The sequence below is a fragment of the Anser cygnoides genome, chromosome 4 (assembly GCF_040182565.1).
Source record: "Anser cygnoides isolate HZ-2024a breed goose chromosome 4, Taihu_goose_T2T_genome, whole genome shotgun sequence".
In the NCBI taxonomy this organism is placed as follows: domain Eukaryota; kingdom Metazoa; phylum Chordata; class Aves; order Anseriformes; family Anatidae; genus Anser; species Anser cygnoides.
In genome coordinates, this window is record NC_089876.1 from 25377790 (window position 1) to 25502500 (window position 124711).

At 36.2% G+C, this 124711-nt stretch overlaps 2 protein-coding genes across 8 annotated transcripts; one reads left to right on the forward strand and one right to left on the reverse strand.

Annotated features, from left to right (window-relative positions):
• Positions 1-11032: 11032 nt before the first annotated feature.
• On the forward strand, positions 11033-14553 carry SHISA3 (shisa family member 3). The gene is made up of 2 exons (XM_066995815.1): positions 11033-11344; positions 11941-14553. Exons 1-2 carry the CDS (start codon positions 11044-11046, stop codon positions 12390-12392), a joined length of 753 nt encoding a protein of 250 aa, XP_066851916.1. The 5' UTR covers positions 11033-11043; the 3' UTR covers positions 12393-14553.
• A 2741-nt stretch (positions 14554-17294) lies between these two features.
• Positions 17295-119686, reverse strand: LOC106048052 (phospholipid-transporting ATPase IA). 7 transcript variants are annotated; one of them, XM_066995807.1, is made up of 37 exons: positions 119266-119680; positions 110098-110212; positions 108115-108214; positions 106341-106439; positions 103050-103095; positions 100757-100797; positions 97229-97302; positions 95372-95441; positions 94616-94743; positions 90433-90544; positions 89351-89516; positions 87592-87719; positions 86733-86810; positions 84174-84262; positions 82223-82267; positions 79523-79595; positions 77066-77171; positions 75639-75721; positions 75420-75469; positions 70804-70873; positions 69637-69721; positions 65838-65977; positions 64720-64858; positions 63368-63432; positions 58328-58500; positions 54131-54314; positions 53874-53984; positions 48316-48390; positions 48057-48179; positions 45546-45624; positions 44012-44073; positions 39283-39339; positions 38683-38790; positions 29170-29258; positions 28686-28778; positions 22545-22636; positions 17295-21898 (listed from the first exon to the last, which is right to left on the reverse strand). In XM_066995807.1, the coding sequence occupies exons 1-37, from the start codon at positions 119312-119314 to the stop codon at positions 21801-21803; spliced, it is 3495 nt and encodes a 1164-aa protein (XP_066851908.1). In that variant the 5' UTR covers positions 119315-119680; the 3' UTR covers positions 17295-21800. The 7 variants fall into 7 exon arrangements, with proteins under 7 accessions (XP_066851908.1, XP_066851909.1, XP_066851911.1 ...); XM_066995808.1 differs by lacking the exon at positions 97229-97302 and adding an exon at positions 99927-100000; XM_066995810.1 differs by lacking the exon at positions 82223-82267.
• Positions 119687-124711: the final 5025 nt, after the last annotated feature.

The following is a 124711-nucleotide window of genomic DNA, read 5'->3' on the forward strand; positions in this document are numbered from 1 at the left end:
ATGTTAATGCCATTTCATTACTGCTGATAAATGGAAGACAGTGCATACACATATATCATCCCAGAACATAAATGATATCAACAAAATAATATCAGCAATAATGAAAATAACAACAACAACAAACTTTGACTTTTAAGAGTCTCAGACAACCAAAACTGAATAATATGAAGGCTTTTTTCTTTTTATAATGATTTTCAAAACTGATCATTGTTTTGGTGTCATAAGTCTCAAGAGGACTTTTCCAACTAAATAAAATACCCCTGCTGGTACAATGAACTTGAGAATATGAAAAATGTCCTCAATTTCAAATAAGGTTTCTGTTAAACAGGTTTTCAAACAAGGCTTCTGTTAACCAGGTTACCCAAATTGTCTTTTAGGAAACAATTGATAAAATCTTCTTGGTTAGTTAATAAGATATTGGAGTGAGTCCACAAAACACAAATGTGACTTTAATTACAAACTGGTAGGACAAAATGAGCTGTATTAGTAAAAATGAATCTGAACATTTCTATTTTGACTGCACTAAAGACTGTGATTGCCCAAAGGACGATTGTAATCCCCGCAGGATATTTGATAGAGGGTGTGAGAATAAACTATTTTGAAATCTGTGAATGGTCTAGCATATGCAGCTGAAAATGCCTGATGATTGGGTAGTGATGGGAGAACTACCCATGTTTAATGTAAAGATGTGAGAACAGACAGCTTATATCCTGTCTGAGCTCTTAGGGGTAAAGACCGCGCAATTTGCTAGCAGAAAGTTTTGCAGAAGAGTTTCTTGATACTTAAACTGAACTCTTAAGTGCTTTTGTAATAGAGTAATAATGATTAACCATACAGCATGTGAGCTGCAGAACTAAAGTTTATGCTAAGAAAAAGACAAATAGGTGGCTGTGGAGAAATGCAGTAATTCATAATTTGACGACTGTACTAAAAAATGAAACAGCTTTAGAGCAAATAAAAAGCTTCTCACAGAAACATGAATTTAACTCTTAACCAGGTTAATCTGTGTGGCATTTAGCTGTTTCACTCCTTGGTACTCTAAATAGCAGGATTTGCAATAGCTCTATTAATCAAAGTGATGGAAGAATAAAATCTTCACACTCAGCCAGGAAGGCATCAAGTCAATATCAAAATCATAACATTTTAAGTTAAAGCCGTCTATCTGGGCTTTGGAAATGTTTAGACTACGCAACTGAAAGTTAGAAACCAAACATTCGAACTAAGCTGATAACAAACGATCATTAATTAAGACTGAAGTCAACAATCTGGCACTGAAGAAATTTCTAGGACACTGAGCCAAAAGTCTAAAGATGTCCAAAGTAAGTTCATAATAATTCATCATCAATTCAAAATGAGATAAGCTCACTGGAAGAAGCCAAATGTGGATAATACAGGGGACTATTGGCCGTCTGGATGATAAACATTAACTTCTTTTCTGCGAGTAAAGTTAGCAGGGACTCAGGATTCAGCTAATTTAGGACTGATTTTTACGACTGAATAAAGAATACTTTAAGGCTGAACCTAGTATTTATTACTGATATTCATTAAGACACGTATTGAGATGCCAGTTAACTACCCAAATCAGTTGTTGGAACTGGATGTACTAGGCTTTGTCCCAGCACATATTAATGCCAACCCTTGCTCCATCTGCCTTTTAGTCTAAAACCCAACAACTTTTAGTACAGAAGAAAAAACAGCATGGGTAATAAAGTAATAAACACAGTAGGATGTGCTACTTGGTAGTAAAGATCTCGGCAGATGGTCAGGGGAAGATGATGCTCTGCTGAGTGCTGGGGATTTTCCGTACACAGAATTTGGTGGCTAAGCAGAAGCTGCACATATCACTAGTTCTTTTGCCCTGTGCAACGGTTCCTAATTTCTTTCAACCATCTTGTGCCCTTCAAAAACCCATTGAAGAGGACTGTTGTGCTTAAGTTAGAATACCCTTGGGAGCTGACAGAAGGGAGTTGAAGGCTGGGAAGTTGAAGGAGGACTCTGCACCAATGGGTTTTCTCTTGAGCATTTTCTTTTGCAAGAGAGAGCACTGGGGAGAGGGTAAAAGGTTGCCCAGGCACTATGTGTATAAGCTATGTGCACAGTATACTAGGCAACCTCCTGCTTCTCTTCCTTGTCACCACGAGAGAGGTGCCTATGGAGCCAGAGACTCCTGCAGATGGTGCAGCCTTGCGGCAAGGATGACCTGTACTTGGGGGTGGCCCCAAGACTGTCCTGTGGCCAGCATAGGCCTTCTTGAGAGGCACCTGCAGAAAGCCAGAGACCATCGAGTGAGTGCTGTGTCCTGGGCCAGCCTCCTCCACCCGTAGCTGAGGCCCAGCGCACAGCCTTGGTGCGGGGCTGTGAGGCCTGCAGCCCAGCGGCCATGCCAGGCCCAGCGGCTGCGCTCCTCCTTCCCTCCCTCCAACATGGTTCCCATGTGGCTGCTCTCAAATACACCCTTAATGCTCCCAGCAAAATCGTTTAGAAAAGTGATTATTCTCCAAACTTTGTGTTCATTCTCACTCCCCGCACAGCAGCCATTCATATCCTGTATTATAACGGCCCTTCTGCAGAGTGTGCTCTACACCAGCAGAAGCTGCTGCCAGAAAAGGGGACAGATCGGGGACATTTTTCTGTTATGGACACCCCCGTCACCTTTGCTATTTGTAAGCAGCTACTGCAGTACCCCCGGCCTGCACCGCAGATGGCGGCATGCAGTTACTTTCCTTGGCACCTTCACGTTTTAGCCAGTTCCTTGACATTTGCTAGAAAACTACTTCACTCAGTAAACAGCAAAGACGATAACATCTGAGACTATATTTAAACACTATTAATTTCGTATCTGAAATAGGAGTATTTGTTAAGTGTTTGCTGTAAACTTTACTGTAACATAAATCCAGTTGTTTTTATAGGTCAGGTCCCAGAAGAAATCTAAGCAAAGAGACTGAAATGTAGATAAGGAAAAGAAAATTTCCTCAGGCTGTTATATATAAGAATAACAAGTAATACTTAGGGGCAAAGTTATTAATTCCCCAAACATGACTACATTCAGCCTATGTAACTATTGTAAGTCATATTCAAAAGCTACATATTTAAAGTCAACATTACTGCTCTCCAAAATAACTAATGTGCTCACCAAAACATTTTATGAATCTACTCATAGTTCTTGAAAGATTTAGTCCTTGTTAGGTCTCCTACACGCATTCTGTACTTATTTCACATTCAAAGACATCTTCTTACTCAGTATTTGCCATTACTATTATAATAGTAATACATATTTCTATATATTATAATATAATAATGTAATATACATATATGTGTGCATAATACATAGTAATAGCAAATACATATTGAGTACTTCCTACTCAACATATGCTATTTCTCAATAGCAATCAGACTTTGTAACTGTATTGTACCTACAGTATGGTAATGCTCTAAATTGCAAAGGGTGAAGTGGGCTTATGTTTTGTTTGGCTCATTGAAGGTGGGTCAGTAGATGTTCCTTAAAGCTGACCTCCAAGACAATCAGCTGATGACTGGCAACCAGGCATATAAGGATAGATAAAGCTTTTGCTTCTTCTCCCAAGAACTGGTGTGGAGATCAAGCTGGGAAAGGACAGGGAGTACCTGGGGTTTTCTGGCTTGAGCAGAAGGGTTCCTGAGGCTGACTTGGGAGCCCCTAACATCAGGCTTGTGTTAAAGGCACCAAGTTACTATCGAGCACGTGATCATTGCACACACACACAAAGATGGAGGCGCAGATGGTCCAGGCCCCTCAAGGAGCAGGCGCAACATTTGAAAGCTACTGTGGTGACAGAAGAGCTGCTCACAGCCATCATGCTGGGGACACTGCAAGGTAGCCCATCTCACAGGCACCCTCCAGCTGGGGAGAGACTCCTGCCCTGCAGCTGTAAGTGTGAAGGAAGGCACCATGGGGTGCAAGTGCAGCAGTATCTCATGTCCCATTTCCAACAAAGGCAATGGACAGCCACTGGCTAGTAGAAGAGGTTGCTCCAGAGAAACCTGTGGTAGGAGGCAAATACTGACCATGCCTGGCACTGCTGAACTGGGTTTGTGATGGTGGTGGGAGCCAGTTTGCAGTTTATCAGCTTGTCTGAGGATGAGAGATCTCAGAAGACAGCCAAACAAAGCAGCCAAGTTTGGAAGAACTTGTAAAGAGACCTTAACAAGTTAGGTGAGAAAGGAACACAAAGGCAAATGAAATGCAGAGCCCATGAATACAGTGTAATACAGTTTAGAGAGACACATTCAGGCTTCAGTTTAGACACGTTACAGGACTTTCAGTTGACTGTATTATTTCAGGAAAAGGACAGCTCAATGAAGACATCTGCTCAGTGTTCAGCTGCTATCAAAAATATTACCAGCGAAATATTTTGGAAAGAGTGTATGTGTGCCTGCTCTAGGACTTGCGTTAAAGCCAATTGCCAAGTATTACTAATCCAAAGTTTAAAACTATTATATATTGGGCTGTCCAACATAAGACCTATTTCCTGCACATCAGTTTTGTTTGTGTAAAACTAGGGACTGTGCACTTCAGACCAGAAACCCGCAATATTTCTTCCACACGGCCCCCACTCGGCCATACAGCACATGGCCACCACAGCTTGCTTGATGCATGTGGGAGGTGGATATGGTGCTGCTGTGGGGCTGTGATGCAGCTGGTGGTGGCCAGAGCCAGAGACGGGTTTGGGTAAGGTGAGTGGCAGGAGCCCCTGGTTCGGGGTCTGGAAATACAGCACATCAGGAGCAACAACTTGTGGCAGCTCTGCAGTTTCTCCAAAAATGATGCCAGGTTGAACCAGTCCCTGACTTGCCTTACACTGGTGGGAGCAGAGGAAGATCTCTTTCCTCAAATCTTAACTTCATTTTACCTTAAATCCTGCCCACTTGTGGCCAGAACACAGAATATAGTTCTCAGCCTTTAAACTCACCTAATCCTTCACTCAGTGACTGAATAGATCTAATTTTATGTCATCAGATGTTAGCATTTTCAGACCTGGGCTGTTTTACCTATCTGGGGGAATCTGCTGTATATAGGAAGTGTGAAGAGGCCATACCAAAGACGGGAAAAATGCAACAAATGAGCAAAATCTAGCTATCTTGAATGAATGTGAAATGACATAAATGCAAACCTGAGTGGATTGTTTTCAAGTGGGTGAAATGCAGCCTGAGGAAGCAGGCTCGGGAGGACCTGTGCCAGAAGAACCGAGGGAGTGACCCCATATTCAAAGATGCAAGACTTGTCCCTGTTTTCTAGCATTGGACAGTGGCTATTTAATGCTCAGAATGAATTGTTAACAGCAGTAATATAAGTATTTTTTAAGTTCCTGTTTGTACTACTAAAATATTTAATAAAGTTATCTGATTGACTGAAGTGTAAGGGAGCAGTTTAATTTACCAGGTTCAGTGCTACAATGGAATTATTCTTTTAGGTCAAGAGGATCTGTTACTAATGAGCTACTTGTGTAGAACTTCGGCGTGTTAAAAACAATCTACTTGTGCAAGGGATTAGCATATTTTATAGAAATTATTCTCCTGTACTTCTGCAAAGGATGAATCTTGCTTACGGCTTAGAGAAGTTTTCAACCGATCTATCTGAAGGTTTCTTTACACATTAATTGTTAGTTATTCTCATGCGTTAGTTTAATAAAAAAAAACACACAACAAACAACAAAACAAAACAAAACCCCCAAGAAACTGCCTACCTTTAAACTTAGGCACATGTACACTGCTAATTTAGGATTGAAGCTATGCCCTCATGTTGAACACTATATATTTTGAAAAAAAGACATTGCATTGGTTGGTATTCACTCACTCTTCTCTTTTTGAATCTTCAAATGTAATTTTTAGTTGGTGAGAATGAAAAACAACATTCGTCTTCATGCCCTGGTAGGAACACTGTCTTTCTATACCCAAATATTATGTTCTCTCACATCCTTTCTCTCTCTCTCTCTTTTCTTTTTTTTTTTTTTTTTTTTTTTTTAAAATGATTCTCAGGATTGCAAGGAAAAAGAAGCACACACCTTGCTGCAGAGTGAAGCAAGTCTGGCTGATGTTATCTCTCTTCTCTGCCCTTTCTGTAGCACTGTTCATTAATATGACTGCAGCATGAAGTCTTCTCTTCAGGGGATTAGGAAATTGCAAGGCAATAGCATGTTGAGCTTTCCCCCTCTAGCTGGTAAAATTGGTAGTGCTTGAAAATGGTTACAGTTATGAAGATTGTTAGAAAACATAGTTATTTACTAGTAATAACTCATTCTTTCACTGCAAGTTACAGAGGAGGAGCTATGTGCCAAATTGTAGCTGATAAAATGTTTTTCTACTAAATCAGTGGTCCAAATGTGGCCATTTTTCAATCTTTTCCAGTTCTCAATGTATTTCTCCACATTCAAAGCTTTGAAAATAGCTGTCAGAAATATTAAAAAAGTCAATTCTACATTTCCTTTTTTACTTTTTCTTTATCATTATTATTATTTTTTAAAAATTTTAATTCTAATTGTATTTTATTTGATTCTTACCGTACTAATGATCAGAGTAATTACATATATATATATTTCAGAATTGAGAAATGTCACTTGGAGAATTTGTTTCTGAGTTTAACAGCACAGGAACTTCAGGTTTAATGGCAAATTAAACACCTCTTCAGAACACCTGGAGAAGAGATCACAGTGCTTGTCGACAGAAGAGAATAATAGACTGAATAAATTTCAGCATTTCTGTGAACTTGTGTTGCACTTTGCTTGGTAGCCATGAGACAGGCTATTTTTTAGCAGTAGCTGGAGTGAAGGAAGGGTAATTGCACGCCCCATAAGGTCACCAGTTCCTATCTCTTCCAGACATCTGTCCTTACTCCTGTGCCCCTAACAGCTCCATGTGCATCTGGATGCTGAAGCAGAGAGCAGCGGGCAGCGCTGTGGTTGTAAGGAGGAAATACAGCCAGTGCACAGAAGTTGCCGTATTTAAGCAAATCTTGTCCTAAAAGGGACCTCCCAAGGGATAGCTGGGGGTCTGGGATAATATGCCCTTTGAACAGCAATGGACACATTGATGGCTTGAAAACAGCTTCTGCTCTTGATGCCATAGAAAGAGAATAATGATGCTGAACCTGATGGTCTGAACCCAACCCATCCACCAGCAGTGCTGCAGTGCCAGGTGAGGGAGCAGTGCTGAGCTATGCACGTGTACGGACCTATAGCCCACTAACCCAGCAGCCTGCTTCTTGAGTGAGCCAGGAGGTATTTATATCCTGATTTATCTTATCTACCTGGACAGTCATTAGGCTGAGGTAGCCTGACTTCTACATTTTCCTCCAAAAGCTCTAACTGCCTTTCCCAGTGGGTTAGTTCTGTGCAAGTGTAAGGGGTCATGTCATATCCTGAATTTCTTGCTAGTCAGATATAAATCATAAACTGCTGAGTGCGAGAGCCTGCAGCCCCCAGCCCACAACAGCCCAGAGCAATCCCTCCCTCCTTGGTATGCGAGGATACGACTAATACACTGAACCAGAAGCAAGGAAAAGGAAGAAGAAAAGCACATTTCCCTCAATTAAACTGCCCAAGACACATTCTGTACGTTTCAAGGCTCTGTATGGGTTTGCTGATGAGCTAAATGACCTATCCTGATGGTTACATCAAGCAAGACATGAGCCAAACCTATCGTCATCCTAGCCAATGTAGAAGTATGGAAATATTTGTGAGTGTTGGATGATGCAGTCTCCAGTTGGTCTCTTGCAGCCAGACCAAATTGACAGGGCTTTATGCCTCTGATATGGCCCACCTGAAATGGCAGTAAGAAATGGCAATAAGTCTTTTCTGCTACAGCTTCATGACTCACTGTCTTGTTTTATACTTTGCAGGAACTCCAGAACTATCATAGTAGGGGAAAAAAAAAAAAAGCCCAAACCCAGAAGACCAAGAGCAGTGAAATTATTAGTAAGAACTATGAATCCGAGTAAGGAGTTTTTAATACCTCTTTTTGCAAGACATCAATTTGGCAGAAGTGAGATAATTACTGCAGGCATGGATACGGTGATTTCAGAAGTAATTTAAGAAAAATCGTTTGATCTTGCACCAAAGCGGTGCTATAATGAGTTCTCCCCATGGGTTTGCTGTGGGGACAGTGACAATAGCCTGATGGATAATAATATCTTAAACTACCAACAGAATTATCTCTTCTGCCTTTTATATGACTAATCTCTCCTCCATTAGTTTTAATACTCAGCCTTATAAACAACAGTAATCAGAGCAATAGGTATATATGGGCTTTTAATATCAGTGTTTTTCATTCAAAACAGATGATGGCACATTACCTGGAAGCTGGAAGGCTTCAGCTAAGGATAAATAAGCAAAATCACTGTGAGTACTTTGTAAGAATGTTACCCAACAAAATACAGTCTAAATGAGGTACTTGTAGCAACATGATGTTCTCAAACTGCAGATAGAGGATGCTCACCAGCAGTCTGGATGACTTTTTCCCTGTATTCTTAATTGTTTGTTTAAAACCAATAATAAAAATAGATAGGAGTAAATCTGTTAGAATCTAAAATTCTTTAAGTATGGAATTGCACAGATGATACAACCTTTACAAAAGGCAAGCAGATCAAACATTTTGCCTTTCCAGGTCAGAACTACTCAGTTCATCTGCGCCAAGCATCGCATGACATCCTGTCAACTGCATCAATGTTTCAGAGAAAGGAAAAAATAAGCCCAGAGAAGTCAGTCCTCTGGAAAACTGTGCATGTATCTTCAAACTGTCAGGGTTCACAATGTGTGCAAGAGCAGTACCAAAACCTGCCTCTGATTTTTATTTGGCACAAGTGCGATAAACCACTCAAGTGAGTGAAATGCCATCTATTCCCACAAATATAAACCAACCACCTATGTACATTTGAGCAAATACTTGAGCCCTTACAGGGTTTTTCTTGCAAGATGGGGCAATTTGGGATTCAAATAAATTGCTCACATTTGATAGAGCTGCCCGCAGGTTACACCAGAGGGGAGCAGAGAGTAGCCACTGCCTAAAGGGGGGCGCAAAGAGCGACTGATACCATTCTGTTAACCACCCAAGCACTGGTGGTGTAACACAGGAGCATAAAACCAGGTCAGAGGCTTGCTGATGGCTGTGGATTAGGAGTGTCTCCCCCTCCAGCTTCTCCCTCTGCAAAATCTCACTTCCATTCCAGCAGTGAAATAGCTAAATATCTAATATATGTGTGTTGGAATGATTTTTTTCAGACCTCTATGTTTCATAAGCTGGTGAATTAATTAGCACGATCAACTTCTGTATGAACTGGGACACAGTTACTGAACGATTCCTACCAAAGGTGGCTTTTTCCAGGAATCCGACAGGATGGACCTGTTGTCTGCAGACCTACAGCACAGCAGAGCACGGGTGAAGGCACCGTGCAGCCCTCGCTGAGCTCCTGCTCCAAGTCTCGTCCTGGTCAACAGCGAGGTTCCTTCTGCCCTTCCTGGAAGCCGGATTAAGCCTCTAAATACCATACATTTTCAAACATCCCGTGGAGGCTGTGTTTGCTCTGAAACCACAGCGAAGTAAATGCAAAAGTCTATTAATATTTAACATCAGCTTGTAAAAACTGGGAAGTCAGAGTCGGGACAGCTGGTACAAGTTTAATTCACATCATCATTTCAAAATGAAAATGCAGAATGGGACAGAATATCACATCTTCACGTTAGAAATCTGTTTTCTTTAATATCCAATGTTGTTATTTCTGTGCCTACACCTGCTAACTAGCCATGAAAAATATTTTGCATTTATACAATTTTCTATTTGCTTTTCCTATCCGGTAGTACTGGTTATGTTTAAAGAAATCAAAACTGGGGGAAAAAAAAAGGTCAGAGAAAAAAAAAAAAAGGACAGAATAGGCTAGTTAAAAGAAAAACAAACACAAATATTGTGCTTGTGGACTGTATTTGGGGTTGGCCAGAAGTCTAAGGTCTTGATAGACGGTTCTCAGCGCCGAGAGTTTTATTGCTGGTACACAGCACACTTTGTTCCTTTTGTTTCACCGAACCTGCCAACTTTTGAAATTAGTGACACGGGCATTCAAAATGGGTGACAAGCGGTCAGCCTCGGGTATACATATTCATACCCCAGCAGTAAACGATGGCAGGAGACGTAGTAAAATGTAGTCTTTGCTCCAGCCCAACTTTAACGTGACGCCGGTTTCGTAAGCACTTCTGCTGTGAAAGCAGGAGCGCCTCTTGGATAGCACACGAGGGACGCATCATTTAGAGAAATGTTTCTCCGCCTGAACCAAAAATCCAGATCTGCTCAGTTCATTTAAAATATATTATTTTTCCTCTAGAATAAATGAATAAGCAGTTCCTTTGGTGGTTTTCCCGAAGCTTGGTGACTTGCTGTTACTCCTCCAGCAGAAAAGGGATCAGACGATCATAGGCACAGATGCGTCCCTCCTCCCCTGCCCCACGCTCTCCCTCTCCGTTTGGAAAAGAAAGGTGGCAGGCCTAAAAGGGGCTGTAAATCTCACGCGGTACGCATTTGCACAGAAAAAGCATCGAGGAAACGAGTTAAAAAGCAGACTCCTAGCAATAAATATTGTGTTTTGCTTGTGATTTTTTTTTTTTTTCTAAACAAACGGGCGATGATGTTTAACACGCTCCTGGCCCGGCCGGCCCCGCGTTTGGGCGCTGCGGGGGGAGCAGCGTGGGGCAAGCCCCCGCGGCCGCCCCGTCGGGGCTCGCCGCCGCCGCCCGGCCCCGCAGCCCCGCGGCCCCGCGGCCCCGCAGCCCCGCTCGGGGGGCACGGAGCGGCCCGGGCCCGACGGCAGCGGCCGGGACTGGGGCAGCAGAGGGGAAAGCCGGGCTGCGGGCGGCGGGCGGCAGGTGAGTGCGGGGCTGGGGCAGCGCGGGGGGCGGCTCCGCCCGCGGGGCGGCGGCGGGGTCGGCACGGAGGGGGGCTGCCCCCCTTCCCGGCCGGGGCTCGGCTCCGCACCCGGGGCCGCCCCCTGCCTGCCCCGGCGGCGGCGGCGGCGGCGGCGGGGCGATGGCGGGGCGGCGGCGGCGGCGGCTGCTGGTGCTGCTGCCGCTGCGCTGCCTCCTGCTGGGGCTGCTGGGCGGCGGCGGCGGCGGGCAGCCCGGCGGCGGGGAGTACTGCCACGGCTGGGTGGACGGGCAGGGCGGCTACCACGAGGGTTTCCAGTGCCCCGAGGGCTTCGACACGGCGGCCGCCACCATCTGCTGCGGCTCCTGCGCGCTGCGCTACTGCTGCGCCGCCGCCGAGGCCCGCCTGGAGCAGGGCGGCTGCACCAACGACCGGCAGACCCCGGACCCGGGAGTCACCGCCCGTGAGTGCCCGCACCGAGGGGCTCGGGGCGGGCGGGGGACGGACCCCCGGGGGCAACCTGGCACGGCCCGGCCCGGCCCGGCTCGGTTTGGCCCGGCCGGAGGCTCCAGGTGCGGCGGGGCCGGGGGGGTGATCCGGGAGCGGCCCCCTCGGGGTGCCCGAGGCCGTGCTCGGGTCCCTCGACGGGTCCGGCGTGGGCACGGCGAGCAGCGTCCCGAGCTGCGCCTGCGGCCACCTCACGGCGTGTGACGGCACCTGGGGCACCCGAGCCTGGCTACTGCAGGCAGCTACACCGCCAGCCCCAATTTTGGGGTCTGAGGGGGTGGGAGAGGGGTGGGAGTCTGCGAAACCTAAATAGACGTGTGGCAAACGGCGTCTGCCGTCGGTAACTGTAACGCCGTCAACTGAGAGAACTTCTGACTTGTGGCCTCTGGGGTATAAACTTTAATTTAGATCTAATGAGAGCGGTCAGGAGCACTGCGAGGCTCGGTGTCTAGTGGGACTGAGCCAGTGACGTGGGGCTCCATAAGCTCTTAAAGAGCATGGTTATTTCCACAGGCTAACGCGCACGGCTTTTCCTCTTCTTTCTTCTCCCAGAGCCCATCTACGTGCCGTTCCTCATAGTCGGATCAATATTTATCGCCTTCATTATCGTGGGCTCTCTGGTGGCGATTTATTGCTGCACCTGTTTAAGACCTAAGCAGCCTTCGCAGCCGATACGCTTCTCTCTCCGGAGCTACCAGACCGAGACTCTTCCCATGATCCTGGCCTCGACCAGCTTCAGGACGCCGTCGAGGCAGTCGAGCACGGCCACCAGTTCCAGTTCGGCCAGCGGTTCGGTTCGCAGGTTCTCCTTCGCCCGGGCAGAGCCGGGGTGCCTCGTGGCCTCGCCACCGCCGCCCTACACATCTGGCTGCTTCCAGCCAGCCCACGCCGCCCATCTGAACCAGCCATCGGGATTTCTGGTGTCGCCGCCATACTTTGGGTACCCGCTCCAGCCAGAGCCTGCCCTAGCTGGGAAGAGCTGCTCTGATTTCGGCCAGAGCTGAAAGGAGTCGCCACGGCGTAACGCAGCCCTAGGGAGCGCAAGGACTGCTGCCGCGGGCGTCGCACGTGATGCCAGAAGTCAGAACCGTTCCCGTGGGTGAGTTGCCCTTGAAAAGTGCAAGATTTCAGAAACCCAGCCTTCAGTACTTTCCCGAGCTTGGATCACAGTTACAAACGAATTATAAAATGTTCCAGTCTCAGTTCGACTGCTCTGATAGTTCAGTCTAATGCGTGCAAAACATATTCAGAGACAAATGGAAAAAAAAAAAGGGATAAAGTTACTCATTTCAAGGAGCTATAAATGATGCTTTAACCCTAAATGATATTAACTTAGTTAACAAACTGACTGTATTCCACGGAGCCAATAATCAGAATAGTGCTATAAAGCAGCAGTCAGACCGAGAAGTAACAGAGAAGTAACATACTAAACCGAAGAGTCTGTGGATCCTAAAACAGCTGACTGCTTCCACTTCCACGAGCAATGAAAGTAAGAGGAGGTATTTTACTATAGATATGGAAATGCTTGGGATTTTTTAAATACAGATAATATACCTGAACTTACACTGCATATTTGTATTAGTTAACTTTAACTAAGATAAAAATAGTATGAATTAGGCTAGTTGAAAACATGCGAATCCCAAGCAGCTGAATAATTATGTATGAGAAAAGCAGAATGTATTCAGTAATATCGCTAATAACTTCTCAGCATAAAATTCTAAAAATGGCATCGTACTGAAGCCTTCTTCAGAAGAAAGTATTTATTGTTGGCCTTTTGCTCAGCAACACGTCTAAGCTGGACAAACTGATCTTAAAGTTCTATTTGTAAAATTAGCCATGTATAAAATGTAAAGACAAGCTTGTAATTTAAAATGTATTTACAACATTGACAACACTAATTATTTAGTAGTCACCTCAAAAAAATGTATCAATAAACTGTGGTTGGAATCGAGCGTCACCTGTATGTCTTTGTGGAGATACTGTTCAGTGAGAAAATTTTCACTTTGTTGGTGTAACTATACTGCATTGCTTCCTGTTAAAAGCAGCAAATTTTGCTTTTGTAAATGATTTACATCTTTAACTGTGCACCTGCTGTGTGGATTTAATATAATGTAAATTTCTCTATATAGCTAGCTAATAAATTAATATCTTTTTATATGTAACTTGAAACTTAATGTGGTTAAAACCACATTGATTAGTTGGGTATTTTAATCTAAAACATTCTGCCTTGGGAACAAATTTTGTTTGCCCTTCTACATTCCTTCATCCAAGTAAGCCAGCAAACCAAATGGAAGAAGAAAAAAGGCGTCTAAAACAAACACATGCAGCAAGCAAATGGAAAATACACAAGAAAAATGTGCAGTCATTAAAGGGCTTCCCTTTAGACTTTATTTTTGTGAACAAATCCAGCCTCATTCTGTGTGGCAGACTCCGCGATATCAGAGGATGAATTTTCCTATTTTGTGAGCCCAAAACTCCCAGGGTATAGGATTTGTTGAAGTATGTAATAGCTGGCCTATTTTACAAGTATTAGCGTATCAACGCATATTAAAATTATAGCACTTCTAGTCTGAATTATGACATATTGCACTTGGTATTTTAGAAAAACGTAATCGGTTCTTAAGAGTTGAATAATATATATATCTATATTTTTTTAGCAAATATCTAGCGATCTGTATTTTAGCATTTATGGAAAAATATTTTGAAAAACTATTATTGTGATTTTTATTGCATAATTAATGATACAATCCAATAGACATTATTGCTGGAGATGCAGTTGCTAAGGAAAAGACAACTTAATTTCCATATAACGATGCTTTAAGTAATAGGTTTTGACTTGCATGTTGTAACTACTAATTGTAAACTAAAATAGCGATACACAATAGTGTATATGTTTTATGACATATAACAACAACAACATAATAATCTATAAATAGATGTCAGATACTTGACAAACTACTTGAAAAGTGCTTGCCATTCTTTTTAGAAGCAATCTTCAAGAAAGGGAGCAGGTAAAGTTTTGCCCACCTTTTTTGTTGTTCTGTAGGGATATGTCCTGGCTCCACTGTGCATTTGAGGTACTGTGGGTCTGTTCAGGAAATACCTTTCTGGAAAACTTTTCCCAGAATTCATCTCTGCTGTTTGGAAGCATCCTGCGTGATACACTGGTCATTCGCATATACAGCAGAAATAGATGTTAAACTATGTTGATTAAAGTATGGTTTACAAATATATAATAAGTCCTTGGTAGAAAATTTTTTCATCTAGTAAATCAAGGCAAAACAGATACTACAGCTGGAAGCATAAACTTGATCTTTTTGGCTGGGAAGGAACAATTTTATTTACCTTCAAGCATTAATTAGTCACCAGTACCACTGACACGGGTGATGGATAGCTGAAATTCAGTGTTTTCCTCAAAGATCCGCTATACACTGAAAAATCATGAGTTTGACAGTCATTGACTACTACAATTTGTTAGTGTACACTAAAGATGTGAGGCTTCCTAATAGTTGCAGCAGGCTCTAAAGTCAAATTTCTTAATGTATTAACACAGGGAATGATTTTTGCTGCACTTGAATACAGTCTTACAGTTTTTAGGGCTTATTCAGCCCAAGTAAAGGCTGTAAAGTTTGCCGTGTGTTGTGGAATTCAACCTAGCAGGGAAGACCTGTCTGAGCTACTTACCTCCCTTCCTCCTCTCATGCCGCATAATGTCTTTGACCTCATAAAAATGCTTGAAAAACTTGACACACAGGAATAATTCCACTGAATCAGACTTAAAAGTTTATGGAGTGCTAAGCACTTTACAGATTGGTGGCCAGAGTGCAACAAATCTTGCAGACGGGGCTGAGACTGGGAACGATCAGCTGAAGTTAAAATAGCTGTACCGGATCACCTGTGTGCCAGGTGAGGTGGGGATTGCACTGTGCGAATAGATTGGCCATGAAGAATTGTAAATTACTATTAATGGAGCTAGTGACAGTGACTTATATAGCTGAAGGGACAGGAAAGGAATTGGCAAGAATACAGACCCAAGGACTGAAATGGTCATTGCCCATGCTCGTTTCCAACACGGATTTAGGTTCCAGCTTAAAGACTGAACTTCCTTCCTAATAAAAAGGACCTTATGGCATGGATGCTCTTATGATTTACAGGAAAAAAAAAATTTAAAAAACTTGCAGACAGAACACAAATGACATTCCGATACACAATTTTAATGACTAATGAAACAGTTTGAAGGGCTAGATGTACGCTTGAACTGAAAAAAACACTTTATATAGTACTCGCTGAACTGCTATGCCTTTTTTTGTTGTTGTTTTTAAGCAGAGCAGGCTTAATTATTTCATTTGTAATTGAGGAGCTATTTCATACGCACTTTACTAGAGTGACACCAATCTAAGATACATCAAAATGAAAGAAGAATCACACTCAGAAAACTGATTATTGTCATTCACACACATTATGCACAAAATGCTTTGATTAGCTGGTAATTGCACGTATAAAACCCACACCTTCTATGGGCAAAGAATAATGAATAGTGACATGAATTAGATCAGCCCTTCATTTGGTTTTCCTATACTAAGGGTTTCTTAACCACATATCTCCAAAATGTATCAAACTCCTTCGATGCCAAGGAAAACATTACATGTCCTGGCAGGAATTTCTGAAGGATTTTATTTGAAGCTAGGTAAGCAGTATAGCAAAAATGGCTACGTAAACTAACGGACCGTTTGTAACACTAGTCCTCCAGGAATGTAACAATATGATAATGACAATTTTAAAATGATTTCATTGCTGCTATTAAAGCTTGACGGTAAAGATATGCAATCAATCCTTGGCACCGTTTTTCCGTGTATTGTGATGTGTTGTGCAGGCTAAACAGAGCGTCACAGACCTGCTTTTGAGGGGGCTGCTGCTCCACAACGTTTATACAAAGTTTTTGATTCGCAATTACATTGAGGCGGTAATTCTGTGACACGCTGTCTTCACTCACGGAGGTAGAAAGAAATGCTTTTCTCTTCTTTTCATTCTCTCCATCTGACTTGTGAATTTCGGTGGGCTGTAGCGTAAGTCAGGTTGGTGAAATGATTTTGCTTACAACTAACATTTTCCATAAGAAAAGAGGGTAGGGACTTGAAAGGGAACCTGAATCATAATAAGGATTATAACCTGAATAATTTTAATGGCTTTATGACTGTCAGCATAGCAGAGAAGTTGACATACTGTGAGGTGGAATCTCCTTAAGCCAGCTCCACCACTTAAGACTGGCATCGTGAAACAGCTTAAATGATGCATCCATTATTGAGCCTAACTGCACAGAACACAAAATCTACAAGAAATTAATTGCCAAGTATATAAAAAGAATCAGTCATCTTATCTGCAACCAAAACCCAAATTAGGTTTGGCTGTATTGATTTTTATTCTGTGGGTAAGCACTGTTAGGCAAAAGAAGTATCTGCTGCTATAGTGGCCATGGGATACAGTGTCCATCACTGTCATCTGAAAAATGGGATGACGTTCCCTTATTCCTATTCTACCACTTTTGTACTGCATACTTCTCTTTCAAAATACAGCATCACCACCAGAAGTATCTTAGGGCTCTGCTGCAAATCACTAAATTGCAGGCTCCCATACTCCTTTTTCGCTTGTTTGCTTTAATGTCTCTCTGGACTTCACATGAGAACTGAACAAGACATTTGAAAATAACTATTAAAAAAAACAACACAACACACTTTTCTACTTTTCTTTCTGGTTTACCAAAGTAACATAAGTAGTTTCTGATACTCATGTAACGCTATTTCTGAAACGCCCCATTTTAGAAAAATTAAAGACAAGAATGATGGCATACGCATTTTCTTCTTTGAAAGCAATCCCTAGCATTTGCAACCAATCACTTCAGCTGTGAGTTTTCGTTTAATGGCAAAGTTTATTCATTTTTTTTTAACAATTAAAAGACAAAACATTTAAAATTTGCAGTTCAAAACATGCACATTCACCAAATGCCAAGTGACATGTAACACTGCATAGAACTGAATGTGTTACTAAAAGAGAATAACTACTTATAAAACACAGTGCATTTAACATCCAGTTAAAACTAAACCTGAGAAACTACCATAAACACCGACTCAAAAAGTCTTCATTCATGCAGCTTCATAATTTCCACAACAGTTTCAGCAGTAATGGCTTAGTGGGGCTGTAAAACCTCACTTTACCTTGAATGCAAATTTTGCTTGTACATAGTGACTGCTTTCTGCAGCGGTTCATACATATCAAACACTGAAAATCTTGATGAAAAATTAAGTTGAAGTAGAAAAAACAATGTTAGTGCATTTATGGCTTCTATTCTACAATAAAGAAACACCATAAAATATGGTTTAAAAAAATGATTCTGGTTGCAGCTTTGCAGTTACAAATCACTCAATATACGGAAATGCTTTTATTTAAGCAACCTTCCAAAAGTCCCAGCCCTCCAAAGTGCCCGGCTTTGCACATCCTTACTCAGCTGAGCAGTCCTTATACTTACAAACAGTCCAATTGAAGCCTATGTGAGTAACGGTTTGCATAAGCAGGAACCAGGTTTGGAATGCTAAAATATTCCTTTGTTTAATGAAGATCTATTGGTTAACAGCGAACAGACTGGGGGAGCGAGGGCAGAGGGGGGAAGGAGAAACTCATTTGTTGAGTTTTGCTACCAATGAAAACATCCAGTACCAAGAAAGTTGAATTGACAAACTCATTTGCTTACAGAGCGCTAGCTTCTGGCTATATTATGAGAAGACTTTTAACAAAGGCATTAAAAAACAGGAAGAGCAACAACCATGCATTGCCTCCGAACACTGAAAAATATCACCTCATGCAGACAGAATGATAAATTCATCAGAACTACAAGTGCTTTTACGCAACATGGAAGAAAAAAGGGAAACAACATCTCTCCTTAAATTTAACACATACTCCAAATTACTAATCATTCCAGATGGATTTCAAAATAATGAAAATGTCCTAAGACACTTTAAACACATCCTTGTAACATAGGGAATTTTATGGATGTATGTTGACATATAGGAATCTTCAGCTAACTCTCAGTGTTTCAAAATACTTTATTTATTTTATACAAATAGAATGATGTTCAAGTATAAATCTGTTGAAACTGCCTTGCAAAAATAAGTGTAAAATTAGGAATTGGCAAGAAAATTTTCCAAATACAAATTATCAATAGGTTTGTTAAAATTGTTTCCTGTTACTCTTTTGAATCACTCATACATATATATATATATATTTAAAAATAATTAAGCAACAGTATTTATATGATATCTGATTTCTAAGTGGCACTGCTTCAACTTTTTGATGTTTAATTTTTAATACTAACTTGTAATTACACAGTGCACATAAAACAGATGGAAAATTCCACGTGAATTCTGTATTCAATACAAATTTGAATTTTTAACCAATAAGAACAAATGCATTCTTATAAGTATTTTTGCCTAAACTGTTTTTTCTTTCAATAAACATCTGCACAATCCCCTTACTTTAACAAAGATATGATGTATGAACCAGATCATAATAGATTATATTACTGTGTACTTAACAAGAAAATAAAGTGCATATTGTATACCTGACCTGATTTAAAAAATGTGCACACATAGCTAGGATGATCTTATGTTTTAAAATTAAGTTGCTTACAGAAATGAAAAAAAAGTTGTTTACAAAAATCAAAAAATATGGTTAGAATTGCCACATTGTCTTTTTACTATTTCCATGAAGCAGTATCTTCCTATCACTAATCACCAGACAATAAATAACATATGGCTTGTGGAAAAAGTATAGAGACAAGGGGAAAAAAACCAAAAAATAAAAATGAAAACTGTACTTTGTGAAATACTACTTTCAATTCTATAAAGACATAAGGATGAAACATTGTGATAAGTTTACGCTACCTTAAAAAAAATAATCACCATCTAAATTAGAACTGTTTTCCTTTTTAATATATATAGTGTCATTTTCAACAAACTTTTACAACTGGGAGATGCTTTTTTTTTTTTTTTTTAAATAACGTGCATTCCTGTAATTTTGTCACAATACATCGCAATGGATTTCTAGTCCTCATGTAATTTCTGCAAAATCAGTAAATAAACCATTTAGAACAGAAAAATAATATAAAAATTAGTCAGTATGTGTGGATTGGACCATTTTATGAGTTAAGTACACTGAAAGATTACAAAAGAACAACAGTGTCATGGTTAATTTCAGAAATGTTTTGAAGTTGGTCATTGTCCCTTCGATGACAGAAAATAGGGAACCCCATTTTAGGAAAGGGCCATGCCCCCAAATTTTTTCTTGCCTTAGGTCAAGTGATTTGCCCCTCCCATATTGATCCATCTATTTATCTATGCCTGAAATGGCTTTTCTGAAGGCAGTTCTTGTCTGCATGACTGACTGGCAGTACTGTTTCTAGTGGGATACGTTCCCTTTGTCCCTATGTCATCTGTTTTCACTTCTGTTTAGAGATCACTCCGGGAAAGCGAGAGGAAGACATTGCATAACATGCATATGAAATGCAGACTGCCTTCCCATTGATATGCCTTCCTAAATATGTACTTTCATATAGTGTCTTTTGTTGGGGTTTTCATGTATATTTGTAAGCTTCTCCTAGAATGGAGCACAAGAAAGTTGGACGGTGTAATAACATTACATGTCAAGTGTTTAGTTAGATGAAAGGCAAAGAGCTAAAATCACCTTTAGTAAATGGTTTTATAAAAATTAGTAAGACTGATCAAGAAAGGTTCAGAAAAGATGTGAATGTAGGACCCGTTACTTTTAAGTTGAAACTGGATGAGTTGGAGAGCAAAGAGGAAAATCTTAATCTAGCAGATCACTAAGGATGTCATTGTGTCATTGTTCTGCTTTTCCATCTAGCTGATCTCCATTCAAGGAAAAAACTGTAATTTCTACATAATACACTGAAATTTAATTAAAAATAAAAACATCTGTTACTACAGAATAATGTAGTCTAGATGCAATTACGGTGGCTTTTAAAATCAGAATTAAACATGGACTAAAAAGCTACAAGATTTAACTAATTTCTGAAATTAAAAAGTACCTTTCCCTTATTTGAAACCTGATGGCCATTGGGTGGTAAGCTGAGAAATACCAACTTTTACTACTTAAAAACATTATCATCACAATTTTCCCAGTAAGAGACTTTTAATTTACCCCCCCCCCCTTTTTAAATAAAAAACATAAGTATCTTTTTCTGCAGTCACTATCCTTCTCTTTTTAATTAAAGGCGAGTGTATAGGTATTCTGCTTGACCATTAAGTTCTAAAGAGGCTGCTGCAATGTATTTCACGTCTTTATAGGAAGTGACTTCAGTGCAAATAAAACAGTACATATCACACTACTGAAGGGCATGGTTTGCTCTGTGTTTCAATGTATGCATTACTTTAGTATAAAAATGTTGAAAATGTAATTAAGTTTAAAAAGTAAATTAAAACAAACTTTCTTTTGAACTTACAGTATAAGCAGATACAATTACCAAATCTAAGCATTGCAAAAATAATTCAAGTTTGACGAAGGGAAGTAAGGCAGAGCAATTCTTTAAAATTTGAACAAAAATAACGTGCACTCAATTTTACAAGGTGGTATCCATTTTCAACATATGCACTATTAAATGAAAATAAGGGAAAAGATTCTATAAGGCCAAGGGTGCAATACTTGCAGTTTTGAAAGCAAATGCCATCAAGGCCACACAAATTAGACTCACTGCACAGTAAATCTTTCTTCTTGAGTGCCGAGACTCAAGCATGCAGTTCTGAAATCAGGACCAGAGTTCGTTTCCTTTCAAATTATTTCTGACAACAGAAAACATTTATGGAACTTCTTTGGCAAACGTTTGTATGCTAGTTTGACACAAATATCTATAAACATCTTGACTCAAAATCTTTCGTAAAGAAGGTGAGTGAACACCATTAAGATACTATTTTTTCAGCACTTGTTGAAATCAAAGGCTTGTTATCAACTGTAGTTAAATATATTACCACTTAAAAACCTCCACAGATGATAATGGTCTGTCAATGTAAAGCATATTTAGCAATCTGACCATTACCTTCCAAGTATATGACCAGTATTGATTCAACTTCATTGTAAAATAAGCAAGCTGGCAAGATACAAGGTAAATTCCAATCTGCTTACAAAGGCTAAGCAAATACTTGTTAAAAAATTTAGAGATGGTGTGTTACAGTATAGTTGCACAGTGCTTATGTCTACTGAATACACAAATCCAAACTTTATGGAATAAGATCATCATAGATCTTAAAATCTCTGATAACTGGGCCATGGTTGTAGCTCCCAGCAAAGATCTAGTAGTCTGTCTCACAGAAGTAACTTATGAGGCCTAAATCTTGAGCTGTGTTCCTTCACCATTCCTCAGGCCTTTGTTTTGTGGTATCGTATGCTCTTATTACTTCGGACTGGGAAACTATTCCATTTTCATCTTGAGAGAAAGCGTAGCCATCTGCAGATACAAACCAAAATAGAAAAAGTTTTAATTGGATTTCACATAATCCTCAATATTTTAAAGCTTTAACGACAGGAACTTAACAAAGGTCAATATAGATGAGTCTCTTTTCAATTGTTAGTAGGTAGAAAACCTACACTCTTTCTTACATAATTTTGCAATTGTAAAATAGCAAAGTGTCGTAGGAATTGATAGAATCCTAACCACGGTCAAAGAATATAGTCTAACTGGGTTTACATTCAAATATGAACATGGTCACACACAATGTCAGTTTTCACAAACACAGTATCTAATACTTACACTCCAAACACGTCTTCCTTTTTTTGAAGGCAGACTGAATTAAAACAACTTAAAGATGCTTAAAGTTTGAAAAATTAACTGCAAAAACCTACAAAATTTAACAAAATTTATTGAATAATTCATTTGTTAAAGATAATGCTAAGATCATAAAAAACAGTCCTATCCAAAGCTGTGATACAAAATAGATAAATTTTGAAAGGTGCATTCTAGAAAGATGTACTAAAAGCCACCGTGACAAATATTAGGATACTGCATCTTTACTATACACAAATGCAGTGAAAGGTAGTGTTTTACTTCCATACTATTAACATATACTACTTTTTCTTTGTAAGTGAACACTTACGAAGCAAATTTTGCTGCAGTGAATCAGAGCGATACAAGTTCACATGGTTCTTCTTAAAAACATTCTTCAGTAGTTGGGCTCTTTCAGTTAAGCTAGAAAGAAAGCAGATAAGTGTGAAAAAAATTACTTACTATTTACACTAACCCTTTACCTTTGAGTCTGTTAAACAGGAATTAGTTATTAAAAGAAAAGTGATCTTTTAAAAATTATTTTTACCTGTGCCTGAATTAATTATTAAATAGATGATTAAAAGCTTGTGCAAGGGCAGGTTATGATGTCCAGATCCTTTGTATTGTTTTTACTTGTTACAGTAAATGCAAAACATCTGTCTGAAGTACTGTCATGCACTGACAATACAAATAAGTGAATAATATTTTATATATTTGAGCGTGACTCCTTTAGAAACATGTGGTGTAAAGGGAAGACACTGGCTTTCTAGAAGCAGCATGGGCTGAATAGTGCCAGGCCAAATTTCTTACAGAAAGAAGGGCTCTTAGCTTCTACTGAAACATTACCCCAGAGTGGGATAGGAAAGGAAGATGGAGGGAAAGTCAGAACAGGTGTTATCAGCTCTGTGTACAGAAACATATTTCATATCAAAACATTTCAGATTTTCCATAAAAAGTGATTTAACAAGGTCTGTTCTCTGTCAAACTCTGGAGTTTGTTTTTCTGGAGGTCATACCCAAATAATGGGCTACTACTACTACTGGAAGTGGGTCACTTCAGCCCATCTCCTTTCCAGAGCAGTACTGGCTCTACACTGCTTTTTTGTGTGTTTATTATGCTCTAATATGATCCAAGAGGATTTCCATTTCAGTCTACATAGAAAACACAAAGAGTATTACGTTGGTTTTAGACCAACTGAGGCTCAAGGGACAGCTGAATCCTGTGAACTGTAGTGAATGTGTCAGGTTTCATTGCAGTTCATCTCTTACATTTAAAGTTCTTTCAAATAGGATTCTACATTACTAAATAAGTAACAGATGGGCTAGCTGTAGCTCAGAAAGTTCACGATTTTGGTAACATATGGAAGATGCACAGGGACTGTATTAAAAAAAAACAAACAAAAACAAACAAAAAACCATAAATACCATTTTAATTTCTTGCTCTAAATTTGATATTCAATGTGAATTAGAGCTTGTGTTTCAGAAAAATACCAACCTGTCATTTAACCATTTCCAGTGCTGGAAAATCCAGTCCCTCCTCATGTAAACTGGTCTAAAAATGATTTATTTTACTTAAATCTATGTAATATTCATTCTGCGTATATAGTGATTTGATTTTGTTAGTTCTGCCAGATTATCGAAGTTGTCTCTGTGTAAGGACGTGGCACGTATAATGGATTTCACATGCCTACCTTCAGTGAGTTCTGACCAGTCAAATTACTCCTTAATATTACCGCCAATTAGCTAAATAGACTACCTTCCCTAACTACCTACCAGACTAAGTGGTAGGAATGGAACTTGATTCCTTCCCTTACTAGAGTAGCATTCTATACAAGCATTATATTAGAAATGCTTGTTCTTCCTTCAATGAGCACTTAATTTTTCTAGATAAAATTGAACCATTGGCTTAAACTGGAGAGACTGGTGGTCTGTTTCCCCTTTCTGTTTCCATCCAATCTGATGCTTAAAGAACATGCCAGGAGGTCAGAGCCTGGCTCTTCTATGTTGGAAGAGGGAAATAAACTTAAATCCCCACATGCACAGAGGAAGGCTAACCGTAAAATCTACAGGGTAAGAGGATGGGTGTAGTAAACTGCTTTGTTGGCCATGTTTTGAATAGAATGGAACTTCCGTGTAAAAATGAATTAGGTACCAATTGCAGGAAAGCAGTCGGCATCTGCTGAGCCAAAATCCCAAGAACGGAGAAGTTGGAGTATTGAGATACATCTTACTCTCCATGTTTTCATATGCTATATGTATTTTTTTTTTTAAACTTTTTCCTCTTCACTGCTCCACTAGGCAATGTAGACTTTTAGTTCAGAGCTACAACTGTTAAACTAGATTACTAAAAACGACTTAAGGACAGAGGTTTAAACCACGAAGACACATAGGGTGAATAAATAAATACCTTTTCGTAAATGGGAGGGCAAAGAGGTGAAAGACCATATGAAAAATTTGATATAGATATCAACTGTATTTCCTTTGCAACACATCTGAGAAACCTTTCCTAAAATTAACTGAAGACAGCATTTTTTTTGTTTTGACAAATGTTATTTTCTAATACGAAGCTATTTTTGTAGGCACAAAAGCACAGTAGACCTATTGCAGCATTTTGGTATCATCATCACATACCCTTATTTCAGAATAAAATATTCAGATTGCCTAAATGCTAAGCACTGAAAATACTGCCTTAAGTTTTACATGAAAATAAAGTATGCACATTTGTTAGTTTATGTATAATGAAGTTTCCACTGCATAGATCTGATTGCTGGTACAGAAAATACAAGTGAAGTAGGAAATACATTTTGGAAAACAAAAGTGCTTCCAGCTACTCAGGTATTAAATTCTGTTCTATTTCTATACTTGAGGAAATAGTGAAAGCCCTTTGTTATGAATCGCCTTGCTGCCATCCTAAACTTTTAAAAATCTCCATGTGAAGTCAAGAAAACATGGTTTCATAATTAACCAATGATAAATCAGCAACTAAATTACAATGCTCATTATTTGTACCTATATGGAAAATCTGAATATTAACTATATCTGAACATGTCATATACACTTACAGGAAAAAAAAAAAAAAACTACTTCATATATTCCTGATCAACCATTTGGCTGGTTTAAAAAAAATAATTTCAAAGTGGCTTGAATGAAAAACAATTACTGTATGAAGCAGCATTTGTGGTAAATATCTCTAAAGACACAAGTTAGGGCTGTTATTTGTCTGTTAATTTTAGTCTATTATGTTACTTTTAGTCTATAAAATATAAAAATATTTTATGAGTATTAATATTGTTGGTTTTACTTAAACATTATATACTAGGTATCAGAAAAGCTTTTTTTTTTTTTTTGAACCATGGTTTGTACACAAAGAATATGCTCTTATTTTAGTCATTTAAATTTTAAGTGTCAACAGCTTTGTCACATCTGTTACCATGTCTTTAATTATAAAAATCATACTTTTTGTGACATAAATTTGCTACTTCACTGAAGCTGGTCTGTTCTTTAAGTTCAAGGAAATATTATTCCAACATAAAAGTTTACTTTCTATTAGAAAAGTTAGTGTCCTGGCTTTGGCTGTGATAGTGTTAATTTTCTTCCTGCTAGCTGGTACATTGCTGTGTTTTGGATTTAGGATGAGAATAATATTGATAACACACTGATGCTTAGTTGTTGCAGAGCAGTGTTTATACAGAGCCAAGGGCTTTTCAGCTTCTTGTGCTGCCTTGCCAGCTAGGAATCCGGGGTGCACAAGGAGCTGGGAGGGGACAGAACCAGGAGAGCTGACCCAGACCGGCCAAAGGGATGTCCCATGCCACATGGAGTGATGCTGGACAATAAAGCTGGTGGGGGCTGGCCAGGGGTGGGGTGTTGCTACTCTGGAACTGGCTGGTCATCAGTCATCAGGTGGTAAGAAATTGCATTGTGCATCACTTGTTTTGTATACTCTTTTATCAGCATTTTATTATTATTAGTTTTCCTTCCTTTGCTGTCCTGTTAAACTGCCTTTATCTTAACACACGAGTTTTACCTTTTTCTAATTTTCTCCCGCATCCCTCTGGCAGGGGAGTGAGTAAATGCGTAGTACTTAGCTGCCTGCCAGGCTAAACTACAACATCATGTAAAACCTACACCTTCTTGCTCAAGATATGTTCTTACTTAATGGATAAATATATGCCAAAAAAACAGTTTCAATGTGTTGCCTACATAAGGATAGAATAAATTATTTGTGGCTATTTATTGGGAAAAATTCTGATTACATGTTCTTTACCAAACAGGATACAACAGGGATGCTCTTCCTGAGTTTTCAATGGTAACAGTTAAAATACCTTTTCAAATCAGCACTGGTAAGATATGAAGGATGACAGATCTTAAGACTGTATCAGCCTGTCCTACTTCTAAAAGATATGCTAAAATACAATCAGGATCCTTAAAGAACAATACTTTAAATTATTTCAATCTAAATGACAACTTTATTCTAGTTCTAAGAAAACAGAGGAAAGTGCATATTTGGAATTTAAATAGAAAACTCCCATCCTAAGACTGGTAGGAAAACATCAAAAGGTTGACGCTTTACCATCTTAGTTACAGAATCACACAATCATAGAATATCCTGAGGTGGAAGGGACCCACAAGAATCATTGAGTCCAATCCCCATGGCTCCACGTATTTAAATGCATGCCATATCAGGTCAACACAGCTCTAAAAAATCTGAAACAAATATATTCTAGCTGAAAAAAAAGCAATTAAAATTAACACTAATATATTTCACTAATAACATGAAAATTAACACTAATATTCAAATGCCATTTAATTATAGTATCTAGCCAATGATAGAATCCTGACCTGTTATTTGTGGAAGTTGACTCTCTTATTTTGTGTTGTAGTATTTTTAAGATGGTAATGGACAGGGTGAAACATTTCCTGAGTTATCTTTCTCACTATTTCAGTTTCATCTTAATCAGTGTTTTGTATCTTCTAAGAGCCTGCATTTTAGGCTACTTGGCATTTTATGAGAACAAATCCCTTCTTCTATTACAATATAGAATGGTACTTCCAGAATTATGCACACTAGAAAAATATTAGTTGGTGCTGAAGAATATACAGTAAGGTCAAAAATGATTAGCTGGGCTCACACGAAAAGTGCTGCCACTCAAGAATATAAAAGACCCATGTGCATATTTAGAACTGATGTTGAAGACATTCCTTGCCAATTTAGCTAATTACTCTGCAATGTTAACTAGTTAACCCAGGTTTCTGCAACATAGATGATAAAACAAAGAAGTTAGAATAGTAGAGTCAAGTTTCTGATGGTGTAAGTAAGTCAGTCCATGAGACCATCTTCTTAACAAAGGAAACATTCTCCTTAAAGAAGGAAATTTTGGCTCTATTACGTGAATTAATAACAACAATAGAAAACATCACTGAAATAAATCACTAGCAGATACTAAGATGTCTAACATCCATTGATTTTGCATGAGATGCAGATGCTTATACACTTTAAAGAATACAGGTTCAAAAAATGACTTAGTGGAGAATGAATGGATCTAAGAAAGATATTCGGGCAGGTAGCTGAAACAATCTTCATGAAGCCCTCCTAGCTATTTAACTGTGAGATTAAGAAATAATTACAAAACCATTGGTGAAAACACCAAGTTCCTCTGGCCTAAAAAACAAAGAGATGTGGAAGAAATTCTGTGACATGAAGGAACAGCATACTGCCTAGACAATGGAAATCGCTGAGTTTGAGAACACGAGACAAGTCTTGGGAATGCAAGTTCGGAACATTGAAAATGTACAATACCTTACTTTCTTCTACATCTATAAGATGGTCCCCTTTCAGTACTTTCTAGTACTAACATCTGCTTTCTTTTCTGTAATTTATTCTGTTACAACTTTTCTCTTTGCAAAAGAGCACAAAGCATATACTGCTTTCTGGCTCAGAGCTCAATAAGAGAATTCTTGTGAGGTGTCAAGTTGAAGTTATTTCTTACCTCATATAATTTAGTCAAATTTGTTTGCTCTTGACTGGCATTAGATACAATGCCAGCTTATTCTATTTAATTTCAGCAGATCCTGGACAGATTTTGCTGGTTTTCAATATGCTACTAGGCAGGCAGTTTTTATTTATTTACTTATTTTTTATTTTTAAGTTTATTTTTATATGCTTAGGCTCAATTTATAACTGTATTAGTAAATGATGCAGGTTTAAACTCCCTTTGCCTTGGTTGTTAACACAGAGTGACAGAATTAAAATTTTAACATCAAAGCATATGAAAAAACATGTAGGCTGAGTAGACCTGAAATCTTTTTACAGATACCTACACTGAATTATTTTCAATCTATTTAATTGGAAATTCTACTTGTTTTTGGAAAATAACCTTTTGCCTTTGATAAGTGTATGAGGCTGATGATATTTAGCATTATTATTATTATTTTTTAAATGAAAGACAATGATCTATAGATTTTTACAGTACCTCTTGCCATGCACAACTGCCCCAGGATCCTCAGACTTTGCTTCCAACTCCTGAACTTCATCTACCAGTGTCTTAAAAGTAGCTCTTTTTACTCTGTAATACAAAATACTGGCAGATTTACTTTTTTGAAAGTAAAAGATCACATTGTGTTAGCGCTTACATAAGCATTCAATATACAAATATATTTTTCTAGGTAACTGAATTAAGTTTTAAAAGAAGAAATACGATAAAGCAAGTCTAAATAATATATTTTATCAGCTGCTCTTGCAAAGCAGACACAAATATTTTATTTTTAAAACACATTACAATTACTGAAGCATTTAAAATTAATGTCATTTGTAACCAGGTTTGTCTAAAACAAGATGAAAAACAATTTTATGTAATTAGCAGAGCTGATCTTTATTTGCTTTTGTTATAGTAGTAATTAGAACACATGCTTAATGTCAGTACCGTTTCCCGTAAACCTCAGCATTTCTGTACTCACACTTTGTATACTACATCAAAAAGTAAAGCTGTCATAGGAATACATAAAAGTCCCATCCAAAATACTCCAGAGCTGAACATCATAGCTGCCTGGAAAGAAAAAGTATAAAATGTGTTGAGGTGATGATGAGAACTAGAAAAAAAAACAACAACAAATAAGCATAGAAATATCAATGATTCGGTTAAGGGCATCAAAATCAAGTTTAAATGAACCTCTAATGTAAAATACAGCTTTAACACCTTTCTAAAATCCCTTGACATGACATAGAAATCCAGTAGACAGTAAGCACTAATTCATGTTAAGAAGCTGGTAGAAAGATCACGCTGCTTAGCAATTTGAGAGAGGGAGAACCTACCCCTCCACAACACTGCTCTATACCACTATGCTGATTACAGACTTTTCAGAATTATTGACCCCCTCACTCCCGTCCCCCAATCTTTGTCAATACATCATGAGCACAATCTCTCATTTGCAATCGACCCTAGCAGGTAAAATGAATACTGAACTTGGCTATGGATACTGGACACTGTTACAATCATTTCACAATATAATTCAGATTGAAGTTGAGCTATCTCCAATAGAGCTCACTGTACCATTGTTCCCACACTGCTACGGGTTCCTGTGCAGCAAACTACTTAATAATGAGAATTAACAACTAATTACATAATTATGGAAGTATGCAACACAGTGTTAAATGAAGATCCAACATGCTAATGCATGGTGAAATACTTGCAAAACACGTTACTGCTCTTAGTTGTATGTTTCCATTTTTATACCCCGTCCTATACTACTACATAAATATTTATTCTTCTTATAACTTGTCTGTTAACATACTAAAAACTAAAACCAAAACAAATATCATAACACATGGACATTAAAAGAAAAAAAAACTTTAATTGACCCTTGTAATGCATGTATGGATACAAGGAATTAACAAAGCATATTACTGAAAGATTGTTTTGCAGGCAATATTCAAAAGAATTTTGTAATGGAATTAGATTGCACAGAGATTGGAAGTAACATTGCTACAACAGTGATACCCTTTGAAATCTTTGTTTCATTACTGTGCGACTAACTCCTTTTAAAGGAATTTAAACCTTAGTACCTGACTAAAATAAACAATCTGAAATTTTCCTAATATCAATAAGCAGAAAAATGCAGGTAGCTTGTGGCAGCTGAACTCTGCCTTCAGAAGAGTATACTCTTGGTATACTCGGTACGTTATGTGTGTAAAAACAAAAATGAATTATTTTCAGAATAAAAATCTCATTCTCAGACAGGCAAAAACTCTTACTCACTTTGTTTTTTTGTATTCAAATTCCTACTGATTCTTTGAAAAGTATTAGAATGTATTTGAACTGAAAGTCTGGTAAACTTTTGACAGCTATAGGACATAGATACTGCCCTGAGATTTTAGCAATTATTTTTGCCAACAGCTGTCAGCAAAGGTATAAATACTGAGCAGTGACAGGTTCAAAAAAATCCAATTCACAGCTTCAAGGGGAAGGGGGGGGGGAGAGAAGGAAAATTTTATATCAAGAAAATTTCTATCGTGGAGAAAACGTATTTGCGTAATACCTTTATAAGCAAAACATGACTTAGGACATACATGATTAAATACTAATTTCCTAAAACAACAGCTAAACAGCTAATAGGAAATGTCTACCACAACTACATTTTGCAATATCTTTTCTAATTAAGTAATAATTCAGAGAGACTAACAGTTTCCTAAACAAAACCAAAAAGCATAAAAAATGCAACTTGAAGGAATTACAACTGTTACTTCCTATTATTAATAACATTTTGGTAATTTATAGGAACACAGCTAAGAGCTGTTCTTGCATTAGCCACCCTGTATTAAATGTTTGCTGGTGAAACAGCAAAAGTGATAATGTAGGTCTTAGGATGTTAATTCTGACCATTGTAATGCTAACTATGAATGAAGGAACAACTGGCGCCTACTATTCAGTCCATCCAGCCTTTGGCTTTACAAATGAACAACATGAATTGAGGAAAAAAAAAGTTTTTCTGTGTCATATTTGAAAGCCTGTCAGATTTTTTTTCTTTTACAGAGTTAATCCAAACCTAAAAGATTTAAAGCCGACATTCGCATTAAAGACAGAGGCCCTCTTTGTATTTTTTGGACGAAGAGGGGAAAAATAAAATCCCACAGAGGTATTTCCTTCCTTTCTGTACAAGAAAGCTCCCCCCTCACTCTGTAGAAAACATTTTTGTCTCTAACTTTTCACATCTCTCTACACATAGGCAGGTCATCTGGGAAATGGCAAACCAATCCTTTTCAGACAATGGCACTAACAGGAGCAGCCTGTTCTGGGGCCGGACTCTGGCTGCCTCTGTTCGTGGTTTACAAATTGTTCCTAATGTGAGAGATTTGTGGTCTATGCCAAGTTTTAGGCCTTGTGAAACCAAATGGAATCTGCCACAAAAGTGGCTCCCAGGGGAATTCAGAAGTAATCCAAAATGAGAGCTGGAAAGCCTAGTTTATTGTAGGACTAACAAATCCTGCAGGGGGGATAAATAATTTGTTGTCTGCATAGCTCATGCTCAATATTAGGACTTTCTAAAAATGAAAGAAATTTGCCTGTACAGTGCAATGTACAGATTTTTATATTGGTTCTCTTTTTTTATTTATTTTTCTTTGTAAAGTACTGAAAATTAGCCCCTTTCGTGATTTAGCAGATTAGAAATCGTGGACACAAAACATTTTTAATGCACAGATGGATATGTACTATTAGGAAATTACATGCCAAAATGAACAGAAAATATTTCCTTTCTCTTCACTATGAAACGTTCTGCTGAAACAGCTATCTTAGATTTTAGAAATGATAGTCTTCTAAAAGTAGAGAGAAAGATGAAAAGAACAGTCTTATTGCAGTTTATTTCAGGTATCATCTATGTACATACCCTCTCCCTATAAGCCACAGAACTATTAAAATAATACCTCCTCAACACCATCAGACCAACAGTTTCTCTCCTCAACAACCTACAGAAACAACTTCGTTAGTTTTAGTTATCTACATGTGTCTGTCTTCATACATGTCAAAGTACTTACTGTTGTAATACTAAAACAGATTTGCATTTAACTCCCAGGGCAGTGAACTCCCTACAAGGAGTTATAGTCATGCCTGTAGTGTTTCTTTGCTCTTTAGAGTTTAAAAAACATCTCATAGGTCCTATTAAGTAGGAACTTTGCTCATTAGGTATATTAAAAAGGCAGCCTTCCCATATTCTGAAAATGCATTCAAAGGAAAAAGAGAAAGTAGCACACAGTTAAGAAGCGGATAACTGGATATTTGCAGACAGAATCTTTAAGTTTTTATTTGAACAAATCCCCTGTGAGACAAAAAAAAAGTACAGTACATGCCTTCATTTTTTCCCTAGTTCCTCTTATTTTCTTCAGCTAAGGATCCTACTAGCTCATTGCAAGACCACTGATTTTCCTCACTGCAGATGGGTAATAAAGGGTGAAATGTATCCCTCAGAGGGATGAGTTATAGTCCCAATTAGATAAACACAAATAACATTATGAATAATAAATACATATATAATAAAGCTCAAGGACGCATGCTATAAATCCTGAAGCTTAAAAAAGCATCTCTGTGGTGACACAGAGTATATAAACATAAATGAAACCAGACAGAGCAATACAGAGACTAAACTGAGACTTAGGTCTCTCATCTACAGAAGTGTCCTTAGTTCAGCCACTTTCAATTAATATTTTAATATTCTAAGTATCTGTTGGAACACATCCTGCCTTTTCCTAGAGAGTACCTTCGTCACTCAGAGCAAAAGCCAGCATCGTTTCTTCTAGTCCAAAAAATATTTGATTACTCCACAGAAAGTGGAACAGAAGAAGACATCTATTTTAGTTTTCTATTTCATCATCCTTTCAGCAAAAAAAAAGCATTACCCTGAAAGCAGAGAGAAACTTAAACCTGGCTCTTGGGTAACGTTCATTTTGAGTGAGTGCTCTTGTCATTTAACTGTTACATAAATGGACTCTTTAAAAAAATATAGGTGATATAAGGGTCTAACTGTATGAGGTAGTTCAGGTTTGTGAACCATCACATTAGCATTTATCTCTAACCCCCGTAAAGCACTTGAGTCCAGAAAGAGATTAAATAAAAGACTGAACCATATTAGATGTTCTTGTGAGTAGCTTCAGAGCGTTTGTTCTTTTTTTCCTTTGTGAACTACATTCATAGATACTTAATTCCATCCTTGCGTTTTGTGAAATCCTAGGTTATCTGAAAAGGTATTTAACCTTTGAAAACAAACAAACAAACAAAAACATCCCAAACCCATAATGGTAAATTATGTTGCCAGGAATAACTGTTATGAAGTTATCAGTTACTATTTCTGTTGACTTCTGACAGAAATAGGGATGAAAGTGCTCTCAAAGGTAGAAAGCAAGAAAATAATACAGAAAAAAAAAAAGCCTTATAAGAAATAGTAATACTTGGAAATTTTTCCAAAAAACATGACAGAAAAAAAAAAGGTTTCCCAGGAATTAGGAAGAGAAGCAGGTTTTGTTAGCAAAAGTTTAACAAAGAAGGTTGTGATGCAGTGTGAACTAAAAGCTCTGAAAAAAAGAAAAAAAAACAACCTTTGGAAAATTAAAGAGAATTAGCCACCTGGTTTTGATATTAGACATGGCAGAAAATGTTTGCAAGGTGAGATCCATTACATTACTTTTACTGGTGCTTGTAAGCAGAGAATGTAAATTATTCGGAAAGAAAAGACTAGATTTTCCTCGTTTGCCTCAGTTGAAAAGATTCTATAGGGGACCCATCTGAGTCGCTTGAAAGACAACATATAATATCTGGCAAGGGGGATGTAAAGCCACAATGAGCAGATGAGTTCTGGTGGTTCTACAGATTTGTTACCAGGATGTGGGCTATCCAAATTGTAACAGGAATAAAGAGTAGGGAAAAAAGTGACAAAAATAACTGGCTAACTCAACATAACTACACCAGGTTTTAGACATTTTTCATAAATCTGGAAATAAATTTCCCTGAGATCTGAGAATGAAGTGATTTCAGTATTTGTTTACCACATGGGGTTCAAGACAACTTTTAGAAATACAGATTATCAACTGAGTTATCTCAAAAGACACCTTAAAAGCAGGGCAGAGTGCTTCTCTTTCTTCATTAAATAATTTCAAGGGAATCATTACTTTCTGAATGTTGGGGGCATTATTTATATTTCCCCCTGTGAACACTGAGGAAAAGTACCATCAAAATTTCCTTAACAAAGTCATTCCAACTTATTTATCACGCTGAATTCCACGAAAGTTATTAAACTAACACTCATCTGTTTTTAAAGATGCATGTGACAAGTAATATCCATTAATCGCATCTTCGACTGCTGAAGCAAGAACACAGCAAAGCACAGACAATCATTAGGTTCCTGGAGCTCATCAACGACAACGTCCTGACCCAAGAGAAAGAGAAGCCAATGAACAGAGGTGGACTGTCCAGCCTAGAGAACACAAGACTCAAGGGGTACTTACTCATGTAGACAAATGACCGACAGGAGGGTGTAAAGAGGACTGACTGCACCAGGCTATTTCCAGTGCTGCCCAGTGACAGGACAAGAGATAATGGGCACAAACTGGAATACAAGAGGATCCACCTAAACATCAGGAAGCATTTTACTGAGCACATGATGGAGTACTGGCACAGGTTGCCCAGAGAGGCTGTGGAGATCTTCAAAAGCCACCTGGACGTGGTCCTGGACACCCTGCTGTGGGTGTCCCTGCTTGAGCAGGGGTTGGAGCAGGTGCCTCCAGATGGCCCTGCCGGCCTCAGCCAGCCTGTGGTTCTAAGATACTAGCTTGAATCTCCAATACTAGCTTTGGTCACCATCAGACTAAAACAAATTCCCCTGTCAAATCAGATTTTAGACAAACTTCTCCTTTGAATACCTGAAAGAAGACAGTTACATTTCTATTTTTTTTTTTTTAACATACAAACACACACGCAAACCAACAAAACTTCTGTAAGGGATTGAAAGCTGAATATTTAATATTTTAACAAGTACAATTCCATGTAAGTTTGCTATGTGTGCAATAATAAAGACAGAAGCAAAACTTAAAAAACTAATACTGTTACGGTAGTATATTCAAATCAATTTTTCCTACAGCTAAATTATCCAACAAGGAATTTTAACGTTTTTCACAAAGATTCTGCAAACCTCAATCAAATAAGCTAAAATTCTGTACAATACATGTTTCTTCCTTAACTTCAATTTCTGTTAATTTTGTATAATCCCCTGGGTCAGACAGAGCAGAAAGAGATGGGGCTCTGGAGAATTTTAAAGTGCATTTCAACAGTACCACAATAAAATTAAGAAGTTCTGCAGATACTGAACTTCTGATTTTAATCTCGGTGTCATACTTCTTATTTCAGTATATGATTTTAAGCTACTTTATTAATTAGACAGGTGAATAAAAAAAGCCCTAACAACTCAGGCACACGTTATCAAACCCAAAAGAGTCAGGAGTTATACTAGTGTGGAACTCACAAGTTGTTTTTTCTCTCCTCTGCAATTAAAGGTTTTCAACTCAAATCACACCCATATTTGTTTAAGAAAGATAACTTTACCACCGTATAAACTTGTATTTTTTAATGCAATTAGTTATTGCAAGAGGACTACACAGACAAAAAAACACAGACAAAAACATAAATCAACTGGATCACAGATTTGAAATGCATGTTGTTCAGCATCACAGATCAGTCTTCTGTGTATTGGAGAGTCTCAAAGGAAAATACCTCATAAAATATGAAGAGATTTGCCATTTACTTTTACATATTTATGCAAACTATGTGTGGTTTCAAACTGAGAAAATACTGCAAATGTGTTTAAAATACTGAACATACAATCCACTTCTCTTTGCTAATATTATATGTGAAAGAAAATCATATCATCGTAGAAGAGATTCATACAGTCGATTTACTCAGGTCTACAATGAAAATGTTCTTTTTGTAGTCTGTAGTGGCACCTTTTTCCAACTTAAATGGCATTCCAATCTCAGACCAGGTAAATCACAGTACTGTGAAATTAAAGAATGAATTTGGACCCAGATCATTGTCAGCAGTTCACGCCACTAAGTTAATATTACAAGAAGTAAGCGGTTTCTATGTATAATCCTACGATTCGTCCAAAACACTTTTGCAAAACAAACAAACAAACAAAACAGAAATGCCCTTCACCATATTTTATCTGATCAGGCCAAAGAAAAAAAACAAAAAGCTACAGAAATACAGGTGAGCTTGTTTTCTTAAGTTCTACCAGATGTACTTGGATAGTTCACTTCAAGTGTGAGTCATAACTTGAAGAAATTTGACAAACAGCATTTTAGTTTGAATACTTATGAGAGGCCTAGATTTGCTTCAGTGAAACCCAGTGAATTCTGCCCTGCCTGTGAGGAGGCTTCCAGGACAGCACAAAAAAAAAAAAAAAAAAAAAAAAAAGGGGGTTCCCACCTGAGCCACAGGATTTGTCAACAGGACTGTCTTTGGCCACACAGAATACAGCTCAAAAAGCCAGATAAGGTTTTAAAATGAGCACTTAAGGTCTGTGTGCTAGGAGACATTGTTCTGATGTTACAGACTTCTAACTGTATTCTTTGAAGAAAAAACATAACCAGAAAGCAACCCTTCAAACAACTGTGTGCATGTACACACATCTAAAGCTACTACATATGCATATATGCATAAGCAAGCACACAATCCCTTACTAACAAAATAATTAGATACAGTTCAAGTATGGATACAGTTTTATCACAGCAAATAAAGGAATTTGGGTAAGTCATATTACTTCGGTGTCACATTGAATCCAAATTGTAAGAGTATTTATTGTTGGGAGAAACCTCACTTTAAGAACAATTTTTCAAAGTTTGTAGGAAAAGCATTCCTTTCAACATCTTTTATTCACAATTTCAGAGATGGAACGTGCATTAAGTAAAATATTCACCTGCTTGAACAATGAAGTAGCCACCTTTATGTCATACCAAGCATAACACATCCTGTTGCTCGCACTGTGCTTATTGCTACAAAGGTTATTCTGTCTTAAAGAACAACCAGACAACATGCAGTTTTTACAAATATCTCTTAAAAACAATAACAACAAAAACCACAAACTCCAGAAACATTCTAAAATACTTCTTCTAAAAAATACAGTGTATAAATATGAAGAAAAATGCTTGAGTATGATAACTTTAATTACTTTAATTTAGAATAATGTACATAATTTTTTTTTGAGTAATGGAGGCAACAAGATAACATAAAATTCACCTTTACATAGAGGGGTAGAGGTTATAATAGACAGGAAAATCAGCAAGAAATTATATAATTTCAAATTCATTTTTTCCATAGGTGTCCTAGTACTTAAGTCAATTCCTTGTGTTTTCCATTACAACGTAGCAGTCACGTAAATGACTATATGTTATTTTTCCCATAACTACTTATGTGGGAGGTGAGACTAGTGGCTCTGATTTACATCCAAGTGAGGAAAGGATATTCATTTAAGTTTCCCACATCCTGCATATTATTTTAAATTGCTGAGTTAAAGGCATCCACTCTTCTACTTGGTGTATGGCTTAATTTACTTGATATGCTTTGAGAAGAGAACCCCTGTGAACAGTATCTTTCTGAAACAAGCAGGTATTCTCAGTTTCTGATTTCCAGTAAGACTGCACACCTAACTTTTCAGCTCAGGAAGTACTGGCCATTCCCAGAAGCAGACATGAGTGTCTGGAAAATTTATACTAAGCTTCAGATGTTTCTGGAACTGAATAGATTTGAGAATTTTAAAGTTCCATTGGATCATGACAGGCAATTGTGCATCTTTTGTGGATTCAGTCCTATTTGCAATAGTTAGAGTGGTTTTACACAACTAGGATAATAAATGAAAGAGAAACCAATAATTACTGCCAAAAAATTAAAGATACAGTACAATAATAATGCAGTCCAAGAAGCACATTAATTGAAAAGTAAATGTATGCATGATGATCAGCTGCTCATGCAGTGTTGTGGCAACTCAAATTTCTCAGATATACTAACTTCAAAAAGTTAATAAACATGTAAAATTGAAGATGTAAGGACAGCCTTAACCAATGTACTAACAATGTACTAATCAACTACATGTACTACCTCATTATAAAAAAATCTCCTGCTGAATAAGTGCTGTAATTCTGAATTCTGAAATTGGTTAAGACTTCTCTATAGAAAATTAAAACTTACTAAAAATCTGTAAAGCAGCTTACTTGTCTAGTCTTCCTTCCTAGACCATATAAACCCAACCTGTTACAGAAGAGTAAAAACTCACTGTATTTTAAATAAACATGACTACCACATTGAAGGTATATACAAAGCAAACATCTTATATAGCTCTTAGCTAGGAGAAGGATCCAATAAAGATGAGACCCGTACTAAAAACTGAAACAATATTATTTGCACACATTCGGAGATTAGTTAAAATATACTTTACCTCTCCTGACATATCAGGTGCCATAGGAATGACTGGCCACAAAGAAGAGTAGATTCCAAAAAACACTATCCAAAGTGCTATGCTGCCCCAGATAGCTATATGGCTGAACTGTTAAAACAAACAAGGAAAAAAAGCAAACAACACAATCATCACAGATATATTATCATATAAAGATCTTTTCTACTTAGTACTTACAATGCATTTCTGATATACTGGGTGAAATTTCCATGCCTAGTATTAATTTTATTCTGTTACTTCAGTTAGCTATTTCTTAAAGCAAGATGATACTTTCAGCAGTAATGTCACTGAATTTTAAACCAATTTAAGCTCAATTAGAACCTGTTTACAGTCACTTATTTTTTATAGTTTAAGGATTATTTTAAGCCTTATCACAAAGTCCTCATTTTTCAGTATTCAGCATTTTTATTTTTATATGTATATTCTGTCTTTCCATGCAGTTACCACAATTTAATTTGATACTGTGGGGAAGACCAGCAAATTGTAAGGACATAATATAATAAGTTAGAAAAAAAAACAAACAATTATTCATCCATCATATTTTATAGTGCATTTGAGAATATGATAAAGACATTTGCTTACCAAAGTCCAATATGAGGTCTCTAATCCCGCCTTCAAACACACAGTTAGAACCACAAACTTAAAAAGAAAGGGAAGGAGAGAGAGAAGAGGGATTCTTACTTAATGGCAATCTTACGTAACACATACAACATTGATTTGTTTAGTTATCTTTCAGGAGAACATAGAATAAAAGGTTTCATTATTTTCATACTTTATGTTGCATTTACTTGCATAAATGAAATGAGAGAAAGGATGATCAATGTCTTCAATTTAAATGGGATTTCGATAATAATATTCAACAAAGTGCTGTGTGTGTCAGTGCGCCTATGCAATAGGTTCGAATGCACCAATGCATTAGGATCCAAACCCAGGTTAGTAAAGCAAAGTGCAATAATTTCTATGGACCTGCAGAAATTATGGAATGGCCCTTCTGATTTAATAGAATCTACTCCAAAAACGTAGAACTCTCAGCAGCCTGGAAGTAAAATTCTTTTAGACCACAGGTAACTGTTTTTTCCCTCTTTTTGGTACATGTGTAAGTTTAGATCTGAGGTTTAAATGCCCATTCGAAATGACCATAGCAAAATGCCGGTATAAAAGTACATCCAAGTAATGAGCTAGTAAATACAGTACTGACAATTAGCTTCCACTAATAATCTTCATTCATTTTATCTAGAAAACCCTTCATTTATATTAAGAATCTTAAACGTTTCCCTTGCCTCCTAGAACTCTGCCTTTAACTGAGTTGATAGTTGCTGATTCTATGTCATTCTTCTTACACAGAAAGGTTTGTGAAAGCTGTAGTCCACTTCATCAGAGATGACAGCCACACTATAGCTATTGAGGAGATGACTACAACTGTCTACACAAAGACAGATTTGGAAGATCTAGATACAGATTCTCTTGAAGTTACTAACTATGCATACTGACTTCCTCCAGGATTATGGTTTTATTGCTCCCTTCTCCCCTTGATCCAAACTAACAATAGCTCACTGAATCCTACCCAGGAAACGAGAAATTAAACTCGTATTTTGTATAAAACATTGAGATACAAAGACCTCTCAAGAATAGTTGTACATATATTTTCATGGTACTCTACTCCTATTTGCGGCTGAGGGAGCTGGGCTTGTTCAGCCTGGAGAAGAGGAGGCTCAGGGGCGACCTCATCGCTCTCTACAGTTACCTGAAAGGAGGCTGTAGAGAGGTGGGGGTTGGTCTATTCTCCCACGTGCCTAGTGACAGGACGAGGGGGAATGGGCTAAAGTTGCGACAGGGGAGTTTTAGGTTGGATGTTAGGAAGTACTTCTTTACCGAAAGGGTTATTAAGCATTGGAACGGGCTGCCCAGGGAGGTGGTGGAGTCACCATCCCTGGAGGTCTTTAAAAGACGTTTAGATGTAGAGCTTAGGGATATGGTTTAGTGGAGTACTTAGTGTTAGGTCGGAGGTTGGACTCGATGATCTTGAGGTCTCTTCCAACCTAGAGAAATCTGTGAATCTGTGAATCTGTGAAATTTATGTTTCAAGAAGTAGTTTCAGGACAAGATATGAATCTGTGCATGTCCTGGACTTTGTTCATGGATCCAAAGAACCTATATTAATTTCTGAATCCCTTTACTACTGATTTTTGCACAAGTGATGAATGTAGACTTCTTAAAAATGGATTAAAAGCAGTAAGAAGAATGAAGGATAACTTAGCCCTATTATTTTGATTTTCCAAAACAGTGAGTGACAACTGTCAGTGTACATACAACTTCACATTGCAAAAATTTTTTCCTCCCTCAGAATTTGAAAATCTCTCAAATCTTCATGTGTGCTCCAGACCTCCTTGAATTCCTTCCTGTGCAAGGACAGGAATACATCAACTGCAGTGATCCTCCCTCCCAAAACTTTCAATGTAAAAGGAAGGAAAATGTGGAACCTGGAAAGCAAATGAAAAAGCAGGTTGTTCTGGACTTATAATGGTGAAATAATGGTTTCTTGGGAATTCTTGGCCATTCTGTAGGTTAATAACATGCCATTAGATTCTTAAGATGGTGAAATTTCAGCTCTCCAAGTTGAAAACCAGTTACAGAAGGCGACAGAAGAATTGCACTGTCAGTTGTGACCTCTGTTTTAGCATTTATGGGTACAGCTTGACAAAGAGTAATGAGCAGCTCCATGTTACTATATTGAAATTATCAGAAGTTAACTGATTTCTCAAGGCAGTGGAAATGTTACTGTAAATCTGAAAAACAAAGCTTTAATGTTTATGAGTCACCCGATATCACAGATGACACCCAGATGTTCTCCACTACCCTAAGATTTCAAGACTCAGCCATTAGTTGATGGGCGACAGTCCAAATGACAGCACTTTTTGAACATCCAGTTCCATAGTATCTAGTGTAATCCACTAAACTCTCAGTACAGCATACGGAACTTGTTTTCTCCTGGTGCCAAGCCTGGCTTTCAGAGGGAAAAACAGCAGAATTACTAGTTAGGATGAATTTCGGAGATCGTTTCAGGATATAACTTCAGCTGTGGTTGCAGCGCTATGTTGAGTAATTCGGTTTAACAAGTGTACACGGCTAATCCACTACATATGACGGCCACTGTAATGAATGCTTTAAGGGTGAAAGTGGATGCTGGCTGTCAGAAATCTTGGCTCAGGTCCTAGGATAGGTGTCGTTATGCAAGTCATGTATACATACGTAAAACTCACAAAATAAACTAGCTGAACTGAGCCAGGTTGCAATTTGTAGGTAAAGTAAATAATGAAATATCCATAGGGTCCAAACCTGGTGCAGAGAACCTCTCTCCCCAAGAAAAACCTGTTTCACTTTAAGTAACAGGTTATTCTAGTAGATACTCTTTTGAAGTATTTCTCAATATTGGAGAAAGCAGTGACAGACAATCAGATAAATGACTGACTTCTAAACTCTCTGGTGTTACAAGATCATAATACAAATAGGTGATTTATGTCAGTTGAGCTACAACAGTCAGGACTGAGCTATGACAATGACTGTGACCTTACATCTTAATAAAATTAAGACTTGCACAGGAAACACTTACCCAGGATATTCAATCCATCCCTAATGGAGATCAGTTCATCATATGACAGACTGCATGATCAAACATGACTACTGCTGATAAAATGTGCTATGCTTGCCTTTTGGACAGGAAAAGTATAGAATGGATGAACTTTTAACAGAATGTGTTAACAAAGAATTCTTCAGTGTGGCCTGAGACAAACAGTTTAAAGTCCTTGTACAGACTGGCAGAAGAAACATTTTATTTTAACTGCCACACCAGTAGGAAATGCACAGATTGGGCTCTGGTTATTTTCTTTATGTTCTCACATGGAAGTAAAAGGAACAGGATTGCATGTGCCCTTGCTAAGAAGGATGATGGTACTCTTGGGTGCATTACATAAAATATTGCCAGCAGTTCAAGAGACGTGATTCTTCTTCTCTACTCAGCATTGGTGAGGCTGCACCTGGAGTACTACGTTCAGTTCTGGCCTGCCCAGTATAAGAGACACCTGGACATATGGGAAAAAAGTCCAATGGAGGGCCACCAAGATGTCCAAAGGACTGGAGCACCTCTCCTAGGAGAAGAGGATGAGAGAGCTTGGGCTGTTCAGCCTGGAGAAGAGGAGGCTCAGAAGAGTGGGGGGACCTTATCAGTGTGTATAAATGCCTGAAGGGAGGGTGCAAAGAAGATGGAGCCAGGCCATTTTCAGTGGTGCCCAGTGACAGGACAAGAGGCAATGGGCACAAACTGGAGCACAGGAGGTTCTGTCTAAACATCAGGAAGCACTTTACTGTGAGGGTGAGAAGCCCTGGCACAGGCTTCCCAGAGAGGCTGTGGAGTTTCCTCCTCGGAGATGTTCAAAAGCCACCCGGACATGGTCCTGGGCACCCTGTTGTGGGTACCCCTGCTTGAGCAGGGGGGTTGAACCAGACACCCTCCAGAGGTCCCTACCAATCTCAACCAGTCTGCAATTCTGTGAAAAATTAATTACACTCAACTTTGAAGAACAGAGGAGAGTGAACACAAGTCTAATTCTGTTTCTCAGAGAGTTCCTGGAAAACCCTCACCTGTTGGTTAAGACTGATATCTAGTAAGTGATAAACAGGTATTTAGCTTCACCAATTTATTCAATGATACATAAAGATTAAAAGAAAAAACAATAATGACTAATAAGTACAAGTGTAAAAGAGGATTGCTGTTAGGTGTGGGTCAAGTGTAATTAACTCTGGCACTTTGGTTGCCTCGGAAGAAAGATCCTATGTCTTAGTTCCATGCAGCTATACCTTTCCTTCAAGTTCCTATTATTAATAACAGAGGAAGTACAGAACTGTATCTTCTTAAGTCCACAAACCAGCCCACATCCAGTAACCCAGGATTTCTCCAATGAGGAAACTTACCTTAAATTAAGCAGTGTATTAGTTTGGGAATTACAGTTCCTGCTATTTCAAAAATAGACAGTTTCCAGTAACAGAGAGATGCATGTTCTGCATCTTTATTTTATTAAACTACTCTGTTTTGGAATCTGGAATTAGAATGCAAAAGGTACTTCAAGGTTTTTCAAAAAGTCATCCAAGTGTAATTTCTTATTCTTAAGGTACTACAGTGAATCAGGTCTTCCATACAGAGAATTGCAAAAAAAAAACACCAAAAAAACCCCCAAAAAATCTCAGTAAGAGTTAAAGATAGAGCCAATAAAGATAGTCAGCTGATAGAGCATTGTATAGCCATAGCAAGACTTACAGTATAAACAGTGTTTCCCAGAAGCAGATAATCTGAAGTTTTACCGTTGCCAAATACAGTACCTGGGAAAAGGAAACAGACACTTCAATATCCACGACAGCATTATATATATATAAACTCTTATTTTTGGTACGAAAGAGGTGGCAGCAGCTTCCAGAGGGTAATAACAGAGGTTTTCACCTTGAACTGTAGTAAACAGTAGGAGATCTACAAGTTTTACAATTTTTAGTACTTTAAAACTTTCAGTCAGTTCAGACTTCAGGAGGGCCACTTGCTGACTGTCAGCAGGTCAGTTCTAGCTCATGGGCTGCAAGCCTGAGAGGCCTGCATGGGAGTGCTCTCTCAGAAACCTCACAACCTTACCCAAATATCTCAGCTTTGCCGTTAACACATGAACTCCATTCTGCATCACTGCATACGCTCAAACGTTTCTGCATTGTGTAATGCATCAATCTCTCACATGGGTTAGCTACAGCTTTGAATTTGGATCGCAGTCTGGATTTGAGGCTGTGGTTTTAGTGTATGAATTAACATTTTGGGACCTCCTTTTTCCTGGGCTGTCTATGACCCTCTCCATGGCAATCAGCTGCCACTGAACATGCATCAAAATGGCTTTTTAGAGAAAACAGGCTGCTACCTACTTTCTGGTACTTATCAGAAGTCATTATAGAATACTGAAAAGTTTTTCCTTTAACGTTTTTGGGCACAAGCAGCTGTGACTGTCTCACTCTTTAAGGTCAACCACGTACAGTTCCTAACATCATTCCTACAGTTCCAAAATGTCCATGAAAACATTTCTGTCACCTGTACCAGAGCAGACTGCCTGGTGGTTATCAGGGAAACTGAGATAACTACTAGATGTACAGAAAAGTTGCTGCATACACACTATTATTATTATTTAAATTGAAATTTTCTACAGTGTGGAAGCAAAACCAGCCCACCCCTACTGGAGCTCCCATACACACAAGTATTCCCAGAAACTGGAAAGAGTGCTTTCAGTCTGCTCTAACAAATACAGTGTTGTCTCCCAACTGTCCCATTTCCTTCTGCGTCTCAGGTGCATGTATGACAGCTGAGTGACAGCACTGAGCCATCCAAGATATCTCCCTTGCATCTGTCACAATCCTACTGATACAGATGTAAACTAATGGGTTGATAGGCAATAAAGGCTAGAAAATATAAGAGACAACGCAAAGAACTGTAGTAATTTATGATTTTTTAAGTACTTAACACAGATTATTATATAAAAATAACATATTTAAAAACAATTTTCTCCGTATTGTTTCAATTTACTTCAAACATATTTATATAGTTTTAGGTACATGATTACATGTATGTAATATTACTCCTACTTTTAAACTTACTTTAAGTAAAACATTTTAAATAGACTGCATCTGCTTGAGTTCTAGAAATGGTATCTTGACACTTGACCACACAAAACTGTTAGTATTAACAAAGCATTACTAAGAAAAAAAGGTATTTAGAAATTTAGTACCTTTGAAGATTTATATTTTTATTTTTTCATAACACTTACCATGCTGGAGGGCTTTTAGTGGAAACCAAAACAGAATGAATGAGTGGAAGAGGCCATTTAAACAATGAACCCAGAAAACCTAAGGGAAAAGAGAAATCCATGAGAACCATTTGCAATAAACTAGCTCTGTGAACCCTGACCTTTCTTTTTATCTGTGTGTTAGATTCACAAAATGTGTTTCTGTCAGGCCACCACTGTGAAGTAATATAACTGACAGGCACTTTCTGCCTCTTAGCTCTTCATGGGTCATTTGTTTATTTTTTGTTTTGAAAAAAAGTGTGTATTATCTCCTCCTTTTAATTTCAAATCAGAAGGGAAATTAAAATGTATGCATATGGGAATACCATCAGAAAAAATAAGCTAAACCAGACAACTGGAACTATTGCTGCATTCTAATTAGGGAACTAAAATTACTTCAGTTTTTATAATTTACATCTCATGTAATAAGAAATAACAGAACAATAACTCCAAGTTCTATGTATACCTGTCTACATATTTCCACATGTAAAGAAATCAGAAAAGGACAAATAATTATATCTTCTGAAGTTTTCTCCTTACAAGCTCCATTCTTGAAGTGCACAGCTTCATCATATTGAACTTCCTTTAATGTGTTTGCTAAATAATTTGAATTTCACTTTCAAACTTATTTTATGTTTTATAAAAAAGTATTTTGAAAAGAACTGTATTAAGTTTAAGCAGAAACAGTCTACTGATGCTTTCTAAAATATATATCGTACAAAGATATAAAAAGACTCACTCAAAAATATGTAACCTGTGTCCTTCAGGATAGCAATCGTTTTTTCATTAGCAATGCATTTGACAGTCATAGACTTTAGTGTAACTAACTAATGTGTATTATGAGTTAAGGTGTTCAAACAATTGAAATTAAGTTGCCTGCCTCACAACATTTTCCACAACATCTCAGCCCTTTGTTAGACTATACAACTACACTAGGCTGAATGATCCAATTTACACTCCACCACTTTGCACATTTGAACTTGTGCTACTCATTAACCTTTGTCTCTCCCTCTTGCTATGTCATTACCAGAAGTTTTTATTTGACAGAAAGCACAGGTGGATGCAAGAAAAATTAGTTCTACTTTTCCATTTTCCTGACCAATTCTTATTGTCACATGCTAATCCTTTAACCTCTGTCACGACCTCATAACCTTTGATCCCTTTTACCATAACAAACATCTGCATCAACATTCAAGGCAGTCATGTTTCCAAATCTTTAACACCAACTATTCAACTTATATAGCTGGGAATTTTGTATACATTTACTCCTAATGAGCATTGTATGGGAGCAGCCTCAGAATTTCCAATGAAGTCAACAATACATCTGTGCAATAATAAAAACTGTATTAGAGATATCATTTAAAAACAGAACAATCCAACAACTGTATCTCATGACATACATTATTGTATTCAAACTATCACAACACAGAAGCGATTGTAGCAACGGACCATGAAAAGTCTTGTATTTGTAAAGCATTCACAGTGACACAAACTATTCCCTGGTTTCCTTACAATTTTCAGGTTTGTTTTTGTGGGTGAAAGGGAAGAAGAAGCAGAATCTAACATGCTTCTGTGAATGGGGATAGTTTAGACAAATAATTCTCTCCAATTTCATAATACAATTGGCACAGACATGAAGCTCAGAACGCTGCATCAGCTCTCCATATCTACTACAAATCATCACTTATAGGCATAGCTAATTCAGTGACAAACTAAAAATGTCTCCAAAGTACATTATGTAATGACATTACTTCAAATGTCCTAATTATATGTAGAAAAATCAAATTAAATCAAATTAGAAGGAGCTCATACAAACGTCACAGTATTCATGAAATTGCAGATTCAGGAAAAAGTTTAATTCTTTTAATACAGATTATTTATGGACAAATCTATTGAAACTGTGCATATTTTATATATAACCCCTACATTCTTGTCCAATTTCATCTCCAAGATGAATGTTGACCATTTTCTACCGAAAGTAGCCTCAGATTTCCTTTGATCCACATTGATGCATTTTTAACTGCCCCCAAGTATTTTTTTTTCCAAATCTCAAAATTAAACCGTAAAATCACAACTCCAAATTGACAAAGAATAGTACCAAGTCCCTCCCTCTACAAATCTAATGACAGTTTTTATTGTCCTCTGCAACACTTCTCCACAGGCTTCAGTAATCCATTTCCATATAACAGTACAAATACATACACACCAATGACAGAGAGGTCTAATCACTTCTGCCTATAGAAGACAGCTTTATTGCCAGTGGAGGAAAAAAAACAGAGCTGAAAATAAATGCTTGCTGTCCCTTTCCATTTTTACTAAAATTGGATAAATACAATTTGTATCATTTATAGACAATTATACATCTGGAAACAGTAGCAATAAAAATCCTCTCAATTTTTAACTATGAGAATATGTAGCACAGGAATAAAACAGATAATTATAATGAATTGCTATTAACTTCTGCTTTAATTACATTTGAATTTTTTTATCTACCTTGGTGTTAAAGTCCAGTGCATTTTGGGAAGTCTTATATAACTCAGGATATTTCAGCATGTTTTCTTTCCGGCAAGATCTCTCAAATATTCCAAGAGTTAGTGGAGGCATTGCTGTAAACATCTAGAATATAGATTAAAAAAAAAAAACACAACAAAAACTTGAGAGGTAAGAACTTGCTTAAGGATTGCTTGATAGTTGCTTACTCAAGAAACTTTTATAATTATGGTCCAAAATGAAAACACAAAAATCATCTTACCACATTGTAAAGACCTATACACCATCTTTCAAAAAGAATTTGTCCAGAAAAGCCATTGACAAAAGCAAACCAGATCTGAAAAAGAGGAGAACCATATTACTCAAATGTCTTGCAAGGTCTGATAAGCAGATTTTTCTTCGGCTTCACAAAAAGGGGTATTCCTAGAACACATTTACAGCACAGTTGAGAATGTTCTGGTTTAAACCTATATGAAAAAAGTCGTACAAAAACAACATGCTTTCAGAACAGATGATGGGCAATCTAGTCCAGTATGTGAGCAATTCTATCTAAATATGAAAGCATTTCAGGGAGGTACCTATTTTCAGAAGGAATTTTCTATTCTTTAAGCATTTAAGAGTAATTTAGCTCACTGCATTTGTATTGTATTGTAAGTCTTAATGAATTCTGAGAAACATAGAGGAAATAAAAAAGAGGAAACACCTACAGAGGCACTCATCTTCTAATCGTTAACAAACCTCCTAACTTACAGAATTCTTACAGCAAGCTGTAGTTTGGAACTGAAAACTATTACAAATACTCCTTTCGCATAGAAGCAACTCATGAGATCATGAGGCTTTACCAGAGCACTAAATCAACTAAAATGTAATAAATAAGCACTGACTCAGTTACAGAATATTGTAGAGGCAGTTGGAAATCTCTTCTGTTTTGTAAGTTTTATCACTTTTTGCTTAATGAATAAAAAATTTAATTTGAAAAGAAAGATGACACACTTTCTCATGTTTTTCAGCACCAGCATACAGCATGACCACCTTATACTTGTTACTTCATGTTTATATTAGCTCAATGACAGAGTGGAGAAGAAGCATGTCACTGTGCAGAGACTGCTACAGTGCACATTTCAGACGACTTCATTTTGAAAGTATGAATTACTACAAATTAACTGTTTATCAGTATGTACACAGGCTGGCATCCAGACAACCAGATCCTATGAACAAACTCATATTCTTTTATCACACGGAGGAATGTCTGAACATTTTTGTAAATACTTTGAGATAGAAAAAGAATGGAAGTTAGCAACTATTAGCACTAAAAAGGAGAATAATAATCTAGTTAAAACTGCTGTTTGTATAACCAATAAAAAAGTAAATTTTTTATGTCCAATTATTGGAACATGACTTTGTACAAAATTACAAACATTAGAGCCTACAATACAAAGATATAAAATACAATGAAGTTTTAGAAGTCTTCTTTAGAAGTCTTCTTAACTTAATGCTAAGTTACTTTTGTTGCAACAAGCATTCTACTTTTTTATGTTACAGTGTATTCATGGAAAAAGCAATATTATTTTACAGAATTGCTTTATAGCAGTTGATGAATCAGATTTTTATTAAATCCTGTGTATTTTCATTTTGGATTTTTGAAGCAGGAGTTACGATTCCACTGTGGTAAATGTAGAAGACATTTACTAGCAGCATTTTCTCAGCAGTTGAGTAGGAGGGAATGAGTGTTTGTTCATCACTAAACATCAGCACAAGTTTTTTGATATTTTACATTAAGTTAAAAGCGTGAATCTAATCCCGAACCTCATCACTACTGTTGGATACAAGTTGTGCTCCTCAACCACCTTCTCTCTTTTCAACCTTCTGATTACAAGGAGTTCCTACATTATTTTACTCCCAAATAGGAAGGTGGCTCTTGAGAGGGGAATGAAGGACAGACACCATTACATGATTTACTCCTTTTTAAGATTCTTAATTTGAAAGGGTTTAGGTGATGGAAAAGGACTGTATTAATAAAGAATACATGACTCAGTAACCAGGCATAAACATATACACCTCTTTGCTGGTAATTTCAGGCAGTTTAACAGAAGTACAACACTAGAAATAAAATAAAACAAGTAGACATATATTTGAGCTGTCATAACGAAGGAGTATTTGTAAAACAAAAACAAAGAAAAAAAAAACATTAACTTTCTGTTGTGATTTTGCTAGGCCTAAATACATATAGTGAATCTATTCCACATATTCTCTATTACTAAATGTAAGTGATGCTAAGTGACAGTTTTAAAGAAATACAAGTATTTTAATTTACCATGAAATGCCATATATTAAGTTGCTAACAAGCCTCTTTGAAATGTTAGGTAGCACTTCATTCCTCAAATAACCTGTTGCTTTCAGTTTTATTTTGTACATAATTTAAGTTAAATTTTTCAAGCTATTAGAACTCTGAAAACTGCAGTTTTACTGTAGAGTTTTAAAGAAATCCTGTAATGAATAACATTAGCTTCCTGAAAGCTTAGCATTTACTTTCTTCCAAAGAAAGCACATAAGTTACAGGCATTTCAGTTAAAACTTTCAGTGTAATAAGGAACTGGCACAACTCTTGGTCAGAATTCCAGATACAGTCCAGGAAGAAATGAAGTTTGGGTTCTAAAGTTCATGCTGAATCTATCAACAAAATGGGTAGAGAACCCTTCAAATGTAGCTAAAAATCAGTGCCCTCTAGTAGAAACCCTACTATTTAGTGGAATACCAGATAGACTGCTATAAGAGAGAGTATTTTAAATATCTAAGAAGAAACATGGATTTGCTTCTGTTTACAAGACAGTATTTGAATATTCATGTTAAGAATAGCTATGGCTCCAAAACAATTAGCAGCTCCGTACAGGGTAGAGGTTAAGGGGAAGTAGAAGCAATGGTAACTACAGCCCTCATCTCAAACTGTGAGAGGGGAGGAAAGTAAGTCAGATACTTACCCTAACTTCTGAACCTTTGACCCTAGCAAACACCACCCTTAACCTTACATGACAAACTCTACAGAGATGAGTACAGTATTAATAGTGACAAAAAACAGTTTCTTGGTTCGCAGTTGGAAATTTAATTATGGACAAGTGTGTTTCATCCTGATTATGATGGAGAATGAAGGCAGCTGTACAGGCAAAATATGACATATTGTACATCATGGTAATTTGGGGGCAGATGCAGATACCTAGGGCACATGCCCTAAGCAAACTGCTCAAATTACTAATCAAGCACCCCTGCAACAGAAGGAAAGAAGATGGGTGTCTCTGAGAAGCAATTTAGACTGTAAGTAGGGAAGAAGTTCAGATCATTTTGTAGTTCAGTGGTACAGAACTTCTTTGGAAATGAAGGACTTAGCTTTATAGGCTATGCAAAATGAGATGGACCTTGATGCAGGTCTTCACATTGCTAAGTTTTCAAACCATGTAATACAAGAAGGGGGGCACAAACACTGCAGTCTGTATACATACATAACGTCTGCATTCAGTGTATAACTTCTAATGTTATGGGGACTACTCCTACACTAAAGATGAGGTACATATTTAATTATCTATTGAATCATAACAGAGTGGAAGAAAAGTTATTACTGACCGCTTCTAGTTTCTTATCAATAGGAGTTTAAATGTTGATAAACACTAATCAGTGTGCATGAAGTACTACTTTAAACCCTTAGTATTTTCTAAACCAAGAAACTAATGGCACTTATTTCATATCATCCCATAATTGCCTAGGAAAAAGGCTGCATTTTAGATTACATGGAATCTATTATGTTACTCATTTGATTAACACTGAGCAGCCATTAAAAAATATAACACACACACATTAAGTAATGGTAGGTATTATTAATTATTGTCAGCTAATAAAAAGAAATTTTAAACAAACAAAAACTTCCAGACATGCCTTTCAGAGTATTATTTTCTAAAATCCAAGACAGAAGAGGCGTGGTCACAAAAGCTCCACAGACGTTTTCCTGATGTAGCATTTCTGCATATTAAGCAGCAGCTTACAAATACTCATTGAGCTCTCTGCTCCCACGCCTGATCTGTACAAAAAACTGAAAAGCGAGATTCAAGACTGGCAGTTGTCCCTTCCAAAGACATTCAATGATGAATTTCTGCCCATTCATTCACAGTATTGACATGAGCTATTAACATCTGTGAAAGATTTTGAGCTGACAAATGTTGGGTACGTAGGAATTGAAGTAGAAGTCTTCTTGTCTTCCAGAAAGGGTGTATATGATAAAATGTTTGTATGCATTATATATACGGGGTCATAATCCACATAAAAATGATCTCTTTGCCCTTCCGTCTGTTCAGCAGGTAGAGACTACTTTTTCTATTATTTTGTATTTTTCCTCTATGATGCCTGTACCTTGCATTTAAGTTTATCAGAAAGAATACAAGTGGTGGGATATTTATATTTTCTTTAAGTTATAACTTTAAATATGTTTGCAGGTGACAATGACATTTAGACAAATTAAGAAAAACAAGGAATATTTTCTAACTCCCAGCTTCATAAGTTTTTCTGTAAACTCAAAGTATACATTAATAGTGCTTTGACTAAAATGTTGAACAATTTAAAAAAAAAATAAGTATTGAGATAAGAGCTACTGCTAATGAGTACTTTTAAAAGTAAGATCATTTAATTAGATATTTTTAAGTTTTTCTAAAGAGTCAATAAACTTGTTGCTACTTGCATTGAAATTTATTTACATTAATAACATAAAGAGGAAAAGGAAAATTTAGAAAAATTTAAAAATATGTTAAGAAAAATGCATACTTTCTGGTTACACTTACACAGAATGTATTTTTTATATTTATAACTATAATAAAATACAAAGTTGTATTTTCAGATATTGCAACAGTATAGGATCACCAACATATATATCAAAATCAAAAATATTAACCTAATGTTTAGATCGTGTCTAACAGAAATAGTTTTGCATTTTTAACCCATAGTATCATTGTTAATTTAAAGTTTGAATCAAATATAAATATTGTTATTAGACATATTTGGTTATAAGAAAGCAAGGAAGAAGAAAGGAAGAGACTGTTGAAAGAAAGAAGAACAGTAAATGAAGGAGGAAAAACATTTAAAAAAACTGTTAAAAGGTATATTGAAAATTGTAAGGTTGCAACATGTTCATGAAAACTACAGCTGTACATGCCGTCTTAACTATACAAACCAATAGGTGCACATTTGTCACTGCACAGTCCTCTCATACTACTGTATTTTTCTCAAGATCCCACTCTGCTTAAAATCTCAGGTGAGAAAACTAGGCCAGCTACTTTAAGGAAAGTATTCACTTCATAAAATAGAGTCTAAAGAGGCATGGTTACCACAACAACAAGTAAAAAGTATGCCTCTGTGTAATTAAGCATGTATATAAAAACCCTAAAGATTGTTCTGAACAGCATCGTGAAGTTCAACGGTGACCTGAAAAAGGTCTTCAGTTTGCAAATTAGACAGTTAATGACATCTGCTTTATAAAGAGCTTAAGTGTACAAACCTCTTGGTAAATTTAAGGCTGCTTAGGTACTGAAATGATATGAGAGGTACAGATTTTTAATAAGTATGATGCAGTACAAATATAATACTACATATTTAGTACTTAGCAATAAGACTACTGCTGGGATTTTTTAAAGTAAAAAATAATCATTCTAATATTCATCAGCTTATTGAAGATTCAGTATTAGTGTTTACTGACATTTAAATGCCTCTTAAAAATCATATAGAATAATCGGAAGCTCAAAATAACAATTTTATAAAGTAAAATTTACTATACTGTAAAATTACCTCAATGATATAAAGGACTATGTTCTTGTAGAAACAATACAAGATGCATTTAGCTACTCTGTTATAATTCCAGGCACCGTGAACCAACAACAAGTTCTTCAAATACTTGAACTGCAAAAAATGGGAAACAAACATACATTTAGAACATGTATAGACTGATATTAATCCATTATTAAACTTTACTGTTACTATTTTTTACTTTTATTATAAGTTTGCTATTAAACTTTACTTTTACATTTTACAGTGTAATGACTTACCTGAGCAATTGAGTAGTCTGAAGAATTAGCAGCCTGTAGACCTTCATTTCCACTAATACCAACACCAACATGTGCTGTTTGTATCATACTAACATCATTTGCTCCATCACCAATTGCTAGAGTTACTACCTTAACTTGTTTTTTGACCATTTCTACAACTTCAGATTTTTGAAGTGGAGATACCCTAAGGTATAACAGGGAAAAAAAAATAACACAGAACGTTCAAATGAATGCACTTGCAAAACATACATTATTCCTTAAAAAGGCAATAAAAACAGGTTAACTAACATCCCAGTCACTGACATCATCTTGTTGGTGGCCTTTAGGCTATATGCTAAAAGCACATTTCCTAAAAAATTCACAGAAACCTTGAATTTGTGGAAGCAATACATTAATAGGACTAGAAATATACAAATCAAACAGCAATGGGCCCCTAAAATGCAGTACTGGAAGAAACCCCAACATTGCCACTAACAGTATTAACTTTGCGTAACTGTAGATTGTTTCATATTTAACTTTTATGATTTTTACCTTCCTCTGTTAAAATATTTATTTTATAAATAAATAATAAGATTTTCAAAAGAGAGATGTCAGATGACAGGACAAATGTCAGATGAGGAACAAACGACAAGTGTGTCTATGCTTCCCTTTGCTCACATAGAGTATTCTAATCCCCACTGGGTTTCAGTGACGTCCTTGTAGCAATTCTAGTTCTCCTCTCCAAGTATCAGAGAACAGCTTTTCACAGGTCAATGTGGGTGATGCCCCATCAGCTGAAAAGAAACCCAATTCCTATTCTGTGCTAATTAAGTAAAATTTCTTAATCTTTAAGTGCAACAAGTCAGAAAAAGGTTGCATAAAATATAATTGTAAAAAAATAAAATAAAACATGAAAAATAATACAGACTTTGCATGGAAGGTAGCTATTTAGTTACTTTATTCATCAGCTTATATAACACATGCTATTAGATTTTTGAGAAGGGTACTTGGGAGGTGTACAAACTTGTGGTTAATTTGGGATGAAAGCTTCTGGACAACAATCCCTCAAAAGAATTCTTATGGTCTAAGCATATCAAGAGGTATTTCTAAGAATTTTTTTTTTAATTTTATTTGAACACTGCTGATGAGTCTCAAGACCAGCCCTATCCAGCTGCAGAAGATTCCTTAACTGAGAACTTTTTAATCTTTTCAACCTTCCAGGAACAGCGGCTTATTTCCCTTTCAGAAAACATTACAGAGGCAGCTGGAGGATGGCACTTTCATTGCCAGGTGAAAGCAAAAGTGTTCACTGGATACACCTGAATTTATGAAACCAATAAAAAAATACCTTCCATTCAATTTGTTTACTCTTAGCTGTACATTTTTACTACAGAATAATCAATTCAACGTTCTTGTTGCACACATTAGTCAGAAGCCAATACAGAGTTGGAATTTAGTTTGTCTAAGTCTTTAAGCCAAACATCTGCTTGGAATTAATAACATACGCAGTTTTTTGAAGTGAAATGTCTACTGAGTATTTGTCAGCTTCATCTGTGTTATGGCTACTCTTATTAAGAATTCATTGGTAATAAATGCCTCTGAACAAGTGAACACAGTCTGAAAACTTCAAAGAAAGTGATGTAATTTGTACTTTTAAAACCGACTGCTGAAAATTTTCAGTGCTTTTACATGGATGGAAAAGAGGCCTACGCTTTCATTTAGTCAGGATGACATATTTAAGGGATTTACATTAACTTAAAATGATTTTTGTTTTCAGAAAAAAAGTTTTTTGTTTTCATGCTCAGAAACAAGGAAAAGCAATTTTATTTATGGAAGATGGAGCATGAACAGAAAAAAATATTTTGATAGAACTTTGATTTTTGTGAAACGTGATATTAAAAATGCACATACTAGAACAGTGAGTGCTACAAGCAAATATTTTAGTTTGAAACCTGCAGCCAATTTTTAAACAACCACAAAGTATGTCAGAGCATATACCTAGACATGCATTGAAACCAGATGATCTAAATGTATTATGGAAATACAGAAGGGGTAAGGAAAATGCTACTAGAACAGAGACCTTCCTTTTGTTGTTTTATCACAGAAAAGTTAGCAATAAAGGGCAACTATACATACAAAATACACTAGAATGGTTTCACAGTTCAAAACAACAATAATGTCTCTTCAAACAGCACGAAAGATAGTTTCAAATCGAGGAAAGAAGAAAAAGGAACAGTGTTGACATAGCAGTTCTACACCCATCTACTGCTTGTTATTTGTTATAATGAGCAAAACTGGAAACAACAAAACAAGTACAAAACTCCAACTTTCCGTCATTGCCATCAGAAGCATGTTTATACACAGAATAAACTGTGTTCAGTGTAAGACCTTAGTTTGAAGAAGTGTTTCATCTGGGAGCTTGGCTACAAAGCTAAGGCTTAAAAATAAAAAAAAAAAAACTAAAAAGTCACAAGCAGAACACACTACTTGACAGAAAGTATAGGAAGATCATATGATCCAGGTATTTCTTTGGATGCTATAAACCCATTTACTTTTCCTTTTGCAAGGCAGAAAAATAGCTCTACTTTGAACATACCCATTTTGAGATGAAAGTTTTATTTTAATGAATATCATTAAACTCTGTACCTGAACACAAGCACCTTCTACTTACTTATTAATCAAAAGACAGCCTACTAAGGTATATTTACAACAGTTTTTGCATTTGCGCACTCCACGCCTCTTCCTTCAGATAGATAATAAAATAGGTAGATAATAGGCAAGAAGCTTAATTTATTGAAGGAAGATCTGAATTTTGGAAGAAGTGATGCTGAATTCCAAGAATTACTTTGTTCTTGTACAAAATCCAGACTTCCTTTTCCATAGATTCTTTTTCTAAAGCAATTATAATCAGAGTACCCTACATAAAACAAAATGGAACTGCATGTAACCAACACACAGACATCTCTAAAACTTCCAGAAGTACATTAACTCTGAAAACTCACATTTATGGCACTTTTATATTGAGAAACAGCAGGATATTGGGATTGTAGACGAGCCTGAATACTTTGTTTCTGAATTTACTACTCGTGTTTTAATATACCCACCAGCTTTTTCCATACTACTACAGAGGTTAAAATAGTGAAAAATGTTCTGAGAACATTAACTGGCTATCCTTGTAATAGTTACCTCAGACACTGATGAAAATAACAGCTATTTCCACAGTTCTGGATTTTTTTATTGCATTTCTAATAAAGATATCCTATCTGTGTTGCCAATGATCTTGTAAAGAAAAGTCCTCGCTTCTGCTGACAGATAAATCGCTTGGGCTAAGCCAAGTTCTTTGAAAGTCAACAGGAGCAGTTCTTATTTATCTAGCTACTAATCACCCAACTTCCCTTTTAGTTCAGTCATTCGAATGTAGAAGAGGTGATGTACTACTCAGGAGATGTTTGTGGTTTTTGTGTTTAAAGCCGTAAAAATGCAAGTAGGCCCCAAAACACACAAGCTATCAATTATACAGTCCTTCCTTAATATAAATACAAGAATGTTAAAAGGCAAGCCAAACTGCTTTTATATTGTTTATGTTTGAAAAATGTATGTATTTCTCTTTAATTGCAAAAAAGTTCCCTTGTTAAGGTAAGCCAAGAGCTCCAATAGCTGATGTTTACAGGAAAAGATTAAATGCTTGATTGCATTACAAGAACTCCAAAACAATTAGGAATAATAGTAGTAACAATAAAAAGGTGTTTCCATCAACTTCAGGAAATACAAATCACTCAGCATAGTACCTTTAACATTTCTGTGCGCTTTCTGTACAGTGTAATCTGTGACTTAGAGAAAAGGCAGGGTTATAAAATCTTGCCTATGGAGAAAACTCTACAAAAGAAACCAGATGTACTGAAACCTGCAGTTAACTGCAGTAACAATTTAAGGTTAAGATCAGTGTCTTAATCTTGCTGAGACTATTCTTTATGGATAACATGATTTTCCTGCATATATGCAACGTCAGTAACTTGGTTTGGCAGGTATACTCCTGTTTCAGGCTTCACTACAGAAATATTTTGCTTGAATGATTGTATTTGAGAATGTTAGCAACTATGTTTTTTTATTCCATAGTTAGAAGACATGGATATAAATATTTGCTCTGACACAGAAACAGTTTTTTAATTATTATTTGTCAATAAAAATATTGTAGAGAAAGAATAACGTCAACCTTACCTGCAACAAATAACAGCTTTGCATGACAAAGCCAAATCCAGGAAATACTGTCTCACTCCAAATGTCAAAGCATATTTCAGAGATTTACCGTCAATGATGAGAGCAAAATCATTTTCCTTCCTTAAAGCATCTCCAAGAGTACTGCAATGATGGCTAAGCGTCTCTCTTGTTCCCTATTGCACAAAAAATGTGTTGATTATTTTTAATTCCTACTATTTGTAGGTCTAATAATTCCTTCAGCAATCAGAAACACTGGCATACACTTGAGGAAATTTTCTTTTGATTATGCTATCAAATAGATGGTATCCATTAAAAAACAATTTGCAAATTTGCAGCAGTTGTGCCATTAGAAACCACAGTACAAAAGGTATGTAGGATTGCTCTCACCCTGCCAAAAATATCTAAATTGCTGTGGAACTTTTAATGCCTTTTGAATGGCAATAATAGTTGCATAAATGATTGCAAAAAGATATTACTAAAATACGTCTTCTTTATTTCTATGGAAAGGAAAACTCACATACATAGATACTGTAAGAAAAAAATTTTGTTCACAATTATAAAAAAAATGGTCCTAAACATTTTGAAAAAAAGTAAAGGAAATTTCAAAGATGGTTCACAATACAATTACATGCATTATAACCAAAAGCTCTAGCTATCAGATTAAATTTACATTTTAAGGTAAGGCAGCATCAACTACACATCATATTTTGCATTTTTTCAATTGCTAAAGGAATTGTGACTCACACTTGCTCATGTCACTGTTCTGTAAGGCAGTACTAAGAATTTCAGATTATATTCAGTATTCATCTGTATTTATGCAGCAGTATTTTGTATTTAGGCTGCTTTGGGTAGGTCTGGTTAATTACAATACAGGTCTACCACAGAGTGACATGGAGTTTTCTTGAAGAAAAAAAAATGCTTGTCGTATGTTTTACAATGAATGGCCTTCATAGAGCTACAAGATTTTCTTCAAGAAAGATGAAAATTTGTGCTTATAAAAAATTCAATCTAACAAACCGTCACATCCTATGACAACAATATAACAACCAAAAAATTGTGCTACTCCTGTGATATCAGGCATATGTAAATAGAATTTGGTGTAGCCATCTAAAAGGAAAACATCAAGGAGAATTACAAATCTCAAACACCCTGATATGAAACTTATGATACTGTTTTCCCACCCAACTTACTCCCATAATCTGGACATGCTGTTGTCTATGGTTTTGGCCTAATTAGCTTCTACTGGCCTTCTAAAGATTTATCTAAAGGTTTATCTAAAAGAAGATAAGGCTGATGGGAAATTCTGCACTTCAAGTTTCCTGTCTTCCCCTCTGTAGAAACTTCAAGGTAAAGGAGGTGCCACTGTGCCACTTTTTTTTTTTTTAGTAACACTTCAAAATATCTTAAAAATGGACAACTTCTGTAACTATTTTGCGGAGTGCTTTCTTTTATTAAGAAATATTGCAATGTACAAAAAATATCAATTTTTCCTTATCTTCATGGATTACTTAGCTTCTGACAACATTTAAACAACACAATAGCCTGTACCTGTAATATTCTTCTCATCTATTGTTTCTCCATCATACATTCAGTATAAACTCTCCTGTTTAAATTGCCCTTAATTTATTTTTTAATCACAAACAGACATGATGTCAGGTATCTCCAGGCATGCCACAGGTTAAACACCCCCCCCCCCCCCCCCCCCCCCCCCCCCCCACTTCTGACACTACAAGTTACTTACCCCAGCTGTAAAATTCCTTTGCGGGCTCTATGCTCTATGTCAACTCTATGCTGAAATCCAGTGCCTTCAATTAAAAGCATTACCAGAATATCCCTCATTTACTTCTACACCATTCCTATGAAGTGTTTCTCAGTGAAACTGAATGGCAATCAAACTATTTTCTAGTTTCAGTTTGAAGCTCACAACTGAAAGAATAAAACTATGTTTTCTGTCCATGACTAACAGTACTATACTAACTTCTTGGGCTGCTAAATGTCAATGTGGAGGCAAAAATCAATTCCAGTGTTCTTTTATGTAAGAACTTACTACCAAAATCACATTTTGTTTGTGAAGCTAAGATGATGTTCCTGGGAGCGGAGTCTCAATACAAATAATGTTGCAAAAAAATAGAAATATTTAAATGTTTTCTGGAAGTGATTCCAGTTCTACTTCACCTAAGGGATGCTAAAATGGGTGGGTGGGTGAACTTATTTTTCTTTTAATTCCATAAATAAGGGTATTTCTTCATACAAAGATCTCTTTCTACAGCATATTTTTTGGAGACAGTTCATGGAGCTGGGACAAAACTAAACAAACTTTTTTTTAAACTCTGATTTCCTGTGTTTTGCATGCTAAGGTTGTAATAATGACCAAACTGAGGATACATTTGTTCTGTTAACTGTTTTACATGTCTTAGGGACAGGGGACACTGCCTGTCCCTGAAGGATCAGCATTGAGCTAGCTCCTTTTTAGAAGACACCACTGGTATATAAGAGATATTGTGCTATAACTATAACAGCAAAGGCAAGAAGAATCCAGTATCACTGCAATGCCATAAAACAGTTCTCTAAGGTTGTAACCACACAGGTCCCACTACACTGTGGGGCAGGGAAGTTCTGGGCAGTCCAAGATTCTTACAACATGATACCATTTGTTCTCTAAGGTTTCATGGCTGCTTAGCTCCTCCTGTACTGAGGGAACTGGGTTGTCCAGCAGCCCTCAAGGAAGCACAGTTCCACTGCACGGTAGGGCAGAGTCTCAGTATGAACGATCTAAGCTGCTAAAAAGCCAAAGTTTTGGCCAATATCCCTTAAAAGATAATATTACAACTAATTATTATGGCCTCTTGCCAGCTGTTTTGGCATGCAGAAAAGAAATAGAAATTGCATCCACCCTTACAGCTGCATTGACTGAAGGCTCTGTGATCACAGCACCTCTCTCACCATCTTCGGAGGCCCACTTTGCTCCCACAGAGATTTCAAGGCAAATTTTGACTCAACCAGTCACACTAAAAATAGAGACTGACATCCAATCACAACCATACAAGCAAGGAAAAACCCACAGGTAGGAGACAAGGTATATATTAACCAAACGGTGAAACATACACCATCAAACAAGGAAGAAAGCTTTTAACACAGCCACTTGTTAAAATATTGGCACACATTTATTATTATTATTATTATTATTATTATTATTTTAAATAAACCTCACCTCTTGCCCTGAAACTGATTACCACATTTACTTATTCCTGAAAAAACATGACGTATATCTTCGGCACAGATGGATTTGCAAGTGACCAGTTTGCAAATGCAATTTCAGTTGCCATGACATCTCCATTCCCATGTAATGGGAACTTACTTCATGCATGTAGAGAAAGGAACTCTTGATCTCTACACAATCTAGATACTTCAGTTTGAATACCATTATTCAGTATTCAAATTCAGTTTGAGTACCATTATCATATTAGATAATACAGTTTAAGAATAAAAAAAATATACATTTTAAAAATACATTGCTTAAAGTATATTCATTCACATTTTTTAGTCATCACACTAGAAATAGTTAACGTGCAATGCTTGGTTTCTGAGTTTTTATTGGACTCCTTTTAGAAGTTAAATAAAACCACCTCACTTTATTTCATGACATATGAAGACATACAAAATAGTCAATTCTTTGTATTTCAAATCCATTGATTAAGTATTGCAATAGTTCTGAAATCCATTAGTCTATGTATTATTAATTCTTACAGATTGGTTGAGGATTGAAAAACTCAAAAATTAAGGGTTTGAATCAAAAAGTTTTTATTTTTTTCATACCAACAATCGGTGATCACAACCCTTCATAAGCTATTCAAATAAGTAAACTAAGAAAAGAAGAAAATCGCCTCTCTCACAAGCTATTAGTGTCAAAAGTTGCTTACTGTATCAGACTGGTTCCAAACATTAATGAATAGCTGCTGCCTGTTCTGTGTTTGGGGTTTTATTTTCAATTTTTATCAGGAAAAATATATTGCTTAAAATAGGTCATATTTAAAATAAAGTTATTGTGATTAAGTTCACACTGCAAAGTTGAAAACGTTATTTTAAGTTGCTCAAAATATTTAAATAAATACTTAATTAAAAAAAGGAGAAAGTATTTTTAAGTCATGTTATAGCCTACTTTTACATGCCAGCACTGAATGCTCCAGTTAAGGCATTCCCCTCTTGCTGATTCCCATACTTCCCTTTCACTTTTCTCTCCCTTTCTTTCCCTAAGTCCAGTCTTAAGCAACCCAAATAACATAGAGTAAGGTAAGCTTAGTATAATGGTTTTTCCTGAAGCCTTTTCGACAGTAATTTTTCCTGATGAGGGAATTCTTCCACTTTTAAGCTCATTTAATGCTCCCTTAGAGGTAATAACAAGAATTATGTTTCCCCCTCCTTCTCATGGGATTTTTCACTTAATCTTGCATTCTTACCTTATCGAAAGAATCTCTTCTCTGTGAAGCGCTGTTGGTGGTTTTAACCCTTACCTGTACTTCAAGATCTGATTACAATTCCAGCTGTTAAACTACACAAGTACTTTTTGCCAGATACTAGGTATGTAAAGACCAGCATTAGAAATAAACTCAGAATTAGTTTGTTTGGGTACTACTACAAGCACCTAGCTTTGTGCCTGGATGGATAGAGTCATTACACTATATGGAATTAGCTTGGTAATCATTCTGAAGTCTATTTGTTTATTAGATACACTTTGTTTCTGGCAGTCATAGCCAAGTTTTGCAGTTATTCATCAACATTTTGTAACAGAGGCCGTGCTGTCTTCCAGTTGAGCAATCCAAAACTGAGAAGACTAAAAAACAAAACACCCCCTCCCTGCCCTGAACAAACAAACAAAAGGAGTCCTCCCCCCCAGTGGTTTAGCAGAATTTTCTGTATTTGTCCAGATAAATGAATGCTCCAAGTTATTTTTCAAACCACTTCAAACATGATATCTTGATATTTTAAGCAGTAAAAAAACCCACAATGTTTCATTAACTGAAAACTTCATGTTTTACTTACGTCAAGCGAGCCTTCATTTATAACAATTAGTCCCATGTTCTTTCTCAAAAGTTTACAGGAGTGACCTGTTAAAAACATTTTGTTTTCAACAATTTGTTTCACTAAGTCCATTAAAATGTAACAAAGCGCTTTTTCCTTTATTTATTTATTTTTCTTCTGTAGGGGACAGAAGACTGCCCCATCTGAAATGACTGGTAAAAAAAAAATACTTTACATTCTATAAGAATTAGACATACAGGTAGTACACCAGAATGGTCAGAACTTTCCTTGTTGCAGTTTGTGACTGTTGTTTCTTGTCCCTGTGCTGAGCACCTCTGACTAAAGCACATATTTTCTGTAAATTCCTTTCAGGTAGTTGAAAACAGCAAATAGATCTCCCTTAACTTTGGAAATCTTTGGAATGCAAGCTGCATTCCCATTCTTTTCTGTTATCTTTGATGCTTTAAGCAGAATTTGTGCTATGAGCTAGTAATGATGCAGGCCCAGACAAATAAATATATGCTATTATTCATAAAAAAAATAACAATATTGGTACAAAATGGATTTCCTAAAACCTGAAAGGTTTGTTTGAAAACATTGAAAAATTTGTTTGAAAAACAAATGAAAATAACCACAAACTGACTGTATCACGGGCACATATAAAGTTATTTAAGATTAAAGATAATAATACTAAAAAGAAACCATATAATCAAAATTACATTTTAGGGCACACTTAGGCTGCTTATTACTGAAATGCTGATATGCTCACCTGCAAAGAGTATTAGGTCTTAAATGCAGCTTTCCTGTATTAATATTTAAAAATACAGATTTATCCCTGTTTAACTTAGTTAATTCATGATTTCCTTTTACCCCCATTTAAAATAAAAGGAAACTACAAAAGGAAACTTCTGATTGGTGGTAAAGATTATAGTACTTTAATGAACTAACTATATGCTTTACTTTAGTTAAGATCATGGTCATTACCAGCTTTCCTTGAAAGAAGAAGAAACATAGGAAGGAAACTAAAAATACATTTTCTTAATATTATTCCCCTCTCATTGTCCAAAAAACCCAAACCATTTATTCTTCATTATTTTAGATGCTACAAAAAGCACAAATGCCCATTTTTAACTCCTCTCTAGGATAATATGAGTTTTTCTTGCTGTTACTGTTGTAATGGTGGAAGAATCTACCATTCCCCACTCTCTCCCTACCAGAGACCAAAAAATAAAATAGTATTTAAATTCTGGAAACCCATATAATAGCATTATTTTTACAAGATACCTTTCTATTCTGAAAGCAGTTTTACTCCAGCAACTTCTAAAATTTCTAAATCTATCAACAAAGTCATCAAGTAAAAGCATATATAATACCGATGTTAATGGCAGTCTCTTGTTTGTCCCCAGTAAGTATCCAAATTTTTATGTCGGCTTTCATGAGCGTCTCTATGGTCTCAGGCACTTTGTCTTGTAGTTTATCTTCAATTGCTGTTGCTCCAAGTAGCTGAAGATTCTGTGGATATAAAATATTTGGTACACAAAGTTTTTCCAGTTTAAATTCAGTTTTAATCTTTTAGTGTCTTTTGTTTAACTTTTCATGTTTATGAAAAGATTAATGTTCTTAAAATTCATGAATCAGATTAGGTAATCACTAATAACGTTCTTCAAGTATATTCTTATGAACTTTAAGTTAAATATCTATGTGTTGTGATAAACTGCCAACTGTATAGCACGAACACTACAACTTCACCCAATTATAGGTGAATACTTTGTTCAGCAAAAGCTGTCCCAGTGCAGGGACACAAAAGTAAAGCTAACAGGGTGATTCCAATTCTGTCTTCTGCTAACTGAAGAGGGCTTACAGAGAAGCCATCTTCCTCTGTGATGTAAACAGTGAAAGAACAAGTGTCAATAGTCACTTTCTGCAACAAAAGAAATATAAATTCATGAAAAGGAGAAGAAAAACAGTTCAGCACTAAAAAAAAAAATTGCCTACTGTAGCTGGGAAGACTCCCTCCTTGGAGACACTCAGAATTTCATTAAAGTGCTAGATAACCTGGTCTAGCTTTAGAATTAGCCCTGTTTTAAGCAGTGGGTTATGATTAGATGATCTTCTAATCTTAACTTTTCTGTATGATCATTATATAACAAAGCAGATGTTATTTCTCTGTTAACCACTTTATTCCACAAAACAGCAACCCTGAAAAAAAAATTAACAGTAGCTCAATGCAAAATCAGTACTTTCTGTGAAGCAAGTTACTTGCTGCAAAAACTTTGTCAAATTACTCTTTCCTTCATTTCAATCATCTCAACTGCTAGGACTACGTGATATATCTGTCAGTATACTCCTAAAGCTTTTTCTGTCAAAGCATTATATCTCAGTGACTCAGATTTCATGGTACATGTAAAGACAAATTTAGAAAAAAAATCAAAAACAAAAACCATAACAAACTACTTCCCCCCAAAACAAAAACCTAGAGAAATGCACATACTTTTTCAATTAGTTCATAGCTCTCCTCAAGTTTGAGCGCTCTGTTCTGTATAGCTGTAGAAGCCCGGTGATAGACATCTAACCATTCTTGATAATCACTTTCTGAAATCTCAGCTACAGCAAAACACAGGGTTCTTAAGCCTAAAGAGAAAGCAGATAGTATGATTCAATATTTTTTTTAGTTTCTTCCTTGATATGCCTACAATGAGTAACTATTAAAAGCTTTTTTCTCCTGTATTTTATGTTTGCTTGTGTCTGATTTTCAACGTATTGCTGCACATCTTGAAGAAGTTTATTTCATGTATCTAAAATATAAAATGTGATAGAAAGAGAAATTTATGCAGGAGAGTAACTCTTCCAAGGTAGCTGAATTTAATACAGGTGTCACACTTGAGGAAAAAATGAAAATTTTGCAAAACGTTCAACTTATCTTAAACTGTAGAAGAAACAGGAAGCCAATTACACTTGCTGAACAGATAATATACATTAGATGTTTAGGAACATCACAACTGTAAGATTGAATTATACTTCTGAGCAAAAATATTATAAACTTTAATTTCGTTATGATGGGAAGCAGTAACTCTATAATGAAAGCTAAAATATATCACCACAATGTTACAAATTCCCACTTCTTCACCCCTTCCCAAATGTCCTTATGAAGTTATCAGTTGAAGTTAGAAATTTACCATCTAGAAACCAATTGCGAATCCCATCAGATTTATTTTCCCATATCTCAGATTATTCCAGCTTTCCAAATTCTTAAAACAAAATCTTTGTATACAGGCAATGTTTGGAGATTTAACTTAATCTAGTAAATACTATATAAATATATACACATATATATACACAGACACATATATGTACTAGTTATACTTCATAACAGAATTTTTCCTTCACCATAAACCTAGATTGAACACTACAGTGAGAATCTAAGACTCTAAAATAAAAATAAATAAATCTCTTTTCTGACAATACAGACTTAAATTCAATTTAGAGAGACAGTTGCCAAAGTCCTAACAGTTTGTTTTCACATATCGTGAGATTCTTATGTTTCTAGCACATGAAGTTGGATTAATTCTTTATATATGGAGAAGAGCATTGCTCTAGCCAAATGAAATCTCTTGAAGCCACAATTTGCAGGCAGAGAGATTGAGGAGGGGGATAGGCAGGACTATTGGAGCGTCCTTGGTTATTTACCCACTATTCTCTAGGAGATGAAGAGCATCTTAACTAGGGGTGGCTAAACACAATATTTATTTTTTCACAGGCTTCTGCTGTGCACAGATCGGCACCAACAGCAATTCTGAAATAATCCAAGAGGCTGGGCATAACATAATAATATAATATCGTCAGGACATAAATCATTTGTAATTCTAATATGTTAATAATTGAGCAGTATTAGGAACAAAGCTTTTTACCGTCTAGACCTAAAGAACAAAAAATTCAGTTGATTTTTTAGTTCTTTGTTTGATAAGAATATGTTAGCAAGATTCAAAGAAATTAAAATGAAGTGAGAAATGACATGAGGGGGGATTATGACTAATAGGAATACAGTTTCCACGATTCTTTCAAAATATTTTAGGCAGATGAATAAAACAAAGAGAAGAAATCAGCATGTATAAAATATCAGCAAACATGTCACTTGACACATTTTTCCTTTTAAATCAGAGCTTCATTTTTTTTTCTATTTTAATTAAAAAAAAAGTTTCTTTTCATTTTAATTTAAAGGAATCTTTCAAATAAAAAGTGGAAAACAGAATATCATTAAGTCTGCTTCTTAACAGACTGGAACAACAACACAGGAAAATTATACACTTTCTCTATTTATCCAAGCAGGCATTAACACTCAAGCTTAATAAATGCTTAAATATAAATGCCAGCCATGCTAACCACTTCATTTTTGAACAACACACCAAGAGCATGCAGCAAATGCCAAGGACATACTGTACTGCTACATGAAAGGATACACATGAGAAACTTTGCAACGTCATTGGCTGTAATTTAAATCTGATGCAAAAATAAATACCAATTTCATTAATCGATTCCAGAGAGAGGTGTACTTTTTTTTTGTTTTTAAGATTAAATTTAGTGTTTTTGAAAGGTTAGCAATTCACTTCTGAACAGTAAATCTTTTCACCTCTTTAAAAGAAGTGTAAAAAAACATTTGAACAAATTTCTTAACACTAATATATATGAGCACTGGTTTTAAAGAAGGGCAGGATTTTTCACTTTTTATTTTTATTTCATTCAGTCCAATCTGACTGCCAAAGAAAAATGGTATCATTTGTATCACTGATTTAATGAAAACAGTAGTTAAGAATTGGATTTAAATTCTCATATTAGTTCACACATGATAACAGTTATTGATATATTTTTACCTTTTCTGTAACCAGATATATATACACCCTTATGACCCAATAAGGGTCATGGTTTGACTGTTAAAAAACTGTCCCAAACTTGACACTTAGCTCGCATAACTAGATTTGTAAGGTCAAAGTATGCATCTGAGGCTTCGTGTTGTATTATCAGTCAAATGTCTTCGGTTTTAGCTGTGCTTTCAGCTTTCTTGCAAAGAAGGAAATTTATTCTTCTAAAGAAAGAAATTTTTTGTAAGTTTGAAACTCTCTAAGATTGTTTAAGGCTAACCAAGTGTTTCCTGTAGAGATCTTGATATGGAAAACAAGCAAAAGAAAGATCTCTGGCTTGCTTCTGCTGTCACCAACAAACTCAAGAGATGGTGACTACAACACTAATCAAAATGCTTAATTACACGAACCACAAGAGAAACAATTAGAGAAGTCATAAGCATAACAAACAGAAAAAGGATCTTTCCTGATGTAACTACATTTGATCAGACATCAGTTATGAAAAGTTAAGGAAAGCATTTTAGGTAAAGAAAATATTTTAAAGTTTGCTTTCAACTATAAGCTTATTTCTTAAAACACATTGAAGATACTTTTAATGCTCCATTAACAATGTATTAAAAAAACTGATGAGGTAAAAAAAAAAAAGAATTTCAAATTTCAGATTACCATAACTCTCTACCAGCTCATAAATAAATGAAAACACTATGACACTTCACAGCACAACTCTACAATTCATGCCCTCCCTCTTCTCCTCCTCCTTCTGATATCTTAGTGAAAGAAAGAACTAGGAGCACTGATGGAAAAACTAATACCAAAACAGAAAACTTTCTACAGTTTGCTTTCCTGCTTGTCTATACTGTGGAACTTAATAATTGGCTGTTTGTATCAATAGTCTTAATTTCATAGTCTCTTATATTTTACTTACTACTCCTACTTCATGAGCCCTAATGGAGCAACTGCTTTGAAAGAGTGGTTGTTAAAAAGTAGCATATGGAAAACTAGTGATTACAATTCTTCTTACTGTGAGTGGTGACAGAAAAAATATATTGTAAAGCTGCCTTAAAAACACTATGCTAGTCATATGCAAGTATATTCACTTTGGCTGCTGTTTCTTATGCTACAGCATTCATTGTGTGAGGGAGATTAAAGTGATCACGGAAGATGAACCATTCACTAAGACAAAAAATTGTACGATATGTTTTCTGCTCTTCGGAAAAATATATTTTGTTTAAAAGCCTCTGAAGTGTTGTTTTCTTTCTTTTAAACTTACTACTGAAGCTTTTTCAGAAGATTATCTTTTAAGGGAGGCATTACTAAAATGTAATTTTCTAACTTCATGTGAAGAAAACATTACAGCAACATAAAATTGCAAAACTGAATAGTTGAACAGTAACCACATTTGCATTTAGTTTTAAATTGAATAGTATCACCCACCTTCTGTAGCAAACTGCTCTAGATGTTTTAAGGTGATTTCTTTGTATTTTGAACTCTCAGCAAGGCGGTCATAAATTACAGTATCCTACAACATAAATAAAATGAACACAAAACAATTTAATAGAAAAATGTGTTTTGTAGACAATAAAAACACAGGAAAAAGTGGCAGAAAAATATGCAGTACTGTATTAGTTTACTTCAGTACAAATATATAAATGAATAGAAGTAAATTTATTTCAGTGGAAGGAAAAAAGGACGCTCTAAACCCTCTGAATCTCTAAAATTAAAAACTACATCACAGCAGAATTTCTCTCTCCTACATGTTTTGCTGTTATTTCCCTTCATTTTGAAAGGTACAGTATCTTCTTTTGTCTTGCCGTGTGGATTATTTTGATCTTTTAAAATGCTGTCTTTGTTTTAATATTAAGCTCAAAATGTAAAATTAGTTTTGCATAACTGTCATTCATAGGCTTTTGTAACCAGCTTGATACACAGAATGCTAATGAAAGCTTCTTGTCTTCTCTTGAGAAGATGCAAAATGGACATTTATATTCCATCAACTTTAGCTTTTTAAACTATTCAGGAACTAGATGTGCATCACCATCCCTCCTCCCCCGCTCAAACATGAATTTAGATATGGACCAAGAACTAATGAGAAACCCTGCCATTCCTATATGCAAGTGTGATTAGGCTATCTTCTGATCTTAATCTTCAGGAAGATTTACTTCTGGCATAACACTGATGATAGGCTAAAATTCCCAGTTCTAGGAATCTAGTTGTTTATACTAGATTATTATTCCCACCTACTGATTCACGCTCAACAACCCCAGCAAGTAAATGATATGAAACCATACCTTCATCTATTTTCGTGGAGTACAGAAAGAAACAATTAATAGGAAGTATAAAGGTATTAGTCAAAGTACAAAGAACAGAAGTACACAATGAACAGGTCTCTCTTACCTTCTTACGCAGTTAGTAAGGAAAAAAATAAACTAGTTCATCACATTAAACAACTACATAATAAAATCATGTAAACTGAAAAAGGCATCATCCTCTCCCATCCCTCACCATTTTCAATGTTTAGAAATTCTACCATTCTAACAACTTTTTGCTTTTGTACGTGTAAGTGCATGTTCTTTGATAAAGTGAAAATATAGTAAAACTCACAGCTCCTTTGCAGTAGAGTCTTAACTTTCCTGTTGGGGTGCGAACTATCACTGACATTCTCTTCCTAGAGCTGAAAGAGAAATAAATGCCCAGTAAGTGGGTAGTTCATAAATATTTATATTTAACAACATTTTATCTACGAATATTGGTATATAAGTTACATAATTCAAAAGAAAAGGAACAAAGCTATTCTGAATGTTTTCAGATGACTGGGATGGAAAAAGTTTCGCTGTCTAATAACTAGAATGAATGCAGTCTTTCTGTGCACTTCTCTGTAGGTCTTTTTCCTGCAAAAAGGAATTTAAGAACCTTTACTGTCACCTTAATATTGTCTACTGATCGCAGAAAAGCATCTTATGGCATAAAGCATATGTGACCAAGATCATAAAGACCACTTCAGCATTTTCTTCCTTCCCAGCCAAACAGGAAGAGTCCCTAGTATACTGTGCTCCGTTACTGTCATCAAATGCTTCAGAGTTCTATTCATCACACATTATTTTAAGCATGCTGAGATTTAGAAGGTGCCTTGCCTCATGTTAACTACTCTCTGACTGTCAGCTGTTAATGAGATCTATGTTTTTTTTCTTTCAGTCCTAATGACTGAAGTCAAGGTAGGAATGGGAAGAAAGGATGGACAAGATGGTCATCTTTGCTTTCTGTCTTCCCTTTGAAGGCCTCCAACAAACCTACTTTAGATTCAATATCATACCCAGTCAAAATGTGTATTTATACCATAATTCTTTCAAACCTTTTTTTTTTTTTTTTTTTTTAACATCTCCACAGGAATTATTTAGGGAACAAAAATAATTTGTCATGCATCCAGCTCACAGTAAAATACACAAAAGAGATTGAAGTAAATGGTCCTTTTATAAGTTCAGTTCCTGTTGGGAACTGGATCCCATTTATAGATCATCAAATAGCATTGTATGAATGGTTTCTGAAGTTCAGATTGCCAAGGAAAACATCCCATAAGTGGAATATATGGAGATAGGTTAAGGAAAGAATTTTAAAATTACTCGTGAAGTAACTGCCTGAATATTATCTTCAAGAAAATATTTTCCTATTCCACCTATGTGTGCACTTTGCTTCAAGCAGAGATCTGAGCAGCAATATTTAATTACATTTCTACTGTGACTGTTGCATAAGACAGCATAAAAAGACATTAACTGCTGCAACTCTTTCTCTATTTCATCTCTAATCTAAAAAATCTCAGATAAAACCCTTAGACAGTGTCCAGTCAGGGATTCACTAAGATAACCATTGAGAAATTCAGATAATCTAAATTGCAATTATGTTGCTTAAGCTTTCTTTAAAATCCTGAGATTCAATTGATTACTGGTATAATTGTTTAGCTTATAGCTGCCTTAATTCATTACATCAGCCTGAATGTTCAGCTAAGGAAAAGAGGAGGAACCTGTTATCTATCTATCTATCCATCTATCTATTTATTTATTTTTAAACATATGTATATATATGTGTATGTATATATATTTACTGTTTATACAGATACAAACACACACACACTTCATAGCTAAAAACTAAGCAGTTTTTTACTTGTCTTGTAATACAAGAAAATTGCAATCCTGAAGTTCTGCATACAGCTGCATGCCTATCAATCTACTGAAGATGCACCAGAGAATAAGCAATGTTTTCCTGTAACTTTCTGAAACTTGATCTGTGAAGACAGACATTGAATCTTGACTGACATATATTCTTCTTAGCAAAACTGCAATAAAGCTTATCAGAGGACTTTCTGTCAAGGACTTCTAACTTTTAACTTTTTATGAGCCTTTTCACTGCAGTGATAGTCTTATGTCTGTTTTGTGGTAAAATAAGTAACCATAAAATTGCGCTATTAAATGAAACTCAATGCGATACCATTTTTTTTGTTTTACTTTCTTCACATAGGAGAGACAATAGCTGGTAATTCCTATGGAATTGTCATGGGATTACAGCTCAGCTGAATCATTGTGAGGGGACAGAAACAGTCTTGATGGGCCCTCTGCTACTTTGCAAGGCCTATCTACGGTTTAAGATGAAATTTTCATCAGAGTTTATCCACACAAACACAAAAAACAAATATTGCTACCAAGGTTTTTGTACCTCTTCTGTCAGCCACTTTTTTTTTCCCCCCCCTACATTTACAAGTATCAGTCTTCAGTCAGAACAGGACCAGTACACTTTGTCCCTCTTTCAGTGATGGAGAGGAGATAAGATCTGAAATGCTCTAGAAGGCAGCCTTCTGTCTGCACAGTACAACAGCCAAGGCAATGTGCATTATTCATAAAACTGATCGGGTCTGAGACTTGTCAAGCTATTGATGCATTTCAGACAAATTACAGTGGTATTCTACATCAAAAATGTTTTTCTCTAGACAAGGAGCTTTACCCTATAACTACCACAGAAGACTTATGCTAGAATATGGAGATGTGCTCCTGGGATGCAGAGGAAGATCAGTCATTAAATCAATAGATGATGCATACTCCAGATATTGAAATACAATTACTAGGTCTATAGTCATCACTGAAATTAATTCTGGTGCTAAAATTCAATTCATTCCTCTAACCAAACAGATACAATCAAAACCTCCATCAGTAGAACTGTGTGCGTAATGACACATTCTTGCACTGATGTGCAATTTCTACACTGATAACGGCCATAGCTTATGCTTACTGAAACAAGGAATCACATACTGAAATTCATGCTACCTAGCCCAGGTGAAAAGACAGTGCATGTACTCAGCACAGGGGTAACAGTAAGCATAAGATTTTCTCTGCTTTTGGATCCTTAACTGACACAACGGACTTGATTTTGACTTGGTTTTGGCTCCCAGGAGATAGCTGCAGTTTTTCTATTTGTTATAATTTCAGATGACAGAATATGAGAATGCACACAGCATTTCCTTCCACAACTCCTTCTCCTGACATCATGGGGAGCCCTGAACAGCACAGAGTCACAACAGGGTCTAAAAAAACTCTTTAGTTCCTTAAACTTAGGGTACCACAGCAGCTGTGGCATCTGAGCAAGGTATCTGTTGGAGACAAATGAAACTGAGTACTACTCATAAGGACACTAGTTACTCCACAGACATTAGCACTACATTTCAGGAATAACTCCCTGCTGCTTTAGGATTATCAGTCGTTTTCAGTATGCTCACAAGCCAGTTGGACTGAAAGCTACTGCCTTACAAAGGATAATTAGCATATTGTATACTTTTGTTTTCACAGGCACACCTCTGATCACTGCAAAAACGGAGTACCATAAAATACAACTCTGCCAAGCATTCCTACAAGTTTTACTTATGTAACTTACTTCTCTGAAGGACTACTCTATCAAATATTGACACTGTTGCGCTCTTGCTGAAGAGTCTGATCTGGTTTGTACTGGAAGGCAGTAAGAAATTAGTTTGCATTTCTTCTGGGGAAAAAAAACACCCTAGAACACCTGGAAACTCTTAACTCAGGAGGAGTCTTAATTGTTACAGATTACTGCTCTGAAGGTACATGCTGCTACCCATACATATGGTGTTAGGTTTTTGAGTCAGAATTTCTCCTGCTATGGAGCAAGGGTGACCTCTAGTGCTTCCAACAAGTCAGTTCCAAGCAAAGCTAAACCTAGAATAAACAAAAACAGCTATAAAAACAGAATGCATGGTAAAGTTTTGGTGATTGGTATCCACTGAAAAGCTCAGTCCTCCAAAGGCTAAGATTCAAAAGGAATTCTCCATTCTCCATGAAGTATCACTGTTTAAAATATGGGTTTACACTGACACAGAATTTTAAGATCTATGAAATCAAGATAAAGAGCAAAAATAGGAACAAAATAGGAATCTTTTACTGCTACCCCATGAATAAAGTATGAACTTACACAAATGTCAGAATAACAATATACAAGCAGATGTGCAACATGCTTGCTAGATTTCCAGAACAAAAAGTGAAAAAAGTGCCTACAGGAAAATGAAACAATGGCGGAAGTCTGAAAAATGTCAAGTATGTCCTCTACAATATAGAAAACATTAATGTTAATTGCAAGAAGTCATTAAAATACATTCAGAACTATAAACAAGTCTGTTGCTTTTTTTTTTCACTCTGCTGATTCTTCTGTTATACTTTGCATTATTATTACTATTATTATCATTACAGTATTATTACTATTATTAGAACTACAGGCAACTACTTCTCTCATTTCACACAACCTATCCATCTACAGCCCCTTTTCTATTGCTTTGGATTTTTATTTATTTTTTGATCTTTTAGAATCCTCAAGGTGAACTCAAGGGAAACATAAGAGGACAAGGAAAGGCAAACAATGATCACTTTCCGCAAGCATGTTTTTGAAACTGAGCAAAAGCAAAAGTGGAAAATATTAGACAGAAAGGAGATGACAAAAAATATATGCCTCTGGAAATATTTTGGAAGAAAACCAGAAGCATGATCTTAATCAAGTGCGCTATTTTACCTATGGTATGATCACATACTATATATTTCATTATAGAAATAAAAGCCAAGCCTGCACACTTTGCCTGTACAAGTATCAAAAATGCAAATGTTTACCCATAAGGTAAATTCATAAAGTATTCTCACAAAAAGACATTAAGTGCTCAACAAGCTGCTTACCTTGTAAATTCCAGCACATTTAGCAGTTCATATCTCTCTTCTTGTCCCAGCTGAAAAATAAAAAAAGTTGGAAATTAATGCAAAAGAAACTACAGCAGAACAATCAAAAATAAACAAACAACATCTCAATAGATATGTACTATGATGCAGTTATTCAGAAATTATTTAATATGGCAATAGTAAATACAGCAAATTATAATGGTACCCCAAAATACTTACAGACTCTATGATTACTGAGTCAGGTGTCCTTCCAGTGAATACAAAATGAAGATGCCTGGCTGCTCTGACCAATGCTCCTTCATCTGCAACAAGTCAATCAGTAGTACTTATTTTACAAGATGTACAAGAAAACTGTTAGCTTACCCCATGATTTAATAGATGCTTTCAATTTCTTTTTTCCTTTAAAGATTTCTAAGACCAGACTCGATGCTGGTAAGTACTCTTTGTTTCTCCTGTTAAAACTGTGATGAAATTAATTTACAGTTCACAGAAAATAAGCCCCCAAAAGAGCACATCTCTCAGTACAGTGATGAGAACACACTCTCCAAAGTTTTAACTTGCAAACTAATAAATTATGCATTCCGGTAGATGCAATGACACTGCTTCACTGAAAAACGAGACATACTGCCTTCTTTCTACCCCTAAGCATACCTTCAGGGACTCAGATGTTTGGATGCTGACTAAACATCGTTTAGAGAACAAATCTCACAATTCCTAAGTGCCTTATTCACTAGGGAGCTGCACAACGTACTTTCCCTTTTATTTAAGTTGTGATTTAGAAGTAAAGAGTGATAAATCATTCCAGTAAATAATAGATAACTTCAGTAGCTACATTTGGGAACCCAGTCTCCAATGGGCATTGGTTCTCTCCAAATGGTTTAAACCATCAGAACAGAATTAGCTCACCGTTGCTAAAAAAAAAAAAAAAAATGCTGCCATGGCCCAGTTAGCTTTATTTATGGCCCTACCACCATCTGTGTCTTTCAATTTTTGAAGGATAGAATTTCCAGATAGATAGCCACGTAGGAGTTGGGGCAGACAGGGATGACGAAGACTGAAGAATATCTGCTTCACGTCACATATTTCAAAGATTTTGCCTTGCTGCGTTGTGTCCCAAATTCAAAAGTTGTCTATGAACCAAGGTAGGCTTCAACTAGACCTTTTGTGCTATAATCTTTTCTCAGTCTCTAGTAGACTTGATCTCTACTTTTATCCTATTAAAACAATTTCTTGTTCATTTTTGATTACAAACAGTCTGTGCTAATTACCATGGTTACAGAATAGGTTCACAAGCAAGGACAGTTTATCTCCTGGTTTGATTTCTATTTGCATTTGAGCGCTTCCTTTGGACTTCCTCACCAATCTGATGACAGCTTATGAATGCTATATGGTTAATTACCCTTTGTCCTCATATAATCCAGACGACATCTGTATAAATATTCTAAGGCAAATCAGAAAAGTCTACATTCATATTTTTAGACAAAACTGATTCTAGCTGACACTTTTTTTTGATATGTTTTCTTTTTTAATTTCAGAAGATACTTCAAAATAAACAGTACATTTTAAATAAAATTTGCTTGTTGAGTAAATAGTTTTTACTATTTTTAAAATTTTACTGTAAGTTCACTCAGTTATTTGACCCTCACCTGGAGATGCTGCTTGATATACAATCTTATCACCTTCTCTTTCTGGAACTGCTGTATGACACACTGCCATCATCGTCAAAAACTCACATATTATAGGTGCAGTTGGCTAAAAAAAAAAGTCAGGAAATGATTAATAATTTAATCCATAAGTAATTCAATTTTAATAATATGAACAGATAGTAACCAAGAAAATGATAATGAAAGATTTTTCTCTCTTTAAACTATCAACAATTAAATAAAGCAGACATTATCTATCTGTACACCAATTTCAACATGCAAAATAATTTCTTGCTTCTGTACTTCAATATAAGCAATGTAGAGTTTAGTGGTATTCACTATCATACAATCAAAAACAAATAATCAGAAACACAGAACAATTTAAAAAAGCATTTTATAGGGAAGGTAAATCTGAATGCTGTATTGAAAATGTAAAATGATTTCACAGATTTTTTTATTATTTACTGAAATCTCTTTGGATGTTGTTGTTTTTATTAAAAAATATTCCTTCTAACATTACTTTTGCCTAACACCTTATTTCTTAGCATACTTTTTAAGAGCCTTTGGAAAGATGTAGCAACCAAATCTGAAAGCCATTTGGAAAATACTGCAAGGTCAGGCAGCCAGTTTTTAAAGGAAGATACTAAGATGAGTATCCCAGGCACTTCAAAATCTACAAAGCTGAAAGAATTTCACATGCTTTAACCAAGAAAGGGGAAAAGAATGTATCTAAGCAGAAATAGTTGACTGTTTTTGACTAAAAAGAACTAACACCCCTTATTAGTACAGCTGAAGTTTTCAAATGAATGAACTGACTCCTGAATGATTGCTGAAATGAAACCACACCATTCCCTTCTAAATAAGATCAGTTGCCACCTCAACCAAGATTTCTCATAGCATATCTGTAGTATTTCTTTATGTTACTTTGTAAAATATAATAATCTCTGAAAACCTAACCTAATTCCACAGTACAAAAACACTGATGGGTGACTTGTAAAGCTCAGATGAATTCAAAGCTTTTCAAAATCAAACATGGGAGTAGATTCCTGTCCTCTTCCACTGATGGCCCCAAGATGCTCTAAAGATGTATTCAAAAGGCTGAACTACAGATTCTTTTCCAAATCACTTATAAACACATTCTACGTGTATTGGTGAAACCTCTTTGAATTCTTTTAATTTGTGCCTGAATTTTAAAGATGTATACAAATGCTTTTTTTCTCTTTTTTAGAAAAAGGTAAATAGCTCATTAGATCTTGCTCATATTACATAGACCTAATAGTGTGTATCTACCAGAAAACTCTAAAGATTCAATCACCTGTGCACCAAGGATTCTCTAGACAACAGCAGCAACAGGATGATGCTTCTTCAAAGCAGTCCACATAACTAGCACTGAAACTGGCCTGTGCAGGTAAATACAAGAGCCCCCGCTGCTTTAGATATGCTTGAGATTTGCACTAGCGTACCAGGCATTTAAGGCTGCCCCATTTGTAGGAACAAAATGCTTCATTGCCTGCCAGTTACCCTGAAATTACCCTCAGGGAAAGATAAAATTTAAGGAAATAGGAGTAATTTATTTACACTCCAAATATAGAACAAGAACACCTGCATTAATAGTGTAAATGTAAAGTGTAAAAAAAAGTCTCTTGTACAAATGAAAAAATAAATAGTAATGGTGGTACTGCTTCTTATATCATAAACCTTATATCATAAACCTACTAACTTTCTGTTAAACGTATTTTCTCTTTGGGGCAAAGATTAGTCTCTAGAAACGTGTGACAGCGACAGAATGGCCAAGGTTGGAAGGAACCTCTGAAGATCCTCTAGTCCAACGCCCCTGCCAAGCAGGATCACCTAGGGCACATTGCACAGGATGGCATCCCAGGCAGGTTTTGAATATCTTCAGAGAAGGCGACTCCACAACCTTTTGGGGCAACCTGTTGCAGTGCTCTGTCATCCTCACACTAAAGAAGTGCTCTCTCATATTCAGCCATCTGTTTCATCTCATCATCTGAGCTGATGATCTAAACTTATGTAAGCGTGTACACAAAAACAATGTATATAGTTAATTCCTGATTCTTATCTAAGCCTGGGCACTGAAATAATCAGTCACGTCATGAGAGAAACTTAACTGACTGATCCTGAAAGCTTTGATGGAGATCATGACATTGTATGCACAGCAGGACTTAAGATAAAACAACCATAGAATGTAGAATGTAAGACTGTTATATTTCAGGCTTAGAAAATTCTAAATCAACTCTACAGAAGATAAGATTAGATGTTATTTCCAAGTGGATATAATTAACATATATCAACAATGAATAATATAAAAGTATTCATGAGGGCATGCTGATTTTGTGTAAGTACATTATCTATTTTCCTTCAAAGGACATAATGTTTTGACTTAGTGAGAGCAATGTTCTAATTTCATAAAACAACACCGATTGTTTCTATATCACTTACATGATTGTTCTGAAGATTCTCCAATAGTGATGAGTCACTAAATGTCTTTTCTTCTCCATTTTGTGAGCCCTGCCTAGAAATAATAAAGTAAAAAAGAGATCACCATTAGTGTATTCTTACGTGATTTGCATATGAATTGTTATGTTGCCATGCCAGGGTCAAAACACAAATTTTAGTTTGTAGATGTCACAATAAAGGGATGCAGTCACATGCTGAGAAAATGAAGCGAAAAGGAATTTGTTTCATATCCCCAAACTTTATCTAATTTTAATAAACCTTGATTTATATAAGTACACTCAAATCAAGGGAAGTTTTTCTGCTCACTTTAGATAATGCAGGAGGAAGTAAAAATCAATCTACACTGTAAGACTGGCTCCTGATTTCCATAGGAAGAGATTATTGGAACAATTCAGAACAACATACACCTGGATAGGTTATATTCCTTTGAGAAATTAGCAGCTTTGGAATAGGTTTGCAAGTGTCTGCAGAAAAGAAAGTCAGGTACCTGAAAGGGGTAAGCAAACTGAGTTCAGACATTAAGGAAGCCTGGACAGGGATGGTTTGTTTTCTACTGCTTGTGACCAAAAAGAAGCCTAGTAAACTCATGTATAAAGACACAGCAACAATGGTGAAGTAGCAAAGGATTGAAGAGACACAGGATGGAGACGGTTCTTGAGAAATGAAGTCACACAATAACTTTCATATTGCACAAGTCTTGTGGCTGAAGCTGAGAGCTCAAAATAAGTTACTTCTAGCAAGATGTTACTACAGCTGATTGTTGAGTATCAAGACAATCCAGTTGAGTTTGGAATCTCAGTGAAACAAAACAGTGCTGAAAAGTGAACCCACTTAGAGGAAAGTGTTCATTATTTTTCATTTACTTTGGATTTTGCCTTGAATCTTAGAAGAAACTGAATATACTCAGTGATTTTAAGTTGAAGCATAAGACACACTTGTCTCAACAGCAGTCTAAAGATCTATGAAAAAAGTGAGCTGTTCTAGTCCTGTATTATCACAAAGGACTACAGAGTGCTGTCATTTTGTATAACTACTGAAGGACTGCTTTTTCCAAAAGCCTATTATGAAAGTGAGGAATTCAAAGCATCTTCAATCACCAAGATTTTCTCTTCTATTTTTTTTTTAATGCAAAGCAGCTGGATATTGTAATGCTAGAAGTTAAAGATTTCAGATACATTAGATTGATTTAGAGCTTAAGGCAAGCTTTGACTGTTTAAAGCTTTCTGTCAGAAAGACTTCAGGACATTTTTCAGATTCTCAGTACCAAAAACACTGAAAAATATTTGCAGATATTGCTGTTTTCCAGTAGGACAGAATGTATTTCTAGTACTAAAAATAAATATTAAAAGGCTTTGGAATTTGGTACATTATTCATTTTAAGTCTAGAAATATTAGTCAGATTTATTTAATTGTAACAGATTTATATACAAAAATAATTTTCCTAAGTAATTTATTTTATAAATATTTACACAAATTTCACAGTTTATAAAAGGGATATGTTTAACCACTATTCAGGCATAGGTTCATTTTCCTATTTTAGATGTGCTTATTGAAATTCTGATGTGTATTACTAAAAAATAGCCTTACTGCATAAATATCATACAAAAACATGCTTTATTTCACTTAAGCATTGCATTAATGAAACCACTCATTTTATTGCACAGTTAAGAACACTTTTGTTTGTAATAAACAACTACAAAATATTATTAAATTATAAAATAAAAACTAAATAGTAATATCAATAAGAATGTTTGTAATAATCAGGTCATAACATCAAATAAGGATCTTCAGATCAGGTAAGATTTTAGGGTGTGTATATGTACTACTTTTTGGAAATATGTGGAGGGATTTTCAAAAAAAATTAAATCTAAAGAAAAAAATGTTAGTTTTAAGCTATCATATCAAGCTATTTCTTGTAAACCTTTTACATATAAGGAGACAACATATTACAGAGTTTTGGGTGATGTATCTTGCAATGACTTTCAACAAATACAATAAAGATAATTTAAAAACCGTAAATGAAATTTTGTCCTGCGTTTATCTCACTTTATTTTGATTGCAAATAATTAATTTAAGAAAGAACAAGAAGGAAGTGCAAGCCATCATGCAGATGGCAGCAGAAAGGATGCCTGGACTTAGCCTTTCCTGAGGTCCCTGTCAGGAGACTCATGTTGGCCTCAAGTGTAATTGTGTATTTTAATTACAGTTTCAGATAAGAATTAGGCAGTGCTAATACTCTAAAACTAACTGCAGGAAGCAAAACATTAACTATTATTTTTTTTCCCACTCTCAAACATAGATTATTTTTCAAACACATTAGAGGTTATTACTGAACTATTGCTAGATAACAGTAGAAAACTGTGATCAAAGCTACCGTAACACCAACTACCTTTATAAATGACAAAAGTCTCTCCAATAATCAATTCTGACTTGTACAGGCTACCTTTAGGATAGGATAGGATACCTCAGTAACCCTAGTAACAATTCTTCTCCAGAGTACACAACCTAACACCATATAATTCTTATGTCATAAATTCGTGTAATACTTGGTTGGTCTGCATCGACTTGAAACATAACTTCTGAGTAACATACTTTGCATTTAGCTGTGTTTCTAAAAATCTATCTCATCAGCTTTAAGCTTGAATCTTAAACACCACATACTAAATGACTTTTAGAGCTTACCAATCATCTGAAGGAACACTATAGTCCTCAGGCTCGGGGCAATGGCTGCACAAGAAGCAAAGGAGGAATAGAAACAGGGAGAGGAAAAAGAATCACAAAGGCTAAAAAAATTTGATCACATATAAAAGAGAAGTTAGTTCATGAAATTGAATGACTAAGAAAAGTTTTAAAACCATCTCAACTGAATATTTTGATAGTGCCTAAAAAGAATAAAATATGCAAAATCTTATGTTTCTCTTGAGACTTTATAAAATATAAATGATCATTTTTTTTTGATTGGAAGCATGTCTACTTACTAACTTACACCATCTGATATCAAAGCATTAGCCCTCTTTACAATTCTAGCTTTATATTTCAGTATACATTTTAATAATGTTTTTTGTTTGTAAATAAAAGGTATGGTTTTTTTTCCCCATTATCCAAAGCTATGCTAATGCAGCTTATCTGAGTTCACAAAATGTTTAAAAACACAGCTAGCAATTGCACATCAGGATTCAGCCCCATGATGACACAATTTTGAATATATCACAATTTAGAATACATCAGAAAGAAGAGGCATAGGAGACACAACAACCACTTCTATCCTTTTCTGTTTTCCAATCTCTCATCTGCACCAATACAGAGAGAGAGTTCCCTCAGTAGCCATCATGCTGTAGTGGCTATTTACTGTAAAAAGAAACTCTGCTTTCTAAACAGTGATGCTTATCTGACAAGCATCTGATAGCTATATATTTTCAAAAAGATGTGGATAGGAGCTATGAAATATAGGAAGAAGAATCAGACCAAATTATTATTATTATTTTTAAAGTACAGTCATATCCAGGTTTTGCAAAGGAGAAATTTCAGAATTTGTGCTATACTAAGTGCAGACGAAGGTATACAACAAACCAAATATTGATTTTATGTGCCATTACCATTAGTGTATTTTTTTCATCTTAGCTCACATGGTTGAAGTTGAGCCATATATATAGGTGTGTGTATGAAACATCAGGGTTGGAAATTTATTTTATTACAGCTGTTAATTAAAAAATATCAGTATGGTTAATGCATTAAGTATCTAAGTTTTTCAAAACAGAAAGCCTACATTAGACTCTGCAAAATTAGTTTTGCGTTTTCAAAGGGATCCAAACAATAAAAAGCCCAAACATCACTTTTAGCACAAGTCCAAAACTTAATTTCACAACCTCTGTCTGGTTTCTGCCCAGCTCTACAGGTGTCTAATTATCTGCTTACTGATCAGCCTAAGTCCAGCATCTCATGTACTGGGAAGGCATGCTGACATTTACAATATAGGTGCTACAGCTCTATTCATTGCTCTAATGAATTTCTTTGAAGTAAAAAGCCTTAGAAGTTTGAGGCCTTTACAAACTCATTTGAAGAAGCTGGCCGCAACTGTTGACTAGTAAGTAATAAAACACTTTGTTTGCATTTAGTTCAAGAGGTTTCTTAACAGCAGCATTGATACTAGGAATTATGCCACTTAAACAGTATTCATAAAAGCCATCTGGATTACATGCTAGAGCACTGTAATTCAAATTCTTGTTCATCCGATGTATTGTCTAGTGCAAAAGCACGTGCCTACATAAAACATGAAGCATGGACTACTAAAGTAGCTTTTTTTTTAATTTTGAGGAAAAACCTTATTTAAAGAAAAAATCATCAACAGTAACCAGACACAGCAACAGAAAAAATAATAGGCATACTGAAGTTGTGTTACTGCAGTAAGCCTATCTAAACTTCGTTTTTTGCTCCTGTTTCCAAAAAGACGTGTCATGACTGAAATGTTCATACTTCCTCTAAGTACCATCTGATAGTCACAAATTGACTCCTAGTTGTATCTACTGCCAGGCATAAGTTTATTTTAACTGTGGTGTTAATTTAGTGTGTGCACATATGCATAGGCAAAAAAAGGAATACAGATAAAGAAATAAGAATATATTAAAATACCTACCCATAAGCAACTCCTGCCACAGTACATTTTTTAAACTGCATGACATTGCATGTCAGGGTACCCGTTTTGTCAGAAAATATGTATTTGACCTAAATGAATGATAAATTCATTATATGTTAATATTCAACAGTTATTTACATATCTAGTATAATTCAAGGCTATTAACAGACTAAATATATATATATATATATTTTTTTCTTTTTAACCAGTTCGGCAAGAATGGTTTGGGTTGGAAGAGACCTTAAAGAGCAGAGGGGAAGAACCATCACCTTTGCTGGTTCACATTTCTGTATCTTTTGATGCAGTCCAGGATACGGTTGACTTTCTGGACTGCAAGTGCACATTACCAGCTCATGTTGAGCTTCTCATCAACCAGCACCCTCAGATTCTTCTCATCACGGCTGCTCTTACTCCATTCTCTGCCCAGCCTGTATTTGTGCTTGGGATTGCACTGAGCCAGATACAGGACCTTGCGCTTGGTTTAAGCTAGATTTAATTCTAACAGGGCTTTGACTTTCCTAACCTGACCCCTGGCTGCTTGGACAGTTTCTCTGTATTCATCCCTTGCTTCCACCCTTTGCATCTTTGTTGACTTCATAGGAAATGAAAATACACAGTACATAAATGTGGTAGATGCACAAATGTGGTAAGTCTTGATACTCATTTCCAAAAACGGCAATCGAATGAGATGACTTGAAACTTATGCTTGCTTTAATACATGGTGGTCTGCTTAACTATTCCCCACTCTACATAATTTTGAAATACAAGAATCTAGCAAAGACCAATGGCTGTTCTACCTGCTCTAGGTCTCCTACTTCCCTAACATCATAAAGCTTTCCTCTCTGGAAGTGTTAGTACTTCATAAATACTAGGTAAAGTATTTTAATAGTTGAAGCAAAAAGAACTGGATCTATGTATCTTTAAATATAATTCAAACACGATGGAAAGAAAAAAGTTTATTTATGAAGAAATGAAATGGTCTATGATGAAATGAAGGCTTATAAATTCTCAACGGAGGCTCAGTGAAGACTATTAAAATCAAAGACAACCTTCAGTTTTAATTCATTAAAATTTATTTTCATGAAAAGTCTTTGTATTTTTAATTAAGAATTAACTGTATTATACATTATATAGATGGAACCAGTAAAGGTATGTATTACTAGATTAAAAACTAGATTTAGTACTAGATTACTGGTACTGAATTACTAAAATTTACTCAGCGTCTCCAATTTAAAGATTCTGTTTCTCAAGGATTACTATTTAGCCAAAACAGCAGTTGAGAGAAATCTTCCATGCCAGGTTTACACCTCAAGATGCACTTTTTCTGTGTGGTCAGAATGGGGGGAAAAAAAGCAGGAATGGCAGCTAAAAAAAAAAAAAAAAGATCAACCTTTTTTCAAAGCTAAACTTTTGCCTTTCTTAAACCTGGAGATCTCTTGTGGAGAATCTTCTCTTAATAATGTGAAGCTGACATGTACTTCAGTGAAAAAACTTGCTCTTTTTGTTAGCACATTGTCCTTTGGTCTCTCTACAGAAATCTACCCCAGTTGTCCAAAAAAGAATCTGGCAAAAAAGTGAAAATGGAGATCCAAAGAAGTCTGACTAGACCGTGGTAAAGAAGGAGATTCTGATGAAAAACTTAAAAAAGAAGACAAGAACTGCTGAGGTGGAAAAGTGGGGATATGAATGACAACCAAACTCCAGAGAAAAAAAAAAACCAAAAAAACCACAACTTTGTGTAAAATGAGTAAGAAAAAAACAACCTTGGAGACTTGGAGTCTCTTCACCACTAAAGGAGATTGTACTTTCCTGTAAGGTCAGGAACAGAGCCAAGTTTTTTGCAATCTGTACAAACTTCATAAGTCCAGAAAGCAAGATCTTGTCTTCCACTCTTTGTAGTCTAATGTCAGAGCATGTTAACCTACAGCTGTTGTTTTCCCAAGAGACAGATCTTTTAAGCATTTGTCCCTGAGATTTTTTTGCTAAACGGTTAAAATTCTGTTTGTAGTTTTACACAATAAAGAACAATAAAAAACTTTTACATTCCAAAACAGTAAATTAAAGACCTAATTAGTTACGAAAACTTGTAGGCTAGGAAATGCAAGAACATGTATACCTGTGCTTATAATAAAGCTCAGTTATATGAGCACATAATATTTGTTCCACACAATCTGTATACCAGCACCACTTTAAAATCTTTAAAACTTTAGCATGTTTTTAAAGCAAGACTGCAAATACAGTTGGCTGAAAAAGCAAATGTAACATGCAGTTCTTTTAGAAGTGTGACCTGTACCCTAGACAGTTTTACAGAAGTCAAACTTTCATAAAATGTAGACCACGAGTGAACTCTTGTGAAATGTGATTGATTTTACAGTATTAAAACGGAACTCTTAAGCAAAATGAAGAATTAATCTGAGAAAACTAGTAAAAAAAATGTATAAATAAACACGTAAAAATGCAAGAATATAATTCTTGTTTGTTCGTTGAAATAAGTCCTCACATTATCTTAATAATTTGGACTGTAAAACACACTGAGTTAGAACCAGTAACTTTTTCTACCTGTCCAAGTTCTTCATTGAGATTGGAAGTGCGAGCCATTGCAGCAGTGTCCGTAGGTTCATAGTGCATGTCTATGTCCTAAAGAAAAAAAAAGTATATATATATTTTAAAATTAGTCTTCCATAACTTGTTACAAAAAAAATAATCTAGTATGTAAATAGAAAAATATACAACAGGAGACTGAACATAAAAATAAGGTGCATGACCTCACATAAATCTATTTTACACATTTGATCAAGGAACCAGAGTTCTGAATGGTATGATTAACTTACATTTGGATAAAATGGAAAAATTGAAGGTATGATAATAAAAACACATACATTGATTTAAGGAAAAAAACAATACTTCTCCCTTCCCCTTCCCAACCCAACAGACAACCTTCCCATTTTTTATTTTAATTTTTTTAGTGGGGGAAAAGATGACACCAAAATGATCTTTATCTACTTTATGAAAGATAATACTAATAGACACTGGTTTTGTACAAAAAAAAACCAAAACAATAAATTACAGTGGGAAAAAAAAAAGAGGGAAAAACATGAGCTTAGCTCAGAAATAACAAGGAAATGAAACTGGACAAAACTCCACTGGACTGTACTTTCTTCTGATCATTCTGGTTGAAGGTCGGAGACCTAAGTATTAGTGATAAAGTACAAAGCACTGGAAAAAGTGCTCCAAAAAGCTATCCTGTATGTATAAAAAAACACTAAATAAAGCCATATACCATGACCTTCTTGGATCCTAGTAATAATAAACTGCACACTTAAGTATTTACATTAATAAATGTATACATAGACAACCAATCATTTAACTTGTAAATCATTTGGTTCTAGAAATCAATGTATATTATAAAAATATTTACCCAATTTATGAAATATGCTTGGATAAATTTAACAACTTCAAGTGTAACTAACAAACTGATCGGAATAAGATTATTGAAGAGAATGATAAAAGTCAAGAAATTCAATCCAAAGTTGCTCGCTCCACCATCTGCCAAAAGACAAAGCAAATAAAAAAAAAATCATTTAAGACCATACTTAAAAGCACGTGTATATAGTACATTCAGAGTACTGTCTTAACTGCTAATTTTTATAATGTTTTAAGTCTAAAAAGACACTTGAGAATGAATTATAATATCACTTGCCTATAAATACAACCTTGATAAGTGTTAAATGTTTCTATTAAAATAAAGTGGAATTCTAATTTGGAGATTTTTGCTATATTCTCCAATGTTTGAAAAGCAAACTTTCCAGCCTTTCCTAAATATTAAGAGAATAATCTTAATATTTAATTAGATAATAATATTTAATAAGATAATAATATTTAATAAGATAATAATCTTAACCTTTTTTTTTTTTTAAGTGGGAAACAAGCAGAATGAAATTATTCTCCATCTATCCTCACAGCGTCCTACTTCCTCCCTCAATAAAAACAACAACACTTTATGGAAAAGGTAAATCCATACCACATGAAAAGGAGAGATGAAATTAGAGAGATTAATGAAACTTCTAGAAGAATCAGAAATCAAAAAGCAGTTTTAAGCTATTTCTCCCTTTTAAAGTTTTAGATAACACAAGTAGTTTGGAATTCAAAATTTCTTTCCTAAAACTTATTGGATTACACAAATGCTATAGTATTTCTAACTACTCTGGTGCTCTAACAGCGTCCAGACCAGCAGATACTGTTAGGAATACTAGAATAGTCAATAGTGTACTTAAAATACTGAAGTTTATAACAATGCCAGCAACACTAAACTGATTATGCAAAACAAGACAAAAAAAGATTGTATTTATAACTAACAGAAAGCAACCTGCTTTGATTCCTTTCAAAGTAAGTCCTGCAGAACTCAGATGTCTTGATATGCAATGACAATTATAAACAGTAGCGGAAGCAGTAGAGGAAAATAGCAATTTTCTATGTAAGAATTTTATCAGCATAAACGACATCTGTTTCTGACCAGGTTAGATGAGGCCCTGAGCAACCTTGAGCTAGTAGGTGATGTCGCTGCCTATGGTAGGACGGTTGGAACTTGGTCGATTTTTGAGGTCCCTTCCAACCCAGGCCATTTTATGATTCTATGCATCCACTTTGAGTAGAGCTGTCAATACATTATGCTAGATGAGACCCTTTGTGCCTGTTTTCTCTTTTTTTAGGAGCAGTCTGCTAGGATCTGACATTGGCAGCCAATATTTAGTTAGATTCTCATATAGTAAAATGTTATAAATTCACAGCATCATTTCCCAGGATAAGGGAACTTAAAAGTCACAGCAGCTTTAAATATGAACATCAGTAATAGCTGAAAACTACTTTAGTCTGGTATCTAGGAAGTTGACTATGTTAGTGGAATGCTGATACAGAACTTGCTGAGCTGCAGAGATGTAGAGGCTTGAACAGCAAAGCTTCCCTTCCTGAGTTTAGCAGCAATTTACATTGCACAATCAGGTAAATTTTATACGTGCTGTGATATACCTAGACTAATGACTTTCATAAACAATCAATAAAGAAAAACTGATTAAAAAGAACAACACTATGTAAAGGATGGTAATCATCCACCTTTCCAAATTTGAAAGATTTCAGGACAACTAAACAGTAAAGCATTAATACATAATTTTACAGCTTACAATTTAGATCAAGATACCAGTCTCTTTCAGTATGCCTTCGATTCCATATAGCTGAACCAATAGAGCAGACCAAAGACATGGCGATAAGGATGCAGAACAGAATCAAAATCTGAATATTTGTAATTCGTTCCACATTAGACATTTTAAGAGGTGGACTTGTTGAATTCTGCAAGAGACAAAAAACAATAGTGTCTATTGAAATTAAAAGATGTACATACACACAGTTCTCATTTTCCAAATTTCGTGTTATTGCACTTATTTCTAAGCATTCTCCCAAATATATCATCATATATCATCATCAATGGCATAGCTGTTTCACTCAAAGAAAAAAAAAAAAGAAAGCTTATAAACCCAGGAATTTGAGGTTTAGATTTGTGTCACAAGCACTTTAAACAATCACACAGAACACTCATAACACTAATAGCTAACAGTAAACATTTAAAATATATGTGCATACACATAACCTATCAGAGCTATAGAAAACCATTGTTAATACAAACAATCAAACTTTCAAATTACTGCTTTACAAATCAGAAAAGCAATGATACATGCATGACCAAACTGAAACCATTCTTTTTGCTCAACAAATGCATTTCGATTTTGATATTTCGAACATCACTAGGAAAAGTAACTTCATAATTCAAGAATGTTTCTCTTCCCTTCTTACTTTGCAAATAAAGTTTCACTTTATTTTCTGACAAGAATGCTTACCTTTGTACTTGAAAGAAAGCTCCACAAGAGGACAGTTTAGGAGCAGTCAAAAATAAAAAAAGATGAACAGGCAAACTATAACGATCCAATTTGCTAACAGAATAGTTTTCAAAAACATAAGTTACAAAAGAGAATCAACAAATATGCTTACTATTGGAAAAACTACTCTGTGATTAAGCAACTGGTAACTGTAACAGCTCTAACAAGTAACTGCTTTATTTTTATTGGTTTTACTTCGTAAGAAAGATGCACTGTTACTGACATCTACTATATTAATTCTAGCTATGTTTTCTTAAAGAATTTTTGTTCTATGAAACAGCAGTCTAAAAAGGTAACAAAACAGGTAATCAAAAGAGGACCAAGTGACAAACCTGCATGAGTTTTGTGTCATGTCCTGTATAGACAACTATCCCATGAACCCACTGAGTATTTCTCAGCTGAGCTCCTCGTAGAAGAATCTGATCAGATCCCAGTGGAACAGTACTAGAAAGAAGCAGTTTTATATTTTAGCATCAAAGCTATCAATGTCAATGAACAAATACAAACAACAGTTGTTAAAATGGTTAGCTCATTTCTCAAAATTTAGATGATTGTTGTAAATACACTAAGAACATCATTTTCAGAGTTAAATTTTTTGGTGTGCTGACTTAGAGAAAACCTGAGAGTTTAGGGCAAGTTGCAATAATATTACTTACCATTTAATTTTGACTATGGATGATAAAGATACGGTACCACTTAGTAAGCATACTGAAACTAACAAAGGTTATCTTCCCTCTGATTTAAGATTACAAAGTCTTTTATAATTGTATGCCAAAACACAACTACTCTTATAAAATTGATTTTTCCAAAGTAGTTCTCAAATTAGTTTTCTCTTAATTCTCAGTTTAATCCATTCTTCCAGTCAAACACATACTCTTTGCCAACATGATTAACTATGTAAAATTCCCAGCAATATTTTCTGCATCTTCTTTAAACTGCAGTTTTCCTGTGCTCTTCTTTTAGAACTGCACTGATTAAATGAGGAATAAAAAAATCATAAGATGTTGGACATGTCCCACTGTCTCAAATTAAGACAACTGACTTTATCCATATACTGTAGGTCAGGTTTTCTTAAAATAAAGAAGAATTAGATAATTATCAGTCTTTTCCTGGGATAGTAGACTTCCTATTTTTGCACTTTTATTTCCGTAAATACTAGCTAGCAGTTCAGACTTGTCAATAGTGCTTTAGTGTTTGCCATTCTCACTTAAATCCACCATCTTTAGAGTTGTTTGAAACCAACATGTTATAAGGAGAGCATATAAGCTGCTTGGAGACAGCAGCTATACTTCTGATATATAAGATATAAAATGAAGGAGCCATGAGATTTGGTAACATTTCTGGTAACACAGAGAGCATAAGGTCAGTCTCAGCAAGTAAGTTTCAGATAGTATTTTCTTTTGGATCCTCATGTCCCTCCTCTCCTTTCATACACAAGCTTTAAAGATGCAAAGACTGCAAGTAAAGAAAAAACACATTCTTCCTCTGCTAAAATCAACAGTGTCAATAAAGTTTTTTTTTTGTAGTAAGTTCTTGCAGAAATTAGGAAAGAACTTGTTCCAGAAAAAAAATGTTTGAATGCTTTCCCATATAAAGCAAACAAATAACAAACCCTATCCCACCACAACCTACTGTCTAGGACATTACTGTGGAACATACTGAATGTTTAAGGAATCATTTCCCCCTCCCACTGAAGTGTTGAATGACATAGCCATCAAAAACATGGGACACTTCAAGGTGCATGTAAGCCATCATGAAAAGAATCAGAGAAAAAAAAAAGAAATATACAACATATTGAAACTGACTTGTTATCTAAATTTGAACTATGTTCTTTTTGTATTTGTTGTATGTTTGTATCATGGTAAAATTAAAAGAAAATACATTTCCTTTCAAGTATGAAAGGAACTGCTGGGGTCTGAATTATCCAATAATCATGAAGAGTGACTCCTGTTCCCATCAAAAATTGCTCTGCACTTTTTTTTGTTCATCCCTTGCTCTGAATCATTTGGTCTTTTAGATCACCCATCAGCACAAAATCTAGACATTTAAATAATGGATTACATGTCATTCCAAGAATAACCAGATTTTTCAGTCTATTAAGACTAACAAGAATTTAACAGATAAAAGATGAAAGGCATATAACCGAAAAAGTTATTACTAAGTTAACTACAGGTAATTGGAAACCTTTTCAACTACGGACCTTCCCTGGAATGCCAAAAGACTGTCTTTCCTTAAAGCCTCTGATGAGTTCTAAGATTCCTCCTGAGTTCTAAGACTGCTCTAAGACTCATGTGAGTTCTAAGACTGCCTTCAAATGGATACCTCTCCCTCTTGTGACAGGAATTTATTCTCAAGGGTCTATTAAGAATACAACCAAAACAGAATGATGATTGCAGCCAGTGGGAGTTGTCGCCAGTAGAACTGGTGCACAGACCAAGATGATGAATATAGACAGCAAGATGACCAGGGACACAGAAAGCCCTGATCTGCCAGGTGTCATGCTACTGATCTTCAACGCTGTGACTTTATCCCATTCTATAACGCTGCTATGACTCGACAGAGCTCTAAAGTCTCTATTTCATGGCCTCAGCCTTCTCAAAACTGCTCCAATTCATCTGATTCCTCTTGTATACTATGTAACTAATGGTTCCTCTGCAACACACTTTGCTTATATTCAGTAAGGGATGTTCTCAATCTCTTCAGCACACTATCCAGCCATATTAACAGCTACTAACTTCTAAGACATGTTTGAAAGCCTATATACCAGTGATTTTGTTATCATGCATACTGCATTCTTATCTACAATTTCCTTAAAATAGCCTTCAAGAAAATGTTTATTTTAGGTCTGCCCTCATTTTTAACTTGTTCACTCCTCCTTCTTTGGGCCTTTTGTTTAATCATAATTTCAAATTCATCCAGGTTGAAGAACTTTCCTCCTTTCTCCCACTAACAGTCTTCACCTCCTAAAACCAACTGACTTGATTCTATATGTTTATGAGCATAACAAAGAGCTGCACCCATTGCAGGAAGAGTTAACACACTAAAAAAAAAAACAAAACACAACAAGATACCAGGAAAACTATTTTGGCCTCTTTTAGTCTACAGATCTAGCCAAAAAGCTAAAAATTGTAGTGGAGTTTTACTTCTTTGCATACTGAGTATCTAAAACAGGAGAACGGAAAAAAACCAAAACAAAACCACTGCCTTTTTTCAGCTGCTTTTACATGAAGGCAAGAAGAAAAGACTGAAAAGGACACCCAGACACAGCAGTCTGATGCTCCAATGAGTTATAGAATCAGAGAATCACTTAGGTTGGAAAAGACCTCCAAGATCATCAAATCCAACTGTGAATCTAGCCTGCCAAGTTTATTACGTAATCATGCCTCTAATCACCACATCTACATGTCTTCTGAAAACCTCCAGGAACCACGACTCAGTCAATATAGGAAGAAAGAGAACTCATCCCTGATTTTTCAGTTTGGAAATAAGGTCAGTATCTAAAAAGAGTTACTTACCTGCAATTCTTTTTTACTGAAGGTAAGTATTATATTAGAACCACACTTCTGGAACTATTCTACTGCACAGGAACTATATTCTAAACTGAATTTCTCAAATGACAAATTGCTTGACCAGCAGATGGCATGCTCCTACACATTCTTGAGGCACAATAGCCATGAGCACATTTACTGTTTCTTTTTACTCAAATTTTAAAATTAAATAATTCAATTAAAAATAAAAGCATGTTTTCTCCCTAGCCAGGGAGGAAGGACAGATGTGTGGATCTATTATAACTATTACCTTCAGAGAAGAATTACAGGTAATTGTTTTTCTCTTCTTAACGACAAGTACAGTGGAATTATAATAGATCCACACTCTTGCGACTGAAAACTCCCGGAATGCATCTGTAAGAAATCAGTAAATAAAAAATGGAATATATAAAAAAAAGGTATTTAACAATTAGTTAGTAGTATATATATCAGTCTAGAAACAGAAACATGGATAATATTGTATATGGAGAAATAGGAAAACCTATTAAACTAGAAGAGTCTGAAGCACATACTACTTCAGTTCCCCTCCAAAAACATATTTTTATATACATACTCAAATAAAAGAACAACAAAAACCCTACAACAACAACAAAAATAGATAAGAATCTACTTATATTCACCTTCAATAATAGAGACAGTCAAGAAATGAAATCCTTACAAAGTGAGTTACTAGCTACAAATCCCTGAACTATTAGAATTTGATTCATACTCCTCTATTATTAGTATCTGTTGGTTTCTGAAGGTCACCTAGTATAAAAAGTCAAATTGCAGACATCAGATTTTACCCCTGTAATCTTTTGAAGAATGAAGACTAATACAGAATACATCAGAAATATTTTTTTTACCTCTCTAGTCTTAACAGAATAAAGACTTCATAATTTATATTTTAACTTGACTAGTTTAACAACTTTTACATATCTACTGATAGATTGAATCTATTAAGATCTTTTCCCTTGCATTTACATACCCATGCCCATCCAGTCTGATGTTTCCAACAAAGTCATAGAGATGTCGGTTTGGGCTCTCACATTCAATTCTGCCTGAAAGTCTCATCAAGCTTTCTATGTCCTTTATATCTGATGTTAGAGGCAAACCCTGTAAACAAAATTTGTTTGTCGTGACATTAAAAATCACTTTCCAATATAAAATTCTATGTATTATAAATCTGATATGGCATGACCTGAAAGGCAGTATTCCTACATGAATAGAATAGGACCACTACACTTTGCTGTCATATTGCTGGATGCTAGTGAGAGTAAAAAAATCACCTTGATATCTTACAATATCATGAAGATGACAGGGTCACAACCAACCATATAACTCAGCAAGAATGTCCCTGCACAGGCGCTGCACACTCAGCCAAAAACTGACATTCCCTACCTGCTCCTCAAGTGCAATACTGGCACTAGCAGCTTCTTTCTGCAGTGCTTCTCATTCTCCTATCCTCTAAAAACAAAGCAATAACCCAGACTACAAATCCTTCAGCCTATTCTCCCAAAGGAAAACCCTTGAAGTGCAAGGAATGGCTTAGAAATAAGTATTCATTCCTTCTATTTAATGCATTGAACGAAAACATTTATGAGATAGCAATAACCAATAACTTTTTTAACTTAATCTATTAAAATCTCAGAGCCTTCTAAAATGAACATCAATGTCTTAAAATGTTTTATAAGCAATCATAGACTTAAAATATTGGTAATATTCTCAAAAATGAAATTCCTACCTGTCGAATTTTTAAGTTTGTCTCACCATCTAAATTAGATGTTTCGATGTAGCACATAGCTTGTGGTTCACTATTAAGAGAAAAAAATCCTTAATTTTATATTATAATGTCAAACTTCATTAACTTTCTTTAATCTTTTAATACCTATTTAGGCAATCAGCTTTTTTTTTTTTTTCCCCTTATCAAATCTTCAGAACTAGAAAAATTTATAGTCAAATCTGTAAAACTACTATAATACTCCACATTGTCAGAAAAGTTTGCCAAAAGTTATCATCTTAGATCAAATGCTGCTAAAAATGCTGTATAACTTTTATTTATTTGTTCATTTTTAAGTTTTCACATGAGATTATATATAGGCACAAATGAAGTACAGTCATAGTGCCTACTACTGCATGCAGCAGTAGTATAGATATGAACTTTTTCTTGTAAAGGGTTTTCTTAAATAAAAGTTCATATTATGGGCTTTTTTTTGAAATACAGCCATCCTTTCCATGCAATTTTAAAACTTTTTTTTTTTTTTGGTGTGTAACACACAGAAGTGATTGTGTGTGTTGTATAACACTTCTGGATTTGAAAACACATAACCATTATATAGGTGATAACTAGGAAAAGAAAAAGAAGGACAAAATGACTTTTTTTGCAAGTAGATGGTAAAGAAGATCAGGTCAGGATTTCTAAATTACTCCACTCAGCTCCCATCTTCTGGGCATAAGAACAGAGCACTTAGTATTTATATTTGTGACATAAATTAAGATCCTGCAAAGGACCAGAGTCATCATGAAAAACCTTTACAACTTATAGAGAGTAAACATTAATTCTTCTACCACTTTAAAGATAATGTTTTTTTCCTTCTTTCTAGCATGGAATTCAAGAATCAAGAGCTTTTTTGAGTTTGTGAATGCAACAGTGGCTACTGGTAAGTGACTTAACTTTATCCTCAAATCATTCTAAAACTGTGTAGGTTATTCAAATATAGTATTTTTGCAAAGCAAAACCACTAAAATGTGCAAAATCATTATCATAAATTCCTTTTAGAAAGTATTTTCTTCTTGGCAAACTTTTCTAAAAATGTAAATAGCGTCTGTCTAGATTGTTTGGCTGGCATCACCTGTATGAAACACTACTACAATTCTAGCATTCTAATTAACTGATAGTAAACACAAACAATATTTTTGTGGAGCACTAAGGCAGCAAAGACATCTCAAGTGATACACATGCTTAATTATAATTACTTTAGCAGATAGCAGTGACCTCCAAAGTAAATAAATTGCAGTTAGATCAAGGCAGGCCCATTGATTTGTTAGGAAACAACGAAGTCCAGCAACAGCGCAGATGATAGCATAAAGCTGACATGTCTAAGAAACATGCATTTTGACACAGTACACAAGAACAATGCTGCTTTTGCCATTGCATGCGGCAGAGATTGTGCAACATTCACATTTGTGCAGAGGGTCCTCTACCAGTCCTATCAATAATAAACTATATTCTTTGCTGAAAATGAGTTGGTATGAATGTGTCTATTTTTAATTTGCTTTAAGGAATTAGGCATATACTTATGCCAGTGTTTTACTGTGTATTAGTTTAATGACAACTTGTCTGACAAAATTTCATGGGGATAGTGTAAAAGCTTAAAAAGAAGGTCTGAAACAAGTTCTCATTTCTTGGAATCTTACCATGTATTTACATTTTAAAGGATCTGCACTTTTATCAACTGAACCTTTTCTCATTTTATAAATGTGTGGGTTTTGTCTAAGAAAGATAGACAGTAAAGCAAAGATTATCAATATATCAGTGTTCTTCATATTTGGTATACGAGGACCCACATACACGTATCCTGTGCAACTAGTTTATTCTAACCTTGATGACAGGCTGATGAGATCAGCTGGGAGATGTTCCCCATTGGTCACTTTCACTACTTCCCCTACTGCCACCTACACATCCCAGTTTGAAAATGATTAGAACAGAAAAATAAGTGATAGGGGAAAACAAAACAAAACAAAAACAAATGGACAAAGACAAAAAGACAGAGTTTGAAATTATTATACAAACAATACATGTTAATTAAAACATCTGATGACAATTTTTTCAAAATCTATTTTAATCAGGTCAGAGAAGCAAAACAACTAAAATATTTCCATTTCTGTTCTAGTGGATTGTTTTACTTTAAGGTACCAACTTTAAGCTGCAGAAAACACTGACATTTAACAGGAAAAACAAAAAGCTGTTATGCTTATTTCTCAACTGACAAAGTTTCTAGCCACACCATATGCTATCAAAAGTAAATAAATAAAAACCATTACAGTTTACACCGACATTTCCGAAAAGTCAGGCGACAAGAACCCTTCTAGTCAGCTTGCTGAAAATGATTTTGTATTTAGTTTCAGTTTTGTTATTTTCGATCTTCAATGAACTTGCAAGAACAAAACAGAATTAAGTCTCAGAGGTTTGTGCCTTTCCACTGTAAAAAATAGCATGATCTTAATTATCTTAGGAAACTGTAATTCTCCAGAAACTGCTATTATTGGTAAAAAGAACCAAATAATATTAGTCTGATATAAAACCAGGCCCGCAGACTTGCATTGCTATTGAAGCCTAAAATGTAAATGACTATCAATAAACACCTGGAAAGCAAAACTGATGAGACTGTCTTCTTGCAGAATGCATGGCCATGGGGAGATGAGAGCTGGAAAAGGAGAGCATGTGTTGGTACACACACACAGAATTGCAGGTAATGTAGTAGCACAAGGTCATCTCTTGGCAGGAGAGCTTCAACAGGCCCCCAGTTACATAACTAAGGAAGATGCTTTAGCTGGAAAAAAATGCCAGAGCTGGACCTACAAAAGCAATCAGGATTCAAGGAATCACCTTTGCAAACTGGATCCCAGAAGAAAAGCTGACTGGTGAAATTCAAGGTGAATAACAGTCATAGCTGGGATTGTGTGTTCTGACAAAAGTGGGGCAAAGCGAGATGAATCAAAGTGGTAACATTCCCATAAGTCCAGTAGCAGCTAAGTATTATTTCAACTTATCAATGCATGATACAGGATTCCCATCAAGGGACAAGGCTTGGAAAGACAGCTTTGCAGATAGGTGGATTCTTCTATGTCTACAACTACAACTGGAGAACACTGTAACGCAAATACCCTACAAATTGGATAGGGCAAAACAGTGAAGAAGTCTAGGCAAAGACCCAAATGTAGGAGCTTACTCAGAAGGATTATAAAGGATGTGCTCTGAGAAGATATAATCTGTTTTGCCTGTAAGACACTAGTGTTAGCATGAAAGAAGCTATTATCAGGCGAAAATGTTCTTGCTGCATGGTATACTGTCTGTGAAGATCTTGGAGGAGTAGCACCACCAAAACTTATAAATGCTTCTAAAAATGCAGAAGTAAAAGCTTTATAGAGGATACTGAATAGAAAAACATCTGAAGTTACGGTAAACATTAATACTGAACAAAGACAGACTGTGGGAGAATTTACAGAATTACCTGGAATTGTTTAACATGATAATAATAGAAATGTTTTGAAACTGCTACACTTAATTTTGAGATATTATGGAACATGGCATAAATAATGTAGTGTACACCACAATTTGTCACAGAAATGTGTAGGATTCTAACTTCATTAACTGTATGTATGAGTAGATTCATTAACTTCTGTGGTAGATGGTTTACACCTAACCCATAATTATACATATTACAATAATACTTCCACTTGTACCAGAAAAAGATAGCTGTCATTGCATAGTAAACATTGAGTAATAAATCAAAACACAATCGATCCTATTTAGATAATGTTAAAACAAATAAAAAAAAACAATTCTTAGAATATATTGTCAATTGACCTGATCAAATAGATGTTGAAAAATGTTCATCTTCCACATAGTAAGATGTGGATTTCTTATATAAAACTGTCCAAGGAAATGATGATAAACAACCTCTGATTGTCCATGTAAAAACAGTTACATTACACACTATACATTAAGTCTTGCTTTCAGTGCTGAAATTATTCAAAAAATGTATTAATGAATAAAGTGAGTGTTCAGCTCAAAGACAATGCTAGTTTGATGATTCATGTTTTTTTTTTTTCCCCTCTGATTTAACTACCAAACAGGTGACTATATCTATTAAACACATTTCCGTTGTCTGCAATATATTCATTTTAATTTAAATATAAGATGCAATTTGTTATGTAGGTATCAAAAAGCTAGCCTGGTAAAATACAGAAGTCGATGTCCAAGTTCTAAAACTAGACAAATCAACCTTTTTTGCATTACACTCAATAACAAAATAACATACTATTTTTTTCGTAGAAAAAACTCAATGGTAAACAGAATGGCAGTGTAGTTTTAGAATTGCAATTGACACAATTTAATGAAATACTGCCTGAAATGATAAATTCCCAAATGAACGGAAGATTATACTCAAGAGAAGCAGCATTTTTGTTTATTCCTTATTTCCTTGGAGCAATCACAAACAAATAAATAAATAAATAAATAAATGCAGGGTAGAGAAACCAGCCTCTACACTATAAGCATCAGTGGGCATCTCTACCTTGATGAGAGCAGTACAGTGTCAGCAGGTATATACTCTTTGCCTTTTATTATAACTATATCTCCAACATCTACCTGAAAGAAAACTGGGAATTGGTTAATGGTCTCAAACAAAATATGTTATCCCTTTGTTTTAAGCATAGTAAATATTTACCTTGCTGAATTTGCTAGAAAGACTGTTTTTAAAACGCTTCCAGAGAAGCCTATAGGTGTCAGGTACACAAAGCCCTTGAATTACCTGGAAATCTCTTCAGTAGGCTTTATTTTGACATTGCCTATTCATTTCTTTACTTTGTTAGTTATTGTAATAAATATATCTACATTTAGAATACTTGAGTTAAAGAACAAATTAATCTATAGTGCTAATGCTATAGCCCTTACCGTGGTTTCTGCAAAGGTTTCATCAGAATTTTCACCTGAATCTTATCTCCAAATTATTGTGGATCAAATTTTTGGTCAATTTTTTCAGGTGTGGAAACCAACAAAACCAAGACACTAGATGGAAAGCTTAATATTTACTCCCTAAAAGTTATCTTTAACCGTCCCCTCCTCTAATTACTATTTAACAGTCTTTAAAGTTCTTATGCTTTAAGCCAAAGCAATTAAGTCAGCCAATGGTAGTTTTGGCTGACTCATGACATCAAAACTGACTTGATTTAAAAATACATTTTAAGAGACAAATATTAACGAACACAAAAAAAAAAATACAAAAGATGATATATTTCCCATCATAACAGTTAATTCTTCTCAGTGATACAGATTTCGAGAAATAAAGCAAACATTAGATCTATATTCTGCTCCAAAAGTCACCTTGAAAATATAAATACACACCTTTTCCCAGTGGACAATCTCCCATGCACCATTTCGTAGTACTGAAACAAAAAACAGTAAAAAGAAAGAATTCTCCAGTTATACAATGTAATTGCAGTCTGTGTCAGATTCCTTACAAAAAGTCATGAAAACACACCACATTTACTGAAAATTTTACAGCATGCCTTGTTTCTATAAGTTCAGGTCAAGCATCTCAATTATACAACACTTTCTTTATATGATAGATTTTGTACCATAGAAACTTATTACTAGGTGAATCAGAACAAGTTTACAGGGTTTAATTATCCATTAAATCTGATATCGATTGTATCATAATGTGGTGTTTTCCAATGAAATTAGTAATTGGAATAAAAAGTTTCAAAGTAAAAAAATGTTATCAAGTTATTATGGGGAAAAATATCAATTCAAGAATATAACTTTGCTCAGTTTAAATAATGATGACTTTCATATAGAGACGACTCATGAAAAGTCACTAGCAGGCTTAGGATTCAGCTGTTCTTACTGCCATTGATATGTCACAGAACTAATTAATATTGCAAGCACACTCACTACTCTAGTTTTGAGCATTGCTCTACTTTAAAGTATTGCTATGATGCAAAAAAACATGCCTCATTTGCCAGTTAATTGATTAATTGATTTGCCAGTTAATTTTTTTTAATTAGCATTGGTTACGAAGCTACTGAAGACTGATGTGCAAAAAGAAAATGAAAATAAAATTTATAGATATGTATCAATGCTCAGATAGCTCCAAGAGACTGCTCTCTTTTAATGTGTCTCGAAGCTTTCAAACTGTCAGGATGCTTATTTAAGCACCTGGCCAGAGGATTCAATTCTTATGAAAGCAAGTGTTGATTTCATAAAAGTGGAGCAAATTCTAGGAAAGCATATTGCCTTTACATCTAAGTTTTCATTGATGTTCTTTGCAGATTGACCCTTTTCCTATATATCTACATTTCTGTAAACTAGTAACTAACCTGCTTAATAATTCTTCAGGAAGAGATAAGTTCTCTTACCCCTTCCCTGAAGTTTATTAGTGCTGATATGCTCAGGGTAATGGTAAATGGAGCAGTCTCCCTTTCAGACATCAAACAAGCCATTTTCATGACTGTCTCTCACCAATCAGTTGATCATTACACAAAATCCATATTAACAAACCATTTCCCCTCATTGGGAAAACTGCAGATCCAGAGTGATGGCTGGATGTAATACTGTAGTAAGACGTTTAAGGCGTTAAATGGAAGGAAGCTGTCAGCCTTTCTTGCTAGACTTGTTACCTGTTGCTTTAGCTAGTTAAAATCAGCTCACAAATGGGTGAGTCAAATTCATGGAAACATGTTGGGAGATCTGAAATCTCAAGAGTATTCTACCCCAGCCTGATCCAATAAGCTTTTAAGCATAATTAACATGCATGACATTAAATTAAATCTGTTTTCTGACGAGGAAAAAAAAGAGTGGTGTTGCTATGAGCTTTTTATATTATAGAATACTTGCCCCATAAAGTCTTCTGTAGCCTGGCTTTCACATTCATGTCTCCCATTTTTCAGCTATCTCTAACAAATAGCTTTCAAAAGCATGCTCCGTCTGCCCTATGGAAAATTACTTCACCACCCTGCAGAATGTACGCTTCATCACATCAGAGTGCATGACAGTGTCTAGTGTCTACATGCGCAGCTAGGGAAAGCAAAGTCGTCCCTAATGCAGCATAGCACATCAAAATCCTCTAAGTTTTTACTTTTTTTAAATAGTAACAAAAATTTAGAATTAATAGAAGATTTTAGGATTAGTTAATTACCTAATGTTAACTGAGATACAGATGGTCTTTAATGAACACACAGATGAAGGAAAACCCATATACAGAATCCATACAGGCATGTATCATTTCATTAACAATTTTGTGTGTTTAAAACACAACTGAAGGTAGAGCTGAATATATAACATACTACTCACATTGCTATTTTTCAGGGTTACAGAATTGCTGAATAGATGAAAGCAAAATTATGGATTACTATACTGATTAACTTTGTTTTGACAATGTATTTGACAATACAGTGAAATATTGCTTTGAGAGTATACTGATATCAGTGTTATGTTTGTGTGAGTCCCGCATTAGCTTAAACTAGTTTCTCAGCGCTAGGAATACTTTTGTGCCAAATTTTGAAGAAATCTGCACAATCCATTTCCAGCTCATTTACCTGTATATTCAACAGTTAGAATTTCATTGTTAGCATTCGCAAAAACTTCAAGATCACCCCCCTACACAACCACAATCAATAAGCTTTAAAAAATTTCCTACCTTGAGTTTGTTTCTTGTTCACCGCATTATCAGCTTTATGCCTTTTCTGAATTAAAAATGCACAGTGGTTAAAAGCTTCTGTTGAAATAAAACTTTCACACTTAAGATTTAAAACACATTTATTACTCCCTCCTATTCACCAATTTAATACACAGATTTTAAAACATTTTAAATAGTACTACGGATTATTTGCATAGTCTTTATCATCAAGAAAGTCACATTCAGTTCTAGGCTAATAGTGTTCTAGTAACTCTCACATAGGCAATCTCTATTCGAACAAATTCCTTGATCAAGGATGTGGTGTATTTATGTTCTGTAACTTTGCCCTTCCTTGCAACTGGGAGATGACTCTAACAGAGCAAAGGTCATGAAAGCATTCTTCAGCTAAGCATCATATAGAGTCAAACTATGACTGAGTAAACTTAACTTCACTTCTACATAACAACCTGCAGACTTCAGCAAAAAAGACATAAAAACAAACAAAAAAAATCAACTCAACCCCTCACCCCAACGTCTCTCAGTTTTCATATAGCTGTTAGAAGCCTTTTGATAATCTTTTGTTGCAGCTACTAACAGCAGTATTTTCATGATATACTCAAACTCATATTAGCTACAACATGCTTAGGAGACTACTAAAACAGATTTTTGAATAGAGGTACAGAATTCATGCCTCTTAAATAGAAAAAAATCAGAAGCAACATTGTAAATTGAAATGAAAATAAGCTGACCTACTTAAGAGCCATCATTCTAATAAAATGATGGTATAACTCTGAGGTCTTAAAAGGGCACCTTATCACTTTACAAAGACTAAGGTAAGATATTATTTTTGAAAAGATTTTCACAGATTATCATCAGACTCTCTCTGCAAAAAGATGACTGATTTTACAGATAAACAGCCTTTGATCGACAAGAAGGCACAGTAAATTGACCAAAGCAGGTAGTTATTTGCCCAGAGGGAGAGTCTCCTCCAGCTTGAAAAGTAACAGTTTAATTTTAGTTGCTTTCTGAGCTATGCTGGGTGAAAATTGGAAAACTGTCAATAATCTTGCACTGCACATCACAAGTTTTGCTACTACTTCTGAACCATACATGGAAAACACATGCTGTTAGTGAATAATGTCTTCTGCTTACATCTTCTACTTCTTGGGATTACACTGGAGAAAAGGAAACATTTGATTCTTGCGTTGAGAGTATTATGTTGATAAGCAGATTTATTTATATCAATATATAAAGTTTGTCATCTAAAAGCGGATTAATCCTGCTTTAGTATCAGATGAAGATAACCATTCGCGAAGATCTTAGATATCTCACTGTGTAAATAAAGTAAAATGTAATTAAGGATGGAAGGAAAACAGACTGAATATTTTTTACTATTGAGCAAGTGATAAGGTTTCCCAGGAAAAGAAGTACAGCTGTCACAGTCAAATATTCCTGCACGTTCCTGCACGAACCAGGAGGCAATGTTACATTTCATATCTATTTCACTAGAAAAAATTAAGATTTCTTTTTCACGCGCACACACACACACACACACACACACACAAAGCCTTTTGATTAGCAGCTCAATTCTCCCAGTCAGCTACTTCAACTCATTCAGTTTCAACTAAGCACTCTAGGAATTAACTACATGCTGAGGCAATGTAAACTTAACAAAAGGAAAAATAATATGTGAATTGCCTTTAGGTAATTCTGTAGTAACTAGTAATAAGAATTTTCATTGTTTAAGCTGATATATGGCAAAAACAACCAAACAAAAAACCAACCCTCAACACGTTCCCTGGCTTGTGCTCCATGCCAAACTACACACTTAGTGTTGCAAAGAGCAAACGATAGAAAGAAACGAAATGACATAAAAGAGGAGGAAGATGAGATAATTTTAAAAAGGACACTCTGTACAGTAGCAGCAGCCTCAGTTTTATATTTGCCTAGACACTGACAGATGGTGTAAGTCTGTAAGCATTAACAGCAGAATTGTTAAAAATATCTGAAAGAGTATGAATTGATTTTATGGCTTTTTAAAAGGGATTTTGTTTATGTAAATGGAAAGCAACAAAGACATTTAAGGAGAAGCCGACTATAGGGCAGCAAACATTGTAAATGCAAAACAGAATGAACACATTAATGGACACAACATTGTCTCTTGCGGGACCTCTCAACTCTTTGGCCCAGGAACTTCATAAAACCCAGGGGGACAATGTATCTTGCCTACCATCCATTCTCAAAGTTAACTGAGTAGACTGAATTGAGTGTCTCAGCAGAAAAGTCTGCTGAGTGCCCGGCCACTCTCCATTTCAGAACTTCTTTGTAACTCATCACTCTTCCTCCTGAACATGCTTCTGCACATACACTGTCATTCTGCTCAAACACAATACACCTGATGTTCCCAGGAAGCTTACTCTTCTTGTGCTGGGAAAGATTACATTAGCTGCAATGCTTTACAGAAATCATGAGGAGCAGCCCACAATACCAAGAACGGAGAACCTTGTCCTCCACATAACAAGGCACTCTCTGATATATTACATCTAAAATCTTGTCCTCCATATAACTTATCTGCAGAACTAGTACAGAACAAAAAAGGATGAAGAAACTCTTCACATCTGAAGAATGATTTGGTAAATCAAGACAAATTCCTTAGATACAAATGATGCAGTCTAAAGCCAACTCATTTGTGTTATCTGAATTAGAGAGACACATTCTGTGATATGCTTTCAATAAAGATCTGGCAGGGAGGTACTGAGAAAACCCCCAAAACCTTTGTTGGAAGTGAAACAAAGATTGATATTCTTTTCCCTACCCACAAAATAAATTAGAATGGACACTTCCAAGCCATGACAATATCCTGGCTCTTTTAAAATTTTCATTCAATAGAATAAGAAAGCCAAACAACCACTACTGCATACAGTGACTCCAGGAAAGCTTGCCATAGGTGGACACCCACCTAGCAAAGATAAGCATTCCATTTGTGTTCCTTGCCCTGAGACATCAACGTATCACATTTATCAACAAGACTAACAATAAATTGCATTGGGCCAGAACAACAGGAAAAACTGAAAAGCCTATTCCCCTTGCTGTCTACAAAACTGTGCAAAATTGAAACAGTGAAAACACAGATTTTATGCATCTGACTTTAAAAAAGGACTCATCAGATGCACTGACCTGGATTTCACAGCTGGGGAAAACCTGTTATTAAAACTTTAAAAGTGGCAGAGAATTATTCAACGGGTTTTCTGCAATATAATCTATGAAAAAAAAAATCAAATTATTTAGAAAATATTGCTATTAAATACTTACAATATCTTCTATTATCTCCTTCACTGCAGCTACAGCTAAAATAAATAAAAGAGGGACCAATGTTGTATAACGGCCTGTTGGTGATACATCTGGAATTTGCTATTAAAAAGAGAAAAAAAAAAGTGTTTGAATTCCTGGTTGAAAACATACTTTCAATACAAGAAGTAGAACTTTCTGTGCAAACACAGAGATGAAAACTGGATTCATTATTTAGACAGGGTGCTGGTTATTTCCAAGTAAGGTATTGTCTTTTAATCAAACAAAGCTGATACAACAAAACAATGTTTACATTTTAGATAGAACAGGGTTCAGCAGTTACTTTCAGAGGGTTTAGTATCTGCAGGAGACTCACCTTCATTTTTTCTGTTTCAAAATAAATTTAAATACCTATTTATAACATACAGTTATTTTTCTTTTCAGTTTAGATTTTTGTTGAAGTGGACACAACTCCAAGGTATTTTTAATTCCTTAGGTTTTTAATTTCTAAAAGATTTTGTGTTATACTAGTTACTGATTGACAAACTTCAAACAGCTAAGACTACTGTAAGAAATTAGCTTTTGCTAAGCAGGTATAGGCATAGATAACACAAGTGCATGTGTACACAAAATGAATGCAGAGAAGATGTTAGTTATGTGATATATATTGATAACTATTTGTAATTATCTTTATATTGACTAGAGTTGTTAACGGCTACATTGATAGGGTAGAGTATTCCTGCCTTAATAGGTTTAGAACAGGCAATGCAGCCCATATGACTACAAGATTTTGCAAGAGAAGAGTAGAGTAATAAGTAGTCCTCGATGTGGTTAGAACACATCTTCAATTAATCGTAAATGGTTTTGAAAAACAGACAGTATTATTTTGAATTATATAAATTTCTTTTTGCAACGACCACAGTGGGCATCTGAAAGAAACCACAATGTTATATGCATGTATGCTATTTTTCTTGGAACAAGACGAATATACATCTGTTTTCAAAGTTACTCTAGATTACATTTTCAAATATTTATATGGAAACCAGGCAGAAAGTTAATGGACAATTGCCTGTATGTCAGCTGCAGGTCAAAGTGATCTATCACTTCTCCAGTTATTTCTGCCCTTTCATTCCTCCTTACACGTATACCCAAACATCCCCGTTCCAATTACACATTATTTTCCAGGCAAAATATGAGAGCAAAGGGGCACCAGCTCACACCTCAGTTCCATTACCCCGTATTTGTTACTCCTGTTTCTGTGATGTCACTGATTGGTTGATAGAAGATGGTGGTCTTCTAACTCCATGATTGCTTCCTATCATTCCTCTTCCTACACCCAAATCACCCACCTGCCAGGTTCTCACCCAGTAATGCCAAGTCTCAAACAGTTTCAGCCTCACATTCTACATCTGCTAGCTTGAAGTACAGCGGCATCACAAGCAATGCTGCTGGACCATTGGACTAGCCTGAGATGCCAGGTGAGGTCAAGAGGTTGTTTGTTTAGAAACCACAGGTTTCCAGGTGGGGAAAGCTAATGAAACCCTGAACTTCTGATTTTTTTATTTTCCCTCTAGAAAATAGTGCGAGCTTCCTGTGCAGAAGCATCCTACAAAACTGCTCCAAGCACTTAGAGCAACAGCAAAGAAATCTGTATGAGATGTTTCATTTGCTGAAACATCTAAAGCAAAGGAGGAAAAAAGTACACATAGCAGTGTATGTACTTTTATTTTAGTAATTTTTGTTTTGTTAATGCTCTCTCAGTAAGTTTCAAACATTAGCATCTTATTGTTGATCTTACCTGAAGTAATGCAATAAAAAGAAAAAATGCATTAGCAGCTCTCCTGAACTGGGAATAAAGGAACCTTGGCAGGAATGTGATTATGTTGTACTTTGCAGTGCTAAAAGACAAAGAGAAAACCAAGTACAATTATAACAGTAAGAAAAAATTTCAAATGTATTCCTTTCCTCTCAGTTATACATGTTTTCAAATACAACAGGACCTTTTGTGATTTCCGTGTGTGCAAACAGATTCATTTTTCACTAAAAAAGAAATCTGAAGACTTCCACAGACATTTCCACACACTTCTATGATCTAGTTAACCACGGAAAGCACCCATCATCCACAAAAAATGTTGTGAGTTTTAATTTTGAGGTAAGAACTTTCCTTGTCACCTCTGCATGCTTTGTGGACAGCAGTCAAGCTCTGCTGTGACTCAGTTATAGGCAACAAGGAGAGGGAAAAAATGAAGAGAAACAGGCAAGTGGTTGCACTGAGGAAGCAGGTAATACAAGACTTAAGCTCACAGCTCTGATGCCTCAGAACAGTACCTTACCCAGAAATCTATGGCAGACATTTGGTAAGCAATTCTGCACTATGACTCAAGTGCAGACAAAATTCTTGAGCAAGAATTATCAGTCAAGCCAGCATAATGAGAAGGGTGCTAAATCAAAACTGAGGAGCTGTGCGGCTTCTGTGCTGCATATGAATTTTCATGATCTAATGCATCTTGAAGACTAAAAAAAAATTTAATAGGATCAACTGTATTTAAATGATGCAATATATTTGAAAAAGTAATAAAAATTATAATATTCATTAAATACAAAAATCTATACCTCTCACTGAACTGAAAGTTTACCTCTTTTAAAAATTGAAAATATTGGATATCATGTGTAGTTTTGAAGGCTGGAAGAGCAGAATATAGCTTATCCTAGTGTAACTATCTTGGTTAATCCAACAACACAAAATGTTTGAACACGCATCTTTTCATCCGCCTTACACTCATTTAAGAGCAGACTGCTACCATCCTGAAACAATAACAATTAAAACAATGATACCAAAAAAATGACAGACAAAAGACTAGTAGGAATATTTTCGACTCCTTTTACAGTTAATAATATTTACTTTAACTTTGCATAAAATACTCAGTTTAAAGGTGGAATTGATGTATCATATACAGAGCTAAACACTGTCAAGAAACAAAGAAAAAGGCAGAAAAGTGACTTGGTCAAGAGTGACTCAATCAAGATAAGTCACAAACAAAAAGCTTTATAAAGTATCTCAAGTCCATGACAAAAAAACACCACATTATTCTTAATGCCTACAAAATTTCTGCATTTATCAAATGTACCTTCAGAAAAAACATCTGCCTGAGACAGGAATATCTTTGCCATTCAATTACTTTGAATTTTAACAACAGAACTGAAGGACATTATCAGATCTAGATATACGTTACTTATGAGCATTCAGTATGTTTCTTAAAATTAGATTAAAAATTAAAAAAAAAATAAAAGAAAATAATCAGCAGAGTCCTAAAGACCAAACTGGAAATTCAAAACTAGCTTCATAAGCAGCAACAGCATCTTTGTAGTAGACTGACTGAAAAAAGGCGGAGTTTCCAAAGCACAGAATGACATGTTCAAGCAAATCACACCTATACTGGCATCCAGCTACCAGAAATATGTTTGAAAATCAGTTTGAAAATCAAAGATAAACTGATCTTCAACAAATCCATACCCTAGGGATATGCCAAAGGTGCAGCTGTAAAGGTCCCATGCAGACCTTTCCCCACTCAGTTCATAACAATTCTGAAGATCAAGTTTGTATATTAAACAGATTGGATGTTCTAGTCATTGCACTTCGTTCCTCCCTCCAGAGTCAGCAACTGCTGCTAGTGGCTGGAGGAAATGGCAGAGGTGGAATAAACAGAATCTTCTTAAATTTTGCTAAGCAGTATGCAACATTCTGAAAAAAAAAGGTATTAACAAAAACACGAGTTACTACCTGACATGGTTATTGCAGAATTTGGTTAACTGGGGCTGATTGATGAATATAGTTCTCAGTTCTTCTTGATCAGCTAGAGAAGTTTTCTCTGAAACATCATCTGTCTTCTCATAGCCTGTGAACACGGAAGGATTTTTAATACAGATAGATAAATGGACAGAAACACATACACACACAAGACTCAAAGCACTTCACCACAACAAAAATACATCTATTGTGAACGTGAACTCTATCTGTTTCTTACAATAAAAGCAATGTTAATTAAAAAAATAAAGTTTTAGCCACTTAAATTATATATGTGATTAAGAAAGGAAGGTAAAAGGTATGTAGTCAAGAAGCGTTGTAAAGCTATGATAATGAACAATAACTGTAAAATCTGATCAATTAATGAGCACCCTCAAATAGCTTGTGCCCCTTCATGGCAATATGAAATTAACTATGCTCTGTTGATGCATTTCAATCCAGAAGGGAGCATACAAAATAATAACAATAAAAATAAATCTTTCCCCTCTCTCAGCTGAGTGATCTTACTTGCAGTACTGGGGCAAGCAAGTATTTAAAAAGGAAGACGTTAAAAGAAATACACAAATAGTAACGTAAGGGAAGAGTAAGAAGTTTAGGACTAAAATGTTTTTAGTTACTGGTATTATTGGTAATCTGACAAGTATGCAATATAAACTCAGAAAATCTTCATATTGTATACAGATCATTCAGCATATTAGTTTCTAGTTTTGCATGTAAATTTTTTCTGCATTGCTTGTTGCTAAATTTAAAGGAAATTAAAGGAAAATCAAATATATAAAGGGACATTTACTATAGGTTTTACACAACTCATTCCATACTTGATCTATTTTCCTGCTTTGTCTGCCCTATATACACATAACACACTTTCCTCTTCACGCTTCTTTTAAACTAAATTGTTACACAACTATAGTGGTGTAACAATTAAGAGTTTGCATAAGAATAGAGGTAAATTTCCTGCAAAAACCTTGCAAAAATTTAACCATTAATCTCAATGTTAGAAAAACAGTTCCCTAAGAGGACGTCTGAACAATGAAATTAAATACAAAAAGTATGTGTCTAGTATAGCTATCAAACCAAAATGACTCACTAATTCTATTTATTTGCATAAATCACCTGTTCTGAGAAATACTCTTAGAAACTTCTTTGTCACAACTAAAGCTAAAACACAGAAAACCAGTGCAACCTACCCTACAGTTTGATCAACTGTACTCTTCCAGTCCTCAGCAACCTCCCCAGACCACCATGAGCTTTCAAAGACAACTCAGAGTGGCCTGACAGTGAGATCGGCACTCATGGATACAGCCCAGTAGAGCCCACGACCTTCTGTATTTCCCATTTGTGATCCCTGACCTGATCCTCCCCCACCTAGCTAAGTCTTTCTTGCTGCAGACTTTCCCACCAGTAACATGAACCTACGGTTCCTGATATTACTACACAGGAAATCCTCACTACTACATTTGCCCACGGGAATTTATTTCCTTCCTTCCAGTTCCCCAAAGGAATGGCACACACCTGACACGTTTCTAGTCTCAAGAATATGCTTCAGAGGACGAGCAGCCAGCCTAACAGACTCGCCCCCCCCCAACAGGTGCCCACACACTACTTTTTGACTTAAGGAACTACACAAAAGCACTTGGCAGGCTGAGCCAGACATTTCCCATTCCTGTCATTAGCCACCCTTAGAAGGGCACCTCCTATGCGTGACCTCCAGCATGCGACTCCAGGAGCACACACAGGTGTAACACCACTGGACACAGGCACATCTCTGCGCATGTGAGGTTGTCGGTCATCAGAGTGGCACCACCAGTCACACCAAGTCTGAATCCATCAGATGGTGAGTGCACCTTCATCCCAGGTACACAACACCTTCCAGTTGCTTGATGAAGGAATGAACGCATAAAATAGCTTCTGGGAGAGCTTTGGTGGAAGAGTTGGAAACTATTCTCTCAGTACCAACCTAGCCTGAGCAACTTCAGGAAATAAGGGAAGAGTTTACACATTTCTACAATATACTACTACGATTTTGCAACATTTGTTTTAAAGCTTCTGGAAGTATAAACCTTGAGTACAAACAGTGATAGAGTTAAAGCAAATGTTAGCAGGCATTAAACATTATATATTACCTGTTTGTTGAAAAGACAAAGGAACTATAGACATTTATTTTCATATGTTAGTATTTAGGTGTTTATTTGTTCTTCTTAAAACAAAAGGTCACCAACAAGGTGCTTAGAAGCTTCATAAACATTTACTGCCTTCCTTTCCACTTCCTTGAATTCACGTTCGTCAATCCTTACTTAAAAAGGAAGCTTTGGAATAAGTTCTGAGCCTCACATGCAGCCCTTTGTAGCCCACAGCTTCAGCAAAAGGTGTGTTAGACTACCTTCAAAGCTTTAAAGGTCACACATCTCTCACTTTGCCTAAACTTTGCAATACATCCACTGGAGTACAGACTACACTCCCACACAAAACTCAGTATCAAGAAGTTACAATTCCTCTTCCTCGTTTGTGTCTGTATGTGTATACACATATAAAAACTCTAGGAATCCATATATGACTGAAATTATTATGTTGACTGAGATGGCAAACATGCTTAATTTAAGTGACTGAAATGTCTTCCAAGCAAAAGAGACACAGAACTCTTTTTGAAACACTCTACTTTCAGATGTGATTATCAGAAAGAGTGTAGAGAGAAAACCGAAGTGTTGAAATTTTAATTCAGCATTTGATAAAGAGCTGCTACATCCCATCCCACCCTCCCACAATGCCATTTCTTTACAATATACCACTCTCGGGAATAGTATCACTATGTTTTGCTTCCACTACCTACCGAAAATCTTCTGTCAAGAGTCAGCACGCCCAGGTTTCAGTTACTCTGCTGTGCGTTTATCCCGGTTAGTAACAGATGCCTTACGCCTGGTCAGAAATCGGACACACTCTTCTTGCTGTGAAGCTGCTCATTTTCAGAAGTGCCTGAGGTCAAAGAAAATTCTTTGCTGCACAGCTGTACAGCAAACGAAGCCTCAGGCACTGTTTCTGGGCTCTCTGCATGCCAAACGTCTTTAGGGACACCCTACCACCCTATCCTGCACGGTAGGCAGACCTAGCTTAGAACTTTTTTTTTTCCCTGAAGCCTATACATTATGTTATATAGGTCAAGTTTCCCACTAGTTTCACAAGACATAAGACCACGTATTTAATAGCTACCACCTTGAGTGTGAATGGAAGTTTCTCTACATGATGCATCCACCAGAATTACAATTAAAAGTCTATTGCATTCCCAGGGTTTGTTTGTATTCTGCATCTTCAGAAAACCAGCACAAAGCATTTCCAATTTCTGCTGTCTCACCCACACTCATCTAGTATAAACAGATTAAGTCACCAAAAGCTTTCCTTAATTACAGTAATTTATTCAAATATGACCTGCAAGGAAATCTTCAGGATGTTTTATTTACAGTAGGTGAATAAAGAATATGACAACAAGTTGTTGGTACACAAATGGCCCAAAATAAAGTTAGGCACTAAAATTAAAAAGGAAGGGTATTACACATCACGGTAGTACACACATTAAATTGAAATGCCTACCAATCTACAGTCAAGGTGACAGGAACCAAGTCCACAGATTTGTTCCACAATTACAATGCTTCGTCCAATCTGGCACCTTATGGGAAATCACGTCTGAGACACGCATTATTTAAATTACTCACTTTCAAATACGAAGTAGGACATGTATCAAAGTACACTCACAAACTCGAGTCTAACTGCGTTATATCACACCCAGACTTTTAAGAGCTACATTTCCATGAAATTTAAAAAAACATATCTACAGGCTAGAGCTCAACTGCTGAGTGCCCTTCAGTGCAGCAGGTTACACGAAAGCTGACCACTTTGCAAAAAGGAAGCTACTAAGCGGTGTATTTCTTCCTCAAGGAGAGCGAGAATCCACTGGCATCAAACCAGTCTGTATGAACTCAGCCTACTAATGAAATAAACAGATGCCTTTCTCAAAAATGTTGCATACAAGTAATCACAGGAACAAGTGAAAGGACATCCATGCTTGAGAATGGAAGGAAAATTTCACCAGATCACCTCTTGGTGAAAGTAGCTACATTTTTAGTGAAAGGGGTGTAAAAAGATGCATTTAACACACAGTAAGAAAAAAATAAATAAGTTGTCTACCATTCTGTAATCCATTAGAAAGTTCCAAGAACACTGACCCAAACATTCAGAAAGTTGACAGTTAAAAAAGTAGAAAATCCTGAAGCACAGAACCCAGACAGGAAAGATAAAAACCACAACGCATGCAGAGTCAATAGCAAAGCATCAGCTGTTACATATATCTGATTATGAAAAAAATACTGTGAAGTTTATGAGTAAGAACATATGATGAAGCAATCATTTTAACCTCTTTTTGAAAAAGGACATAATTATTGCTGTGCTACAGATGTTTAACTGGAGCCCACCTGACTCGTTTCTTGTCTGTTCATCACACCAAGTGAACAGAAAAGCATTGTTCCAGGGCTTAACATTAAAAGTAGCATCACTCCATACTGGCTCTTATCTAAGATAACAACAAATCCTAAAGTACCACTCAGCAATAATTTTGAAGGCTTCTAGCCAGCAGGAGTAAAACTGCAATTATCACACTTCAGTCAGGAACCATGGTGCTGCTCTAAGCAAGACCTGTCATTTGGAAAGAATAAATACGTTGCGAGACCCTTCTTCCTCTTTTGCAGCCTGTAGTACTGCTGGTATTTAACCAGAGCTGAATTACCATACAGGTTCTATGGCATACATTCTTACCTGTCCCACTGCCAGAAAAGCATCTGGCTTGAAAAAAGTTGCAAGTCAGCACTTTAAAAAGAATAATTGGAAAATATGGGAGAATTGGAACAAGTCACACTACTCTGACAATTTATTATGCAGAACTGGCAAGTTTGAAAGATAATTTCCACTTAATATTCAGAATCATGTCTGATAATATATATAAATTTTATTTATGCCCCTATAGGGACAAAACAAAAATAACCAATGAAACAACAACAAAAAGCCAAGCAACCGATTTGAACTTTCTCCAATAAGAGAACTCATTAAAGACAATGTTTTGCTTCCAGGAAGAAAAATCCAGAAGAGGCAACTATGTTCCATCACACAGTATTTGCAGGGACTCTTTCTAAACCAGTTTTGATAATGACTTTACTAAATCAATAGATAAAACAACAACAATAAATTCTAAACTGTAAACACTGTACAAAAATTTTTCATATTTCCAAATTTTCCTTTATATACATGAAGAAATAGATGACCGTAAATGGAGATAGAGTGTACCATGGAAAGAAACGGGAGGAAAAAAAAAAAAACCCTCACTCAAATCACCAAAAGGATTTTAATACACTTCTCTTAATCACTAAAAACTTTTTTTTTATTCTCAAAGTACGGCATTCAAAAGCTTTGAAAGCTCGTTCTGTAGCCAAGAAACTCTTTGTCTAGCCAGTCTGCTAGCTCACGTTCCTGAAGAATGCAGCACAGTTCAAAGATGGTATCACTATGAGAAAGAGTGTGCCTTCAGAGCTATTAGTCCTAATGCCCCAATAAAACTTTGATAACACAACTGGCACTGAGAAGCTGCCCTCTGTACCTCTGAAGAGTCAAAGTACAGGAGGGGGATTGCAATCAGCTGCTCTAACCTGCCGGCACCGCTGAGGCTGCCAAGCCTGCACTATCACTAGACACACTTTTTCCAGTTGTGAAGCACTGGGAATCTCAACATGGTCTGCAAAACAAACTTGTTAGGAAAAAGAACGGGCTCAAGTGACAACAATGAGCACTACATCTAGTAAAATGCTACACATTCCAACAGTCCAGTAGTAGAAATGCTTAAGGATATATTAGGAATTACAAGAACTGAAAGTCTTCTGAAAGTAATCTGATGATTACTACAGAATTTCAGAATAATCACCCTCTTCTTATGAAAGTTGTCACATCTTGCACAAGTTCAGTTTCACCTAGCTTTCATACAGGTATTTGCCTCCACCAGTATGAAGAATTTGTTATTAATGTTGTTGGCAGACAGCACAATGGCAACTCAGATTTCTCTACAATCTAATATAGTTCTCTGAACTCCAGCAATACTTGAAGGAAAGCATTACTGCTTCTATTTTCAGAAGATTAGAGAACCCTAATAAAAACTGTCAACCCCAATTCCACTCTCCCAGAATACATCAAAAGAAAAAAAAATAGCTTTGAATAATTACATTTCCTATTATTTAATAGATGCATATATTAGAATCTATTATATACATATAATCTATATATAGCTACTATCTAGTAGCTATAAATAGTTAAAAGAAGCATAGTTAATTACTGTATTAACTAACTCTGTATGTTGGCTACACTACTCAAAGATTTCCCCATGGGTTTTACAACTGCAGAATACATGACGTGAATGCTATTTCTATAGCACCAAACATTTGAAGCCCAGGACAGATTCTGAGTTAAGGTTACCAGTGATGGAAACACATTGTAGAGATTTCCTAAATCAGTTTAGGAGGGCTAGACCTTCCATGCCTTGAGCAAGACTTCTTTGGTACAAACACCAGTTGTGTAGAACTGCAGGTGTTTCCTAAAGTGAACTGCAAGTGTTCTTTACAACAGGGATAATAGGCAAAAATCTATTAAAAAGATTATAGGCATGCCTGGTTATCTTTTATCAGCCACGAAGAGCACAAGATCCTGCAGAGGTTTGGGAGAATACTGCCAAAACAGTAGCTGCTTTTTAACCAAATTCCTTCCTCGATGCAGGTAATGTGTTGTCTTACAGATGTTAACACACCTACAATTTTTATTTTGTAATAATTTACAGACTGTAGTATTACATCCTCTGTGACTGTCAACCAATTCTTGGGAATGATACATGTGTGCATCGTTCTGACAGGTCTTGGTTTATTCCATCTGGGCACGTCAGCCGATTTTCTCTAATAACAGTATTACTATCTCTTTATGTCAGAGAAAGCTTAGTTCTGAGATGATGTCAAGGCAGTCCAGACTGATAAGGTAACTCATGATCCATGGAAAAGGTCTCTGAGGCAGAAATTAGCTGCTGCAGTGCCAGGAGAGAAAAATGAGGTTTTAACCCCATACAACACAGAAATTATAGAACAAAGAAGGTAATATTAGGTTTTTTATCAGATCCCCTCCTGTCTCAGGCTACTCTAAGGAATGGCCCAGGCTATTAGAACACTTATGGAAACTGCTCTTTGTGATCACAGTATTAACAGTGGCTTCCAAAGAATGTACAGTGACCTTGCCATTAACAAAGAGTTTCCTACTCTACACCATAGATAAGACTTCGGTGAAGGTCCCAGAAGGCTGCGTTATCATCACTTTGCACAGTGCTTATCTAAGAGACTCCTATCATGGCCAGAGACAGGGTTTTACAGATACTTTATGTCACTTTCAAGTGCTAGGGATATCATTCACATTGCAGAACTCTCAAGCCTCTTAGAAAATTGTAATATTTACTTCTGAAGCACTGTTTAGAACCACAAGCCACACAGTCCACGTAAAATAAATTTGGAAGCTATTTATCCCAAAAAGGAAAAAAAAAAAAGTAAAAGACTCATTGACATTGATTTCACTGTGAATGAACTGAATGGAAATGAAACAAACTGAAACAAACTAGGAAGGTTCACATTAACCTATGATTGGAGACACAGTAACACTTTTTAAATGACTTCTCTTTGAGTAATGGTATGGATAGTACAGCATGATACAATGTAGCTACTCTATTGTTAGGATGAAAAGCTATCACATCATTTCCCAAAAGTTGTATTTCTTAAAAGAAATTTCATACCTATTTTCAGTCCTAACAAAGGTGTTTTGGAGAAACCCATTGATCCCTGTATTCAGCTGTTCTACAGTCATCCAACCTTGAACACTGTTCACATAAACTAGATTTTTTTTTTTTCTCTTTTCACTACACCTGCACTTCTTAGAAAGACATTCACTTTTAGGGAACATCACGTTTGTTCATTTACTAATCCTCAAGATTCCTGTAAGTTATATGGTTTTAAAAAAGCACAAATAAATTGGGAAAATCGATACTAAGCTTTCAGTGAAAACCAACTGACTTGAAAAGAACGATTGGAAAAGAACTGAAATTAAGCAGTGAGCGTTTGGACCTCTAGCCAGTGCCATTATACGCCTCTGCTAATGACTGTGGGTACTGCATCACAGCTACTCTGGCCGTAAGCACATTTCAAAAGCACCCCTGGAAGTATGCATCTTCTTTATTGCTTTTCAGAAAGATGTATTCCTCCACTTTCTTGGCCAGCTAACCTTGCCTAGGAAGTAAAAGGTAGCGCCAGATATCTTCCAAACCTACTTTTGGGGGAGAAAGGCACATAAGATGGTATAAACAGGAAAGAAGGTCAAGAGATAACATCTTATTTCCAATTTTTTTCTTCACACTCTTGCTAGCATGGGGAAAAAAATCAAATATATATATATATAAATAAAAGTAATCTGTTTGGAAGAAGGAAGAAAGATTCAGGGAGAAAGTTTTTACTTCCCGACGTGACCAAACAAAGACAAAGGATACTCTACGCAGCGTAATGGCCTGATTTAAGTGCAAAACCTTTAACACACTCAAAGGGATAAAACCTGCATGCCCACCTCACCAAGTGCATGTCATCACGGTGACACGGCAGTCATTATGTACAGCAGCAGAACATAATGAGCTATCCCAATGCGCTGCTGCGTTCGTATTTGTGATTTCACGCTTTATTTCTGCACGCAATAACCGCTATATTGTAATAACTCACTGCAGCAATTCTCTCTGTAAGGCAGTCATGGACACGCTGCTGCTGTCTGAAGGCTTAAACCCCGACCCTCAGCCGGGCATTACAGACACCGGCACAGCCTGATCCCTTCAGGTAGGGTCTCCCCGTGCTAGGATCGCCGGCGGAGGACAATGACAAGCCGACAAGACGGAAAAAAGCGGCAGCACCCGGCCACCACCGCAGAGGCCCGGCGGGAGCCCCCCCTTCACAACACCCCCCCCCCCCCCAAACGCCCCCCCCCCAGCTCGGCTCCCCGCGGCGCTGCGGTACCGGCCCGGCCGAGAGGCGGCTGCCGGGCGGCGCTTACCCTCGGCGCGGGAGCGGATCTCCGACACCGTTTTCTGCACCGCCGGCATGGCCGCGGGGCGGTGGCGGCCGTGTGGTGATGGTGGCGGTGGTGCCGAGGCGGCCGCCCTGCACCTGCTGCTCTGCGATCGCGGCGGGAGCCGGGCCGGGGGCGGCGGCGAGGGCTGCCCTCAGAGCGCCGGCGGGATCCTCACGCCTCGGGCGCCGCCGCTCCCAACCGACCGCCGCGGCGCCAGCGCTCCTCGCTCGGCCCCTCCGGAGCCTACCAACTCCGCCCCGTTCCCCCCCCTTCCCTCACGCCTCCTCCTCGCTCCGCCGTCTGCCCGCCGCCATCTCACGCCCCCCACCCGCCGGCTCAGCCTCAGCGAGCGGCAGCCGAACGAGCGGCGTGCGGGACCCGCTTCTGCAGCGAGAGGAGGGCTTCTGAAATCGTCCCCTCCCCGTGACGGGAGGGGAATGGAACGTGCCAAGCCTTGGGCCGCTGCCCGGCGCTAGGAGAGCTGGGCGGGCGGGGGATGGCCGCCCCCGTCCCTGTCACCGCCTCCGTCCCCGTCCCTGTCACAGTCCCGCCGGGGGGCTCAGCGCGTAGCAGTGGGCGCAGGGCGGGCTGCAGAGCTCTGGTCAGGCTGCGGGGGGAGGGCTGGTGCTGCCCTGCTTCACGGGAGACTTCCAAACTGTCGCCCAGCTTTTTATTTTCAGCCCCGTAATTCCCAGTGTCGCAGTCTGCCAGCCCTGAGCCGCTGTGACTCCGAGCTGCCCTGCCGTGTGGGCTGGTGGAAAGGAGATCCCAGCGGCAGGTGCCTCGGGCTGAGGCAGCAGTGGTGGTTTTACTCTGAGGCTGTTGACGTGACGCTTGTTTTGTGCAGCTGCAACAGGCCGAGGAACGTGGCCCTGGCGTGTTGTGCCTGCGTCTTGGTAAAAACAGCCACCCTCGCCGTGGGGAGATGGAGAAGAAAACAGGAAAGGGGGTAGTATTTGGAGCTGCAGGTCTTCTTGGCGTGCTTGTGGTTTGCATCCATTGCAGTCTGCCAAAAAGCACAGTCCTGCATAGAGGAAGATGGAAGTTATGAAATAGAATAAAGCTACCGTTGGCCTGGGGGTCTTGAGGGGTTTTGAGTCTGACACGACTGCTAAAGGTCAACACTATGTCCTCCGAAAAGTAGGTAATACAGCCAGATTGCAGAGGTGGGATTTCTGCATCTTTACAGAGCGTACACATGTGCTATGAAAAGATACATGTAGTCTTTCTTAACAACAACAAAGTCTTTTGTTTGATAAAGTTGGTAAATATCTCTGTAAATCGATTAAGCAGGTAGCGCTTCAAGGAGAAAAGTAAACCAAGAATTTGTTTTTATTAAATGCCTAGCTCAGATACAAGGAAAGGGGAATATTTTGCTTCACAGAAAACTGCACTGGGAAATAAATGCAGCTCTTTTCCAAAAGGCCAGCAAACCTGCTGGAGGCTCCTCTTTACAAGATAATGCTCTTCTGCATCACCCTCTGCAGCAATCTATGTGTGTGTTGCTGAACAAAGAACAAAGACTGTAGAAATACTTCTATTTGTGCTTTATTACTGGAAAAAACAAAATACGTGAAGAGAACATGCTCATCCAGTTTGAAGAAATACTTCCTATAGGTCATATTTACAGCCGTGGATAGAGGCTTGGCCAAGCAAGTTTCTTTCTGTAAGAAGAAACAGCATTTAGTTTTCTGTTGAAATTCCATAGGAACCTGACTGAATTGGTCATCTAGGAGTCCCAACATATATATAACGCTCCCAGCATAAATAGGGCCTGACAATGGACATTGTGTGTTGGTTTTTTGTATGTTTGTTTTGCAGTTCATAACAGATAACGTCATTGTTAAAAGGCTGCAAGCAGACGGAAACTAACTATAAATTCATATACATGCCAGTGAACGTGTGATTTTTCCTCAAAATTACTGTAGTGCTGGTGATAAATAAGATTGTCAGATTGTCAGTTAAATCCACTTTTAAATCCAATTTTATGTCTAAACTTTTTTTTTTTTTTTTTTTTTTCTTCTTCTGTAAGACCCCTGGCAAGGAAAGCTTTTACTGATACCTCTGGACAACTGGAAATCTACCCACTTGATTACATAAGATATTAAAACAATGCTGCCACGTGCTTGTTCGCATTTGTGAATACAAAGTCTCTATCCACATTGCAAAAAAAGCAGCCCAGCAACAAAATTGGTAGCTTTATTCTTAATATATGTTGTTTTTTTTTTTTACTCTGGCTTGTGAATGATCAATGTCCTATAAATAAATAAATATATATGTCTTTTTGAATTTATAATAAGAATAATATTTGGAAAAAAAGATGAGGAATAAACTTCTATTAAATTTTTCTGTCACTTCAAGAAATTTTCAGTTTTTCCAGCTTTTATTCTACAAAGTCTCAATGGTAAGCTAAACTTGTTTAACCATTTAGTTATGCAATGGTCAATTCATCCAAATGTCTCCAAAATGTAGGAAATTCATAACTCCTTTATTTTGTAACAGTCACCATTACTTGCAAGATTACTCTTTTCTTTCTTTCTTTCCTTTGGAAAATGAGGATATGAGCTCCATCCATTCACCTCATCTAGGGTAAATATATTCTGTGTCACTAAAGCAGTTTCCATCCCCCCACGCCACCATTCTTGTTTTGATAGAAACAGGTCAGAAAAGGCTTCTGCAGCTTTTTAAGCTGAGAGTATGGTCTATATTTAAGGAATCCACTATTTCTTTCTGGATCATCACTTGCTTGTAATGTGCACGACAGGGATGAAAAAGGAAGCAAGCCAGTCAGCTTTCCAGCTAGGGTGTAAATTAAACAGTATGCCTATACCGTACTTTAAAGATTAGATGACACTCTATGTTGAGTTCCATTTTGATTTCAATGTGTATTTTGAAACACATTGAAGTTCTGGTGGAATCAATAACAATTTATTATTACTTTAATGTGAGACTACCTTTTGGCACAAGAGAAGGCAGAACTTCATTTTTAAAATACAGCAGAAAAGCGTACCCATGAAGAACAAGTTGTTTCAGATGGAGAAAAAGCCTTGCAATGACAGCTGAAGTGTTGATCTAGTAAAAGAAATTTGTGACAGATTACAAGTCTATTCATAGGGCAAAAATATATAGTACTTTATAGTTAATAGATTAAACTTAGCTATGATGAGCCAGACTTATCTGACCAATTCACGTTTGATGGCCTTTAAAGGTAAAGACTACTAACCCAACTGAAATCTGTTCTTGCAAATGGTATAAATGTTCTTTTTATTAAGACTTTAAAGATATGTTTCCATTATTTAAGATAAACCAACCCTACTTAGTAGCAGTGTCCCAGCATAAGAACTATTCCCTTTAAAATTAATGCATGTATAAATGTATAAACACGGAAAATGAGGGCTGTAGGTTTGATGAATGCATTTCTAGTAAGGGAAAATGATTCTGTAGGTTTGAAGTTGTCACAAACTTGACACATATAAAAAATGTAATCCAAAATTTTTTTGAGTAATGCTATTAGTATATACGAAGTAGTGCAATTTTCCTTCGTGATATACTGTCAGAAAACAGGTGGCCAGTTTTCATACAGTAGTGGAAGTGAATGTTAATATGGTAACTGCTGCTTCTTTTCCAGCATTGTCTAGAAATAAATTACTTTCCATTGCTGATTTCCATCATGAGTCTTTTTCTGTTTAAAAGATATTGCAGCAACTGGAGGCTGTGCAATTGATCTCAAACTCTCATAATATTTTAAGCAATATATTTTTATTTTAATATATAAAATACTTTCATGGTCTGGGAAGTTTTTAATGGAATTTTAGGAATAGGTAAATCAGAAATTTAAAAAGGTACAGGGAAGGAACCATTTTAGCTCAGACCAGCTAACAAATCTTTTCTCTGCCTGAATGTAACATCAGATTTAGAGATATAAATTCTAAAAGACAGAATGTGTTATGTTTCTATGAACTCCTACATAAAGAAAGGCATAATTACTACAGCAAGATTTTTACTCCCAGCTGAGCGAGAGCAAATGTTTTAGAGATCTCCAGCTCATGGACCGCTGTATCAGCTCATCCAAAATGGACTACCATACATTCAGTATGCCAGCAAAGTTGTTCAATATAAATATGTACTTACCAATGTCTGACTGCAAGATATAAAGAAGTATTTAGCTGCTATTTGCTGATGTGTTGTTTACATGATGTTTTGCCATTAAGGGTTCTGTACCCCATTAGTCTAGCTTAAAAAGTCACAGGTGGAAACAGACTTGTGGTTTTCATTACAAAGTGTGTTTGACCTGTACAAGTAAATGTAAGTTTATATTGTATGTATCCGTTATCATTGTGAAAGACAAAACTTCTGCTTTCCTGGGGCAAGACATGTTAGTAAAAGAAACCTCAGAATCCTGAAGTGGATATTTAAACGCACAGAACATGCCACAGAACACATCAAATACTTCAGCCTCTGGGGTGATTTATAGAAGCCCGTGAAGGCATTTCTGTGGGTTACCACTTCAGTTGCTGTATCAGTCGGCTGTTCTGAGTGTGTAAACAAAGCACCGGAAAGTGAAATATAACCAAAGAGAAACAAACCAGACACAAAGACAGCATCAATTTCCTTTGCCTAAATTTCCTTTATACATTGTTAGATTTGCAGTCACAGCACTGGAGGGAAAAGACTTAGGGATACATAATCCCAGAGCATAGACCCAGATTCACATTTGCTTCCAGTAGAAATCTGCAAGGACAAGTTCACTGGTATGCCTCCTATATCCCCTTGTGGTAGCATCGAATAGTCAACATCAGACATGTTAGTTCCCCAAAAGAAATGATCTCATCTGCAAGAAGGAACTGTGCTAGGTGGAAGCATCCAAACTATAGATGTCCACAACGGTGCAATGCATGTATGGTCAACTTTTCACTGTTTCATAGCTTGGCCTTGGAAATCAGTGCCAATAATATCAAGTGTGTTGTTAGGAACATTCATTCTGGTAAATGAAAGTGAATGTATCAGTACTTCTTAAAATCTACCCCATTATCCTCTTCTGAGAAGCAGGTAGGCATCATATCTTTGGTGTTTTTTTTTTTTTTTTCTTGTCCTTTCCCAAAATAGGCTTCCCATACTTTGATTTGGACATAATAATAATGGAATAAATATAGGCAGAGAGAGAGGCTATGTGAGAAGAAAACCTTGGAGACCACTGCTGTTACTGACTATTGTCTTCTTTTGATTGTGTCATACGCTTCTATAGTTGTCACCCTGGCTTCCAAATTCTCAAATGTAGAAGCTTTCTTTTACCTTTTAAACTGATTTTAGGGTAACTTTATGATTTAGAAAGATATGCATTTAAGGATTGCGTATTTATTTGTACTACTACCTCTACAGGAGCGTTAACACGTGACACACTTCTATTGTCTTCCTGAACCTGCCAAGG

Coding starts and splice junctions, on each gene's coding strand:
- LOC106048052 (XM_066995807.1), bottom strand. CDS start 119,314: ATGCCGGCGGTGCAGAAAACGGTGTCGGAGATCCGCTCCCGCGCCGAG. Junction 103,096..106,340: donor AGGAGATAATAGAAGATATT/GTAAGTATTTAA, acceptor TTTTTAATTCAG/AAAAGGCATAAAGCTGATAA. Junction 63,433..64,719: donor AGAGACTGCCATTAACATCG/GTATTATATATG, acceptor TGTTTTTAACAG/GTCACTCCTGTAAACTTTTG.
- SHISA3 (XM_066995815.1), top strand. CDS start 11,044: ATGGCGGGGCGGCGGCGGCGGCGGCTGCTGGTGCTGCTGCCGCTGCGC. Junction 11,345..11,940: donor GGACCCGGGAGTCACCGCCC/GTGAGTGCCCGC, acceptor TTCTTCTCCCAG/AGCCCATCTACGTGCCGTTC.